The following is a 144,179-nucleotide window of genomic DNA, read 5'->3' as shown; positions in this document are numbered from 1 at the left end:
GACTATTTTGTGTTGGTCTTCACAGTGGAAGATACATCTAACATGCCAAAGACGGATGTTATGGATGCGATGTGAGGTGAGGACTTCAATATAACAGCAATCACTGAAGAGGTAGTGCTGAGCAAACTTGTGGGCCTGAACATAGAAAGTCCCCTGGTCCTGATGGAATGCACCCCAGGATACTGAAAGAAATGGCAGAAGTTATAGTGGAGGCTTTGGTGATGATTTACCAAAATTCTCTGGGCAGGTCCCGACAGATTGGAAGACGGCAATTGTCACGCCACTGTTCAAAAAAGGATGTAGGCCAAAGGCAGGTGACTATAGGCCAGTTAGTTTAACATCTGTAGTTGGGAAAATGCTTGAATCTATCATTAAAGAAGAAATAGCGAGACATCTGGAAAGAAATAGACCCATCAGGCAGACGCAGCATGGATTCAGCAAAGGCAGGTCATGTTTGACAAACTTACTGGAGTTATTTGAGGATATAACAAGAGCAGTGAATAGAGGGGAACAGATGGATGTTATTTTCTTGGATTTCCAAAAGGCTTCTGATAAGGTGCCACATAAAAGATTTATCCATAGAACTTATCCATAAAAGACTTATCCATAAGATAAGGATGCATAGAGTTGGGGGCGATGTATTAGCGTGGATAGAGGATTGCTTAACCAACAGAAAGCAGAGAATTACGGGTGTTACTCTAGTTGGCAATCAGTGGAGAGCGGTGTGCTGCAGGGATGTGTGCTGGGCCTGCAACTGTTCACGATATACATTAATGATCTAGAAAAGGGGGCCGAGTGTAGTTTGCTAATGATACTAAATTGAGTAGAAAAGCAAATTGTGCAGAAGATATGGAGAATCTGCAGAGAGATCTAGATAGGTTAAGAGAGTGGGCAAGGCTCTGGCAGATGGAGTACAATGTTGGTAAATGCAAGGTCATCCATTTTGGATGGAAAAATGGAAGAGCACATTCTTATTTAAATGGTAAAAAAAATGCAGCATGTGGAGTTAAGATGGCGCTAAATGTCGACTGCTTTGCTTGCATCTTCAGAAACAGCTCTATTTCCATCTTTAATATCTCTATTTTTCCCTTTCAGGGTTCTTTTGAAGATCCTGATCTGGAGTTACGTGCTGACTTCGGTTCTTTGCGAGAATGGGACCCGCTCTTGGGGTTTCAGGACCGACCGTTGTTCGGCACACCAAGGGTTCGGCCTGAGAGGTGGCCTAGTGTTTGGAAGCCTAAGATCTCGGGGCTCTGGAGACGGGCGAATTGAGGGTTGGTGCCATGGCAGAAGACTCGTGTGTCATCCGGGAGGCCGGAAAATCTTTCGCTGTGGGCCTGAAGACCCGAGGTCTTTGCGATCTTCAGACACAGTGCTCGAAAAAAGTGATGAAATGGACTTTTTAACATCGTAAACCAGCGGGTTGTTGTTATGTCTCCTGCTCGCTGTGAAAATGGGGGATACCTCCCTCTCCCTTATTAGGGTTGTGGGTTGCCGAATGCCAGGTGAATTGCGATAGTCTTTGGGGCAACTGCAAGATCTGTGTCTTTGCTATCGCTTAGCTCACACTTGTGCTCGGTAGCGGGTGTGCTTATTATGCCGGTGGGGGGAGGGGAGATTGTTACTCGCTGCTCCTTACGTGCGGGAGGGGGGAGCTGGGAGGGGGGGACTTTGGGGTTCTCATGTTTGACTGCTGTTCATTCTTTGGGGCACTTCTCTGTTTTCGTGGCTGTTTTGCGAAGAAAAAGCATCTCAGGATGTATATTGTATACATTTCTCCACATTAAATTGAACCTTTGAGCCTTTGAACCTTTGCAGAGGGACTTGGGAGTGTTTGTGCATGAATCACAAAAGGTTGGTTTCAAGGAACAGCAGGCTATCAAGAGGGCAAAAGGGATGTTGGCCTTCATTGCTAGAGGGATGGAATTTAAGAGCAGGGAGGTTATTTAGCAACTGTACAGGGTACTGGTGAGACCGCACCTGGAGTACTGTGTGCAGTTCTGGTGTCCTTACTTGGAGAAGGATATACTGGCTTTGTAGGCAGTGCAGAGGAGGTTCACCAGGTTGATTCCAGATTTGAAGGGGTTAACCTATGAGGAGAGATTGAGTCACCTGGGACTGTACTCACTGGAATTCAGAAGAATGAGAGGGGATCTTAGAGAAACATATAAAATTATGAAAGGGATAGGTAAGTTAGAGGTAGGAAAATTGTTTCTACTGGTAGGCGAGACTAGAACTAGGGGAAATAGTCTCAAGATTTGGGGGAGTAGATTTAGGATGGAGATGAGGAGGAACTACTTTTCCCAAAGAGTGGTGAATCTGTTGAATTCTCTGCCCAATGAAGCAGTGGAGGCTACCTCAGTAAGTATATTTAAGACAAGGTTGGATAGATTTTTGAATAGTAAGGGAATTAAGGGTTATGGGGAAAAGGCAGGTAGGTGGAGATGAGTCCATGGTCATGATCTTATTGAATGGCAGAGCAGGCTTGATGGGCCAGATGGTCTACTCTTGCTCCTATTTCTTATGCTCTTCTGACCCTCTTGAGCGAAGAAATTCCCCCTCATGTTTCCCTTAAACCTGTTTGCTAGGGCCCTGGGAATTTCTGCACTTGCCTCCCATAGGGCCCAAGGACCACCTTGTCAGGCCCTGGGGATTTATCCATCCTGATTTGCAACAGAGTAGCAAATATCTCCTCCTCTATAATCTATATACGGTACATGAAGTTGATGCCTCTTTGCCTCGTATTCTATTGGCCCTGTATCTGTCTCCCGAGTAAATACAGATGCAAAGAATGCATTTAAGATCTCCCCTATCTATTTGTCTCCACACATAGATTGCCACTCTGGTCTTCTAGAGGACCAATTTTGCCCCTTGCAATCTTTTTGCTCTTAATATATCCATAAAATCCCTCAGGATTCCCCTTCACCTCATCTGTTAAAGGAACTTCATGCCTTCTTTTAGCCTTCCTGCTTTCTTTAAGTGTTTTCTTGCATTTCTTGTACTCTATAAGCATCTCATTTGTTTCTACTTGCCTCTACCTGCTACGGACCTCCTTTTTTTCTCTTAACCAGGACATCAATATCTCTTGAAAATCAAGGTTCCTTACACTTGTTACCTTTACCTTTTATTTTGACAGGCACACGCAAGCTTTGTATTCTCAAAATTTCACGTTTGAAGGCCTCCCACTTTCCAAGTGCACCCTTGCCAGGGAATATCCAGTCCCAATCCACACTTGCCAGATCATTTCTGATACCATCAAAATAGGCCTCTCTCCAATTTAGAATCTCAACCCACAGACCAGACTTATCTTTTGACACTAATGGCATTGGGATCACTGTATGCAAAGTTCTCCCAAGCACAAACATCTGTCACCTGCCCTGACTCTTTCCCTAGTAGCAGATCCAATATCACACACTCCCTCTTTGGGACTTCTATGCACTGATGAAGGAAACTTTCTTGAATACATTTGACAAACTCTACCTAGTCTTTTTACAGTATGGGATTCCCAGTCAATATATGGAAAATTTAAATCACCAACTATAACAACCCTATGTTTCTTGCAACAGTCTGTGACCTCTTTACAAATTTGTTCCTCTAAATCCCTAGGACTGTTGGGCATTCTGTAAGAAAGCCCCGTTAACGTGGTTATACCTTTTCCACACATAATGCCTCATTAGTCGAGTTCTCCAGTCTGTCCAGACGAAGCACTGCTGTGACATTTTCTTTTCTCTTTTAATCTCTCCTATCCTGTCACATCTAAAACAACGGAACCCTGGAATATTGAGCTGCCAGTCCTGCCTCCTGCAACCAAGTCTCACTAATGGCTACAACATCATAATTCCAGGTGTTGATCCATGCCCTAAGCTCATCCATCTTTCCTACGATACTTCTTGCATTGAAATATATGTGGGTCATGACTTCTGGCTGCTCACCCCCTCACTTAAGGATGCTGAGGACTCGATCCAAGATGTCCCAGACTCTGGCACCTGGAGGCAACATATCATCCGGGAATCTCATTCTCCCCACAGAACTGCCTATCTGTTCTCCTACCTATCAAATCTCCTGTCACCACAGTGTGCCTCTTCTCCCCCTTCCCTTCTGAGTCACAGAGCCAGACTGAGCGTGAGAGACCCAACCACTGTGACTCTCCTCTGTTAGGTCAACCCTCTCCCCCCTCCTGACAGTATCCAAGTGATTTACCTGTTGTTGAGGGGGGTGGCCACAGGAGTACTCTGCGCTGGTTCCTTAACCCCTTTCCCCTTCCTGACTGTCACCCAGTTTCCTATGTTCTGCACCTTGGGTGTAACTTCCTCTCTATATCAGACCATAAGATACAGGAGCAGAAGTAGGCCATTCAGCCCATCGAGTCTGCTCTGCCATTCAATCATGGGCTGATCCAATTCTTCCAGACATCCCCACTCCCCTGTTTTCTCCCCATACCCTTTGATGCCCTGGCTATTCAAGAACCTGTCTATCTCTGCCTCAAATACACCCAATGACTTGGCCTCCACAGCCGCTCGTGGCAACAAATTCCACAGACTTACCACCCTCTGACTAAAGAAATTTCTCCATATCTCTGTTCTAAATGGACATCCTTCAATCGTGAAATCATACCCTCTTGTCCTAGACTCCCCTACCATGAGAAATAACGTTGCCATATCTAATCTGTTCAGGCCTTTTAACATTCGGAATGTTTCTATGAGATCCCCCCTCATTCTCCTGAACCCCAGGGAATACAGCCCAAGGGCTGCCAGACCTCATACAGTACCTCACACAGTTCCTCATATGGTAACCCTTTCATTCCTTCATACAGTAACCCTTTCATTCCTATCTATCAGCCCTTCAGCCTCCCGAATGATTCAGAGTATCTAGTTCCATCTCTAGCTCCAACTGCTTAACGTGGATTGTTCAAAACTGCGAAAAGTGCATCCAGCTGCAGTTGTACTAGAATCCTGCGCTTGTTCCTGCCTTCCTTTAAATTGCTCTTGCTAATCAATTGGTTGCTCAATTATGCTGCCATGATCCACCATGGTCTTTTTCTACTTGGGCAGTGGATTTGAGGAAGATCAAACTATGTCAACACAATGTGCCAGTATTATCACTTTGAAATAAACATTTCATTACCCAGCATTAACACTGTTGCCAAAGAGAGGAACCCCTCTATTTTTGAACTGAATGCATTCTTGCTACCTTATTTTTTTTTGCACAGCATGATATTGAACTGCAGGGAATTTGCTTGAAGGAGTATTTCCAAGTTATTCTTATTGGTGGCTTGCAAATATACTGTTTTTTTTCTTTTCTTAAGTCATTTTCCAATGCAATGTGAGCAATATGATGCAGTACTGCTGCAGTTTTAAGTCATGTGGTACAATTGCAGGCACCTGCCATCTGGGAATTCACATAACTTTCCTATATGTTTTTATATATCAGTAACTTTTAAAAATCTCTGCACATTTCAGAACTATCCTTGTCATGAAACGTGCTGATAAATTGTTAAAATTTTTTCGGTGTTCTGGTCTTGTCATACATTTAGACATGTTTGAGTCAGTATAAACAAAACAATTGTCGGAATATGACACAAACGTTCATATTGTTTCAATAATATTTTATTTTTTATAGAATTCCTCATGTACATAAAGATATTGTAATGAAGAAAATAAGTTCTTTGATTTAAGATAAAGGTTAAATGAATTAAAATGACAGCTGCATCTCTACGATATTTTCTGAAAATTTTCTTTATTATCTAGCAAAAATATGTAGCCCCCCTGGCCAGCTTCAGGGTCGCTCAGCTCGCTGTCGTCTAGGGAAACAGCCTCGGCCCCGCCAAACTGGGTAATTAGTTTGTGTGGATGCTGTGTGATGTACCCCACCCCGCCCAAATAACAGGCAATACACCAGATACGATTAAATGATTTACAGTTTATAGATATTACTGGAACTATATAATTAATAGAGAATAAAATATAAAAGGAAAATAAAAGGCGCCACACTTATCGAAGTTCAATCCCTTCGTGCACAAACAGTTGGAGCTCAGGAACCTTCTTCTTCACCCTGCGACCCCTTGGACCACCTCGACCGGCCGCCTGGGACCAACAACGGTGGTCGACCAGACGCTCCACACGAGTCTGTCTCTGTCTCCTCTCCTCGCCGAACGCTCTGCTCGGCGTCCTGCCCCGTTAGCGGACTCATAGCACCTGGTCCATCTGCTGTCTCTCTCTCCCGTCTTCTGCCCCCAAACCCCGTGCATACAATATATTCAGACACACCAGAAGCATAACAACTATCCCAATTGGTTCGTAACACCTTTCTTATCAGTAACGTGATCCAAACAAACTGCTAGTGGAGGACGTTCTCAGCAGTTAACATAACAAAGAAGCCCTTTCAATTATAACATAACAAAGAAGCCATTTTAATTAGACTATGCAGTGACATAAGAGATGAAACCCCCTTACACTCTCCCCCCACCAAATAAAGTCATGTCCTCATGACTTCTAAATAACTCGCCAACCAGTCCTACAGACACAGAAACCCATCCAACTACACACAGTGACATCGCTCCCCAAACAGTGGACCTTCTGCCCGTCCATGGGCGCTACATAGGCCAACCTATCTGAGAGCTTCCTAATCCTCTGAGACCTCCGTACTCCCTCACCTAAACCCTAAAGGCTCAGACACTACTAGGAATACCTCGGGCCTGCTTGCCAACTCCTCTCTCACTCAGGCCACCATTACAACTCGGAGCCCCCTGTCCCGTGTCCGGGGCCCCGCTTCTTATCTTTCCTGGTCCTGCCGTAACTCAGACTGCCCACAGCTAGCCCTCCCCACTACACCTGACTCAGTGGGAGAAGGGCCAAAGGTCTCTTCCTTAATCACGGGGAAGTTAGCGAAAGGCAGCATGTTCCACATGTGCAGCACATCATCCTTCGAATCCGTATTCTTCCTCATTCATTCGATCGGTAGCTGCTGTTTGAGTTTCTCCAAACTGAAACATCTAGCCGGAGCTACCCCTTCAGCCTCCTGCGGTCAAGACGTCAGCTTCTTCGGGGACTCCTTCAACTCTCGCCACAGCCTCAGTAGTTCTGACTCATGGTTCTTGGCCATCTCAGTCTGGGACGCAGCTACCCCACCAGCTTCTTCCACCCTGACCTGAAAAGCAGCAGTTAAAGGATGTTCAGCCTCCAGTTTTTACTTCCTGGTGACGTCTTCCAGGTCAACTTTCAGGTTTTCCATTTCATTTAAACTGTCGATATTCATCTTCAGGTTCCTTTCAAGCGTCTGCCTCCCTTTTCCGAGATCTGTCCTCCATTTCTTCACCTCCTCGGGAGCGTAGTCAAACTCCCCTCCCTGTGCTCTCAGTTTCCTGTTGGCCTTAGTCAGGACACTTCCTTGATCTTCCTCAACTTGTAAGTCTTCCAATCTTTTCTGAATCAACGTCTTGAGTTTCTGCTGATCCCTTCGCAGGTGGGTCATTGTTTCTTCTCGCTGGATTAATTCATCAGTACATGACCGCAGTGTCGGCTCAGAATTCCGTTGCTCCTTCTCCACGTTGACGGGTGTGAATTCCAAGTCAGCAATGGTCGTCCCACAAGTGCGTCACTCAGTCTCCGGCTGGCATTTCTGAGCACTCAGTTCAGCGGTGCAAATCCCCTCTCTCCCCTGTGTCTCATTCAGATTGACGACCTGGGTTTCCATCCACAGGTCCACCACCGTCTGTCCCAACACCAGGAAGTTCAACTGGTATGTCAGGTCATTTTTCTCACATTTCACCAAACTCCTCCGGCCAAAAACTCCTTCACATGTGACACTTTGTTTCTGTTGCTCGGGCTCAGCCACTCACCTCGCCTCATAGTCCCCACAGGTGAATCCAAGCTCTAGGCCGTCATCCATATACGCCAAAACTCCACACACCTTCACTTCCCCCGTGGTCTTCCTCATGCCCCTGGGGAAGGATGCAGGGGCTCTGGATATGCCCTTGGGCATCTCTTCGGATCGGAAGAATCCTAGGGAACTAATAACGGCCGTCTTCGGCTCAACAGCCGCACTCCTCAGGATCTGGCAACATCCACCCCTCAGATCCAGCACATTAAACCACATCGCATCATCCACATACACGCTGCCTTCATCTTCCACGCCGCTAGGGTCCAGTTGCCGCGACCTCTCTCTCACTGAGGTGTCTTCAGTGGTCAACTCCCCTCCCTCATGGTAGTTCGGAGCATCTACTAAGAGGGTCTCACCCTCAGCTACTTTCCCCAAGCCGTACCACCGCTGGGTCTTGTTTAAATTCGGTACCGGCTCAAGGCTGCTACACACGTCCTCAGAAGCAACTCGACACGCTGGGTGCCCAGAAAGTGCCTCCATGAACTCCAGGGTCATTAACCAATCATCGTCTTCTGTATAATTACTGGCACCGATACCCAAAATCTCCGGTGTCCTTGCGGTTGTCAAGGACAAATGCTTCAGACACCGGTTGTAAAACGAACTGTACAACAACTTGACCTTCGCCCCGGGGTCGAGGATGGCTTTAACATTGTTTCCCTCTATCCATAGCGACACCCTGGGGCGTGGTCCCTCTAAGCCTTCAGGAATAGGGTCTTTTCCTTTCGGAAGTTCAGTGGTACATTGCTGGGAACGTGCTTCCCTAGAGACCCCAAACCGTTCCCCCACTGGGCCTCCACTAAGTTTCCGGACACCTCTCTGATCAGCTGAACAACTGATCCCCTGAAATGATCCCCCTGGCACTGCAAGCAATTTAGCTGCCCTCCTAGCCAGAGAAGACACACTGAAAACTTTCCCCCCTCTTTCAAATAACTGACAACTGTCACTACGGTGTAAGTGAACCTGACAGCTCTGACACTGTCACCAGCCCGCCTACTCAAACTTTCAACCAATCCCTGTCGCTCTCCCTCAACCAAGCACTGCCACTCGTCTGACAACAGAGATCCGCTCCGCCCCTCTTGGGGTGGACACAATCCCAAACACCAGGTGGGGCCTGCCAGAGCTAGAACATTTATTCGCAGACACTACCTCCGAATGAGACCACTCTTTCCTCTCTCTCCCAACTGCATGGGCAGCCCCGAGTAACTTGTCAATGCTAGTCTGAACTCGAACAAAGACCTCACCCACCACGCATGCAGCAATAACCAGCAAATAACCCACAGAGACACACATTACAGATTTAAACAGGGCACCCACACAGCATACCAGCAGATCCTATCCCAGACAAGCCCACACAATGTAGCCCCCCCTGGCCAGCTTCAGGGTCGCTCAGCTCGCTGTCATCTAGGGAAACAGCCTCGGCCCCGCCAAACTGGGTAATTAGTTTGTGTGGATGCTGTGTGATGTACCCCACCCCACCCAAATAACAGACAATACACCAGATGCAATTAAATGATTTACAGTTTATAGATATTACTGGAACTATATAATTAATAGAGAATAAAATATAAAAGGAAAGTAAAAGGCGCCACACTTATTAAAGTTCAATCGCTTCGTGCACAAACAGTTGGAGCTCAGGACCCTTCTTCTTCACCCTGCGACTCCTCGGACCACCTCGACCGGCTGCCTGGGATCAACAACGGTGGTCGACCAGACGCTCCACACGAGTCCATCTCCGTCTCCTCTCCTCGCCGAATGCCCTGCTCGGGGTCCAACCCCGTTAGCGGACTCACAGCACCTGGTCCATCCGCTGTCTCTCTCTCCCGCCTTCTGCCCTAAAACCCCACACATACAATATCTTCAGACACACCAGAAGCATAACAACTATCCCAATTGGTTTGTAACACCTTTCTTATCAGTAACGTGATCCAAACAAACTGCTAGCGGGAGGACGTTCTCAGTAGTTAACATAACAAAGAAGCCATTTTAATTAGACTACGCAGTGACATAAAAAAAACCCTTACAAATAATATGTAAATGGACAGTGCACATGTATTGTAAAGATACTTGTTAAATTATTCAACAAGAAAAGCATCCTAAATTGGAGTTATTTGTTGTTTTAATCCATGTCCACCCTCACATTGTTTGTGACCATGAGCATTCCTATTGTGCCATTTTATCTGACCCAGAGGGAATCATTTTCGTGAACCTTCTTTGAACTTTTTCCAGCTTCAGCACATCGTTTCTAAGATAAGGGGCTCAAAACTGCTCACAATACTCCAAGTGAGGCCTCACCAGTGCCTTATGAAGTCTCAGCATCACATCCTTCTTTTATATTCTAGTCCTCTTGAAATGAGTGCCAACATTGCATTTGCCTTCAAACCACAGACTCAAGCTGCAAATTAAGCTTTTGGGAATCCTGCAGAAGGACTCTGAAGTCCCTTTGCACCTCAGTTTTTTGTATTTTTTCTCCATTTAGAAAGTGGTCAACCATTTCTTCCCCCAAAGTGCATGACCATACTTTTCCCGACACTGTATTCAATTTGCCATTCATTTGCTCATTCTCCTAATCTACCCAAGTCCTTCTGTAGCCTCTACACTTCCTCAAAACTACCTTCCCCTCCACCGATCTTCATATTGTCTGCAAACTTTTCAACAAAGCCATCAATTTCTACATCCAAATCATTAACAAATAAAGGAAAAAGAATCGGTCCTAACACCACAGAGGGTCCAACATCCTTGTGGGCAGTTTGGCTCAAGTTGCTCATGAGTGTTTAAACTAATTTGGCAGGGGGATGGGAACCCTAATGATAGTGCAGGAGATGAGGTAGCTGGTTTGCAAACAGAGGCAATGTGGAATGAGGAGAGGCTATTTTGAAAAGGGAGAGTGAGCAGCCAGAAGTCATGGTACATGTTGGTATCAACAATATAGGTAGAGAAAGGGGAGAAGTCCTGGAAACAGAATATATGGGGTTAGGAATAGAATGAGCTGGCAGATAAATGTGTGGCTGAAGAATTGGAGCGGGGACAGGGATTCAGATTTCTGAATAATTGGGACCCTTTCTGGGACAGGGGGGACCTGTACAAAAGAGATGGGTTGCACTTGAATCCGAGATGGAACAATATTCTTCTGGGCAGATTTACTAGATCTGTTGGGAGAGGTTTAAACAAATGAAACCCCGCTGGATTCCTTGGCTGCGTAACTCTAGGGAAGACACACTCTGGTCCTGACAAACCCATGAGATTGAGACGGCTCTCCCAGCCCAAACCCCGGTTTGTGTGGATGCTGAGTAATTTGCAACCCTGTTACAACTCAGTGCCAAGAAACAACTGACAACACACTGCACACGATTAAAGGAATTATATTTATGAATCTTAACTAAAGCATTTGTAAAGAAAAGAAAGAAAAAACAAAATGAGCCCATTGTAATTAAACAGTCTCGTGGGATAGTTTTGCTCAGAGGGTGCAGACTCTGGCTGACAAATGTGACAGGTCTTAACCCTGTGCCCTGATCCTGATACAGAACAGCCCCTAAGCCCTCTCTGCTGGTATTGTATTGTTGGCCAGAAAGGATAACAGTCTACAAATCAGTGGATTCAAATGAATCAAGGACAGTGGAAGCAGACAGACTAATTGTCTTTGCTCTTGCCGCATGCTTGGAGATGGAGGCTGCCATTTTGTGAAGACGCTCTATTCTCCATTTTATGAGCTTGACATGCTTGGTTTGATAAATGTTTCAAAGAAGGTACAGTGATACTTCAGGTAATCTGCTGGACTGGAGATCATTTCTGAATAAGAAGTTATTTGTGAGATGTTCTTTGGTTGGCTATAACATGAAAGTTTGTAAATCTTGGGGCTGATGCCTGCCTGAAGTGATTCAAGCTCATTGCTGATTGTGAACAAAGAACCATAAATTATCGACTGTCACTTGATGGGAAGAGGGCAATAAATGGATGCTGGCAGAGCCAATAACAAGGGTTAAATGGCAGGCACATGACCTGTGGCTAATGACACTGGAATGCAATATTTGAATTGATGAGGAATGGCTATAAAAGTGGATGCTTTGTGTGTGCTGGCAGCGGTAACTTCAAAGAATAATCATCACAGATACAAGCGGGTGAGCAACCCTGCATGAAATACATGGCGAGTGAATTGGGACTACAAGGAAAACCCGGCCAGCATAAACTTCTTTGCCTGGGTAATACCTTTGCTATTCTTTGACTATTCAGGAGAGTTGGGGATACTTAGCAGGTATGCACACACAAGGTATTTAGTGTATGAATTCATGTACTTGCTCGTTTAAACAATAAAGGTACTTGTCAGTAAATACAGATCTTTCTGTGCCTCACTAATCATCGTTATAGAAAGTATTTTTTACAACAGTATGCAATACATATGGCAACTGGGGGTCTGCAAAAGCCTGCACAGGTGCTTTTGTCAGCAACTCCTTCAACAACTGAAAGGCCTCTTCACATTTCACATCCCATCTCACTCCAAAAGGCTCTGAAGGGTTACGATAATCTTTACTATCCTCTCCTTTTGTCCTCCCTTTCTTTCCCAAGAGAGAGTAACCACACAGAAGCTGATTTAAAGGGTGACTCACTTTAATAGTACCCACAGAATCCGAGGAACGAGCGCAAAGCACTCACAGTCACATGGTCACCGCCTCTATCTTAGATGAATATATAGCTACTTCATCCTGTGAGACTATGTGCCCAATGTAGTTGACAGATGTCTTACAGGACTGGCACCAGGGAAAGTTTTAACCCTTCAGCTTCAGGTGGCCCAGCACCTTCAGTAGCCTTTCTCTAAGGGGGACTCAAACACTATGGGATCATCCAGGTACACCAATACGTCAAGCAAGTTCATATTCCCCACTGTTTTCTCCATGGCACACTGGAAAGTCACTGGGAATCCTGTTAGGTCCCGGGACATCCTTTCAACTGGAAGAATCCCAGTGGACATATGAATACTGTCTTCTCCTTGTCAGCCCCACTCACGGGGATCTGATAATACCCACTCCTCAATTTCAGCACACTGAACCACCTCGCACCACTCAGGCAGGCCAGTGCATCCTCGATTCTTTGGACCGTATACTGGTTGGGGACTGTAACCCTGTTCAGAGTCTGATAGTCCACATACGTCTGTATTTTCTCATTGTTCTTCCTGGCCACCACTACTGGAGATGTGCAAGGGCTTCTGGACTCAGTGATGATCCCAGCTTCCTTCAGCTTCCACAGATGCTGCCGAACGCCTTCCATCTCTGCAAGCGCCAGCCGTCGCAATCGTTCTCTGAACGGGGTGTCCTCTGTCAACCGTACTAAAACCCCAGACCTCTAGTGGCGTCAGTGTTAAATGCATCAAATACCGGTTGTAAAATGAATGGTTTCAGCAAAGTAACCTGAGAGCCGGTGTCAAGTATGGCTCTAGCATAAATACCCTCAATCCGTAGCAATACACTGGAGATTGGCCCCACTAAGCCCTCAGGAATAGGGTTTTTTGCTTTAGGATGTTCCTTGATATATTGCTGGGAATATGTTCCCCCGGGATGCCAAGCCGTTCCCTCACTGGGTCTAATGCGCTTAGGTACCCAGGGGCACACCGAGGGTTCTCCCGTCCTTCACACTCCCGTCTGAAGTGTCCTTCTTCACCTCAGTTATAACAGACAGTACTGGTCCCCCCCTTCTTGCGTGACCCTGTTCACTTGCAGCCCGCTGCTTAGTCCGTCCTCTCTGGGGGTCCAACTCCCAGTCGGCTTTATCATGCGGGGTGGTCACACTTGCTGATAACAACCGGGACATCTCAAACCTAAACTCTGCCATGAGCTCCCTTACTACACCCTAGGGTGGGCGATCAGTGGTCACGTCAGCAAAGGGGGCTACTACTGAGGACTGTACCCTGCTGACAGAGGTCTCCATCGCATTCTCCTCCTCTCTTACTTCTCTGATCAGCTCGACAAAGAAGGGAGGGGATGCATCTTACGAGACATTTGGAGACCCCAAGGGATCAGGACCAGTGACCGGGTGCCTTTTGCCACTTGGTCCATTCCTAACTGATTCACCTCAGCTGTTTGAATGCCACCCCCCACCCCCACCCCCATGCTGCAAGCAACTCAGCTGCCTCTCTGGCTGAAAAATGTAGGGGGAAAGCTTCTCCCCCTTCTCCTGAAACATGTCCCAAAACCCTGTCATAAGCTCCAGTGGGCTTCTGTGCACTGAAAACATTTTCTAGAGCTTGCATGCAGCCTGCAGAGGTAGCAGAGGGGTTCTGTGTCTTAAGGGATGTCACTCCACTCTTTAAGGATGGAGGAAATTATAGGCTAGTTAGCCTAACCTCAGTGGTTGGGGAAGTGTTGGAGTCCATAATTCAGGATGAGGTTTCGGGTACGTGGAGACTAATGATAAAAAAAGTCAAAGTCAGCATGGTTTCTGTAAAGGGAAATCTTGCCTGACAAATCTGATTGCAGTTAACAGGATGAGTTGCAAGGTAAAAGACAGTCCAAGTTGAAAAGGGTGAATACAGGACTGAAGATATTATATGCGAATGCATGCAGAATATGGAATAAGGTCAATGAACTTGTAGCACAGTTACAGATTGGCATGTATGATGTTGAAGGTGTTACTGAATTATAGCTGAAAGAAGATTATAGCTGGGAGCTTAATGTTCAAGCGTTCACATTGTATCGAAAGGACAGGCAGGAAGGCAGTAAGGGGAGTATTGCTCTGTTGGTGAAAAATGAAAGCAAATCATGAGAAAGAGGTGACATGGGTTTGGAAGGTGTTGAATCATTGTGGATAGGGCTGAGGAACTGCAGGGGTAAAAAGACCCTGATGGGAGTTGTGTACAGACCCCCAAACAGTAGTAAGGATGTGGTCTACAAATTACAATGGAGGATAGAAAATGCATGCCAAAAGGGCAATGTTACAATAGTCATGGTGGATTTCAACATGGAGGTAGATTGGGAAAATCAGGCTGATAAGGTAAAAGAACCCTTTGGCGCAATTAACTATAAGATGATCGAATTCACCCTGAAATTCAAGAAGGAGAAGCTAAAGTCAGATGTATCAGTATTCCAGTGGAGTGAAGGGAATTACAGAGGCATGAGAGAGGAGCTGGCCAGCATTAATTGGAAAAGAACACTGGCAGGGATGATGGCAGAGCAGCAATGGCTGGAATTTCTGGAAGCAATTCGGAAGGCACAGGATATATACATCCCAAAGAGTAAGAAGATGACAAAGGCAAGATGACACCCCCGTGGCTAAGTCAAACCAACATAAAAGCCAAAGAGAGAGCACATAATAGAGCAAAAATTAGTGGGGAGTTAGAGGATTGGGAAACTTTTAAAACCCAAAAGGGCAACTAAAAAAATCATTAAGAAGGTCAAGAAGGAATACAAAATAGGTTTACTAATAATATTAAAGATGATACCAAAGGTTTCCTCAGATACATAAAGTGTAAAACAGAGGTGAGAGTGGATATCAGACCGCTGGAAAACGATGCTGGAGAGGTAGTAATGTGGGACAAGGAAACAGTGGACAAACGGAATAAGTATTTTGCATTACTCTTCGCTGTGGAAGACTCTAGCAGTATGGTGGAAGTTCCAGCTGTCAGGGGTCATGAAGAGTACGAAGTTAGCATTACTAGAGAGAAGGTTTTTGGGAAACTGAAAGGTCTGAAGGTAGATAAGTCACCTGGACCCGATGGCGTACAGGATTCTGAAAGAGGGGGCTAAAGATATTGTGGAGGCATCAGTACTGATCTTTCAAGAACCACTAGATTTTGGAAGACTGGAAAATTGCAAATGTCACTCGTCAATAATAAGCAAATGCTTTGAGAGGCTGGTCAAGGGCTACATCTGCGGCTTTCTACCACCCACACTGGACCCCTGCAATCCGCCTACCAACACAACCAATCGACAAATGATGCATAGCCACGGCTCTACACACCATCCTTACACATCTGGTGAAGAACAATGCTTTTGTGAGAATGTTGTTCTTGGACTACAGTTCAGCATTCAACACCATAATTCCCTTCAGGCTCGACAAGAAGCTCAGAGACCTCAGCCTTCACTCTGCCTTGTGTAGCTGGATCCTGGACTTCCTGTCAGATCACTGGCAGGAGGTAAGAGTGAACTCCCTCACCTCTGCCCCTCTGACTCTCAACACAGGTGCCCCTCAGGGATATATACCAAGTCATCTCCTTTACTCTGCATATACCCATGACTGTGTCACCACCCACAGCTCCAATCTGCTAATTAAATTAGCTGACGACATTACACTGATTGGCCTAATCTCAAATAATAATAAGGCAACCTGCAGAGAAGAGGTCATCACCCTGACACAAAGGAGCTGGTTGTGGACTACAGGAGGAATGGAGTCAGGCTAGTCCATGTTGTCATCAATGGATCTGGGGTTGAGAGGGTGAACAGCTTTAAGTTCCTCGGTATACACATCACCGAGGATCTCATGTGGTCTGTACATACTGGCTGTGTGGTGAAAAAGGCACAACAGCACCTCTTTCACCTCAGGTGGTTGAAGAAGTTTGGTATGGGCCTCCAGATCCTAAGACCTTTCTACAGGGGCACAATTGAGAGCATCCTGACTGGCTGCATCACTGCCTGGTATGGGAACTGTACCTCCCTCAATCACAGGACTCTGCAGAGAGTGGTGTGGACAGCCCAGCGCATCTGTAGATGTAAACTTCCCACTATTCAGGACATTTACAAAGACAGGTGTGTAAAAAGGGCCTGAAGGATCATTGGGGACCCGAGTCACCTCAACCACAAACTGTGGGAAGATGAGAAGATGCTGTTCCTGAATCGCTGAGTCGGTACTGTACATCCTTCCTGATGGTAACAATAAGAAGAGGATATGCCCAAGGTGACGGGGAACTTGATAGTGTACGTCGCCTTTCTAAGGCACCGTTCCTTGAAGGTGTCTTGGGTACTACGGAGCTAGTACCCAAGATGGAACAGACTAATTTTACAACTTTCTGTAGCTTCTTTCAGATGTAATGTTGAGACTTTATGAGGCACTGCTGAGGCCTCACTTGTGGGTATTGTGAGCAGCTTTGGGCCCTTTATCTTAGAAAGGACGTGCTGAGACCTAAGAAGGTTCAAAGGAGATTCACGAAAATGATTCCAGGATTGAATGGCTTGTCATATGAAGAGCATTTGATGGCTCTAGGTCTGTATTCACTGGAATTCAAAGAATGTGTGGGGACCAAATTGAAACTAATCAAATGGTGAAAGGCCTTGATAGAGTCGATGTGGAGGGGATGTTTTCTATCACAAACAAGAGAAAATCTGCAGATGCTGGAAATCTGAGCAACACACACAAAATGCTGGAGGAACTCATCAGGCCAGGCAGCATCTGTGGGAAAGAGTACAGTCGATGTTTCGGGCCGAAACCCTTCAGCACAAGACTTTGGGAATGTTTCCTATGGTGAGAGAGTCTAGGCCAGATGGACACAGCCTCAGAATAGACGGGTATCCTTTAAAAACAGAGATGAGGAGGAATTTCTTTAGACAGAGAGTGTTGATAATATGGAATTCGTTACCACAGGCAGCTGTGGAGGCCAAGTTTTTTTGTATATTTAAGGCAGAGGGTGATAGGTTCCTGACTGGTCAGGAAATGAAGAGATACGGAGAGAATGCAGGAAATTGGGGCTGAGAGGAACAATGAGCCGTGATGAAATGGTGGAGCAGACTCAATGGGCCATATGGCCGAATTCTGCTCCTATATCTATGGTCTTATGGTTTTTTTCCCAGCATTTGCAGATCTATTGTGTTTCTAATAGAAACAATTAAAAAAAAAATTAAAACATCCAGGCCTTGCAAACACACAGAAAAGTAAATAATTGCAAACTCCCTGTAATTCTGAAGTAAAACATAACATGCTGAAATACTCAACAAGAATGGCACTGACAGAGAAGAAAGTTATGGAAATATTCATTCTTTGGTACTAATGTTTGTTCTTACTGCAGACATTGCTTGATCTTAGTGTTACCAGCAAAAATGTATTGTTTGCTGTGTAGCAATAAATTTGTAATTCATGAGCTGTACCAGGCGCTTGAAACAAGAGAAAAATAGAAACATAGAAAACCTACAGCACATTACAGGCCCTTTAGCCCACAAAGCTGTGCCTTAGAAATTACCTAGGGTTACCCAGAGCCCTCTATTTTTCTAAGCTCCATGTACCTGTCCAGGAGTCTCTTAAAAGACCCTGTCGTATCCACCTTCACCACCGCCGCCAACAGCTCATTCCACGCACTCACCACTTTTGTGTAAAAAACTTATCTCTGACATCTCCTCTGTACCTACTTCCAAGCACCTTAAACCTGTGCCCTCTCGTGTTAGCCATTTCAGCCCTGGGAAAAAGCCTCTGACTATCCACACGATCAATGCTTCTCATTATCTTGTACACCTCTATCAGGTCACCTCTCATCCTCTGTCACTTGAAGGAGAAAAGGCCGAGTTCACTCAACCAATTCTCATAAGGCATGCTCCCCAATCCAGGCAACATCCTCGTAAAATTCCTCTGCACACTTTCTATAGTATCCACATCCTTCCTGTAGTGAGGCGACCAGAACTGAGCACAGTACTCCAAGTGGGGCCTGACCAGGGTCCTACATAGCTGCAACATTACCTCTCGGCTCCTAAACTCAATCCCACGGTTGATGAAGGCCAATGCACCGTATGCTTTCTTTCTTTTCTTTTTAAATCTTTTTATTAATTTTTCCAGCTTTCTTAACCATAGAGTCAACCTGTGCAGCAACTTTGAGCGTCCTATGAACTCAGACCCCAAGACCCCTCTGATCCTCCACACTGCCAAGAGTCTTCCCATTAATGCTATATTCTGCCATCATATTTGACCTACCAAAATGAACCACCTCACACTTATCTGGGTTGATCTCCATCTGCCACTTTTCAGCCCAGTGCATCCTATCAATGTCCCGCTGTAACCTCTGACAACCCTCCACACTATCCACAACAACCTCCATGGATGGGGAACAAGAATAAATACAGAAACAGAGGTGAGATGCAGTTGAGAGCACAGATGAAGAAGTGCAATGATATTTTTAGAGAAAGAGAAGTGAGACAATGAAGGGATGTAACCTACTGTTTGTATCTGCTACTAGCTTTCATCTCAAAGCACCACAGAAGTACCACCAATGCTCTATGTGAAATTGTCCAGATCAATTTCAGCAATAAGTACTCTATTTTGAGTGCTGCTGGGGGTGGGACGACCCACCTGGGGGAAGCAATAATGGCCGTGCCTCTGGCACAGAGTCTGGCCCTGTGGCTCAGAAGGGTAGGGAACTGTAGAGGATGGCGGCAGTAATAGGGGATTCTGTAGTCAGGGGGACAGATAGGTGATTCAGTGGACACGAATAGGAAACACGGATGATGGTTTGCCTCCCAGGTGCCAGGGACCGAGATGTTTCTGGATGCATCCATGGTATCCTGAAAAGGGAGGTGAACAGCCAGAAGTCGTGGTACCAATGACACAGAGAGGAGGTCCTGAAAACAGAATACGGAAAGTTTGGAAGGAAGCTGAGAAGCAGGACCTCAAGGGTAGTAATCTTGGGATTGCTGCCTGTGCCACGTGACAGTGAGGATAGGAATAGAATGAGGTGGCAGATAAATCTGTGGCTATAGAATTGACGAAGGGGGCAGGGATTCAAATTTTTTTAGATTAGATTATGAGGACACGCAGTCCTCTTTTATTGTCATTTAGTAATGCATGCATTAAGAAATGATACAATATTCCTCCGGTGTGATATCACAGAAACACAGGACAGACCAAGACTGAAAAACTAACAAAAAGCACATAATTATAACATATAGTTACAACAGTGCAACAATACCATAACTTGATGAAGAACAGGCCATTGGCACAGTAAAAAAAAGTTCAAAGTCTCTTGAATGTCCTACATCTCACGCAGACAGGAGAAGGAAGAAAACTCTCCCTGCCATGCCCGACCACAGTCCGACTCTGAGTTGTCTGAAAACTTCGAGCCTCCGATCAGCCCTCCGACACCGAGTACCGAGCACCATCTCTGCCGAATGCTTCGACCCCAGCCTCGGTCGCCAGCAGCAGGCAAAGCCGGGAATTTTGGGGCCTTCCCTCCTGAGGTTCTTGATCGCACAGTAGCAGCGGCAGCGAACCGGGCATTTCAGAAATTACTCCAGGTGTTCCTCTGCTTCTCACGTCTATCTCCATCAAATCAAAATTGTATATGGCACCCTATTTAACAAATATGATATCATTTCACTGGAGAGCTGCGCACGCTGTGTCGCGCCGCCATCTTCTCCTCCCGCCTTCTGGATTATTGGAAACCGCTTCTGGGGCAGATAGGACCTGTACCAAAGAGATGGGTTGCACTTGAATCCAAGGGGGACCAATATCCTTGTGGGCAGATTTACTAAAGCTATTGGGAGTGGTTTAAACCAATGTAGCAGGGGAAAGGGAACCAGTGTGACAGAGCTGAGGATGAGCCAGCAGGTTTACAAGCAGATGACGGGTGTAACATGAACGTAAGGAAGGACAAGCCAATGATTGGGTACAAATGCAGACAGAGTAAAGAGTAAAATTATACCACAGAGGCAAAATTCAAAAGGGTGAAGAGTGCAGGACCGAAGGTACTCTATTTAAATGTGTGTAGCATTTGGAAAAAGGTGGACAAACTTGTGGCGCAATTAGAGATTGGTTGGTATAGAACATAGAACATAGAATAGTACAGCACAGTACAGGCCCTTCGGCCCACAATGTTGTGCCGACCCTCAAACCCTGCCTCCCATATAAGCCCCCACCTTAAATTCCTCCATATACCTGTCTAGTAGTCTCTTAAACTTCACTAGTGTATCTGCCTCCACCACTGACTCAGGCAGTGCATTCCATGCACCAACCACTCTCTGAGTAAAAAACCTTCCTCTAATATCCCCCTTGAACTTCCCACCCCTTACCTTAAAGCCACGTCCTCTTGTATTGAGCAGTGGTACCCTGGGGAAGAGGCGCTGGCTATCCACTCTATCTATTCCTCTTAATATCTTGTACACCTCTATCATGTTTCCTCTCATCCTCCTTCTCTCCAAAGAGTAAAGCCCTAACTCCCTTAATCCCTGATCATAATGCATACTCTCTAAACCAGGCAGCATCCTGGTAAACCTCCTCTGTACTCTTTCCAATGCTTCCACATCCTTCCTATAGTGAGGTGACCAGAACTGGACACAGTACTCCAAGTGTGGCCTAACCAGAGTTTTATAGAGCTGCATCATTACATCGCGACTCTTAAACTCTATTCCTCGACTTATGAAAGCTAACACGCCATAAGCTTTCTTAACTACCCTATCCACCTGTGAAGCAACTTTCAGGGATCTGTGGACATGTACCCCCAGATCCCTCTGCTCCTCCACACTACCAAGTATCCTGCCATTTACTTTGTACTCTGCCTTGGAGTTTGTCCTTCCAAAGTGTACCACCTCACACTTCTCTGGGTTGAACTCCATCTGCCACTTCTCAGCCCACTTCTGCATCCTATCAATGTCTCTCCGCAATCTTTGACAATCCTCTACACTATCTACAACACCACCAACCATTGTGTCATCTGCAAACTTACCAACCCACCCTTCTACTCCCACATCCATGTCTTTAATAAAAATCATGAAAAGTAGAGGTCCCAGAACAGATCCTTGTGGGACACCACTAGTCACAGTCCTCCAATCTGAATGTACTCCCTCCACCACCACCCTCTGCCTTCTGCAGGAAGCCAATTCTGAATCCACCTGGCCAAACTTCCCTGGATCCTATGCTTTCTGACTTTCTGAATAAGCCTACCGTGTGGAACCTTGTCAAATGCCTTACTAAAATCCATACAGATCACATCTACTGCACTACCCTCATCTATATGCCTGGTCACCTCCTCAAAGAACTCTATCAGGCTTGTTAGACACGATCTGCCCTTCACAAAGCCATGCTGACTGTCCCTGATCAGACCATGATTCTCTAAATGCCCAGAGATCCTATCTCTAAGAATCTTTTCCAACAGCTTTCCCACCACAGACGTAAGGCTCACTGGTCTATAATTACCCGGACTATCCCTACTACCTTTTTTGAACAAGGGGACAACATTTGCCTCCCTCCAATCCTCCGGTACCATTCCTGTTGGCAATGAGGACATAAAGATCATAGCCAGAGGCTCAGCAATCTCTTCCCTCACCTTGTGGAGCAGCCTGGGGAATATTCCGTCAGGCCCCGGGGACCTATCAGTCCTAATGTATTTTCACAACTCCAACACCTCCTCTCCCTTAATATCAACATGCTCCAGAACATCAACCTCACTCACTATCATCAAGTTCCCTCTCATTGGTGAATACCGAAGAGAAGTATTCATTGAGGACCTCGCTCACTTCCACAGCCTCCAGGCACATCTTCCCACCTTTATCTCTGATCGGTCCTACCTTCACTCCTGTCATCCTTTTTTTCTTCACATAATTGAAGAATGTCTTGGGGTTTTCCTTTACCCTACTCGCCAAGGCCTTCTCATGCCCCCTTCTTGCTCTTCTCAGCCCCTTCTTAAGCTCCTTTCTTGCTTCCCTATATTCCTCAATAGACCCATCTGATCCTTGCTTCCTAAACCTCACGTATGCTGCCTTCTTCCACCAGACTAGATTTTCCACCTCACTTGTCACCCATGGTTCCTTCACCCTACCATTCTTTATCTTCCTCACCAGGACAAATTTATCCCTAACATCCTGCAAGAGATCTCTAAACATCGACCACATCTCCATAGTACATTTCCCTGCAAAAACATCATCCCAATTCACACCCGCAAGTTCTAGCCTTATAGCCTCATAATTTGCCCTTCCCCAATTAAAAATTTTCCTGTCCTCTCTGATTGTATCCTTTTCCATGATAATGCTAAAGGCCGGGGAGTGGTAGTCACTGTCCCCCAGATGCTCACCCATTCAGAGATCTGTGACCTGACCCAGTTCATTACCCGGTATGACATAGTGGGCGTCACTGAACTGTGGCTGAAAGGTCATAGTTGGGAGCTTAAAATCAAAGGATATATTTTGTATCGAAAGAACAGGCAGGAAGGCACAGGTGGTGGTGGTGTGGCTCTGTTGGCAACAGAATTACATCTTTAGAAAGAGGTCACGTAGGGTCAGAGAATGTCAAATCTTTGTGGGTGGAGTTAAGAAACTGCAAGAGTGAAAAACAACATTATGGAATCATATATAGGCCTCCAAGATGTGGGGTTGAGATTACAAAGGGAGCTGGAAACAGCATGCGATAAGGGTAATGTCACAATTGTAACGGGGCACTTCAATGTGCAAGGGGATTGGGAAAATCAGGTTGGTGTTGGATTGCAAGAGAAGGAATTTGTTGAATGCCTACGAGATGGCTTTAGAGCAGCTTGTGCTTGAGCCTACTCGGGGAAAGGCTATCTTAGATTGGGTGTTGTGTAATAACCCAGATCTTATTAGGGAGCTTAATGTAAAGGAACGCTTAGGTGATCATAATATGGCTGAATTCATACTGCAGTTGGAGAGGGATCAACACAAGTCACATGTATCAGTATCGCAATGGAATAAAGGAAATTACAGAAGCATGAGAGAGGAGCTTGCCCATGTGGATTGCAGGAGGATACTGGTGGGGATGACGACAGAACAGCGATGGCTGAAGTTTCTGCGAATAGTTCACAAGGCACAGGATAGATAAGTCCCACAGAAGAAGAAGTTCTCAAAGGGCAGAGCTAGGCAACCGTGGCTGTTAAGGGAAGTTAAGGGCTACATAAAAGCCAAGGAAAGGGCATATAGGTAGCAAAAGAAGGTGGGAAATTGGATAATTGGGAAGCTTTTAAAATCCAACAAAAGGCAACTTAACAGCTGCAAGAAGGAAAAAGATGAAATATGACGGCAAACTAGCCTATAATATAAAGCAGGATACTAAAGGTTCTTTCTTCAGTTATAGAAAGAGATAAGAGGGAGGTAAGAATTGATACTGGACCACTGCAAAGCGATGCTGTTGAAATGGCAGTTGATCTTAATAAGTACTTTGCCTCATTCTTCACTGTGGAAGACACTAGCAGTATGCCAGAGGACTGTGAGTGCCATTGCTTTAACAAAGGAAAAAGTGCTTGGCAAACTTAAAGATCTTAAGATGGATAAGTCACCTGGACCAGATAGGCTACGTCCCAGAGTCCTGAGAGAGGTTGCTGAAGAGATAATTGATGCATTGGTCATGATCTTTCAAGAATCACCTGATTCTGGCATGATCCCAAAGGTCTAGATAAAGTGGATGTGGAGAGAATGTTTAATCTGTTGGGGATATCCAGAACTAGGGGACACAGCCTCAAAATTGAGGGGTGGCATTTTAGAACAGAAGTAATGAGAATATTTTTTAGCCAGAGAGTAGTGAATCTGTGGAATGCTCCGCCACAGACTGCGGTGGAGGCCAAGCCTGTGGGTATATTCAAAGTGGAAGTTGATAAATTCCTGATTGGTCAGGGCATCAATAGGAACAAGGACTGTTAGGCTAGTTAACAGTTTCTTCTCCCAGGCTGTGCGACTTTTGAACACTCTGATACCATCCAGTACACATTATTGATGACAGCACCAATAGCAGTAATATTGTTGTATATTTAACTATATGTCATATATGCACCTTATGTCAACTTGTACATCTACAGATTATTTTTTATCGGTTAATATTACTGTGTTAATATTCTATTAGGTGCTGTATGGGATATATATGTTGTATTTTGCAGCTTGGTCCCAGAGGAACGTTGCTTCATTGAGCTGTATATACATTTGTATGGTGAATGACAATAAACTTCAACTTCCACCTAAAATGTTAACGCTTTCTCTTTTCAGATACAGCCTGACCTACTAAACATTTGCAATATTTTCCATTTCTTTTTTCATACAAAAAGGACATTATTTTTCCAAATTAAAATCCAGCATCACAAAATTATTCAGATATATTAATTTTGGCTATCTTGGACTCAACTGAGTAATTTAGAAAGTAACAGGCCAAAACTACTTCCTGTTTTGCTTAAGGTGAAACATAGCTCAGCATCAACAAAACTAAATTTGTCAGAACACCATAATTTTGGCAACTGTAATATTTCTACGCATGCAAGGCAGCAGTGTGGATGAGCTGGATAGCATGTCAAAACAGACATGGCTTTTCAAATTCAAGGAACGACTGAAAGGTCCCAAATTTTATCTACTACATAACTGCATCACAGCTCACCAATATACATTTCATCGCACCCTCCAAAAGAACCACAGGCTAATAAATCCTAAATATACATCACTTTTAATATACTTAAAACACATAGATTTAGAAAATAGTATTAGATAAAGGTTTTGTATAACTTTCAGAATCAGAATCAGGTTTATTATCACCGGCATGTGACATGAATTTTGTTAACTTAGCGGCAGCAGTTCAATGCAATACATAATATAGCAGAGAGAGAAAAAATAATAATAAATAACATTTTTAAAATAATAAATAAACAGGTAAATCAATTATGTATATTGAATAGATTTTAAAAATGTGCCAAAACAGAAATACTGTATATTAAAAAAAGTGAGGTAGTGTCCAAAGCTTCAATGTCCATTTAGGAATCGGACGACAGAGGGGAAGAAGCTGTTCCTGAATCGCTGAGTGTGTGACTTCAGGCTTCTGTACCTCCTACCTGATGGTAACAGTGAGAAAAGGGCATGTCCTGGGTGCTGGGGGTCCTTAATAATGGACGCTGCCTTTCTGCGTCACTGCTCCCTAAAGATGTCCCGCGTACTTTGTAGGCTAGTGCCCAAGATGGAGCTGACTAGATTTACAACCTTCTGCAGCTTCTTTCGGTCCTGTGCAGTAGCCCCTCCATACCAGACAGTGATGCAGTCTGTCAGAATGCTCTCGACGGTACAACTATAGAAGTTTTTGAGTGTACTTGCTGATATGCCAAATTTCTTCAAACTCCTAATCAAGTATAGTCACTGTCTGGCCTTCTTTATAACCTCATCAATATGTTGGGACCAGGTTAGATCCTCAGAGATCTTGACATCCAGGAACTTGAATCTGCTCACTCTCTCCACTTCTGATCTCTCTATGAGGATTGGTATGTGTTCCTTCATCTTATCCTTCCTGAAGTCCACAATCAGCTCTTTTGTCTTTCTGACATTGAGTGCCAGGTTGTTGCTGTGACACCACTCCACTTCACTCCTGTACGCCCTCTCATCACCAACAATGGTTGTATCATCAGCAAATTTATAGATGGTATTTGAGCTATGCCTAGCCACACAGTCATGTGTATATAGAGTAGAGCAGTGGGCTAAGCTCACACCCCTGAGGTGTGCCAGTGTTGATCATCAGCAAGGAGGATATGTTATCACCAATCCACACAGATTGTGGTCTTCTGGTTAGGAAGTCGAGGATCCAATTGCAGAGGGAGATACAGAGGCCCAGGTTCTGCAACTTCTCATTCAGAATTGTGGGAATGATGGTATTAAATGCTGAGCTATTCTCGATGAACAGCATCCTGACATGGGTGTTCTAAAACCATGTGAAAAGCCATTGAGGTTGCATCTGCCATTGATCTATTGTGGCGATATGCAAATTACAATGGGTCCAGGTCCTTACTGAGGCAAGAGTTCAGTCTAGTGATAACCAACCTCTTAAAGCATTTCATCACTGTAGACACAAGGAATTCTGCAGATGCTGGAAATTCAAGCAACACACATCAAAGTTGCTGGTGAACGCAGCAGGCCAGGCAGCACCTCTAGGAAGAGGTACAGTCGACGTTTCGGGCCGAGACCCTTCGTCAGGACTAACTAGTGTGTTGCTTGTCATCACTGTAGATGTGAGTGCTATCGGATGATAGTCATTAAGGCAGCCCACATTATTCTTCTTAGACACTGGTATAATTGTTGCCTTTTTGAAGTAAGTGGGAATTTCCGGCCGTAGTAGTGAGAGGTTGAAAATGTCCTTGAATACTCCCGCTAGTTGGTTGGCACAGGTTTCACTGGACAACAAATTTTTTCCAAAGTGTTGTTTCCTCAGAATTTTTTTTATTTATGATAGACTGCTTGAAAGTGAACACAAATATAATTTCAACTACTTGTATCACATAGGAATTTCGAGAAACAAGAAATTAACTTTTATTGAATATAATGTGTTTAATTGCATAACAGTGCTGACGCTTTGCAATAGTTCGACTAAGCTAAAAATGTCTTGTGGGTGATTTTCATTTGTACTCAGTGTCTGAGGCTTCTTGCTTAAGTGTCCAACGATAATAATCAGCCTGCATCAATGGATTCCAGTTGCCCTGATACCATTTCTCCACGACCGCAATATCCTGGTGAAATCTTTCACCATGTTCGTCACTGACAGTGGCAACATTTGCAAGGGAAGAAGTCTAAATGGAAATGCAGAAAATGAATCTTTAGTGACATGTTGCACTTCATGGCTTTGTATGCTTGAAGCATGTTGTCAACCAGCTGCACGTAGTTTGGTGTTCTGTAGTTGCCAAGAAAATTTTCAACAACATCCTTCCATGTGATTTTCTCCAACCCCACTAGAAGTTCTTCAAATTGCCTGTCATTGATGACCTGTTTGATTTGTGGATGCCTTTGATTTGTGAAAAATGCCTTCCTTAATCTTGGCATCACCTATTCTTGGAAACATGCGTCTCAAATATCAAAATCCTTCACTGAAATTTATAGCCTTTCTAAAACCATGCAGCATCCACCCTACCGAAGCATGCCCAAGCATGTCAGGACAAGATAGAACTTTTTTGAGCTTGCACTGGGGGCAACATTTTAATTGACTTGAATTATGAATTGAAATAACAAATATAGGCAATTTTTTTTAAAACGGTGCATGAGAGGGAAATTTAATGGCGATTTTCATGATCAGCAGCCTAAAATACACAAGGTACACCCAATAGTATTCAAAAAGCAAAATCTTTGTTGTCCAGTGTATTCAGAGCTTTACCAGGTACTTCATCGGGACGTTTCACCTTGTGAGGGTTTACTCTCTTTAAAGACAGCCTAACATTGGCCTCTGAGACAGAGATCACAGGGTCATCAGATGCAGCAGGGTCTTCACAGCTGTAGTTATATTCTCCCTTTCAAAGCGGGCATAGAAGGTGTTGAGTTAATCTGGTAGTGAAACATTGCTGCCATTCATGCTGTTGGGTTTCGCTTTGTAGGAAGTAATGTCTTACAACTCCTGCCAGAATTGTCGTACATCTGATGTTGCCTCCAACCTCGTTCGAAATTGTCTCTTCGCCCTATTATATAATATCTTTTTCTCATAAAATCTGACTCAATTTAAGTCATTCTTCTTCACCTTCACAGACGTGTATTTGTTCAAAAGCTATAGCATATGTAAAATACAATTCAGTTCAATCAGTTCTGATACAAGGCTGGTTTCCCCACTTAGTGGTTGTTTCCTGATCTGCTGCAATTTCCCCTCAAAGCTTCCCACACACATTTTGATCGGCTGCCCCTTTCCCACTGTAAATATCTTTTCTATAGTTAGATATCCTACAAACCAAACTGGGGAATGGAATATGCTTTCTTCTATACCACAAAAAAGAAAAACAATGTCCTTTCCAAGTTGATACATGTACAGTATACCTATCCAGACCACATGACAAATTGGGAAGTTGTTGGAGTCGATTGTCAAGGATGAGGTTACGGAGCACCTGGAGGTATATGACAAGATAGGCAGAACTCAGCATAGATTCCTTAAAGGAAAATCCTGCCTGACAAACCTATTACAATTTTTTGAGGAAATTACAAGTAGACTAGACAAGGGAGATGCAGTGGATGTTGCATATTTGGATTTTCAGAAGGCCTTTGACAAGGTGCCACACATGAGGCTGCTTAACAAGATAAGAGCCCATGGAATTACAGCAAAGTTACATACGTGGATAGAGCATTGGCTGATTGGCAGGAAACAGAGAGTAGGAATAAAGGGATCCTATTCTGGTTGGCTGCTGGTTACCAGTGGTGTTCCACAGGGGTCCGTGTTGGGGCTGCTTCTTTTTACATTGTACATCAACAATTTGGATTATGGAATAGTTGGCTTTGTGGCTAAGTTTGCTGATGATACGAAGATAGGTGGAGGAGCTGGTAGTGCTGAGGAAACAGAGAGTCTGCAGAGAGACTTGGATAGATTGGAAGAATGGGCAAAGAAGTGGCAAATGAAATACAACGTTGGAAAGTGTATGGTTATGCACTTGGCAGAAGAAATAAACGGGCAGGCTATTAGTTAAATGGGGAGAGATTTCAAAGTTCTGAGATGCAACGGGACTTGGGAGTCCTCGTGCAGGATATCCTTAAGGTTAACCTCCAGTTTGAGTCGGTGGTGAAGAAGGCTAATCCAATGTTGGCATTCATTTCTAGAGGAATAGAGTATAGGAGCAGGGATGTGATGTTGAGGCTCTATAAGGCGCTAGTGAGCCCTCACTTGGAGTACTGTGGGCAGTTTTGGTCTCCTTATTTAAGAAAGGATGTGCTGACGGTGGAGAGGGTACAGAGAAGATTCACTAGAATGATTCTGGGAATGAGAGGGTTAACATATGAGGAAAGTTTGTCTGCTCTTGGACTGTATTCCTTGGAGTTTAGAAGAATGAAGGGGGACCTCATAGAAACATTTCGAATGTTGAAAGGCATGGACAGAGTGGATGTGGCAAAGTTGTTTCCCATGATGGGGGAGTCTAGTACGAGAGGGCATGACTTAAGTATTGAAGGGCGCCCATTCAGAACAGAAATGCGAAGAAATTTTTTTAGCCAGAGGGTGGTGAATCTATGGAATTTGTTGCCACGGGCAGCAGTGGAGGCCAAGTCATTGGGTGTATTTAAGGCAGAGATTGATAGGTATCTGAGCAGCCAGTGCATCAAAGGTTATGATGAGAAGGCGGGGGAGTGGGACTAAATGGGAGAATGGATCAGCTCATGATAAAATGGCGGAGCAGACTTGATGGGCCGAATGGGCGACTTCTGCTGCTTTGTCTTATGGTCTTATGATAACTTAATGAAATGTGTAAAATCAAGATACTAGATGTTGGAACATGTAAAAAAAAATTGTGTTGTTAATACTCAGTAGATCAGGCAGCATTGCACATCTGAAATACTTCTGGTACACAGATGCTGTCTGTCCTCCAGAGTATTTTCTGTTTTCAATTAAGGGAGAAGCCTTTGATTAAACCGGAACAAGTCAGTACTTTCAGCCTTTCAAGCACATCCCTCAGTTCTTTGTGTGAAGCGATTTTTCCATTTTGTTGCATCTGATAATTGTAGGATAAAGAATGCACCGGAACTAATGACCCATGCTGCACCAGCCGCCGTGCTTTGATAAATACCATCAGCGTGTGGGGAGCCGTTATACTACAAGTTCCAGAGTGCTTCGAATTATTGCGTCATGCGTTGGCGTTTGTACTACGACGTGACGCAAGGACGTACTTTACTGTGCTTGGTTAGTGCGCAAAAGTGGCCGGTGAGGAGCGTTGATATTTACAGGAGGTCGGATTCCTGCTTCGGTTGATCTGCTCAGCATTGAGATGTCCGATCAGGTGGGGATTTACTGTATTTTTAAACAAACATTGGATTCATTAGTCGTTGAGTGAAAGCTTGGCATCGGTGTGCATCCAAACACTCGGTTCAAATGGAGGCGGAAGGGAAGGAAGCCGAACGAGGGCTTGAGCGCGCATCGGGAAGCGCCCTGTCTGATTTAAATGTTAGATACGATGTGAATTTTATTTTAAAAGTGTACATTTAAGTGGTTTGGTAATGATTTAAAGATTATGAAGTGTAGTAATAGGAGACGGAGTTGAATCGCAATTCCATTTTGCTCCATGTTATTTGCCATCCAAGTACGTTGTTATTGAAATCTTTGATGGAGTTTTGTTTTTCGAACACAATATAGGATATTAATGAATCGCACAGTCTGATCCACGTAATCGAGTGTACACATATCATGTCCTTGAGGATAAACCAAAAAAATGATGATTTTTAATAAAAGTTATGTTATTTCCATATTATGGTTTTTAAAATGAGATCAACCGGTATTCAATTTTGAAATTTATCAAAATTATGTTGCAAGTTTGAATATGTTTCAGAGAATTATTGAAAGTGTGAAGTTTCAGTGTTCAGGAGTATGTACTCATAGGTACATTAACCACTGGAATGTGATTGTATTTTTGATTTAAAAATTCCACCAGTATATTCTGCCATCTTTATGAACTAATTGTGGTTTACTTGTCAACACGAATGGCTTTGCCACCAATAGTATTTAGACAGCTGTAATTTTACATTTTCTTTAGTTGTTAAGACCACAAGACATAGGAGCAGAATTAGGCCATCTGGTCCATCGAGTCTGCTCTGTCATTCAATCATGGATGATCCTTTTTTCCGTTTCCTCCTCAACCCCAGTTCTCAGCCTTCTCCCCGTAACCTTTGATGCCATGTCCAATCAAGAACCTATCAATCTCTGCCTTAAATACACCCAACAACCTGGCCTCCACAGCTGCATGTGGCAACAAATTCCACAAACTCGCCACCCTTTGGCTAAAGAAATTTCTCCACATCTCTGTTTTGAAAGGGCACCCCTCTATCTTGAGACTGTGCCCTCTTGTTAAAATACTTGAATCTACAGAGAGCAAGCACTGGATGTGATTGGCATAAATCAAAAATAAAATAATCTAAAACCTGAAATGAAATTTGAAAATGTTCGCAGTTCATAACAGGTCAAGCAGAATCTGCAGAGATGTAACAATTTTTTTTAGATTATGAGGACACGCAGTCCTCGTTTATTGTCATTTAGTAATGCCTGCATTAAGAAGTGATACATTGTTCCTCCAATGTGATAGCACAGAAACACAGGACAGACCAACACTGAAAAACTGACAAAAACCACATAATTATAACATATAGTTACAACAGTGCAAACAATACTATAATTTGATAAAGAGCAGACCATGGGTATGGTAAAAGTCTCAAAGTCTCTCGAAAGTCCCATCATCTCACGCAGACGGGAGAAGGAAGAAAACTCTCCCTGCATGAGCTTCCAGCACCGCAAACTTGCCGATGCAGCATCCTGGAAGCACCCGACCATAGTCTGACTCTGAGTCTGACTTCGAGCCTCTGACACCGAGCACCATCTCTGCCGAGCGCTTCGCCCCCAGACCCGGCCGCCAGCAACAGGCAAAGCCGAGGATTTGGGGCCTTTGCCTCCGGAGATTCTCGATGGCACAGTAGCAGCGGCAGCGAGCTGGGCATTTCAGAAGTTTCTCCAGATGTTCCTCTGTGCTTCTCACGTCTGTCTCCATCAAATCAGAATTGTGCACGGCATCCTACTTACAAATACGATATAATTCGCTGGAGAGGCTGCGTCGCACCGCCATCTTCTTCTCCCTCCAATTCATTCAGAATTGTGGAAACGTTAGGGAATTTTTAAGATGCAAAGAAAAGAGATTGAGAGAACATAGGTTTGTGGTGGGTCAAATGCAGGAGAGGGCAAAAAGCATGGAATCATAGGCTGAAAAAGGATAACAATGCAATGGAATAAAGATTGGTTCAGAGCGCTCAGTGCCTGTAGAAGAATTACAGTGGACAACAAAGATTTTGCTTTTTGAATACTTTTGGGTGTACCTTGTGTACTTTGGGCTGCTGATCATGAAAATCGCCATTAAATTTCCCTCTCATGCACCGTTTTTAAAAAAAGTTGCCTGTATTTGTTATTTCAATTCATAATTCAAGTCAATTAAAATGTTGCCCCCAGTGCAAGCTCAAAAAAGTTCTATCTTGTCCTGACATGCTTGGGCATGCTTCGGTAGGGTGGATGCTGCATGGTTTTAGAAAGGCTATAAATTTCAGTGAAGGATTTCGATATTTGAGACGCATGTTTCCAAGAATAGGTAATGCCAAGATTAAGGAAGGCATTTTTCACAAATCAAAGGCATCCACAAATCAAACAGGTCATCAATGACAGGCAATTTGAAGAACTTCTAGTGGGGTTGGAGAAAATCACATGGAAGGATGTTGTTGAAAATTTTCTTGGCAACTACAGAACACCAAACTACATGCAGCTGGTTGACAACATGCTTCAAGCATACAAAGCCATGAAGTGCAACATGTCACTAAAGATTCATTTTCTGCATTTCCATTTAGACTTCTTCCCTTGCAAATGTTGCCACTGTCAGTGACGAACATGGTGAAAGATTTCACCAGGACATTTGCGGTCATGGAGAAATGGTATCAGGGCAACTGGAATCCATCAATGCTGGCTGATTATTGTTGGACACTTAAGCAAGAAGCCTCAGACACTGAGTACAAATGAAAATCACCCACAAAACATTTTTAGCTTAGTTGAACTATTGCAAAGCGTCAGTACTGTTATGCAATTAAACACATTATATTCAATAAAAGTTAGTTTCTTGTTTCTCGAAATTCCTATGTGATACAAGTAGTTGAAATTATATTTGTGTTCACCTTCAAGCAGTCTATCATAAATAAAAAAAAAATTCTGAGGAAGCAAGACTTTCGAAAAAATTTGTTGTCCAGTGTTATCTAAAATAGGTTTTCTCTTTGTTGCCTTCAGAAATTTTTATTATGCTTGGTTGAAAGGTGAAGTGCTGTTCCCCAAGTTTACGTGAAGCTCCTTTGCAAGAATGTAGGAGTTTAAAAACCAGGAAGTTTGGGTGAAGTTGAACAACAAATTAAAATGCCAAACAAGTGAAAATCTGCAGATGCTGGAAATCCAGGGAACGCACACAAAATGCTGGAGGAACTCAGCAGGCCAGGCAGCATCTATGGAAAAGAGTACAGTCGGTGTTTTGGGCCAAGACCCTTAAAATGCCAGAGGACTGGAATCATGAGTGTGGACTGAATAGAGGTGCTTTGCAAAGCAGTAATTTAATCTGTGTGATTTAGCATATAAGCATGAATATAATATGTCAAGTTGGAGAAAGTATGTGCAAGTTGTTTAACCTGGAGACAGTGTTTGGGTTTTGGACAGTGGGAAGACGAGATTAAAAAGTAGATGCTACATTCCTTGGAGTAGGATAGAAATGTGCCATAGGAAGAGAATAATTGGTGATAATGGAAGAGTGAACCAGTATGTCCTAGACTCATAGACTGTTTGAAATTCAGAAGAAGAGGCTAAGGGAGGATGTTGGAATTGGAGTATGATCTGTTGATGATGGTGGGGTGGAATGTGAGCGCAAGAGAAATGTTGTGGTTCTGCAGAATGAGACAGGAAAGGTGCAAGTAGAAGTTGAAAGAATGAAATATGGATATGATCCAGAGCAACGTAAATTAGTTTAAGTTTAGCGTCATTCAATGTGTATATAGTTAGAATGAAGTTAGAAGATGTATTAGGCATATTGGTATGAGATGATGTGATAAAGGTTGAAAAACAGGAAGTATGGAAAGATGTATTTGTGTGATATAGAGCAGGAGGAATTGAAAGTTGTGCTATCTTGGAAGCATCTTGCCAGATGGCTCCATTATAACTTTCAGGAACATCCTATCAGTAGGACAGAGCCACCAGCGATAGCAGTAAAGTGGAATATAGATGGGAGGGAGTAGTCTGAGACTCCTCATCATTGATTGCAGACCTGATGAAGTCTCAAGCATCAGGTCAGACCTGGTTCTCCCTTGGTTGACGAATCCAACATCCTCCATATTGAGCAACATTTAGAATGTACTTTAGGTGGGAACTTCAATGTCTATCACCAGAAATGGCTCATAATACCATCATTGACTGCCCTGATTGAGTTTTGAAAGACATACTGTAGCTGCCAGACTAAGTCTGCAGCGTTTGCTTATTTGACCTTAGCTGTTATACTGTAGCAGATAGGTCTGCTCTTTACAGCATTGGTAGTAGTGACTACTGCACAGTCCTTGTGTATATCTTCACACAGTTGACAGTTATCAGCTTCTTTAGCACAGCAATTGTGATGATGCATGGGATAGACTCAGAACAGATCTTGCAGCCCAAAACTGGATATCCTTGAAGGGTCATGGGCCATCAGTAGCAGCAGCATAAAATATACACCAGCAGCATCTCATTACAACAATGGCTAAAGTTGCCTAGGTTCACTCAAGGTAAATCAAGTTCTATATTAGCTAGTGCCTAAGCAGTCTACTCTTAAACATTATCAAAGTGGTATAAGATCATAAGACACGAGCAGAATTAGGCCGTTTGGCCCATCGAGTCTGTTCTGCCATTCAATCATGGCTGATCCTTTTTTTCTATCTCCTCCTCAACCCCAAGTTCCCAGTCTTCTCCCCGTAACCTTTGATGCCATGTTCAATCAAGAACCTATCAGTCTCTGCCTTAAATACACCCAATGACCTGGTCTCCACAGCTGTATGTGGCAACAAATTCACCACCCTTTGGCTGAAGAAATTTCTCCGCATCTCTGTTTTGAAAGGGTGCTGCTCTATCCTGAGGCTGTGCCCTCTTGTCCTAGACTCTCCCACCATGGGAAACATCCTGTCCACATCTACCCTGTCTAGGCCTTTCAACATTCAGAAGGTTTCAATGCGATCTCCCCACTTCCTTCTGAATTCCAGCGAGTACAGACCCAGAGCCATCAAACGTTCCTCGTATGATAACCTTCTCATTCCCAGAATCATCCTTGTGAACCTCCTCTGAGCCCCCTCCAATGCCAGCACATCTTTTCTAAGATGGGGGGCTCAAAACTGTTCACAGTACTCAAGGTGAGGCCTCACCAGTGTCTTATCATCACATCCCAGCTCTTGTACTCTAAACCTCTTGAAATGAGTACTAACATGGCATTTGCCTTCCTCACTACCGACGCTGCCTGGACATTAACCTTTAGGGTGTTCTGCACAAAGACTCCCAGGTCACTCTGCGTCTCAGATTTTTGGATTTTCTCCCCATTTCTCAATGGTACTATCGCTTAACTTTCAATAACCAGCTCATAGATGCTCAGTTTGGATTGCACTAGGACCATTAGGCTTAAAATCTCATCTAAATTTTGTTTTTAAGCAGGGGTTGAAAAGTTGAGAGGTGAGGTGAAAGTGATTGCACTTGTTATCAAGATGGTATTTGACCAAGTATGTTATTAAGGAGCCCTGGTAGTCATTGGATATCAAAGATTTTAATGACTGAACTCATACATTGCACAAATGAAGATGATTGTAGTTTGGTATTGTGACAGGAATGTGTTGGGCCGGTATGTTGAGCTGATTGAGATGAACTTTCCTTCCATTGCTGACTCTGCATTGTTTAATTCCATTCATGACTTCATGGTGCAGACAATATCTGAGTGGCAAGTAATATTTGTAGCATAGAAAGTACCAGACAATCAGTATCTTTAATCTGACAAAAGTTAGTGGGAAGTTGGATAATTGGGAAACTTTTAAAATTCAACCAAAGGCAACTAAAAAATCTGTAAGAAGGGAAAAGATGAAATATGAGGGAAAACTAGCCAATAATATAAAGCAGGATGCTCAAAGTGTTTTCAGTTATATGAAGAGTAAAAGAGAAATGAGAGTTGATATTGGACCACTGGAAAATGATGCTGGTGAGGTAGTAATGGGGGACAAAGAAATGGCAGATGTACTTAATGGGTACTTTGCATCTGTTTTTCACTGTGGAAGACACTAGCAGTGTGCCACAGGTCTGTGAGTGTCAGGGAGCAGAAGTGAGTGCCATTGCTATTACAAAGGAAAAAGTGCTAGGCAAACTGAAAGGTGAAGACAGATAACATTTAATATCCTGCTTTATATTATTGCCTAGTTTGCCCTCATATTTCATCGTTTCCCTTCTTATAGCTTTTTTAGATGCCTTTTGTTGGATTTTAAAAGCTTTCCAATCATCCAACTTCCCACTCACTTAAGCCCTTTCCTTGGCTGTTATGCAGTCCTTAACTTCCTTTGTCAGCCACGGTTGCCTACCCCTGCCACTGGAGAACTTCTTCCTCTGTGGGACATATCTATCCTGCACCTTGTGAACTATTCCCAGAAACTTCAACCATCTCTATTCTGTCATCATCCCTGCCAGTATCCTCCTGCAATCCGCCTGGGCAAGCTCCTCTCTCGTGCCTCTGTAGTTCCCTTTATTCCATTGCAATACTGATACATGTGAGTTTTGCTGATCCCTCTCCAATTGTAGTATGATTCAATCATATTATGATCACTGCCTCCTACGGGTTCTTTTATGTTAAGCTCCCAAATAAAATCTTAGTTATAACACAACACAATCTAAGATAGCCTTTCCCTGATTAGGCTTAAGCACAAGCTGCTCTAAAAAGCCATCTCGTAGGCATTCAACAAATTCCTTCTCTTGCGATCTGACATCAACCTGATTTTCCCTATCCCCTTGCATATTGAAGTCCCCCGTTACAATTGTGACATTACCCTTGTATGCCTTTTCCAGCTCCCTTTGCAATTTCAGCCCCACATCTTGGCTACTAGTTGGAGGCCTATATATGATTCCATAATGTTTTTTTACCCTTGCAATTTCTTAACTCCACCCACAAAGATTTAACATTCTCTGACCCTACGTGACCTCTTTCTAAAGATGTAATTCTGTTGCCAACAGAACCACACCACCACCACCTGTGCCTTCCTGCCTGTCCTTTTGATACAAAATATATCCTTTGATTTTAAGCTCCCAACTCTGACCTTCTTTCATCCACGGTTCAGTGATGCCCACAATGTCATACCGATCAATCTCTAATTACGCCACGAGTTCATCCACCTTATTCCAAGTGCTATGCACATTTAGATACAGCACCTACAGTCCTGCATTCTTCGCCTTTTTAAAAAAAGGATGAACACTCTTGGGTGAACATTCCTTTTAAAAAGAAAAGTTTGCCATTCCTGGTTATACTATTTTTCTCTAATTATTGCTGATGGGGAAGATAACACCATCAGTAATCCATTAGGTAAACTGAAAAGCATGAGCAAGGAAGTTTCATACACTATCTCATGGTTGGGTAGACTAAATTCAGGTAACTGTACAGTACCAAGATCGTTGAATGTCCTACTCTGGAAACTTTTTGGAGAGACATTTTTAATATTATCTCCAATGTATTGAATATAGATATCTCTCCTCACCCTATTACTGCTATCTTTGGACTACCTAAAATTTCCAGTAACCTTTCCCCTTCAGCCCATAGAATGATTGCATTTCTTACTTCAATGGCGAAAAGATGTATCTTACAACATTGGAAAGAGCTTAATGCTCCAGCTACCTTTTTTTGGTTTTCTCAGACGATATTATGCTTGAATTTGGAGAAAATTAGAAGCAATCTTTATGATTCCTCACTTAAATTTGAACAGACCTGGAGATCTTTTATTCAATATTTTCATTTAATGTAATTTTTTTTCTCCTCTTTTTTTGCTCCATATTTATATACCCTTCTTGTTTTTTTTTACTGTTTTTAATGGAGGTTGGGATTGAGGATTATATATAAAAATTAGTATACTATTATGTTACCTTAGTATGTTATGTTTAAATTACATTGTTTGTATTTTTTTGTATTAATATCTCCTGTAATTTTATTATATTCTAACAGTGTATTAGTGCCTTTATGGCTTACCTTTTTGTATACTTATTCAATAAAAAGATTTAAAAAGAAAAAGAAAGATCGTTGAATGTACCTCAGCCTCCTTTCCTTCATTTTCCCCTATAATACCATGCTCTTCCTCTACCCCCTCCCAATCTGAATATAGATTTATTATATTTCATGGATTAATAGAGAATATAATAGGAGATATTTAGCCTTTATCTTTGACAAAAAAGAGCTACCCAGGTTAGTTCCAACATTCAGCACTTGCTCTGTAGCCCTGCAGGTCACATACGAGTACTTTTTAAATAAAATAACTGTCTCTGGTACTGCACGCAGGTCTGGTAACCTATCTACATTCAAAGTTGCTCAACATCTACCCTCCGTGTGGGAGAGAAAAAGGCTCACTATTACTTCCTATCCTTAAAAACATATACTTGTTAATTAGACATAATAAAGGTACCTTGGAATTCAAGTCCATTATTACACAAGAGTTTGTTGCAAGTAGATATGGTAGTGATGGAGGTATATTACATGCTTGTTTTCATAGTCTAGGGTGATGAATATTCATTGGGGTGTTGCAATTTAACAAAGCACTGCTTACTGCATCGGAGTATTGCGCACCACCACACTGCAGGAAGGATGTGGTTTTGCTGGAGAAAATGCAGAGGAGATTCAATAGAATGTTGTCTGGATTGTAGGACTTTAGATTAGTTATGGGGAGAGATTGGTTGGGTTAGTTTTGTTTTCCCTGAAGCAAAGAAGGCTGCAGGGTGACCTGATTAAAAACATTTAACATTTTAAAAAAGCCATAAATAGGGTAATTTGTCAGAATTTATTCTCTCAAGGTGGAGGTAACAAAATCAATAGGACATAGTTTTAAATACAGTCATCTTGTGTGGGCAAATGAGATTAGTGTCGATAGACATAGAGAAAGGTGGCAATAGATGAGGTGAGCTGAAAAGCCTGTTTTAGTCTTGTATAACTCTATGACTCTATGATCCTAGGACAGTAGGGATGACAGGCAAGGTAGTGAAATGCTCCTCTTAACGAGATGTGGGAAGGCAGTGAAACCTCCAGTGTCCCTGGTCAGTACAACTACAAGAAGTGCATCCAGGTGCAGTTTCTAATAATCTGCGTTAAGGAGCTGGAGCTGGAAATGGATGAACTCTGGATCATTTGGGAGGCTGAGGGGGTGCTAGATAGGACAGATAGAGAGGTAGTTACACTTGAGGTGCTGGACACAGGAAACTGGGTGACAGTCAGGAAGAGGAAAGGGGTTAAGGAGCCGGTGAAGAGTGCTTCTGTGGCCATCCCCCTCAATAACTGGGGGTGGGGCGGGGGGTGAAAGGACCTAACAGAGGAAAGTCACAGTGGCACAGAGTCTGGCTCTGTAACTCAGAAGGGAAGTGGGACAGGGGAAGAAGAGGCACACTGTGGTGACAGGGGATTCGTTAGGGGAATGGACAGGAGGTTCTGTGGGCAAGAATGAGATTTCCAGGTGGTCTGTTGCCTCCCGGGTGTCAGGAGCTGGGACATTTTGGATCAAGCCTTCAGCGTTCTTGGGTGGGAGGGTGAACAGCCAGAGGTCGTGGTCCATGTAGGTACTAATGATGTGGGTAGGATGAGTGACAAGCTTCTGCATTGGGAGTTCAGGGAGTTAGGTGCTAGGTTAAAAGGGCTGGACCTCCAGGTTATGATCTCAGGATTGCTACCCATGCCACGTGCTAGTGAGGTCAGAACTAGGAAGATTATACAGTTTAATACATGGCTAAGGATCTGGTGTAGGAGGGAGAGAAAAAGATTTTTGTATCATTGGTCTCTCTTCCAGGGAAGGTGGGACCTGTACAGAAGGGATGGTTTGTAGCTGAACTGGAGGGGCTTGGTAGAATGGGCAAAGAATTGGCAGATGGGATATGGTGTTGGGAAGTCTATGGACATGCACTTTGGTAGAAGGAGTAAAGGTGTACGCAATTTTCTAATTGGGGATTAAATTCAAAGATCTACAAAAAAATACAAAAGGGTGTGGAAGTCCTTGTGCCGATTTCCCTGAATGTTTCCCTTGCATGTTGAGAACTTCTTCCTCTGTGGGACATATCTATCCTGCGCCTTGTGAACTATTCCCAGAAACTTCAGCCATCTCTGCTCTATTGTCATCCCTGTCAGTGTCCTTCTCCAGTCCACCTGGGCAAGCTCCTCTCTCATGCCTCTGTAATTCCCTTTATTCCATTGCAATACTGATACATGTGAGTTTTGCTGATCCCTCTCAAATTGTAGTATGATTCAATCATGTTATGATAACTGCCTTCTTCGGGTTCCTTTACGTTAAGCTCACAAATAAAATCTGAGTTATAGCACAACACAATCTAAGATAGCCTTTTCCCGAGTAGGCTCAAGCACAAGCTGCTCTAAAAAGCCATCTCGTAGGCATTCAACAAATTCCTTCTCTTGCGATCTGACACCAACCTGATTTTCCCTATGCCCTTTGCATATTGAAGTCCCCCGTTACAATTGTGACATTATCCTTATATGCCTTTTCCAGCTCCCTTTGCAATTTCAGCCCCACATCTTGGCTGCTAGTTGGAGGCCTATATATGATTCCATAATGTTTTTTTACCCTTGCAATTTCTTAACTCCACCCACAAAGGTTCAACATTCTCTGACCCTACGTGACCTCTTTCTAAAGATGTAATTCTGTTGCCAACAGAACCACACCACCACCACCTGTGCCTTCCTGCCTGTCCTTTCGATACAAAATATATCCTTTGATTTTAAGCTCCCAACTCTGACCTTCTTTCATCCACGGTTCAGTGATGCCCACAATGTCATACCGATCAATCTCTAATTACGCCACGAGTTCATCCACCTTATTCCAAGTGTTATGCACATTTAGATACAGCACCTACAGTCCTGCATTCTTCGCCTTTTTAAAAAAAAGATGAGTAGAGTTAAAAGGTGGGGGAGGGGAGGGAGAAACACAAGGTGATAGGTGAAATCAGGAGTGGGAGGGATGAAATAAAGAGGTGGAAAGTTGACTGGTGAAGGAGATACAGGGCTGGAGAAGAGGGAACCTAATAAGAGAGGAAAGACAATTGGGTTGGAGCACCAGAGAGAGGCGATAGGTGAAGGAGGGGAAGGGCATTCCCGGAAGTTAGAGAAGTCAATGTTCATGCCATCAGGTTGGAGGCTACCCAGGCGGAATATAAGGTGTTGTTCCTCCAACCTGAGTGTGGCTTCATCTTTGCAGTAGATGAAGTTATGGATAAGCATTTGCAGATTTTCTCTTGTTTGTGATTGGATTGGCATAAAAAAGTTGGTTTTCCAGAGTTCAGTCTTAGTCTAATTGTGTAGGTTATTAATTTTTACAAGAGCAACATGAGTAGGCCAGTCAGCCACTTTAACTCATGTTATGAAATAACTAATTGCATCATATTTTGTATTCCATTGTTCTCAATCCTTCTCAATGAAATAGTTTTTTTCCTGTCCATCCTATCAAATCTGCTTAATGTTAAGAGTTTTTCACTAGGTTATTCTTCTACAGTAAAGTCAAGTTTATTTATCATTTCCTCATAACTTAATCCTAAAATTTATCATGGGGAACAGTTACTTCCTAAACTGCAGTGCTCAAAACTGTCCACAGGGCTCTTGAGTGAAGGCTGACCAAGGTTTTCTGCAACTGGAGCAAATTTCTCATTTTTAATTTAGCTTCCTTGAGGTAAAGATTAATACAAGTTTCCCCCGCCATCCGAAGGTAGAGCGTTCCAATGAAACGGTTTGTAAGCCGAAATGTCGTAAAGTGAAGAAGCAATTACCATTTATTTATACGGGAAAAATTTGTGAGCGTTTCCAGACCCAAAAGATAACCTACCAAATCATGCCAAATAGCACATAAAACCTAAAATAACAGTAACATATAGTAAAAGTAGGAATGATATGATAAACACATAGCCTATAGAAAGTAGAAATACTTTTCTACAATCATTGAAGTACTGTCTAGTGCAGCGAAAATCTCACGCAAGCGCTCTCGGCAGAAGCACTCTCTCCAGTAACCTTTAAACTATGAAGCTGCCAAATCGTACCAAATAACAAATCATACTAAATAACACAAAAATACACAGCCCATATAAAGTAGAAATACTTCTTGCAATCATTGAAGCACAGGCTAGCGCAGTGAAAATCTCACGCATGCGCTCTCGGCGGAAGCACTGTGGGCGCAGGCGCTGTCGGCGGAAGCACTCTCTCCAGTAACCTTTAAGCAACGAGGCTGCCAAATCATACCAAATGACAAATCATACGAAATAACACAAAAATACACAGCCCATATAAAGTAGAAATAATGTATGTACAGTGTAGTTTCACTTACGGGAATCGGGATGGTGTGTGAGGCTGAGTCGTCGGAAATTGGGGTGGTGGGAGGTAGAGGACACTGGAGTGTCATCTCATCGTAGTCTATTTCCAATAGGGCAGCCAGGTCATCATCTTCTATGTCTGCCTGCCTCGATGTCGAAGGTCGAGGTTCGTCGCCTGCTGTGGCTGATGTGCAAGGCTTGAAAAACGACAGTATACTTGACTGCTGAGCCTCGCGCATTTTTAGATCATACAGTTCTTTGTAAGCACTCAAAATATCCTGCAAACCTGCCCTAAACCTATGTGCCCTCTCAAAATTAAAGTCAGACTTTTCTGCAATCATTGCAGCGCTGTCAATCGCAGCAAAAATCTCACACAACTGCTTCACGTTCAGTCCCTGGACGACTTCATTTTGGCTACTGCGTTCGGTTTCAATTGTTATCTTTTCCTCTTCCAATTGCATCAGCTCTTCATCTGTCAATTCTTGGTCATGGGATGCCAAAACCTCTTCAACATCATCTTTGTCAACTTCCACAAGCTCAGCCTCCCTAGCCAAGCTCACTATTGTCATATTTATTGTTGATGGTTCGAAGCCTTTAAAATAGTTCACTGCTTCAGGACATTGTTTCCTCCAAATGCCACTTCTCATCGAGACTGTTAGCCTATTGAGAGCATCTCCAATGTTGGCGATTGCCAGTTTTATATTGCAGTCTTTCCACATCTCTCGCAAAGATGCTTCGGAGTTGTCCTCTCTGTCAATAGCACTTACAATAAAATCCATCACATTTTGCGTATAGTAAGCCTTAATTGTGGCTATTAGGCCTTGGTCATAGGGCTGCAGCAACGATGTTGTATTCGGCGGTAAGAACGCAACACAAATGTTACTGCCATACTCGGTAATGGCAGGCGGATGAGTAGCACAATTATCGACAATCACAAGACACCTATTATTGGGGTTATTTTCTCTACAGTATTTTTCAACAAAAGGACTAACGTATCTGCTCATGTACTCAGAAAAAAGCACTTGGGTGTTCCAACTGCTTGGATGTGAACGGAACACAACGGGAAGTGTTTTCTTATCAACGCCTTTAAGTGCCCTCGGATTTTCTGAATGGTACACTAGTAGAGGCTTAAGGACAGCATCACCAGTGGCGTTAATAATAGGCATTCGATGCCTTGTGTCCCTTAGCCTGCTTTTCTTCTTTCGAAATAAATGTCTTGATCGACAATTTTTTCCAATAAACTGCAGTTTCGTCACAGTCAAACATTTGCTTATACGAATAACCATCTTCTCTAATTATTTTCTTCAGTTCTGCTGGGAACCTTTCAGCAGCTTCAGTATCAGCCGAAGCACTCTCTCCAGTAAACGTTGAACTATGAAGCTGCCCTTGCCTCAGAAACTGATCAAACCACCCGTGACTACCTTTAAATTCCACTTTTGCAATACTTTCATCACCATTGGCCAGTGCTTTGTGTTTCAGCTTATTAAAAAGACTGACTGATTTCTCCTTAAGTATAAGAAAACTTAACGGAACACCACGTTTTGTACACCCATCAATCCACTCAAGCAATAGACTTTCCATTTTATCCATTACTGGATGCCGACTAAGAGAGACCACTTTGCTATGAGCAGAACCAACAGTAACATCGGCAGCTTTCAAGATTTTTTCTCTCTGCGTATAAATAGTGCGAATGGTGGATGCAGGCAAGTTCAACGCGTGGAGAATGTCCTTACTTCGTTCACCACGATCGAAATGCTTAATTATGTCTAGTTTTACGCTAAGTGTAACACCCTTATGAGCTCTTTTAGGCTTTTCCGATACCTTCGAACTCATCTTGCTAACGGATGCACAAAATAAATCAAGATAAAGCACGTGTTTAAGCGATGCCGGCTAGAATGCAGTTCCGGAGGAGGAACTTGCTGTTCGAGCGTGCGCGGCTTTTTTTTTTGCACGCCGGCAATTTTTTTCACACGCCGCCATTTTTCGCGCGCTGCTTTTTTCGTAACAGTGAAAAAACCTTCTGTGAGCGAAAACAGGGTACTAATGTAGGTCTTTCGTAACAGTGAGGTTTCGTAAAGCGAACGTCTGAAAAGCGGGGGACACCTGTATCACATTAGTACTTTTATATTTTTCTGCGGAAGAAGGTAGGAGAATGGGATTGAGAGGGGTAGTAAATCAGCCATGATGGAATGGCTGAACAGATTTGATGGGCTGAATGGCCTAATTCTGTTCTTCTGTCTTGTGGTCTTTTCTGCTGTAGCTATTCTCTGTTATTCCAGTTTCCATTTCTATGTTGCATCTATTGTCAAGGTAACTGAAGCTCTTGTTGACAGTGTTATCAAATGTTGCCTGTTCACCAGTAACTTACTTACCGATGCTATGTTACCAAGAAAAACGATTAATTTTGCCTCTGCTTTAATTTCAATTCATTCTGACTAAGTTTTGTTTTAAATTAAAGGAAAAGTGAATGACATGTGTACATTAATTTAACCACGATCACACCTGAATGTATGTGATTAATCAGTATTAGGCACTCTTGATTACACCTTTTCCAACCTCAGATCAAATAAATGCTCCTTCCTTTTCACATACAAGATGCTTTCCTCCTTGGCATGTTCAGTGGTGGTCCTGCCTCCACCTCCTTATTAACTCAGTTGTCTTTATCTGAAAGCCTGATTGTCAGTAAACATCTTCTGCTTCATCATGAATATAGATGGATGATTAGCTCTCAATTTGAAAATATACTTTTTTTTTTAATATCCACTTGTATCACTGGCATCTGGTGCCAAAGATATTGTTGCAACAAGTCAAATTTCTGTTAAGTTGTGCATAATATTTACTCATACAAACATTTTGCAGCTACAGCAAGTTCTGGTTCGAGAGCCAGATCTTGTTTTTGTGCATCATAGCCTCCTGCCTGATGGTAGAAAGTCAAAGAGGATGCTGGATGGATGGGTGGGATACATAATAATACTAAGGGCCTTGCATATGCTGCACTCCTGATAAATGTCCCAGATGGATGGTAGGGAGACCCCTATGGTCCTCTCAGCTGTTTTCATAATCCTTTGTAGAGACTTCTGGTCTGATGCTCGACTGCTCCCACACCAGATGGAGATGCAACTTGTCAGGACACTCTCAATGGTGCTCCTGTAAAAAGCAATTAAGATGGAAGGACGCGGGGTGAGAGCCTTGTTTGCTTCAATCTTAGGAAGTGGAGGTGCTGCTGTGCTGTCTTGTTCAGGGAGGTGATATTAAGGGACCAGGTGAGGTCACCTGTGATGTGAACTCGCAGGATTTTGTTGCCTTAGCTCTCGCTATGGAGGAGCCATGTACTTGCAGACAGGGATGGTTTGTTTGCGCCTTCCTGAAGTCCACAATGATTTCCTTTGTCTGGCTTTCCACGTTCTGGCTTGAGTTGTTCTTCTCACACCAATCCACCAACCACTCCAGTTCCTCACTATACTCTATCTCGTCATCGTTCTTGATAAGGCCAACCACTGTTGTGTCATCCACAAACTGAATGACACGGTTTTGAGCTGGATCCTGCGACGCAGTCATGCATCAGCAGTGTGAACAGCAGTGGGCTGAGCACACAGACCTGGGAAGTGGCCATGCTCAGTGTAATGGGATGAGAGATGTTCCTGCCCACACGGACTGATTGTGGCCTTACTATTCAGAAGTCTAGTATCTAATTAGTGAGGGTGATGTTGAGACCCAGAAAGGACAGTTTTCCCCCCACCACTTTCAAAGATTCATTTTGCCTTCCTGATGGAGCAGGAAAGCACAGTTCTTTCTTCCCTGAGAGCTGTCTTATCTCTCGATCCTGGCATGGATCTCTGCAGTAAGCCATGGCTTCTGATTTGCCCTCACTTGGATGTGTTTCATGATAGTAACATCCTCAGTACACTTCCCTACGTAGCTGGTCACAGAATCCACGCAATCCTTGATGTTAACATGGTTGCCATAAGTTGCAGCCTCCTTGAACATTCTCCAGTTCGTATTATCAAAGCAGTCGTGCAGTGCAGAGATTACACCCCCAGGACAGGTTTCCACCACCTTTAGAACTGGTTTGACCTGTTTGATCACTGGTTTGTATGCTGGAATTAACATTACAGAAAAGTGATTTGAGAGTCCAATGTGGGGTCGAGAGACTGATTTATAAGCACCTGGTATGTTAAGCGTAAACCAGGTTTCATGTATTTTCACCTCTGGTTGCAAAATCAACATGCTGGTAGAATTTAGGCAGAACGGTCTTTAGGTTTGCGTGGTTAGAATCATCTATGATAATGAAGAGACCATCAGAATGTTTGGTTTGAAAGTCACAGATGCTGCCGTAGAGCTCATGCAGGGCCTGGCCAGCATTGGCGGGGGTGGAGGTGGTTGGTGAGGATATATACAGCTACCAACACAATTGTGGTGGACTCTCTCGGTGCCACTGTGGTACAAGTTCACCAAATACCACAACCAGATCTTGCACATTTTCAGTTGAAGGTTGTTAAGGCCATTGGTAACATTGGAAGATCATTTTGGGCTTTGGCTGTGGTTGTTAGAATCAAGCATTTGGTGGTGTAATTGGGATCAGGGACTGCCTTTGTTCTGTGGTGTGGGGATTATTCAAGAGATGGTCTGTTGCTCTGTTTTTAGGTGTGGGAAATCAGAAAAAGAAACTGGCTTATTTATGTGTTTGAAGAGAGTGGGGGTGAGAAGAGAAGTAATTGGAGCAGGGACTGACATGTCCTTGTTCCTCTAGAGAGGAAAGGGAATGTTGTCGCCGGAGGAGATAGGTATTCAGAGGCTTGAGTGTGGATGAGCAGGAAAATTATAAGGTTGGAAGAGGCAATTTGAATATTGTAAACTGTGGGAAAGATTTTAGGGGTATAAGAATGTAGGAAGTAATTTTGCTGCAGATGGAATCTACACCAGGATTGAAAGGGCGATGGACACGAGGAAGTGATGGTTGTCATGTTGTGCTTAAAATAATTTGCGGTTGTGTGGTACTGAAGAAGAACAGCATTATACAGTTATATTTCTTATCTATTGCAAAATAGCTTTGTATATAAAATAATGTATTAAATAATTTTGTAATATGCTCCCTTCCTTCATATTCAACAAATGGAAAGATTGACATTCCTATATTCAAGCAAATTCTAATGTGACTTGTTTACAAATACAATATCACAAGTGCAGGTAGCATCCACCTGAGCAACTGTGTTATTTTTCTAACCTAAGTTATCCTTCCTATTGTGATTAGGAGGCAAAGCCTTCCAGCCAGTCGGGAGAAAAAAAAGATGGAGAATATATTAAATTAAAAGTTATAGGCCAAGTAAGTGTCATACCTCAATAACTTTATCTTATTCAGTTTTGATTAAGAATGAATTTATTTCAGATAAATAAAACTAAAGGACATGAAATACACTTTATTTTTGAAAGGACAACAGTGAGATCCATTTCAAAGTGAAAATGACCACACAGCTAAGAAAGCTGAAGGAGTCCTACTGTCAGCGGCAGGTAAGACCACAAAGTCCGATATCATCCTCCTTGCAAGGGAAAAATTGTTTCAGATGGAATTAATTATAATAAGATATTCAGTAATGTTTTCAAGAGCTTGTGTTTTTCTTCAATGCTAAGGTAGGGAAACCATATGTGGACTAATATACATTTATGTCATGATAATACTCGATGTGATTTAAAATAAAATTGTCACATCAAATTGCTGCGAGCTGCCAACAATAGCAAAGCTTTAAATTGTAATTCACTCAAAATGTTCCCTGTGGGCATAACTATAATTTAAAAAAACAGCACTTATAAAGGTAACGCTGCAACACACATCAAAGTCGCTGGTGAACGCAGCAGGCCAGGCAGCATCTCTAGGAAGAGGTACAGTCGACGTTTCGGGCTGAGACCCTTCGTCCTGATGTGTGTTGCTCGAATTTCCAGCATCTGCAGAATTCCTCGTGTAAAGGTAACGCTGGGTGTTTTTCACAGTTGAAGGTGATGTGGCAGAGAAAATTCCCATGCCTTGAATTGTACTTTGCTGCAGAGCAATGTAGTACTCAAATCCAAATATCTGAAGTTAGACTAAAATTACAATTTTAAAAGAAAAGATGTGCACTTAAATTTTAAGACCATAAGATTTAGGAGTAGAATTAAACCAATTGGCACATCGAGTATGCTCTACCATTTCATCATGGCTGATCCAATTTTCTTCTCAGCTCCCGTCTCCTGCCACCTTTCTATATTCCTTCATGTCCTGATCAATCAAGAATCTTATCAAACTCTGCCTTAAGTATACATAAAGTCTTGTCTTCCACAGCTGCCTGTGGCAAAGAATTCCAAAGATTCACTATTCTCTGACTAAAGAAATTCCTCGTCAGCTCTATTCAAAAAGGACACCCCTTTATTCTAAAGCTGTGTCCTCTGGTCTTCGACTCTCCCATCGAAGGACACACCTTCTCCACATCCACTCTATTAAGGCTGTTCACCCATTCTGTAGGTTTCAACGAGGTCACCTCTCTTTCTTCTGAATTCCAGTGAATACAGGCCCAGGGCCATCAAACATTCTTCATAAGACAAGTCATTCAATCATGGAATCATTTTCATGAAACTCCTTTGAATCCTCTCCAGATTCAGCACATCCTTTCTAAGAAAGACCATAAGATATAGGAGCAGGAGTAGGCCATTTGGCCCATCGAGTCTGCTCCGCCATTCAGTCATGGGCTGATCCAATTTTCCAGTCATCCCCACTCCCCTGCCTTCTCCTCATACCCTTTGATGCTCCGGCTAATCAAGAACCTACATACATTTCCCAATACTGTATTCCGTCTGCCACTTTTTTGCCTGTTCTTCCAATTTGTCTGGTCCTGCTCAATCACATTGCTTCTTCAGTACTAGTTGCCCCTCCACCTATCTTTGTATCATCCACAAACTTTGCCACAAAGCTATCAATTCTATTATCTAGATCATTGACAAGCGATGTGAAAAACAGCAGTCTCAATACTGACCCCTGAGGAACACCACTAGTCACTGGAAGCCAATGAAAAATACCTGTCAGTCATTCCTCTATGCATGCCAGTATCTTTCCTGTAACACCATCGGATTTTATCTTGTTAAGCAGCCTAATGTGTGACACCTTATCAAATGCCTTCTGAAAATCCAAGTAAATGACATCCACTGCCTCTCCTTTGTCCACCCTGCTTATTATTTCCTCGAAACACTCTAAGAGATTTGTCAGGCAAGATTTCCTTTTATAGAAACCATGCTGACTTTGACTTATTTTATCATTAGTCTCCAAGTACCCTGAAACCTCATCATGTATAATGGACTCCAACACCTTCCCAACCACTGAAGTTAGGCAAACCTGCCTATAATTTCCTTTCTTTTGTCTTCATCCCTGCTTAAAGAATGGAGTGTCATTTGCAATTTCTTAATCCTCTGGAACCATGCCAGAATCAAGTGATTCTTGTAAGATCATAACCAATGCATCTGTTATCTCTTCAGCATCCTCTCTCCGAACTCCGGGATGTAGTCCATCTGGTCCATGTGACTTATCCACTTTAAGACCATTCTGTTTGCTGAGCATATTTTCCTTTGTAATAGCAAAGGCATTTACTCCCGCTCTCTGACACTCACAGACATCTGGCATACAGCTCGTGTCTTCCACAGTGAAGAAAGATGCAAACTTTCCATTAAATTAATCTGCTGTTTCTTTGTTTCTCAATTACTACCTCACCAGCATCATTTTCTAGTGGTCCAATATCAACTGTCACTTCCCTTTTATTGTTTATAATAACTGAAAAGTACTTTTAGCATCCTGCTTTATATTATTGGCTAGTTTGCCCTCGTATTTCTTTTCCCTTCTTAATTGCTTTTTGGTTGCTTTTTGTTGGATTTGAAAAGTTTCCCAACCATCCAACTTTCCACTTACTTTTGCTACTTTATATGCCCTTTCCTTGGCTATTATGCAGTCCTTAACATCCTTTGTCAGCCAGGGTTGCCTACCCCTGCCATTTGAGAACAACTTCCTCTGTGGGACATATCTATCCTTTACCTTGTGAACTATTCCCAGAAACTTCAGAATCTCTGCTCTGCTGTCATCCCTGTCAGTATTCCCTTCCAATCTACCTGGGCAAGTTCCTCTCTCATGCCTCTGTCATTCCCTTTATTCCATTGCGATACTGATACATGTGACTTATGTTTTTCCCTCTCAAATTGCAGTATGAATTCAGTCATATTATGATCACTGCCTCTTAAGAGTTCCTTTACATTAAGCTCCCTGATAAGATCAGGGTTATTACACAACACCCAATCTAAGATATCCTTTTCCTGATTAGGCTCAAGCAAAAGCTGCTCTAAAAAGCCATCTTGTAGACATTCAACAAGTTCCTTCTCTCACGATCCGACACCAACCTGATTTTCCTAATCCCCTTGCATATTGAAGTTTGCCATTACAATTCTGTCTTTACATTTATTACATGCCTTTTCCAGCTCCCTTTGCAATCTCAACCCCATATCTTGGCTACTATTTGGAGGCTTGTATGTGATTCCCATAATGTTTTTTCACCCTTGCAGTTTCTTAAGTCCACCCACAAAGATTCAACATTCTCTGACCCTGTGTCACCTCTTTCTAAAGATGTAATTCCATCTCTTGCCAACAGAGCCACACCACTGCCTGTCCCTTCCTGACTGTCCTTTCAATACAAAGTATTTCCTTTGATAGTCTTCCTCACTGTCCACTACACCCGCAATCTTGGTGTCATTCGCAATTTTGCTGATCCAGTGAGCCACGTTATCATCCAGATAATTGGTATAGATGGCAAACAACAACGGACCCAGCACTGATCCCTGTGGCATACCACTCGTCACTGGTCTCCAGTCAGAGAGGCAACCATTTACTCCCACTCTGGCTTCTCCAAGAAAGCTAATGTCTAATTTACTCCCTCATCTGGAATGCCGAGCGACTGAACCTTCTTGACTAACCTCCCATGTGGGACCTTGTCAAATGCCTTGCTAAAATCCATGTACACAACATCCACTGCCTTAGCTTCATCCACTTTCTTGGTAACTTCCACAAAAAATTCTACAAAAGATTGGTTAGACATGATCTACCATGCACAAAGCCATGTTGACACTCCTTAATTAGTCCATGTCTCTCCAAATACTGGTATATTCAGTCCCTTAGAATACCTTCCAATAACTTCCCCACTACTCACGTTAGGCTCACCATCCTACAATCTCCTGGTTTGTTTTCAGAGCCTTTCTTGAACAACGGAACAACATTGGGTATCCTTCAATCCTCTGGTACTTTAGCTGTTGCTAAGGATAATGTAAATATCTCTACTAGGGCTCCGGCAATTTCTGCACTTGCCTCCCGTAGGGTCCAAGGGGCACCTTGTCAGACCCTGGGGATTTATCCAGCCTGATTTGCCTCAGGACAGCAAACACCTCTTTCTCTGTAATTTGTATCGGGTCTATGAAGTTAATGCCACTTAGCCTCACTTCTATAGACTTTATGCCTGTCTCCTGACTAAAAAAAAAAAAAAAAAATTATTTAAGATCTCCCCAATCTCTTTTGGTTTCATATATGAATTACCATTCTGATCTTCCAGGGGACCAACTTTGTCTCTTGCAATCCTTTTGTAGAATTTCTTAGGATTTTCCTTTACCCTGTCTGCTTGCACAACCTCGTGCCTTCTTTTAGCCCTCCTGATTTTTTTAAGTGTTCTCTTGAATTTCCTATTCTCCATAGGAACCCCATTTGTTCCTACCTTCCTATACCTTTTTTCCTTAACTGAAGCCTAAATATCTTTTGAAAACCAAGGTTCAATAGAAACATGAAAAACCTACAGCACAATACAGGCCCTTCAGCCCACAATGCTGTGCCAAACATGTCTTACCTTAGAAATTACCTCAGGTTACCCATAGCCCTCTATTTTTCTGAGCTCCATGTACCTATCCAGGAGGTTCTTAAAAGACCCTATTGTATCCGTTCAATAGTGCCATTTAATATAAGAGAAATACATATGCACTATACATCCTGAAATTCTTTTTCTTCACAGCCATCACAAAAACAGAAGTGTCCCAAAGAATGAGTGACAGTTAAAACATTGGAACCCCAAAGCCCCCCTACTTCCCTCTCCCACACACAAACAGCACCAAAGCAACTACCCTCTCCTGCCTCCACCCACTTCCACAAAAAAGCATCAGCACTCTCCACCTACTAAACATGCAATAGCAAAGCCTCCAATAAAGACCATGATCTGCAGCTCAACAAAAGTATCAACAAGTATGAAACTTCCCGTGTTACTTGTGTAGCCCCCTGGCAAGCCTCAGGGTCGCTCAGCTCGCTGTTGTCTAGGGAGACAGCGCTCGGCCCCGCCAAACTAGGTAATTAGTTTGTGTGGATGCTGTGTGACGTACCCCACCCCGCCCAAATAACAGACAATACACCAGATGCAATTAAATGAACTACAGTTTATAGATATTACTGGAACTATATAATTAATAGAGAATAAAATATAAAAGGAAAATAAAAGACACCACACTTATCAAAGTTCAACCTCTTTGTGCACAAACAGTTGGAGCTCGGAACCTTCCTTCTTCACCCTGCGATCCCCTCGGTCCACCTTGACCTGCCGCCTGGGACCAACAACAGTGGTCGACCAGACGCTCCACACGAGTCCGTCTCCGTCTCCTCTCCTCGCCGACCACCCTGGACCTCGGACTCCTGATCGGGGTCTGACCCTGTTAGCCAACTCACAGCACCTTGTCCATCCTCACTCTCTCTCTCGTGCCTTCTCCCCAAAAACCCGCGCATCACAGTAACTTACAAACACACAGAAAGAATATCATCTATTCCAATTGGTTCGTAACGCCCTCTTATCAATAACATAATCCAAACAAACTGCCAGCGGGAGGACTTTCTCAGCAGTTAACATAACAGAGAAGCCATTCCAATTATAACATAACAAAGAAGCCATTTTAATTAGCCTACACAGTAACATAAAAGAAGAAACCCCTTACACTTGTGTTTATCTAATCCTGTACCATGTATTCTGGAATTCTTCTGTATGGATTTGGAGAACCGAATGGAAAGAGCATCCATTTTATATCTTTCATTTCATCTGAATGTGGCTCTTTTGAGCGATGAACTTTTGAAATATATCATGTTGTAGAGAAATTTGACAACTACTTGCAACATAGCAAGGTTCCCTGAAGAGCAATCAAGTCCAAGATATAGTCTTGATGGTTCAATCTTAACCAATTAACATGGAGAACTTCCCTGCTGTCCTATGAGAGTTAGCGGAGAATTTTTATAATCATCTGAGGATATGCAGGATCTCAGCTTAACAGTCCATGTGAATGACTGTCTTTGTATTAGGTTATTACTCTTCTAACAGTGCATTGGGTGTCAACCTGAATTATGTGCTTAAGTTTCTGGAGTGTTGTTTGAACCTTGAACCTTCAGCCTTCAGACACAAAAGGCAAGATTGAAATATACCTGTATTTTTCAAATGGCAGGAATTGCTTTTGCTCTTAAAGTGAACAAGAAAGTTAACCACAAAGGAAGTTACTTTGTCACTTTGGTGCAGAAATTAAAGGAAAAAATAGCATTAATATGCATTTCTCAAAAAGATTAATGTATATACTACTACAGATTATATATAAAAAAAATCACAAGGATGATGAGATTTACAGTTTTGTTTTACTTAAACTTGTGTGAATAATATAATCAGTAAAGCTAGCTGGGAGTAATTGTTGAAACTGCTTTGCCAGAGAACTGAATTATTGGTAATTTAATAGATGATGAATTGGTTTCATAGTGTTGGCTGTGTACATTGATTGGACACTATTTCATTAATAGGCTAGGAAGCTTTTTTTTTCATGGCCATTTAGCTTGATTATATTGTCAAAAGTTAATTGTAATATAAAAAATTAAGGCAAAGGATTAAGAGTTCATCACAATCCATTGTAATTTTTTAAGGAAAACTTCCCAAAGTGAAATGTACAAATCAGAGTTGTGCTAGGTACAGCCTGTGCCAAATGCAGTCTGTGGGCCTTGGTAATCCAGCAACAAAGCTCAGGCAACTCTGTTCTATTTGCACTTATTTTCTAGTTTCCATTTATAATTTTGTGAGCTTGGAGTTTTGGAAGAGCTCTTGATGTTGCGTCGTTGATGGATATTTACTAAATCGGAAGACCAAGGTCTGTTAGTATCAACGACTTGAGATATAGGCAACTTAAAGGGAACATTGAATTCAATGGTATGTTATACTCCTTTATATGCACTTAAGCAGGCTAAAAGCACAAAAAACTTCAATGGATGCACCTCTGCTAAACAGTGGTTAGTTCAATATCAATTTTCTTTTCTTGCAATAAAGCAGTGTATTTCACAAATTTATTACACAAGGCCATTTTTCACACAACCCCAAACATAATGAACAAATATCTGAAAGTGCAGCTTTGGAACTGACCATTTACGAGAAAATATGGAATGTCTGACCTCCTGTTTTTAAATTTTCCTGCTGAGAAAATCTTCGACTTGGGATGAATCATGGCACAATTTCATATGGTCATTTTATGAACTTCCAACAGATTAAAGAATAAAAGCTTTCAAGTACAATTTTCTTAATTAAGCACCTTGTCTAATTTTTTTTTTTTTGATGCAGGATGTTCCCGCAAATTCACTTCGATTTTTGTTTGAAGGTCAACGCATTACAGATCAGCAAACACCTAAAGAGGTATGGGGGCATTTGATTTGAATGTTCGATTCATAACTTAGATGTACCATTGGGGGGCTATTGCTTCTCAGTTAGAACTACTGTATGTATTTAGCCCTTATTGTAATAGTTCTGCAATATTTTTAAAAATTGATAATTTTAGTGAGGGATTTTGATGCTGCAGACTGGTAAGTCCTCTGTCTGCTATAAAGTATCTGTAGTACCAAGTTTCGTGCACTCCGGGCTAGGTATTACGAAGTAATATTACCTCCTCTTTATTCTAAGTATTCTTTACTCAAGTATCGCTAAAAGACTTTACACCAAATTAGTATGAAAATGCTTTCTTAGCACAGCAAGTTTCTTTCTAGTTCATCCAAGTCACTCCTGAAGCTGAGTTGAAGATGCGTAAAACTATTCTCAGCTCCCGTAATCAAACAAATTAGGGATAAAATTTTAATCCTATTGATTTGATTGTGCAGTTCTTTCTTTTACTTCAGTCTTCACTCTCCAGGGCGCAGGCATGGGCAAGGTTGTATGGAAGACCAGCAGTTGCCCATGCTTCAAGTCTCCCCTCTCCACGACACCAATGTTGTCCAAGGGAAGGGCATTAGGACCCATACAGCTTGGCACCAGTGTCATCGCAGAGCAATGTGCAATTAAGTGCCTTGCTCAAGGACACAACACGTTCCCTTGGCTGGGGCTCGAACTCACGGCCTTCAGGTCGCTAGTCCAATGCCTTAACCACTTGGCCATGTGCAATACTGCAGATTGTGCAGTATTTCTTTGATTAAACGCATTTGATGTACAAATTTTCATTATAATGTAATTGGCTTTAGTTTACAAGGCTATTCTTCACTACTGTAAGCATTATAGGCTTTCAATTTGTGAAATGTTGTTTCATTTAAGGTTTTCAACCAGTACATGCCTTTCACAAATTGAGGAATTACTGCATTCAAATTTTGTTTAGGGCACAACCTCTGAAGATTTTCCTACTTTGCCTGTATTAATTTGTAGAATTCTCTCTACTTTTGTCATTTGCTAAGGTAGTTTTGTTCAGTTATCGGACACTTGGTATCTTACTGTATGGCATTTATGTTGGAATTTTGAAAAGAAAACTGCCATTTTTCCAATTACGTTAGTGACTTGTCAAGTCCTTTTTTTCAAATTTCACCTGATATATATGCATGCAGATGCATAGTCTATATATTTATGAGTTTTATAAAGACCCCCAAGCAGTAATAAGGATATGGTCTACAAATTACAACGGTAGGTAGAAAATGCATGCCAAAAGGTCAATGTTACAATGATTTCAATATGCAGATAAATTGGGAAAATCAAGATGGTGCTGGATAAAATAGGCTGTAGTCAGCATGGTTTCCTCAAGGGAAAATCTTGCCTGACAAATCTGTCAGCATTCTTTGAAGAAATAACAAGCAGGATAGACAAAGGAGAATCGGTTGATGTTGTGTACTTGGATTTTCAGAAGGCCTTTGACAAGGTACCACACATGAGGCTGCTCCATAAGTTACTCATGGTATTACAGGAAAGATTCTAACATGGATAAAGTAGTGGCTGATTGGCAGGAGGAAAAGAGTGGGAATAAAGGGAGTCTTTTCTAGTTGGTTGCCATTGTAGGGATGTTCTACAGGGGGTCTGCATTGGGACTGATTCTTTTTACATTATATGTCAATGATTTGGATGGTGGAATTGATGGCTTTGTTGCAAAGTTTGCACACGATATAAAGTTGTATGAAGGGGCAGGTAGTTTTGAGGAAGTAGAGAGACTATAGAAGGACTTAGACAGATTGGGTTGAACCAAAAAGAATAACTTCTCTCAACTTCACTCACTCCATCACTAAAATATTCCCACAACCTATGGACTCACTTTCAAGGAATCTTCATCTCACGTTCTCAATACTTGCTGTTATTATTTCTTTCTCTTTGTATTTGCACATTTTGTTGTCATTTGCACACTGTTGAACGGGCAAGTTGGTGCGGTCTTTGATTCTGTTATGGTTATTATTCTATTATGGATTTATTGAGTATGCCTGCAAGAAAATGAATCTCAGGATGGTATATGGTGACATATAGTTGCAAGAAAAAGTTTGTGAATCCTTTGCAATTTCCTGGTTTTCTGCATTAATTACTCATAAAATGTGGTCTGGTCTTTATACATCACAATAAAGACTAACACAATCTGCCTAAATGAATAAACCCACAGACTTTTCATGTCTTTATTGAACACATTGTTTAATCATTCACAGTCCAGGCTGGGAAAAGTATGTGAACTTAGTAACTGGTGGAAACTCCTTTAGCTGCAATAACCTCCATCAGACTTTTCCTGTAGTTGCAAATTAGACTTGCACAACAGTGAGGAGAAATTTTAGACCATTCCTCCATACAAAGCAGTGTCAGTTCATCAATATTCTGCGATACCTTGCATGAACAGCTCTCTTCAAGTCATGCCACAGCATCTCATTTGGGTTAAGGTCTAGGCTAGATGCAAAGTGTTCCTCTACACAAACTTCTGTCACCTTTTGCCTTTGTTACATCAAGCCTTGATTTTTTTTTCTCAAATCACTTCACAACCTCTCCCACTTTTCATAAAATCTGCTGCCTATTTTGTTTACCAATTCTTGTTCATCCATTGTTCCATAAACTATAGCGGGTTATAATTGAGCAGTGCCCCAATTTTTGAATTCATATCCTTTTCAAGTTCTATCTTTATCGATGGAATCTGCTGTGTACATACATCTATTGATGCTTCCGGACACATCTTCAGTGATGTTCCTGGAATCATCGGGTGTTTTGGGTCTTTCAACATCATACAACCTCCTCCAGGTGACCCAGCCGGGTCTGATCAGACCCCAGCTTGTGTCCAGATGGCTAGCTACTTATGACTCCATGGCTCCCCTCTTCTGAGCCACAGCCATCTTGAGGCTCTCTCTGCTGCATCGGCGGTACTGCGGATGGCTCTCCTCTTCCTCTCTCCCTCGATGCCCAAAATGCTGAAGGCTCTAACTAAGGAACGGGCTACGAATCCCCTACAACCAACCTCCACTGGGAGACACCTCGCTCTCCATCCAGCCTGCTGACAGTTGCTGACCAGTCCTGCGTACTTGGAGAGCTTCCTGAAAACTATGCCCTGAGATATTTTTACTTATCGAATTCTGACTTCTTGAGTATCCAATTTTAATTTCTCCACCATTATCAAGCTGTTCTTTTAACTGTGAATACCATAATTTCTGGCATTTCCTGCCTAAATATCTGCATCTATTCACCCAAACTTGTTCCTTACAGCCTGCCTCTTTGACAAGCGTTTGGTTATTTTGTATAACGGGCCAGATATTTCTGGCTAGGATTGCTGGTGTGAACTGTATTGGATTCATAGGGTGGATCTGAGCAACAGCAGGGCTTCCAAAGCTGTGATCAGAAGTCTATGAAAGCTTTTGATGATTGGAAGATTCCACGCACTTCTGTATAGTTATTTTTAATTTTTTTCATCTTTATCATTTCTGATCTGTCCCTTCAGTTTAGTTGTCATCTTTTGGTGAAGAAATTTCTTACTGTGCTTGTCTGCAAGACAGACTCCTTATTTTGAGACTGTGACCCCTTGTCCACATCCACTACCCTTAATATAAGTTTCATTAATATGACCCCACATTCTTCCAAACTCTAGAGCAGTCTTTTTATCTCTCTTTGCATAATAGCCCATCTTCGTAGGAATCAAAAAGATGAGCATTCCCTCCATTGGATAGATTGGGAGAATGGGCAAAGAAGTGGCAAATGAAATACAATGTTGGAAAGTGTATGGTTATGCACTTTGGTAGAAGAAATAAATGGGCAGACTATTATTTAAATGGGGAGAGAATTCAAAGTTCTGAGATGCAACGGGACTTGGGAGTCCTCGTGCAGGATACCTTTAAGGTTAACCTCCAGGTTGAGTCGGTGGTGAAGGAGGCGAATGCAATGTTGGCATTCATTTCTAGAGGAATAGTGTATAGGAGCAGGGATGTGATGTTGAGGCTCTATAAGGCACTGGTGAGACCTCACTTGGAGTACTGTGGGCAGTTTTGGTCTCCTTATTTAAGAAAGGATGTGCTAACGTTGGAGAGGGTACAGAGAAGATTCACTAGAATGATTCTGGGAATGAGAGTGTTAACATATGAGGAATGTTTGTCCGCTCTTGGACTGTATTCCTTGGAGTTTAGAAGAATGAGGGGAGACCTCATAGAAACATTTCGAATGTTGAAAGGCATGGACAGAGTGGATGTGGCAAAGTTGTTTCCCATGGTGGGGGAGTCTAGTACGAGAGGGCATGACTTAAGTATTGAAGGGCGCCCATTCAGAATAGAGATGCGAAGAAATTTTTTTAGCCAGAGGGTGGTGAATCTATGGAATTTGTTGCCACGGGCGGCAGTGGAGGCCAAGTCATTGGGTGTATTTAAGGCAGAGATTGATAGGTATCTGAGTAGCCAGGGCATCAAAGGTTATGGTGAGAAGGTAGGGGAGTGGGACTAAATAGGAGAAAATGGATCAGCTCATGATAAAATGGCGGAGCAGACTCAGTGGGTCGAATGGCCAACTTCTGCTCCTTTTTCTTATGGTCTTTATTATAAGTTTCTCTCATAAACAGTAATGAGCTCTCCCTGCCATATCTATTTGGGACAATTCCCAAATACTTCACAAATGTGAGGAAAAGAAATACATCCCATGCCACGAAGAAATTTCTGGGATGGTGGTGGTGGGGAACTAGTAAAGAATTTTGCATCTGTGTGGTGACTTTCATGACCTCTGGTCATCTTGAGTACTCATGTTAAATCATTTTGAAGTGCAGTTAATGTTTTAGTTTGAGGTAAAATAGCAGCCAGTTAGTTCAGAGCAAGCTCCCACAAACAGCAGGTGATAATAAACAATGAAACTGGTTCCTAGTTGAGCTCAGTTTAAAAGACCAACACAAAAGAAAATTCCTGTTCTTTAGATGAGTGCAAAGGGCTCTTTTGCATTGACTTGAGTGGGCAGATGGGGTTTTGGAGTAGTAATAGGGTAATATTGCACAGAAAGAGGCCCCTTTGGCCTAGCTTGTCCATGCTGACCAAGATGCTGATCTGAACTAGTCCTGTGTTCCCACATTTGGCCCATATTGCTATAAACCTTTTCTATCTGTGTAGCTGTGTAAATGTATTTTAAATGTTGTTATTGTGTCTGCCTCAACCACCTCCTCTGGCAACTTGTTCCATATGTACACCATGCTCTGTTTGAAGAAGTTTCTCCTCTGGTCCCTTTTAAATCTTTCCCTTCTCACCTTAAAGCTATGCATTTCAGGTTTTAATTCCCTTTCCCTGAGAAAAGGATTGCATTAACCATATGAACTTCATCATTTTATACACTTCTATAAGGCCACTCCTCAATGTTCTAGACTGCCCAACTTCTTCCTGTAACTCACACCCTGGAGTCCTAGCGGTATCCTTGTAAATCTTTGTGCTACTTTTTCCAGCTTGTCTTTCTTATAGTAGGATAACCAAATCTGTACACAATAGTCCAGATGCAAACTAACCAATGTGTGTACAACTAACAAAATGTCCCAACACTTGTACTCTGTGGCCTGACTAATTAAGGCCAGTGTGCCAGACACATTCTGTACCACCCTGTCTTCCACTTTCGTGGAAGTATGTACTTGTACCCTTAGATACGTCTGTTTTATAGCAACCTCCAGGGCCTTATCATTTCCTGTGAAAGTCCTACTTCCCAAAGTGCAAACTTCATTATTACAAGATCCCCTTGTAATTTTTGATAGCCTTCTTCATTGTCTGTGATAACACCTCTTTTAGTATCATCTGCCGTGGATAAATGGCTTGTCTATAAGATGGTATGTCGGTACTGCACTTGAGGGTCACCCTAATTTTTGTAATAGACTTATCAAGGTATTGCCTGGGATGGAATATTTTGAGTATGAGGAGAGATCAGTCTATTTTCTTTTGAAGCAGAGGAGGATGGGGATGCACCCGACTGAGGTGTACAAAATTATAACAGGTATAAGTGGATAATAGGAACTTTTCTCCATAGAACAGGTTCCTAAACTAGAGAGATTTAGAGAGCATTTGAGGAAGAATGTTTTCACTTAGAGGATGGTTAGAATCTGCCTGAGTGTGGTTGGAGTTGGGTTTTGCCACATTTTAGAAATTTATGGACAAGCACTAGAATTGCTAAGACATAGAAGACTATAGAGCAATTGCTGGTAAATGGGATTAGTAAAGACATGTAACTTCTGATTAGCATGGGCGTAGTGTGCTATAGACAATAGATTCAGGAGTAGGCCATTCGGCCCTTCGAGCCAGCACCGCCATTCACTGTGATCATGGCTGATCATCCACTATCAGTATCCAGTTCCTGCCTTATCCCTATAACCTTTGATTCCGCTATCTTTAAGAGCTCTATCCATCTCTTTTTTGAAAGCATCCAGAGACTTGCCTCCACAGCCTTCTGGGGCAGAGCATTCCATATATCCACCACTCTCTGGGTGAAAAAGTTTTTCCTCAACTCGGTTCTAAATGGCCTACCCCTTATTCTTAAACTGTGGCCTCTCGTTCTGGACTCACCCATCAGTGGGAACATGCTTCCTGCCTCCAGCGTGTCCAATCCCTTAATAATCTTATATGTTTCAATAAGATCCCCTCTCAGCCTTCTAAATTCCGGAGTATACAAGCCTAGTCGCTCCAATCTTTTGACATATGACAGTCTCGCCATCCCAGGAATTAACCTTGTGAACCTATGCTGCACTCCCTCGATAGCAAGAATGTCCTTCCTCAAATTTGGAGACCAAAACTGCGCACAGTTCTCCAGGTGTGGTCTCACCAGGGCCCTGAACAGCTGCAGAAGGACCTCTTTGCTCTTATACTCAATTCCCTTTGTTATGAAGGCCAGCATGCCATTAGCTTTCTTCACAGCCTTCTGTACTTGCATGCTTGCTTTCAGTGACTGATGTACAAGAACACCTAGATCTCATTGTACTTCCCCTTTTCCTAACTTGACTCCATTTAGATAATAATCTGCCTTCCTGTTCTTACCACCAAAGTGGATAACCTCACATTTATCCACATTAAACTGCATCTGCCATGCATCTGCCCACACACCCAGCCTATCCAAGTCACCCTGCATTCTTATAACATCCTTCTCACATTTCACTCTGCCACCCAGCTTTGTGTCATCGGCAAATTTGCTAATGTTACTTTTAATTCCGTCATCTAAATCATTAATATATATTGCAAAACAGCTGTGGTCCCAGCACTGAACCCTGCGGTACCCCACTGGCACCGCCTGCCATTCCGAAAGGGACCCGTTAATCGCTACTCTTTGTGTGCTGTAGGGGTTGTTACTATACTGCATGACTCGATGACCCTGTAATGTCCACTCCTTTACCATTCTTTATAGACAGGTGTCATTCAATCTTGTGGTGGAAACAAGCGCGCAGCCTGAATTTGAGACCTGTAAAATTTGTTCACTCAGTTGGGAGCAGTTTAAACGCCAATGACATCTTTCTGAGGATTGGGCCGGATTAAATTAGTGCGGGGCCTGTAACATATATTATAAAGGGGCCCTAAATTTAAAAAATGCACATAAGTATTAAAACATAAATTATTTACTTGCATAGTAAATTAATTCAATGTTTTCATTTGCTATACAGCCAGATAATATGACAAATTGATACATGTAGGTATCAATTTAAAATGTCAAAAGTAACGAAACCACAATTTAAAAGTTAGATTTTCTAGATTGAGCATGAGCAAATTTGTTGATGATACTGGAACCAATATCCTTTCAGGGAGGTTTGTTAATACTATTGGGAGGCTTTAAACTAGATTTGCAGGGGGATGGGAACCAGAGTGCCAGAGCTGACAGTGTGGCTGGGGTGAAAATAAATGATGTTAAAAGTTCAAGCAAATCCACTAATAGAAAGGTTGTGAGTGGGGGTAAAAATCTTCTGAGGTGTATATATTTCAATGCTAGGAGTATTGCGGGGAAGGCGGATGAGTTGAGGGCGTGGATGACACGTGGAATTATGACGTTATAGCAATTAGTGAAACTTGGCTACAGGAGGGGCAGGACTGGCAGCTTAATATTCCAGGGTTCTGATGTTTCAGATGTGATCGAGGCAGAGGAATGAAAGGTGGGGGAGTAGCATTGCTTGTTAGGGAAAATATTACAGCAGTGCTCAGGCAGGACAGATTAGAGGGCTTGTCTACTGAGTCCTTATGGGTGGAGCTGAGAAACAGGAAAGGTATGGCCATATTAGTGGGATTGTATTACAGACCACCCAATAGTCAACGAGAATTGGAAGAGCAAATCTGCAGAGAGATAGCAGGCAACTGCAGGAAACAGAAAGTTGTGGTGGTAGGGGATTTTAATTTTCCATATATTGATTGGGTCTCCTATACTGTTAGGGGTCTAGATGGCTTAGAGTTTGTAAAATGTGTTCAGGAAAGTTTTCCAAATCAATATATAGAGGGACCAACTAGAGGGGATGCAATATTGGATCTCCTGTTAGGAAACGAGTTAGGACAAGTGACAGAAGTCTGTGTAGGGGAGCACTTTGGTTCCAGTGATCATAACACCATTAGTTTCAACTTGATCATGGACAAGGATAGATCTGGTCCTAGGGTTGAGGTTCTTAACTGGAAGAAGGCCAAATTAGAAGAAATGAGAAAGGATCTAAAAAGCGTGGATTGGGACAGGTTGTTCTCTGGCAAGGATGTGATCGGTAGGTGGGAAGCCTTCAAAGGAGAAATTTTGAGAGTGCAGAATTTGTATGTTCCTGTTCAGATTAAAGGCAAAGTGAATAGGAATAAGGAACCTTGGTTCTCAAGGGATATTGCAACTCTGATAAAGAAGAAGAGGGAGTTGTATGTAATGTATAGGAAACAGGGGGTAAATCAGGTGCTTGAGGAGTATAAGAAGTACAAGAAAATACTTAAGAAAGAGATCAGGAGGGCTAAAAGAAGACATGAGGTTGCCTTGGCAGTCAAAGTGAAGGATAATCCAAAGAGCTTTTACAGGTATATTAAGAGCAAAAGGATTGTAGGGGATAAAATTGGTCCTCTTGAAGATCAAAGTGGTCGGCTATGTGCAGAACCAAAGGAAATGGGGGGAGATCTTAAATAGGTTTTTTGCGTCTGTATTTACTAAGGAAACTGGCATGAAGTCTATGGAATTAAGGGAATCAAGTATCGAGATCATGGAAACTGTACAGATCGAAAAGGAGGAGGTGCTTGCTGTATTGAGGAAAATTAAAGTGGATAAATCCCTGGGACCTGACAGGGTGTTCCCTCAGACCTTGAAGGAGACTAGTGTTGAAATTACAGGGGCCCTGGCAGAAATATTTAAAATGTCGCTGTCTACAGGTGAGGTGCCGGAGGATTGGAGAGTGGCTCATGTTGTTCCGTTGTTTAAAAAGGGATCGAAGAGTAATCCGGAAAATTATAGGCCAGTAAGTTTAACGTCGGTAGTAGGTAAGTTATTGGAGGGAGTACTAAGAGACAGAATCTACAAGCATTTGGATAGACTGGGACTTATTAGGGAGAGTCAACATGGCTTTGTGTGTGGTAGGTCATGTTTGACCAATCTATTGGAGTTTTTCGAGGAGGTTACCAGGAAAGTGGATGAAGGGAAGGCAGTGGATATTGTCTACATGGACTTCAGTAAGGCCTTTGACAAGGTCCCGCATGGGAGGTTAGTTAGGAAAATTCAATCGCTAGGTATACATGGAGAGGTGGTAAATTGGATTAGACATTGGCTCAATGGAAGAAGCCAAAGAGTGGTAGTAGAGAATTGCTTCTCTGAGTGGAGGCCTGTGACTAGTGGTGTGCCACAGGGATCAGTGCTGGGTCCATTGTTATTTGTCATCTATATTAATGATCTGGATGATAATGTGGTAAATTGGATCAGCAAGTTTGCTGATGATACAAAGATTGGAGGTGTAGTAGACAGTGAGGAAGGTTTTCAGAGCCTGCAGAGGGACTTGGACCAGCTGGAAAAATGGGCTGAAAAATGGCAGATGGAGTTTAATACAGACAAGTGTGAGGTATTGCATGTTGGAAGGACAAACCAATGTAGAACATACAGGATTAATGGTAAGGCACTGAGGAGTGCAGTAGAACAGAGGGATCTGGGAATACAGATACAGAATTCCCTAAAAGTGGCGTCACAGGTAGATAGGGTCGTAAAGAGAGCTTTTGGTACATTGGCCTTTATTAATCAAAGTATAGAGTATAAGAGCTGGAATGTTATGATGAGGTTGTATAAGGCATTGGTGAGGCCGAATCTGGAGTATTGTGTTCAGTTTTGGTCACCAAATTACAGGAAGGATATCAATAAGGTTGAAAGAGTGCAGAGAAGGTTTACAAGGATGTTGCCAGGACTCGAGAAACTCAGTTACAGAGAAAGGTTGAATAGGTTAGGACTTTATTCCCTGGAGTGTAGAAGAATGAGGGGAGATTTGATAGAGGTATATAAAATTATGATGGGTATAGATAGAGTGAATGCAAGCAGACTTTTTCCACTGAGGCAAGGGGAGAAAAAAACCAGAGGACATGGGTTAAGGGTGAGGGGGGAAAAGTTTAAAGGGAACATTAGGGGGGGCTTCTTCACACAGAGAGTGGTGGGAGTATGGAATGGGCTGCCAGACGAGGTGGTAAATGCAGGTTCTTTTTTAACATTTAAGAATAAATTGGACAGATACATGGATGGGAGGTGTATGGAGGGATATGGTCCGTGTGCAGGTCAGTGGGACTAGGCAGAAAATGGTTCGGCACAGCCAAGAAGGGCCAAAAGGCCTGTTTCTGTGCTGTAGTTTCTATGGTTCTATGGAAATGCCTATTTCACGCAGAAGTTCATGTTCAATGCTCATTAAAGTGAGATTGTTCAATCTGTTTTGACCCATGGTGCTCCTTAGTTCATTTTTAATCCTTTTCAGTTTTGAAAATGAGCGTTCTCCACTGTAGTTGGTAACTATGAGTGACAAATAGATGCGCAAGGCATTTTCTACATTTGGAAAATATGACTCCAAAGAATTGTCAGTTATCAAACGGTACAACTGTAACTCTACAAGGTCTTGTTTGGCGCCAATATGAGAAGCAAGATCGGTTTCCAACAGTTCAGTAAACAGCACAAATTCTTCATTAAAACTTTCTTCAGAACTTGTGGATATGATTTAATAAGATTTGATGACCTCCTTACGATTTCTTCAGGTGTAAACGACTGTAACTGATGAAGGAATCCACAAACACCATTCACATTTAGATAAGATTTCTGCCTTTTTGACAGGGCAGAAAGCAAGCTGTCAATAATGGCAAGAAATGTTTGGCTTTTAAACTTCTGAGAAGGCATTTGAGATTCAACAAGTGGATCAGGAGTGTTAAAACCACTGAAATCATCATGCGCACGATTTTGCTTGTGTTTTCTTTGAGTTTGCTGCTGATAATCTTCACACTTAGTCAGATCCTTGGCTTTTTGCTCAATGTCTGGAAAAAGTAGACTGCATAGCTTGAATATATCCATGCAAGGATTCATAGAGTGCACAAGCTGTGTTCAAGTCTTGGCCGGAAGATTGCAAAGGAGCACTGGTCATTTGAAAATGCTGTAATACTTGATCCCACAATATGACTATTATTTCTGTTTCCAACTTTATCATGGTTGAGAGTAGTCCACGAGCCTGTTGTCGACACTCTGCCTTCTGATCATTGTTATTTGAAATGTCATCCAAGACTTGTTTTATTGCAGAAAAGCTGTGTAAAAGTGCTTTTGTTCCATCTGCACGAGCTGACCACCTGGTATCTGATATTCTTTTCACAATGGGCAAATGAGCACCACCGTCAGATAATGCAGCAGAAAGGAGATCCCACTGATAAGTAGAAGCAGAAAAAAATGTGTACAGGCTTTCTACAAATTGAAAGAAAAATAATGCTTCTTGACAACATTCAGCAGCACATTTTCCAACCAAATTTAGTGAATGTGCAAAACATGGAATGTAATCCGCAAACTATTCAGCTCTTTAATTCGTGCTTGTAAGCCACTATACTTGCCACTCATGTTGCTGGCATTGTCATAACTTTGACCACAGCAGTCTTTTATATCAATGTCATTTTCCTTTAAAAAGTCAAGTAAACTTTGAGCGAGCTGTTCAGCACTATGACCATATCCAAAAACTTAACAAATCCTTCTTTTCAAATCTTTTTATTGTGTGTATGTGTGTGTGTGTGTGTGTATATATATATGAAAAATAACATGAGTACATCGAAGTAACAACACTTACAATGCCTCAAAAAAAAACTCATCATCTTAAAGATTGAAGACAAAATTTTGTGATAACAAAAAAACCTACTAAGCAGGAAAGTTAGGAAAAAAAAGAGAACCCTTTCGGTGTACAACCTCGGAACCATGCGTCATACAAAAAGCTTCTAAAAATAAACATCAAACCGCCAGCAAGAGAAGAAAATATACTAAAAGAGTTTACAATTAGATCGTGGAAAAATTATATCAATTAACTCAAATGATAATAACGAGCAAATGAGCCCCATCTTTTCTCAAAATCAAATTAAGGTTCAAAGGTTCGACTTCTAATTTTCTCCAAACTAAGACATAGCATCACTTGAGAGAACCATTGTGACAAAGTGGGAGCTGATGTATCCTTCCACTTCAACAAAATGGCCCTCCTAGCTATCAATGTAACAAATGCAATAACATATTGGTCAGACACAGAAATAGCATGAATATTTTGAGGAACTATTCCAAAAAGCACAGTTAATTTATTAGGTTGTAAATTAATTTTAAATGCTTTAGAAATTGTTGAGAAAACCGACTTCCAGAACTGTTCCAGTATAGAACAAGACCAAAACATATGTGTCAGTGTAGCTATCTCAGTTTTACATCTATCCCAATGATTATCAACATTAGGAAAAATTTTAGAAAGTCTCTCCTTTGTCAAATGATAACGATGTACAATTTTAAATTGAATCAATGAATGGCTAGCACAAATTGAAGAAGAGTTAACCAACTTCAATATCCGCATCCAATCCTCCGTCATAAGTCAAATTAAGTTCCTTTTCCCAATCCTGTTTAATCTTAGACAAAGGACGCTTATCCCATTGTAATAGTAAATTATAAATTCTTCCAATAGAACCCTTAATCAATGGATTCATACTCATAATAGTATCTAACAGGTCAGCCTCCAATATGTAAGGGAAATTACTTAAATATTTTTGTAAAAAATGTCTAACTTGAAGGTATTGCAGAAAGTGTGAGTATGAAACAGAATATTTATCAGTTAATTATTCAAAGGACATCAATTATCTTCTTTAAATAAATCCAAAAAAGAATTAATACCTTTATTTTCCCAAAGTAGAAAAATTGGATCACTCAAAGAAGGCTTAAAAATGTAATTTCAGTAAATTAAACTACAAAGTTTAAGTTTTTTAAGTTTAAAAGAATTGCAGAACTGGAGCCAAATTTGTAAAGAATACTTAATCACAGGATATAAGTTTAAGTTAACAACTTTACCTAATTGCACAGGTAAAGGAGCCCCCAATAACGAAGTTAAATAAAACTGTTTTACAACTTTTAGTTCCAGGTCTACCCAAATTAGCCGATCACTCTTATCAACCCAGTATAACCCAAAAGACATATATCGCACATTAACAGCCCAATAATACATTCTAAAATTAGGCAAAGCAAGACCTCCATCCTTTTTCAATTTTTGTAAATGATATTTATTAATTCTTGGTCTTTTATTATTCCAAATAAAAGATAAAATAATAGAATCAATCCGATCAAAAAACTTCCTAGTCAAAAAAACAGGAATATTCTGAAATAAATAAAAAAATTTCGGTAGAATCATCATTTTAACTATATGAATACGACCAACAAGTGAAAATGTAAGTGGACTCCATCTACTAAAGAAATACTTCATAGTATAGAAACAGAATCATTTAAAGGAAATAATTCACTTTAACTAAAATTAATTTTATATCCTGAAAAACTTCCGAATTCATTAAATAATTTTAACAGGGCAGGAATGGATTCGTCAGGGTTAGATATATAAACCAATAAATTATCAGCATAAAGAGAGACCTTATGCATGGTCTCATTCACAAATATCCCATGGATATTTTTAGCCTCACGAAGAGCAATAGCAAGGGGTTCTAATATTAAATTAAACAACAAAGGACTTAATGGACAGCCTTGCCTTGTCCCCCGTGAAAGCTGAAAAAAAGGAGACCTACAATTGTTAGTAACAACAGTAGCAATAGGGGCTTTATATATCATTTTAATCCAATTATTAAAATTAACACCAAAGCCAAATGTTTCTAAAACATTGAATAAATATTTCTCAAACAACAGGAATTCTGCAGATGCTGGAAATTCAAGCAACACACATAAAAGTTGCTGGTGAACGCAGCAGGCCAGGCAGCATCTCTAGGAAGAGGTGCAGTCGACATTTCAGGCCGAGACCCTCCGTCAGGACTTCCTTCAGTTAGTCTTGACGAAGGGTCTCGGCCTGAAACGCCGACTGCACCTCTTCCTAGAGATGCTGCCTGGCCTGCTGCTTTCGTAAAAAGCATTCATTTTAGAGGAATCTAACGGACATTGAGATTTATATAGCTCAGCATAAAAGTCTTGAAAAATCTTATTAATTTCCTCATATTCCTGAGCTAAGGTACCATCTTCCCTACGAATTTTCATGATTTGCCTTTTGGCTGCAGCCATTTTTAATTGAGATGCAAGCAGTTTATTATTTTTATCTCCAGACATATAAAATTGGCTCTTTAACTTAAGCAAATAACCTTCAATGGGATGAGTTAATAACAGGTTATATTGTGATTGAAGTTCCACCCTTTGTTTAAATAAATCAGCATTGGGGGAAATTGCATAAATATTATCTAAATCTTTAATTTGTTTTGAAATTCTATCTAATTCTGCTTTAGTTTGTTTTTTAAGTTTAGCTGAATAAGAAATAATCTGACCGTGTAAAAATGCTTTAAATGTATCCCATATAACTAATTTAGACATACCCCCTATATCATTAAAAAGAAAAAATTCCTTTATCTGTGTTTCAATGAAAGTGACAAAGTCAGAGTTTTGCAATGTCTGAGACATGCGCCAAGGTGGGCGGGCAAGAGTGACATCATCAAATTCAAAAGACAAACTCAGAGGCGCATGATCAGATATAGCAATAGCGTCATCTTCGCAGGTTTTAACACTCGGCAAGGAGCGGGGATCGATTATAATATAATCGATCCTCGAATATTTTTTATAAACGTGTGAGAAGAAAGAATATTCTGTATTGTCGGGATAAAGATACCTCCACAAATCAATCAACCCAAAATCAATCAAAAAGGAATTAATAAATGATGCGGATTGATTTGGAAGTCGCTGATTGGTTGAGCTCTTAACAATCATAGGATTTAAACAACAATTAAAATTCCCACCCATTATGAGCATATATTCATTTAAGTCAGGCAGTAAAGCGAATACCTTTTTAAAAAATGGATCATCTAAGTTAGGACCATACAAATTAACCAAAACAACTTTTCTATTACAGATTGTTCCTTTAACAATTAAGAATCTACCATTAGAATCTGATTCAATATCCTCTTGAATAAATATATTAGGTTTAATGAAAATAGACACGCCTTTTGTTTTACTTTGAGAAGTGGAGTGGAATTGCAAACCATTCCACCACTAAAAAATCTATTTTGATCTCCCGCCCTGATATGTGTCTCTTGAGCAAAAATTATATCAGGTTGGAATCAGTTAATAATTTTAAAAGTCTTCTTTCGTTTAATAGGATGATTCCAACCACGTACATTCCAACTTATTATATTAATCCGTTCGAACAGTATACTATAATTTCATTCTACTTTATACGTGCACAAAGCACATACCAATGCAGGATGATCAAAGATGGCGGCGATGAAGAATACAACCAAATAAAAAACACGCATGCTCCGGAACCACCCAATGGGGAAAAAACGAACTCTAAACCCACCCACCCACACCTCGAAACCCGAAAAAGGCAAGCGATCTACGATAGAATTCAAAGCTGCTGACTGCTCTGTCTGTGTTTTCTTTCCCTCCCCCCAGTTAAAAACTTCACAAATCTTTCAGCTGGTCCAGACGGCAAAACATAGTGCACAGTTAAAGTCAGCTGGTCCACATTAGGTATATCTGGAGTAGAATCCAATAAATGAATAAATGTGGAAAATGTGGGGCCCGTAGCATATGCTATTTTTGCTACTAACCGTATAACCATATAACAATTACAGCACAGAAACAGGCCATCTCGGCCCTTCTAGTCTGTGCCGAACTCTTACTCTCACCTAGTCCTACCAACCTGCACTCAGCCCATAACCCTCCATTCCTTTCCTGTCCATATATCTATCCAATTTAACTTTAAACAATAACATCGAACCTGCCTCAACCACTTCTGCTGGAAGCTTATTTTACACAGCTACCACTCTCTGAGTAAAGAAGTTCCCCCTCATGTTACCCCTAAACTTTTGCCCTTTAACTCTCAGCTTATGTCCTCTTGTTTGAATCTTCCCCCATTCTCAATGGAAAAAGCCTATCCACGTCAACTCTATCAATCCCCCCTCATAATTTTAAACACCTCTTTCAAGTCCCCCCTCAACCTTCTACGCTCCAAAGAATAAATACCTAACTTGTTCAACCTTTCTCTGTAACTTAGGAGATGAAACCCAGGCAACATTTTAGTAAATCTCCTCTGTACTGTCTCAATTTTATTGACATCTTTCCTATAATTCGGTGACCAGAACTGTACACAATACTCCAAATTTGGCCTTACCAATGCCTTATACAATTTCAACATTACATCCCAACTCAATGCTTTGATTTATAAAGGCCAGCATACCAAAAGCCTTCTTCACTACCCTATCCACATGAGATTCCACCTTCAGGGAATTATGCACCATTATTCCTAGATCCCTCTGTCCTACAGCATTCTTCAATGCCCTACCATTTACCATGCAAGTCCTATTTTGATTAGTCCTACCAAAATGTATCACCTCACATTTATCAGCATTAAACTCCATCTGCCATCTTTCAGCCCACTCTTCCAACTGGCCTCAATCTCTCTGCAAGCTTTGAAAACCTACCTCATTATCCACAACGCCACCTATCTTAGTATCATCTGCATACTTACTAATCCAATTTACCACCCCATCATCCAGATCATTAATATATATGACAAACAACATTGGACCTAGTACAGATCCCTGAGGCACACCGCTACACACCGTCCTCCAATCTGACACACAGTTATCTACCACCACTCTCTGGCGTCTCCCATCCAGCCACTGCTGAATCCATTTTACTACTTCGATATTAATGCGTAACGATTGAACCTTCCTAACTAACTTTCCGTGTGGAACCTTGTCAAAGGCCTTACTGAAGTCCATATAGACAACATCCACCGCTTTACCCTCATCAACTTTCCTAGTAACCTCATCAAAAAATTCAATAAGATTTGTCAAACATGACCTTCCATGCACAAATCCATGTTGACTGTTCCTAATCAGACCCTGTCTATCCACATAATTATATATACTATCTCTAAGAATACTTTCCATCAATTTACCCACCATTGACATCAAACTCACAGGCCGATAATTGCTAGGTTTACTCTTAGAACCCTTTTTAAACAATGGAACCACATGAGCAATACGCCAATGCTCCGGCACCATCCCCGTTTCTAATGACATTTGAAATATTTCTGTCAGAGCCCCTGCTATTTCCACACTAACTTCCCTCAAGGTCCTAGGGAATATCTTGTTGGGACCCAGAGACTTATCCACTTTTATATTCCTTAAAAGCGCCAGTACTTCCTCCTCTTTAATCGTCATACTTTCCATAACTACCCTTCTTGTTTCCTTTACCTTACACAATTCAATATCCTTCTCCTTAGTGAATACCGAAGAAAAGAAATTGTTCAAAATCTCCCCCATCTCTTTTGGCTCCGCATATAACCATCCGCTCTGATTCTCCAAGGGACCAATTTTATCCCTCACTATCTTTTTGCTATTAATATAACTGTAGAAACCCCTTGGATTTATTTTCACCTTACTTGCAAAAGCAGCCTCGTATCTTCTTTTAGCTTTTCTAATTTCTTTCTTAAGATTCTTTTTACATTCTTTATATTCCTTGAGCACCTCATGTACTCCAAGCTGCCTATATTTATTGTAGATCCCTCTCTTTTTCCGAACTAAGTTTCCTATATCCCTTGAAAACCATGGCTCTCTCAAACTCTTAACCTTTCCTTTCAACCCAACAGGAACATAAAGATCCTGTACCCTCAAAATTTCACCTTTAAATGACCTCCATTTCTCTATTTCATCCTTCCCATAAAACAAATTGTCCCAATCCACTCCTTCTAAATCCTTTCGCATCTCCTCAGAGTTAGCCTTTCTCCAATCAAAAATCTCAACCCTGGGTCCAGTCCTATCCTTCTCCATAATTATATTGAAACTAATGGTATTGTGATCACTGGACCCGAAGTGCTCCCCAACACATACCTCCGTCACCTGCCCTATCTCATTCTCTAACAGGGGATCCAACACTGCCCCTTCTCTAGTTGGTACCTCTATGTATTGCTGCAAAAAACTATCTTGCACACATTTGACAAACTCCAAACTATCCAGCACTTTTACAGAATGGGCTTCCCAGTCTTATGTGTGGAAAATTAAAATCTCCCACAATCACAACCTTCTGCTTACTACAAATATCTGCTATCTCCTCACAATTTTGCACCTCCAGTTCTCGGTCCCCATTAGGTAGTCTATAATACACCCCTATAAGCGTCACTACACCTTTCCTATTCCTCAATTCCACCCAAGTAGCCTTCCTAGACGAGTCCACTAATCTATCCTGCCAGAGCACCGCTGTTATATCTTCTCTGACAAGCAATGCAACACCTCCCTCTCTTGCCCCTCCTATTCTATCACACCTGAAGCAACAAAATCCTGGAAAACTTAGTTGCCAATCACACCCCTCCTGCAACCACGTTTCACTAATAGCTGCAACATCATATTTCCAGGTATCAATCCATAGAAACCATAGAAACTACAGCACAGAAACAGGCTTTTTGGCCCTTCTTGGCTGTGCCGAACCATTTTCTGCCTAGTCCCACTGACCTGCACACGGACCATATTCCTCCATACACCTCCCATCCATGTATCTGTCTAATTTATCCTTAAATGTTAAAAAAGAACCCGCATTTACCACCTCGTCTGGCAGCTCATTCCATACTCCCACCACTGTCTGTGTGAAGAAGCCCCCCCTAATGTTCCCTTTAAACTTTTCCCCCCTCACCCTAAACCCATGTCCTCTGGTTTTTTTCTCTCCTTGCCTCAGTGGAAAAAGCCTGCTTGCATTCACTCTATCTATACCCATCATAATTTTATATACCTCTATCAAATCTCCCCTCATTCTTCTACGCTCCAGGGAATAAAGTTCTAACCTATTCAACCTTTCTCTGGAACTGAGTTTCTCAAGTCCCGGCAACATCCTTGTAAACCTTCTCTGCACTCTTTCAACCTTATTTATATCTCCTGTAATTTGGTGACCAAAACTGAACACAATACTCCAGATTCGGCCTCACCAATGCCTTATACAATCTCATCATAACATTCCAGCTCTTATACTCAATACTTTGATTAATAAAGGCCAATGTACCAAAAGCTCTCTTTATGACCCTATCTACCTGTGACGCCACTTTTAGGGAATTTTGTATCTGTATTCCCAGATCCCTCTGTTCCACTGCACTCCTCAGTGCCTTACCATTAACCCTGTATGTTCTACCTTGGTTTGTCCTTCCAATGTGCAATACCTCATACTTGTCTGTATTAAACTCCATCTGCCATTTTTCAACCCATTTTTTCCCCCTCCTAATCCATGCTTTAAGCTCATCCACCTTTCTTACATTAAAATCAAAATTAAAATAGATGCATTTAAGAAACTCTCCACCTCTTACTTTCTTTTTATCTCTAATGAAGCAAACAACTTTGTTATCTCTTTCTTTCTTGTCCCCTACATCTTTGGTCTGAGTGCTCCTGATCTCTGTCCCCTGCCTATCCTCCCTCACACACTGTCTACTAGCTTTCTCTATTTGTGAGCTAACCTCCTCTCTCCTAGTCTCTTTAATTTGATTCCCACCCCCCAACCATTCTAGTTTAAAGTCACCTCAGTAGCCCTCGCAAATCTCCCTGCCAGGATATTGGTCCCCTGGGATTCAAGTGTAATCCGTCCTTTTTGTACAGGTCACACCTGCGCCAAAAGAGGTCCCAATGATCCAAAAACTTGAATCCCTGCCCTCTGCTCCAATCCCTCAGCCATGCATTTATCCTCCACCTCATTGCATTCCTACTCTCACTGTCGCGTAGCACAGACAGTAATCCCGAGTTTACTACCTTTGCGGTCCTTTTTCTCAACTCCCTTCCTAACTCCCTATATTCTCCTTTCAGGACCTCATCCCTTTTCCTACCTATGTCATTGGTACCTATATGTACCACGACCTCTGGCCCCTCACCTTCCCGCTTTAGGATATCTTGGACGCGATCAAAAACATCCCGGACCCTGGCACCAGGGAGGCAAACTACCATCCGGGTCTCTGGACTGCGTCCACAGAATCGCCTATCTGACCCCCTTACTATCAAGTCCCCTATTACTACTGCCCTCCTCTTCCTTTCCCTACCCTTCTGAGCCACAGGGCCGGACTCTGTGCCGGAGGCACGGCCACTGTCGCTTCCCCCAGGTAAGCTGTCCCCCCCAACAGTACTCAAACAGGAGTACCTATTGTCAAGGGGCACAGCCACCGGGGTACTCTCTATTACCTGACTCTTCCCCTTCCCCCTCCTAACCGTGACCCACTTGTCTGCCTCCCGTGGCCCTGGTGTGACCACCTGCCTGTAACTCCTCTCTATCAACTCCTCACTCTCCCTGACCAGATGAAGGTCATCGATCTGCAGCTCCAGTTCCCTAATGCGGTCTCTTAGGAGCTGCATCTCAGCGCACCTGACGCAGATGTGGACGTATGGGAGGCTGGGAGACTCCACGACCTCCCACATCCGGCACCGAGAACAACAAGCTGCCCTCACACTCATATTTCCCCCTCTCCTCAAATAACAACAAAAAATGAATACCAAACCTTCCTCGCCTCATCCGTTTCCGCCAAAGCCCTTAAGCCTTCACGCTGCTCCCGGCTCACTCCTCTGCCTACAAAATGATGCTGCCCGCTTTATAAGGCTCTGTTCCTTTTAAATCTTCTGCACTTCACTGCCTGACGTCACACTCCTGCGCAGTCTGGCCTCTCTGAACGCCAATGGGGAAAAAAAACGAAAAATTCAAAATGGCTTCCTCCGCACTCCCGCTCTGATTCTCAGACTTCCTTCTCCGAATTAAACCTGAATCAGGATTTGTGTCCTTTTAAATCTTCTGCGCATCTTCCGGATTACTAGGTTAATCCAGCCCTGTCTGGGGGCATTTGGAAATAATTTACAATTCCCTTACAAAAGCATTCCTCCATGAAGATGCAGTGACCATATGTAAATTCCACATAAACAAAAAATTTCAAAAATTGCTAATGAGTAATAATAATTAAGAAAGCCTGTGATAGGGAAATCTAGCTATGACCCTGCTGATTGATGCACTCTTTTACTAGCTACTGCCCATACACTGCAAAAGAATTCTGGAATTCATAACATGGCATACAGATGTATGGTAACTGAGCATTGATTGATAATGTTCTATAGGGGCACTACGATTTCTTCCATTTAAATTATAAAGTGAAACATTTATTATTGGCAGAGGTTGCACCACTGTTGTTGCACCATGTTTAATGTTATATTCTTTGTATGGCATAGTATTTCTTCAGACATCCCACCTCTCCCGGAAGTTCCGGGAGTCTCCCGCATATTAATAGTGGCTCCCTGATGCCCGCAAATTATATACAATATCACGGAAATCAATTTTTTTGAGAGAGAGCGAGAGAGCAAGAGCAAGAGAGCAAGCGCGAGTGAGAGCGACCATGAGAGAGAGTGTGAGAGCGCGCGAGAGAGAGCAAGAAAGCAAGAGCGAGCGCGAGTGAGAGTGGCTACGAGAGAGAGAGCAACAGCGAGTGCAAGTGAGAGAGAGCGAGAGAGAAAGCAAGCGTGTGAGAGAGAGAGAGAGAGAGAGTTAGAGCAAGAGTGGGAGAATTACAAAAAAAGTCAGAGTGGCAGAGTGTTCCAAAAAAAAGAAAATATAAAACGTACGTCACCCCAGACTACACTGAAGTGTACCCCTGCCTAATAGGGGTTAAAATAATGACATTGTTGCTCACTACACTGTTTGCAACAGTAACTTTTCTATTGCCCATGGTGGGTTAAAATGTAAAAGACATGTTGAGGTGAGTTTAACAGGTGTCATTCATTCATTAGCATAGCTAACGTTATTTCGGCGAGCTGCTCAGGAGCTACTGCATTACAGACATCCCACCTCTCCTGGAAGTCTCCAGCAAATTGATGGTGCTACCTCCCTCAAATGAGTTTTTGCAGGGTGGAATGTCTGTTTCTTACTTGATTGAAGTAGAAGAATATTTGTAAGCAGCTTTGCTTGCTAAACCCGAAGCCTCTCAGAGTTTGGTTAAGCTGTATTCATTATTGGTTTGAATGAACTGTTTGTTCCTGTTTTGTGATCTATTTTAAGAAAGTTATCGCCACAAAAATATAACTTTGTAATCTTGTCTGAGTAATCATTTTTTTGGGGAACTCTGGTGCATTTGGAATTTGAAAACTTTTGAAGTACTCAACCTATAATGCATTTCTCACTTGTTGTGGCCTCCATTATTCAAGTCCTGCTCTAGAATTTATACACGTTAGTGAGGAGTTCAGCAATACACCACAGCTAGATTTAAATCATGTTTCTATGTATGTATATATTTTTAATTCATCTGATTGTCACATGCCAGTTACAACTGTGGTAGTGTAGTTGTTTTCTGTATTCTCAGTGTGTGATTACGTTGGTAATGTTGAAATAATTGAAACGTAACAGTGCCTGAGAAAAGAAGTTTCACAAGAGACAGCTCTGCATTACAGATTAGAGTAGCTAAATATAGCGTTAATAAGCACACCTCCTTAACCCATTAGCTATCAAGGAGCATGCAAAACTATAAATAGATGTTGCTGTTGCTATTTTTGGTATTACATTAATATTGGTCAGAGAACAGTTATTTTATGCTAAAATCAAAGAGAAGATTATTATCTAAGTGGAAAGAGACTGCAAATAAGTAAATACAGAAGGTCAAAGGTTCATGGATCTCAGAAGGTTAGCGAGCAAGTGCAGCAAAGAGTTAATGACAGAATGGCCTTTATTACAAAGAGGTCGGAGTTTAGAAATAAGGAAGTATTGTTAAAGAGTATTTGTGAGGCCATATCTGAAGAACTGTGCATAGTTTGTAATAAAGGATAAATTAACTTTGGAGAAACATTTAGGCTAATTTCTGGTCTGAAAGTGCTGTCCTATCAAAAGAGGCTGAACAGGTTGGTTTTGTATTCTGTGTACTTTACAAAAATGAAGGGTGATCTTTTTGAAACACATACGGTCCTGAGGAGGCATGATGACGTAACTGTCAAGATGTTTTCACGAATGGGAAAGTTGTGAATCAGGGATCATTCACTTAGTGGCTTCTTTATTAGGTACACCTGTACACCTTGTTTTATGCAAATATCTAATTGGCAATCATGTGGCAGCAACTCAGTGCATAAAAGCATGCAGACATGGTCAAGAGTTTCACTTGTTGTTCAGACCAAACTTCGGAATAGGGAAGAAATGTGATCTAAGTGACTTTGACCATGGAATGATTGTTGGTGACAGATAGGGTGATTTGAGTATCTCAGAAACTGCTGATCTCCTGGGATTTTCACACACGACAGTCTCTAGAGTTTACAGAGAATGGTGTGAAAATGAAAACACACCCAGTGAGTGGCAGTTCTGTGGGTGAAAACACCTTGTTACTGAGAGAGGTCAGAGGAGAATGGCCAGACTGGTTCAAGCTGACAGGAAGGTGCAGAAGACCATGAACATACATTGAATGACCACTTGATTAGGTAAAGGAGATACCTAATAAAGTGGTCCTGAGTGTTGTTTCAAAATAAGGGGCCAGTTATTTAAAGAGAGGTACTTAGGAATTTCTTTTCAATGATAATAGTGAATCTATATAATTCTCTACTTTTGGACTAGCTCTTAAGAAGTATATAAAATAGGTTTAGATTTTTTTTAAAAGATTGAGGGTGAGGCTTTGGGGATCTAGCTCAGAGAAGGGGTTGATCAGCCATGGACATATTGAATAGTGGGCCAGGCTTGAGGAGCCAGGTGGACCACACCTATTTAGTTGTGTTTTTGAGTTTTATAGAATCTAGAACAGTACAGCACAGGAACACAATGTTGTGCCGAACCAATTCAATTACAGGTCGACCTTCACTAATCCGGCACCACTGGGACCTGAGGAGTGCTGGATTAGTGAAAATGCTGAATTACAGAAGGATCACATTAAGCAATAGCTAACCGCCTCATCATACCTTTACAATATCATATAAATCAGTACAAGTTAGATAATAATGAAATAGAAATATTAAATGAGTAGCAAGTGAAGTTTTAATTAAGTAATATACTGTACAGGCACAGATAAAATAAAGGGTACAGGTAAATGTACAGGAATTATACAGAACAGTTGAGCACTTCTGCTTCTAAAGTGAGACGTTTAACATACTCTCAGGCAAAGTTACATGTCTGCGTGTAGGGTTGTCAGGATCATCAACATCTTCATCTTGAAAAATAGGTGAAGCATCAGGAACTGGTGCTGAAACTGGCACAACAGTTTCTTCACAAACTGTTGATGTTGGTGGCAGCACATCTGGGTGAGCAGAAGTTGATGGCACTGGATTTTGAAGTGTTAGCTCCCCTGTTGCACTTTTTCCAGCAATTTTTTTTTGAACATATCTTCCAAGGTAAGCTGTTTCATATACTTTGGTCTCTCTCTGATGAGCTTATCCTGCAGCATATAAACACTCATTATTTCTTGCTCAGTTATAAAACATCGTTGCTCTAATCCTTTCAGCAATTCACCTGTCAACTTAATTAGCTTGTTAATAGAAAGTCTCTCTGCTACAACTTCCTCATCTTCATCACTGCTTTTTCCTCCAGTATCTTCCCTCTCTGGATGTACAACCATCTGCACAATTTCCAAGCCAGTATAATGATGAACAGTAGGCTCATCCTCATCTATATTCATCCATTCTTCAACATTGTCATCATTGAACCTTGATGCAGGATCCTTGGCAGCAGGAATAGTTAGCTCTTGAGCAAAAGAAAGCAGTTCACGTATCATCTGTTTTTCCTTGGAAACTCTAAAGCCTGTAAGATCATTTCCAGTGTCTTCACCAGGTGCAGACTCAAATATTGAACCTGGCCATAATTTATGCCAACCATTCTTCAGTGTGGATGACTCTACAGACCTCCAAGCATTAGCAGCACAGTAAATCATCTCTTTCATATTAAAATCCTTTATAAATTCCTTTACTGGTCTGCCAGCATTAACTGCACTCAACAGGCACCTCATAAACAGGGAACAATACTTCGACTTGAGAGAACGTAATATGCCATTGTACAGGGGTTGAATTAATGACGTACAGTTAGGTGTACATCTCCAATACAAAACAGTCTCATCAGCATTGTACACCTGCTCGGAGCTTAATTTTTCATCAGAGACTAACTTGACGAACTGTCAACAAACTCTGCTGTTGCTTCCTTGTCTGCTGCATGTTTTTCACCACACACTGCACGGAACTGTAAGCCATGACGCTGCTTGCACCGATGAAGCCAGCCTTCACTATAGTCACACTTATAATCTAGTTCTAGTTCTTCATGAAACACTTTCGCTTGTTCCTTCACCAGACCTCCAGACAGTTCAACACTTTCACTTACACGAAGATTAAACCACGTTATCAGCACTTTACGTAGTTCCGAACTTCTGTCTTTCATTGTTTTTCTTACACACATCTGTTTCTTTGAGCCACCATCAGCAAAAAAATTGTATCAGTTTTTTTTCCTGTTTCTTTATATCATACACTGTGGAAGAGCCAATGTTGTAACACTCGCACAAGCTTTTCACCGATACACCACTGTCCAGTTTTTTCAAGAGTTCAACCTTATCTTTAATGGATAATGTGCGGTGTTTTCGCTTCACAGCACAAGGTGCATTTCCTTTACTCACTGGGGCCATAATTGGGGCTAAAAAAGAGCCAATGATATTAATAAATGCAGGAAAACGCAGGAATCGCCTGTCTGTGCTTATAAGAGCACGCCAACAGGTGAACAGATCTAGCGCAACCAAAACAATGCGCAGCAAATTAGTACGGTGGCCCGGGAAATTTGAAATTACAGTTGCACGGAAAACTTGAAATCAGTGCCGGATTATCGAAGGAACCGGATTACAGGTAATCGGATTAGTAAAGATCGACTGTAGTAATCAAATGGCCAACTAAACTAGTCCCTTCTGCCTACACAATGTCTACGTCCCTCCGTTTTAAGCAACATATGCAAAATGCTGGGGGAACTCAGCAGGCCAGGCAGAATCTATGGAAAAAATTACAGTTGATGTTTCGGGCCAAGGCCCTTCAGCAGGACTAGAGAAAGAAAGATGAGGAGTAAATTTAAAGGGTGGAGGGAGGGGGAGGGGTGGAGTAAAGAGGTTGATTGCTGAAAGAGATACAGATCTGCAGAAGGGGAAAATCTAATAGGAGAGAACAGAAGGCCATTGAAGAAAGAAAAGCACCAGAGGGAGGCGATGGGCAGGCAAGAAGATGTGGTGAGTAAGGGAAAAGGAGATGAGGAATGGTGAAAGGGGGGTATTACTGGAAGTTCGAGGAATCAATGTTCATGCTATCATTTTGGAGGCTACCCAAACAGAATACAAGGTGTTTGTTCCTCCAACCCTGAGTGTGGCCTCATCGCAACAGTAGAGGAGGCCATGGATGGACATGTGAGAATGGGAAGTGGAATTAAAATGGGTGGCCACTGGGAGATCTCGCTTCTTCTGGCAGACAGAGTGTAGGTGGTTGGCAAAATGGTCTCCCAATCTACGTCGGGTCTCACTGATGTACAGGAGGTCGCACCAGGAGCACTGGCTACAGTATATGACCCAACAGACTCACGGGAGAAAAGTTGCCTCACCTGGAAGGACTGTTTAGGGCCCTGAATGGTAGTGAGGGAGGTGGTGTAGGGGCAGGTGTAGCAGTTGTTCTGCTTGCAAGGATAAGTTCCAGGAGGGAGATCAGTAGGCAGGGACGAGTGGACAAGGGAGTCGTGTAGGGAGCACCCAGGGCATGCCCTTCTCTTACTGTTGCCATCAGGTAGGAACAGAAGCTTGAAGGCACACACTCAGCGATTCAGGAACAGCTTCTTCCCCTCTGCCATCCGATTCCTAAATGAACATTGAATCCTTGGACACTACCTCACCTTTTTTTTAAATGTATATTATTTCTGTTTTTGCACGATTTTTAATCTATTCAATATATGTATACTGTAATTTATTTATTATTACTTTCTTCTTCGATATTGTGTATTTCATTATCAACTGCTGCTAAGTTAACAAATTTCACGACAGATGCCAGTGATTATAAACTGATTCTGATTCTGAAATGGACCTCCATTTTCCTCACGTTCATGTCAGTATTTAGTGACAGTTTATCGGTGGTTAAATTAGTGATAATTGGAGACTTAAGGAATCAGTTCCACATGTCTGGACAGATGTTCTTGAGCAGTGATTAAAGGCAAAAAGATTTTACATCATATCAAAATATTTGTTCTAGTTGAGAGATTTCAGGCAAACCATGGTGATTTCATTTATGTAATGTTCAGGCATCACTGAATTGTGGCTGAAAGAAGGCCATAGGTGGAGTTTAACATCAAAGGATATACTTTGTATTCAAAGGACAGGCAGGAAGGCAGAGGTGATGGTGTGGCTCAGTTGGTAAGAGATGGAATTACGTCTTTAGAAAGAGGTAACATAAAGTCAGAGAATGTTGAATCTTTGTGGGTGGAGTGAAGAAATTGCAAGGATAAAAAATTCCATTGTGGGAATCATATATAGGCCTCCAAATAGTAGCCAAGATGTGGGGTTGAGATTGCAAAGGGAGCTGGAGCCTGCTCGGGGAAAGGCCGTCTTAGATTGGGTGTTGTGTAATAATTCAGATTTTATGTGGGAGCTTAGGGTAGAAGAACCTTCAGGAGACAGTGATCAAAATATGATTGAATTTATATTGCAACTTGAGAGGAAGAAGCATAAGTCAGATGTATCAGTATCGCAATAGAATAAAGGGAATTACAGAGGCATGAGAGAGGAGCTGCCCAGGTGGATGAGAGGGGGATACTGGCGGGGATGACAGCAGAACAGAGATGGCTGAAGTTTCCTGGAATAGTTCACAGTGCGCAGGATAGGTATATCCCACAGAAGACGTTGTTCTCAAACGTCAGGGCTAGGCAACCGTGGCTGACAATATAAGTTAAGGATTGCATAAAAGCCAAAGAAAGGGCATATAACGTAGTAAAAGTGAGTGGAAAGTTGGATGATTGGGAAGTTTTTAAAACCAAACAAAGGGCAGCGGAAAGGATGAAATATGCGGGCAAGCTAGGCAATAATATAAAGTAGGATACTATAAGTTCTTTTTCAATTATATGAAGAGTAAAAGGGAGGTGAGAGTTGATATTGGACCATTGGAAAATGACGCTGGTGAGTTAGTAATTGGGGACAAACCAATGGCGGATGAACTTAATAAGTACCTTGCATCTGTTCTTCACTGTTGAAGACACTAGCAGTGTGCCAGAGGTCCGTGAGTGTCAGGAACAGGAGTGAGTGCCATTGTTATTACAAAGGGAAAAAGTGCTAGGCTAACAGAGAGGTCGTGAGGTGGATAAGTCACCTGGACCACATGGACTACATCCCAGAGTTCTAAGAGAGATTGCTGAAGAGATAGCAGATGCCTTGGTTATGATCTTTCAAAAATCACTTGATTCTGGCATGGTCCCAGAGGACTGGAAAATTGCAAATGTCACTCCACTCTTCAAGAAGGAAGGATGGCAAAAGAAAGGAAATTGTAAGCCAGTTCGTCTAACCTCAGTAGTTGGGAAAGTGTTGGAGTCTATTATTAAGGATGAGGTTTCAGGGTACTTGGAGACTAATGATAAAATGAGTCAAAGTCAGCATGGTTTCAGTAAGGGGAAATCTTGCCTGACAAATCTGTTAGAGTTCTTTGAGGATATAATAAGCAGGGTGGACAAAGGAGAGGCAGTGGATGTCATTTACTTGGATTTTCAGAAGACATTTGATAAGGTGCCATATCATGAGGCTACTTAACAAGATAAAATCCTATGGTGTTACAGGAAAGATACTGGTATAGATAGAGGAATGGCTGACAGGAAGGAGGCAACGAGTGGGAATAAAAGGGGTCCTTTTTGGTTGGCTGCAGGTGACTAGTGGTGCTCCACAGGGGTCAGTATTAGGACCGCTACTTTTCATACTGTCAGTCATTCAGATAATGGAATTAATGACTTTGTGGCAAAGTTTACAGATGATATTAAGATAGGTGGAGGGGTAGTTAGTGCTGAGGACTTAGACAAGTTCGAAGAATTGCAAAAAGGTGACAGATGGAATACAGCGTCAGGAAACGTATGATAATGCATTTTGGTAGAAGGAACAATAGTGCGCACTATTATTAAAATAGGGCAAAAGAAAGAAAATTATAGGCCAGTTAGCCTAACCTCAGTAGTTTCCAGCATCTGCAGAATTCCTCGTGTTTACTCAGTAGGTGGGAAAGTGTTGGAGTCTATTATTAAGGATGAGGTTTCAGGGTACTTGGAGACTAATGGTAAAATAAGTCAAAGTCAGTTGATTTTTGTGAAGGGGAATCTTCCCTGAAGGTTAATTTGCAGGTTGAGTCTGTGGTGAGGAAGGCAAATGTAATGTTAGCAATAATTTCAAGAGGATCAGAATATAAGTGCAAGGATGTAATGTTGAGTCTTTATAAAACACCGATGGAAAGGATGTGCTGAAACCAGAGAGGGTTCAAAGGAGGTTCACAAAAATGTTTCCAGGATTGAATGGCTTGTAATATGAAGAGTGTTTGATGGCTCTGGGCCTGTATTCACTGGAATTCAGAAGAATGAGGGGTGAGGGGTGACCTCATTGCAACTTATCCAATGGTGAAAGGCCTTGACAAAGTGGATGTGGAGAGGATGTTTCCTCTGGTGGGAGTGTGTCAGGGCAGAGGACACAGCCTCAGGATAGAGGGTTGTCCTTTTTGCAAGGAGATAAAGAATTTCTTTAGCCAGAGTGGTGAATCTGTGGAATTCTTTGCCACGGGCAGCTGTGAAGGCCAACTCTTTATGTATATGACTTACAATGGACTGAAACTCGAGTGTATAGACATGCAGAAAGAGGAGGTGCTGGAGCTATGGAAAAGTATTGAGTTAGATAAGTCATCAGGACCAGATGAAATATAACTCCAGGCTACTGTGGGAAGTGAGGGAGGAGATTGCTGAGCCTCTGGCGATGATCTTTGCGCCATCAATGGGGATGGGAGAAGTACCAGAGGATGGAAGGCTGCAAATGTTGTCCCCTTGTTCAAGAAAGGGAGTAGGGATAACCCATGAAATTATAGACCAGCAAGTCTTATTTTAGTGGTGGGCAAGTTGTTGAAGATCCTGAGAGGCAGGATTTATGAGCATTTGGAAAGACATAATCTGATTTAGGGTAGTGAGCATGGCTTTGTCAAGGGCAGGTCATGCCTTACGAGCCTGATTGAATTTTTTGAGGATGTGACTAAACACATTGATGATGGTAGAGCAGTAGATGTAGTGTGTATGGATTTCAGCAAGGCATTTGATAAGGTACCCCATGCAAGGCTTATTGAGAAAGTAAGGAGGCATGGGATCCAAGGGGACATTGCTTTGTGGATCCAGAACTGGCTTGTCCACAGAAGACAGAGTGGTTATAGATGGGTCATATTCTGCATGGAGGTCAGTGACCAGTGGTGTGCCTCAGGGATCTGTTCTGGGACCTTTCCTCTGTTATTTTTATAAATGACCTGGATAAGGAAGTAGAAGGGTGGGTTTGTAAGTTTGCTGATGACACAAAAGTTGGGAGTGTTATTTCCTGATAGCCCAAAACCTTTTCACTATCCCCAAAGCAAAAGTCAGAGCATTCCTAGCTTCCCTGAATGAGTGAGTGTGAACAAGTCTTGAGCAACTTGAAACCATTGCAGGAGAGCAGCCTGCTGACTACCCCAAACACTCATTCTATCAATAGCCAGCTGACAGTGGCTGCAACATTTAGAATCCACAAGATGTTCTGTGGTTAGTTGCCTCAGCTACTTTGTCAGTAGCTTGATCCATATTTTTTGTCACCAAGGAATACAAGGGCATCATAATCTCTGTATATCCCAGGTATAAATGGGTGCAGTAGAGGCTACCATCAGCTGTTCATCTGACCTCACCAGCTCTATAATCTGGTCAGCAGCCAAATTGGAAAGAGAGGACCCTGCTGTGGATTCTGTCTACTTTGATGAGTGATTCTCACACTGTGCTCTCCATCTATGGCTTGAGAAGCTGTAGCTATAACAAATCATCTCCCCAACGGTCAGTAACCACTCTTTGCAACTGGTAGTCCTGTCTCAACAAATTAACACAAAAGTATCTTGTCTCCTACATAAACACACATGCATACGTACACGCCACACTACTTTCTTATCCACCAGTTCAACTCTCCGCTGTGTTCATGATACTTTGTGATCCCATGGTTACTGATTTGAACAGAACCAAGTGTGAGTGCTAATTTTAAAAATACTCACCCACTTAGACTGCTGAAATTGCTGGTCACACGATGGGCCATGAACGTACCCTGGACGAAAGCCCCCAAACGCTGTAACATGATCAAAGACTGGAGAGATACTGAAGGTAGTGGATATAGAAGTGTTTTATTGAACAAAACCGAGCAGCAGGTATCATATTGAGACACTGTTAGAGAAAGAGGCCTCCCAACCCAACATTACACACACCTCCTTCTTCGTGCCCACACGCCGGTCTCACAAAATGAATGTTAATCAGCATTGTCTGGTTTGTAATCAACTCCAATCTACAGCTCCAGGAAAGCTATTGTTCAGGGCTGCGTTTTAAATTCAATCTACAATCCCCATTCATGTTTGAAGGTTGGTTGTTGGTGAAATTAATAATTGCTACATACCCTAATTCCAGAATATACACCAACACTGCGCCTTCCGAATTGCTCCCGCTGCTGCTCTTCCTTCAACTTTGGCCAGCTCCTCTCTCATACCTCTGTAATTGCTTTTACTTTCTCTCTCTTCGGTTGTCCATCGAAATCCAATGACGACATCCACTCCTTTAACGGTAAGATCTTTGATGACTATACAGTCCTATCCTGGACCCACAAGCTCTATTGCAGGTGGGACATGTATATGTGGTAGTGGTGGTAACCATGGCTGCATTTCTCCTGGCTCTCTTCTGCTGTCTTCTGGTTGTTCTTTCCATCTCCAGAATACGAACCTCGTCCCTACCTGTAATACTGATAAATTTGACTTTAGCTGATCCTCTCAAATTTCAGGGTGAGTTCTATCATTTTATGACCACTGCCTTCTAAGGGTTTCTTTACCTTAAGCTTCCGAATCAAATCTGGTTCATTACATAACACCCAATCAAGAGTAGCTGATCCCCTGGTCAGCTCAACCACAAGCTGCTCCAAAAAGCTATCTTGGCAGCATTCCAAAAATTCTGTCTCTTGGGATTGAAGTTCAACACCAAACTGATTTTCCCAATCTACCTGCATATTGAAATCCACTATTCTCATAGGCCAAATGAAAGGTGGTGACGAATCAGCATACAGGAGGGAGATTGAGTGAGTGAGAGGTTGTTGCTGTGGTACCACTCAGCCAGATGTTCAATGTCAGCAAGATCAAGGAGCTGATTATTGACTTCAGAAGGAGGCAATTTGAGGTCCATGAGCTAGTTCTCACAAGAGGATCAGAGGTGGAGAGGGTCAGTAACTTCAAATTACTTGGTGTTATTATTTTGGAAGACCTTTTCTGGGCCCAGCACTTAAATACATTTACAAATAAAACATGGCAGAACCTCTACCTCCTGAGGAGTTTGCGAAGATTCATCATAACTTGAACAAACTTCTATAGAGGTGTGGTAGAGAGTATATTGACTGGCCACATCACAGACTGGTATTGAAACACCTTTGGAAACAATGCCTTTGAACGGAAAGTACTACAAAAAGTAGTGGATATGGCTTAGTCCATCACGGGTAAAGCCCTCCCCACTATTGAGCACATCTACATGGAGTGTTGTTGCAGGAAATCAGCATCCATCATCAGGGAACCCCACCACCCAGGTCATGCTCTCTTTTACTTCTGCCATCAGGATGGAGGTACAGGAGCCTCAGGACTCACACCACCTAGTTCAAGAACAGTTATTACCTCTCAGGCTCTTGAACTGAAGGAGGATAACATCATTAAACTTCAATTGCCCCATCATTAAAATGCTCCCACAATCTATGGGCTCACTTTCAAGGACTCTGTATCTCATATTCTCTTTTTTTTAAAAGCCCATTCTTTTTAATTTTCCATGTTCAGATTGGCTCATATGTGTTTCCTGGAGGAAAGCTATTTGTGCCCTCTCTTTTTTCAATTTAGACATAATCTTATTTCTTTTAATTGGATTCAAAACCCCATTAACATTATAGGAAATTATTTTTACCAATTCAGTTTGCATTTTTCTCTAGTAGAAAAAAAACACTCTCCTTTTCTAACCAAACAGTAAGCAGTCCCTTCTCAACAGTAAACCAAGACATATAACCACACCCTAGACATTTTTGAACGTCCAACATTTGAAAATTTTTCCCGACTTCCCACAGTGAGGCCTGAGCACCGACCCGCCTCAGTTCAGAGGGATAACCTCTATCTTCACCCTGTGTTAGAGGGCCCTCAGCAGTTTGAATAATAGAGAATTTTCTCCTATTTATGTCTCGACCATATTGCTATCATTCAAGTTACTCCGTCTAGTTTATTTTCAGTTACCAGTTTTCATTTTACCTTTAAGTCCGATTTACTCCTTTCAGTCATTTCTCTTAATTAATCTGTGTTCTCTGTACATTTGCGACTGAATATTTGCACCCTTTCCTTGTAGTTTGACACTCTGGTTCGAGTGGAGCGTCCTCGCCCCACTAACTGCCACGACTTCTGCTGAATCCTCTACAGTAGCGACTCCGGTTGGGTGATAACTTTAATAGGTAGTCCCCGGTCCGCCAGGTCCAACGTTGCCTCCTCCACCGTAGCGTAAATTTTTGTCCCTTCATCATAAAAGACTCTCAGCCGAGCTGGATACAGGGTCTGGAATCTGATGTTGTTTTCCTTCAGGACTCTCCGTGTTTCCGTATATTCCTTCCGTCTGGCAAGAATCCCCGGTGCGTAGTCGTGGTCTAAACTGATTTTACAGTTGTTCCACATGAAACCTTTCTTTTGCCATGCCCTTTTAAGCACCTCTTCCTTCGTTCTGTAACTGAGAAATCTCACCAGAATCGATCTGGGCTGGGCGCCTGCTGGAGGCTGTGGTGCCAACGCGCGGTGAGCTCTTTCTATCTGTAGGTCTTTTGCGGCCGGTATATCAAGGTTCTCTCTAAGCAGTTTCTCCACGAAGGGAATCATCAATCCGGGTTTACCTTCGGTTCCTTCGGGAACTCCGTAAATCCTCACATTTTCCCTTCTCGAGCGGCCTTCTTGATCTATTAGTTTCCACTGGAGCTGGTCTTGTAGCTTCAGCATTTCTGCTATCACCTCCTCTGCGTTTTGTAGCTTCTCTTCAATTCCAACAATCCTTGCTTCGGCTTCATCTATCCGCGAGTTAGTTTTTACTATTTCTCCTTTAATATCTTCCAGCTGTTTGCTGTTATCTTGTCGGAACTCGCGAATCTCTCCGAGAATCAAAGACAGAGTCACCGATTCCCCCTCATTACCTCCGTCCTGGCTTGCCGTGGGGGAGCTAGGCCCGTCGCCTTGCTGCGTCTCTTTATGTTTATCAGCCTTCGGAGCGGACTTTTTAATCTTGTTCTTAGACATCATCCTTGCCCCTTTTATTAATATAGTTATGCAATATTAAGTATTGGTCTAAATTCGATTTTGGGGCAGTTTACCTTCTTTTTTGTCGAGAGACCTTTTCCTTACGCCGCCATTCCCTTGATGACCCCTCATTGGTCCGTATCTCATATTCTCAATATTTATGGCTTATCTATTTGTTGTTATTATCTTTCTTTTTATGTTTTCTCAGTTTGTTGTCTTTTGAGCACTGGTTGAATGCTTAAGTTAGTGCGATCCTCCATTGATCTTATTCTACTTATTATTCTGTTATGGATTTATTGAGTATGTCTGCAGAAATGAATCTCAGGGTTGTATCTGGTGACATATTTGTATTTGATAATAAATTTACTTTGAACTGTGAAAGCTTCCATGATTACAGCAACATTACCCTTTTTACATGTCTTCTTTCTTAGGAACATAGAAAACCTACAGCACAATACAGGCCCTTCGGCCCACAGAGTTGTGCCAAACATGTCCCTACCTTTGAAATTACTAGGCTTACCTATAGCCCTCTATTTTTCTAAGCTCCATGTACCTATCCAAAAGTCTCTTAAAGACCCTATTGTATCCACCTCCACCACCGTTGCTGGCAGCCCATTCCACGCACTCACCACTCTCTGAGTAAAAAACTTACCCCTGACACCTCCTCTGTACCTGCTGCCCAGCACCTTAAACCTGTGTCCTCTTCTGGCAACCATTTCAGCCCTGGGAAAAAACTTCTGACTATCCACACGACCAATCTTATACACCTCTGTCAGGTCACCTCTCATCCTTCGTCGCTCCAAGGAGAAAAGGCCGAGTTCACTCAACCTATTCTCATAAGGCATGCTCCCCAATCCAGGCAACATCCTTGTAAATCTCCTCTGCACCCTTTCTATGGTTTCCACATCCTTCCTGTAGTGAGGTGACCAGAACTGAGCACAGTACTCCAAGTGGGGTCTGACCAGGGTCCTATATAGCTGTAACATTACCTCTCGGCTCCTGAATTCAGTTCCATGATTGATGAGGGCGAATACACCGTATGCCTTCTTAACCACAGAGCCAACCTGCGCAGCTGCTTTGAGTGTCCTATAGACTCGGACCCCAAGATCCCTCCACACTGCCGAGAGATTTACCATTAATACTATATTCTGCCATCATATCTGACCTACCAAAATGAATCACCTCACACTTATCTGGGTTGAACTCCATCTGCCACTTCTCAGCCCAGTTTTGCATCCTATCAATGTCCCGCTGTAACCTCTGACAGCCCTCCACACTATCCACAACACCTCCAACCTTTCTGTCATCAGTGAACTTACTAACCCATCCCTCCACTTCCTCATCCAGGTCATTTATAAAAATCACGAAGCGTAAGGGTCCCAGAACAGATCTCTGAGGCACACTACTGGTCACTGACCTCCATGCAGAATATGACCCGTCTACAACCACTCTGTCTTCTGTGGGCAAGCCAGTTCTGGATCCACAAAGCAATGTCCCCTTGGATCCCATGCCTCCTTACTTTCTCAATAAGCCTTGCATGGGGTACCTTGTCAAATGCCTTGCTGAAATCTATATACACCACATCTACTGCTCTTCCTTCATCAATGTGTTTAGTCACATCCTCAAAAAAATTCAATCAGGCTCGTAAGGCACGACCTGCCTTTGACAAAGCCATGCTGACTATTCCTAATCATATTATGCCTCTCCAAATGTTCATAAATCCTGCCTCTCAGGATCTTCTCCATCAGCTTACCAACCACTGAAGTAAGACTCACTGGTCTATAATTTCCTGGGCTATCTCTACTCCCTTCTTTGAATAAAGGAACAACATCCACAACCCTCCAATCCTCCGGAACCTCTCCCGTCCCCATTGACGATGCAAGGGTCATCGCCAGAGGCTCAGCAATATCCTCCCTCGCTTCCCAGGGTAGCCTGGGCTACATCTCATCCAGTCCTGGTGACTTATCCAACTTGATGCTTTCCAAAAGCTCCAGCACATCGCTTAATATCTACATGCTCAAGCTTTTCAGTCTGTTGCAAGTCATCACTACAATCACCAGGATCCTTTTCCATAGTGAATACTGAAGTAAAGTATTCATTAAGTACCTCTGCTATTTCCTCTGGTTCCATACACACTTTCCCACTGTCACACTTGATTGGTCCTATTCTTTCACGTCTTATCCTCTTGCTCTTCACATACTTGTAGAATGCCTTCGGGTTTTGCTTAATCCTGCTTGCCAAGCCCTTCTCATGGCCCCTTCTGGCTCTCCTGATTTCCTTCTTAAGCTCCTTCCTATTAGCCTTATAATCTTCTAGGTCTCTAACATTACCAGGCTCTCTGAACATTTTGTAAGCTTTTCTTTTCTTCTTGACTAGATTTATTACAGGCTTTGTACACCACGGTTCCTGTACCCTACCATAACTTCCCTGTCTGATTGGAACGTACCTATGCAGAACTCCACACAAGTATGCCCTGAATGTTTGCCACATTTCTTCCGTACTTTTCCCTGATAACATCTGTTTCCAATTTCCTGCCTGATAGCCTCATAATTCCCCTTACTCCAATTAAACGCTTTTCTAACTTGTCTGTTCCTATCCCTCTCCAATTCTATTGTAAAGGAGATGGAATTATGCTCACTATCTCCAAAATGCTCTCCCACTGAGACCTGACACCTGACCAGGTTCATTTCCCAATACCAAATCAAGTACAGTCTCTCCTCTTGTTGGCTTATCTACATATTGTGTCAAGAAACCTTCCTGAACACACCTAACGAACTCCACCCCATCTAAACTCCTTGCTCTAGGGAGATGCCATTCAATATTTGAGAAATTAAAATCTCCCATCACGACAACTCTGTTATTATTATACCTTTCCAGGATCTGTTTCTCTATCTGCTCTTCGATATCTCTGTTACTATTGGGCAGCCTATGAAAAACACCCAGTAAAGTTATTGACCCCTTCTTGTACCCAACCTCCACCGACAGAGACTCCATAGACAATCCCTCCATGGCGTCCACCTTTTCTGAAGCCGTGACACTATCTCTGATCAACAGTGCCACGCCCCCACCTCTTTTGCCTCCCTCCCTATCCTTTTTGAAACATCTAAAACCCAGCACTTGAAGTAACCATTCCTGTCCCTGAGCCATCCAAGTCTCTGTAATGGCCACCACATCATATCTCCAAGTACTGATCCATGCTCTAAGCTCATCCGTTCTGTTCACAACACTTCTTGCGTTAAAATAGACACATCTCAAACCTTTGGTCTGATCCTGTCCCTTCTCTATCACCTGCCTATCCTCCCTCTCGCACTGTCTACAAGCTTTCTCTATTTGTGAGCCAACCACCTCTTCCCCAGTCTCTTCAGTTCAGTTCCCACCCCCCAACAATTGTAGTTTCCCGCCAGGATATTGTTCCCCCTGGGATTCAAGTGCAACCTGTCCTTTTTGTACAGGTCACACCTGCCCCAAAAGAGGTCCCAATGATCCAGAAATCTGATGCCCTGTCCCTTGCTCCAATCCCTCAGCCACGCATTTATCCTCCACCTCATTCTATTCCTATACTCACTGTCACGTGGCACAGGCAGTAATCCCGAGATTACTACCTTTGTGGTCCTGGTTCTCAACCTCCTTCCTAACTCCCTGTAGTCTTTTTCAAAGATTCAAGATTCAAAAAATGTGAAGGTCATCTGTTGTAATTTATAGCTCACATCCTGGCTACTGTTTGGAAACCTGTATATAACTACCATCAGGGTCTTTTTACACTTGTAGTTTCGTAACTCAACCCACAACGATTCTACATCTTCCAATCCTATGTCACCTGTTTCTAAGGATTTGATTTCATTTTTTTAACCAACAGAGCCACTCCAACCTCTCTGCCTTCTTGCCTGTCCTTTGGATCCTTGGATGTTAAAGGCATCCGTTAGTCTTGCGAGACCATGGATCTGCGCCTGGAAAGTCTTCACTCTCCAGGGCGCAGGCCTGGGCAAGGTTGTATGGAAGACCGGCAGTTGCCCATGCTGCAAGTCTCCCCTATCCACGACACCAATGTTGTCCAAGGGAAGGGCACTAGGACCCATACAGCTTGGCACCAGTGTCATCGCAGAGCAATGTGTGATGAAGTACCTTGCTCAAGGACACAACACGTTCCCTCGGCCGGGGCTCAAACTCACGACCTTCAGGTCGCTAGTCCAATGCCTTAACCACTCGGCCACGTGCCCACACCCTTGGATGTTAAGCTCCCAACTATAATAATCTTTCCGCCATGATTCAGTGACGCTCACAACGTCATACCTGGCATTCACTAACTACGCTACAATATCATCTCCCTTATTCCATATACGCCGTGCGTTCAAATATAACACCTCCAGTCCTTTATTTATCACCCTTTTCAGTTTTGCCCCCCCATTACACTGCAACTCATGCCTTTGACTGCAATTTTGCTCTGTCATCTGCCTGTCTTTCCGGAATGTCTCAGTTCGCGCTGCCTCTGCTTGTAGACCAACTGCCCGATCCTCAGCTTCCCATCCCCTATCAAATTAGTTTAACCCATCCCCAATCACTAGATTTTGGAATGGTTCCAGATTACTGGAAAATTGCAAATGTCACTCTATTCTTTAAGAAGGGACGGAGGCTGAAGAAGGGAAATTATGGACCAGTTAGCCTGACTTCAATGGTTGGGAAAACGTTAGAGTCTATTATTAAGGGTGAGGCTTCGGGGTACTTCGGGGCGTGCGATAAAGTATGCCATAGTCAGCATGGTTTCTTTAAGGGGAAATCTTGCCTGACACATCTGTTGGAATTCTTTGAAGAAATAACAAGCAGGATAGACAAGGGAGATTTGGATATTGTTTACCTGGATTTTCAGAAAGCTTTTGATAAGGTGCCATACATGAGGTTGTTTAACAAGATAAGAGGCCATGGCATTGCAAGAAACGTGCTTGCATGGATAGAGGGGTGGCTGACTGGCAGGAGGCAAAGAATCAGAATAAAGGGGCCTATTCTGCTTGGCTGCCAGTGACTAATGTTGGAACCACTTCTTTTCATGTTAAATGTCAGTGTTTTAGATGATGGAATTGATAGCTTTGTGACCAAGTTTGTGGACAATACGAAGATAGCTAGAGGGAGTCTGCGGAAGTGCTTAGACAGATTGGGAGAACGGGCAAAGAAGTGGTGGGTGAAATGTAGTGCAGGGAAGTGTATGGTCATGCACTTTGGTAGAAGAAATATAGGCATAGACTATTTTCTAAATGGGGAGAACATTTACAAATCTGAGGTGCAAAGAGACTTGGGTGTCCTTGTGCAGGATTCCCTGAAGGTTAACTTGCTGGTTGAGGCAATGGAAAGGAAGGCAAATGCAATGTTTATTTATATGCATTTTGAGAGGACTAGAATATATGAACAAGGATGTAATGCTAAGTTTATAAGGCACTTATAGCACTACACAGGACTTGGAGTATTGTGTGCTGTTTTGGGCCCCTTATGTAAGAAAGGGTGTAGGCATTGGAGAGAGTCCAGAGGAGGTTGATGAAAATGACTCCTGGAATGAAAGGGTTAAGATATGAGCATTGGATGGCTCTGGGCCTGTACTTGCTGAAGTTTAGAAGAATGGGGGGGATCTCATTGAAACCTATCAAATATTGAATAGCTTAGACATACTAGATGTGAGGAGGATGTTTCCTGTAATGGGGGAGTGTAGGACCAGTGGGCACAACCTCACAATATAGAGACATCCATTTAGATCAGAGATGTGGACTACAAGGGCCGAGGTGGCCTATTTCCGTGCTGTAATTGTTATATGGTTATATGTGATGGAATTTCGTTAGGCAGAGGGTGGTGAGTCTGTGGAATTCATTGTCACAGACAGCTGTAGAGGCCAAGTCATTGAGTATATTTAAAGCAGAGGTTGAAAGGTTCTTGATTAATCAGGGCATTAACGGTTACAGGGAGAAGGCAGGAGAATAGGATTGAGAGGGACAATAAAACAGCCATAATGTAATGGCAGAGCAGACTCATTGCGCCGAATCAGCTAATTATGCTCTTATGCCTTATGGCTTTGTATGCCAATTTCTTGTGTTTGTTTCTTCATACAGTTAAACAGAAGCTATTTTGTCTATTCAGCATCTTGAAGAAAAACTGGTTTGAATTTCAGAAAAAGAATCCAAATGTCCAGATTTCCAAGCAGACTTAATTATGCATATCTTTGTAGAATTTAAAAGACGACCGGGAAAAAAGTATGATAGGGCTCACTAAAGTGAGATGATTAAATAATTATGATATATTTTTGACAATTTAGTTTGTCAATGCTAATTTATTATTACTAATGTGATGTTATCTGGGAAAATGTTGATGAATAGCAGCTGCAGAGGCTGGAGAAACATAAATTCAACACGAATCCTTAGAGTATTCAGTCATGAGCTACAAGAAGTTTATCCCCAAGAAGCTTTAGATTATTTTGAACAAAAGAATGCAGAAAATGAGAGTATGAATTGTGTTAAAAAATTGTCTGCTTTTGTGGTATATGAGAAGTAACTATTTCTGTTTTTGTTTCTGCAGCTGGGTATGGAGGATGAAGATGTGGTTGAAGTTTATCAGGAACAGACAGGAGGGTGGTTGAGAGCCTAATTGCTTGTCACTGTATAAGAATCCTGATCACCTGTATAATTTCTTTATTATTTCTTGTTGGCTGTAATCACTGAATTTATATAAAAAAAAAAGAAGAAAAAAAATTAAACAACTTTCTTTCATATGGTTTCTACAATATGTTGATGCCCAGCTTGAAGTTCTTATTTTCCGTATATTCTGTAATACAACCAATTCCATATATTTAGCATTAATGAAAAATTGCCACCTAAGATATTCTGAAATGAAATATGTCATCTGAGTATCTTCATATTTTTCATTGTGTAAATAAAAGCATTTTGGATTTGCTTTTATTAAAATTATAGGAATAAATTAATTATTCCTATAAATGAATTTAAGATCGTTGTATAAAGAATTCACGCATTTAAGGGCATATTTTGAAACATGCATTCCCAATTATTTTTGAAACCAAAAGTTAAGAGCAGAAATCAAAATGCTTTACATCTGCTTAAGCTCTATTTTTTGGCCAAAATGTTAACAATTCTTGTACCAAAGCTTCTTTGAAATTGCTTAAAGAGGAAGAAACACTGCTTCCTATGTAAGGTGAGTATGAACTTATCAATACAAGAGAGACCGCAGATGCTGCAAATCCAGAGTAACACACACAAAATGTTGGAGGAACTCAGCAGGTCAGGCAGCATCTATGGAAAGTCATAAACAGTTGAGGATTCAGGCCAAGACCCTTCATCAGAACCAGAAAGGAAGGGGGAAGAAGACAGAATAACAAGGTTGAAGGAGGGGAAGGAGTTCTGTCTGGGTAGCCTCTATTCTGATAGCATAAACATCAATTCCTCTAACTTGTGGTAATTATTCCCCCTCCTCCTTCCCTTTTCTTCTATTCCCCACTCTGGCCTCTTGCATCTTCTCACCTGCCTTTCACCTCCCTCTGATGCCCCTCCTCCTTCCCTTTCTCCCATGGTTCACTCACCTCTCCTATCAGATTCCTTGTTATTTAGCTCTTTGCCTTTTCCACCTATCACCTCAAGCTTCGCATTTCATCCCCTCTTGCCCACTTACCTGGTTTCACCTATAATCTTCCAGTTTGTACTCCTTCCTTACCCCCCACTTTTTTATTCTGTCATCGTCCCCTTTCCTGTCCAGTCTTGAAGCAGAGTCTCAGCCCGAAACATTGTTTATTCCTCTCCATAGATGCTGCCTGACCTGCTGAGTTCTTCCAGCATTTTGTGTGTGTTGCTGTGAATTCACAGGCATTATAAGGATGGAGTGCAAGTTCAGTAATTATACCACAGCACTGTGCTTGTATTGCTTGCAAACACTCTTGTGATAAGTAGAATGATAGATGGTACAAGACTAATGTTTGTTATTGTGCTTTCTGTTAGTTAGACTGTTAAAACATTTTTAATTGAAGTAAAATGTTTCCAAAGCACTGAAAACTTGCAGTTAGTGTTGTGCAAGGAGTTTTGATTTTCCATCACTTCTTTATGTAATAGACCAAAATAGTTATCCTTTGAACTAATGCTTCAAGGCAGAGTATGACTGACTTTACTGCCAAGCTTAGCTTTTCAGTGAAATTAGTCAGTAAAGGGTTAAGTGCAGATTACTTGCAGAGACAGTGGCAGGAAACAATTCAGATCAGTTTGTTCGTGTTCATTGTAGATAACAATTGATTTAGTTTAACGTTAAGAAATTTTCTTGTAATTAAATATTTCCTAATTGCAATTAACTGCTTTATTTTTATGGTATAACTCATGGTAGATACAACTTGGAGAAAAAGGAATTGTTTTGCACTTCATATGCATTAGAGATTTAACCTCACTTATACATTGGAATGAAATAGCATTCAGAATCTTTCAAGAAAACTGATGTCAAAAGCTGTAAATGGATTTGAGAACACTGTATTTGGGAAAATGTGAGAAATGTATTTGACTACTCCTACAACAGTGTGATTTAGTCAGACTGAACCAACCTGACAAAATGCTAACTCCTGATTATAAGTGTGCAGACTACAACACCTGCCATGATAACAATTCCAGCAAAATCAAACAAAAGTGTGTTGTTTATTCCGTATCAATAGATACATGTTTTAAGAGCAATCTTAGTGAAAAATAACTGTTGAATTAGTGGTTTGTTCTAAGCCTTTAAGATTTCCGATATTTTGCTTTATTTCACAATAGTCCTAAAATTTCCTTTACAGATCTTAAAAAGATATGATTGAGGGTTGTTCAACTTTGTACATAATCTTACATTAAAAAGCTGAATAAAAACATGTTGAGGAAATAAGTGACTGGAACACTTTCTGAGAAACTGTTAGTTTTTTATGTGTTTTACAGCCATCTCACAATGAAACCTATTGTTCTCCAAGGGCTCTGCATTTCTTCAGTTTAGTCCCCTTGTCCTACAGATTATAATTGTTCCACAACTGGCATTTGCGATGTCATCTACTTGGGCCTCAAATTTTCTGCTGCTTTTTTTCTCCATTTAAAGGATCTTTAAAATCTCGCTGACCAGGTTTTTGTTCACTTATTATTTTTCATGTGTCTTGGCATCAATTTTTCATTTGATAAAGCTTGTTTAGAATATTTTACTTAGTAGAGTATGTGGCATTAAAACAGTTTACTGTGGATAATACAAGACATTTTGTTTTAGATAGTACTAAATACTACGTGTATTTTACTCATCAGAGTACAAGGAGATGAATACTCTTATTATTATTGTTGCACTTCATCCAGGCAAAATGTGGCGAAACATTCTACTCATTGGCAAATCCTCCCTTCATCCAATTATCCAATAAATGCTATGATAATACTTTGCTTATTTCACTCTTAACTGAAAATTTTATGCTTTTGATACTTAAACAGATTATTTCAGACACATGATGTAAATAAAAGAATGACAAATTAGTGTTCAAGGGAAGTATCCAAGAATTATAAAAGAGATTATAAAATCTGTTTAAGGATATTTGTGACTTAATTTTTGAAGGTAGGCATTCACCTAGGTCTTAATAAATATGATGGATCTTTGGACATCTTCAGTCTTTAGCGATGTTGTATTGGCAGATCCTTTGTAGATGATGAGATGATTCCAGTGTTGAAACAATCTAGACGCACAAAACGCTGGAGAAGCTCAGCAGGTCGGGCAGCATCTGTGGAAACGAACAGTCAACATTGACTGTTCACTTCCACGGATGCTGCCCGATCTGAGTTCCTCCAGCGTTTTGTGCGTGTTGCTTTGACCCCAGCATCTGCAGAGTATTTTGTGGAAACAAACTGGAACCAGGTGTCATTGTTTAAAAATAAGAGATGGCCTTTTGATATCTAAGTTGAAGCAACGTTTTTTTTCTCAGTGTCGCTTTGAATCTCTCTCCTTCTGCTCTTAATTTGTATGCTCATATGCCTTAAATAGTGGAATCTGGATTCTTTTTTACTCTTGAAGTAATCTTGGAGAACACATCAGGAAAAAAAAATATTGAAGTGCATGATTTAACACTGTCCACAGATCTCTGTTGAAAGTGGGTGAGGTCAAGATTACGTAGGTCAATTCTTATGCCTCATGAAATGTGTTGAAATCTGCAGGACTGCATCTTTTATGCGAAGAAGGAATCTACCATTTTGTCTAAGAAGCAACCTTACTTTTAAATGTTGCAGTGCATTATACGATAAATATTTGAAGTTAGTCCAGGTAAGTGTAATGTTACAATATAACAACTGCCTTTGGACATGCATTCTTTAAACATTTGTCCTTTCACGGACTTAACAAAGCTGCCCATATGTCACACGTCACACATTGTGCCATGAAATCTCCACTTATAGAGACAAGGAAAGCCTATCTGGCCAAAAGGATATGAGAAATATATACTAAATGTGCTAATAAGACATGGGGAATGGAATGGTTCCAAATGAAGTCCATTTTTGTTACTGTTGGAGAAGCACTCATTCATGTCATTGGAAAGTATTCTGTGACATTCATGACTGGTGGCTTACAGGTAGTGCAAAAAATGTTTACAAAGCCAGGAAGTGTGTCACCTATCAAAGGATATTCAATCTGTGATTTGTTTTTGTAGCCACATTATTTGCGTAATTAGTAGAGACAACTGTCAGTGCTGACCTCCTTCTCCACCTCATCCTCCTTCTCCACCTCATCCTCCTTCTCCACCTCATCCTCCTTAGAATAATGATTGGACTTGAGAGATAATGATACTTTTTAAATATTAAGAGTGGGTGTTTTTATTGGAATTTGCTTCTGTATTCACTAGTCGGAGAGACCTTGAGGACAGCACAGAACAAGCTGGAACGTGTCAAAAGTTAAGAACATGTGTTTGAACTTTTGAAGAACAGGATTGATATGCCTATGAAGGTTCTCAGTCATCCAGGACATTGTATATCAAGCAGCAGTAAATCAAGGCAACTGCACTTGTGTTATTTAGAATATGTTTCGTCTCTCATCCAAGAGGTTTATTCAGTTCTGATCTCTGATGGGTAGTTTTCCGGTTTATGAACTCTGTGAGTTGTTCTAAGGTATAGCAATCACATGAGGGTTGATAAGAGTCATAGAGGTAATGAATACCCATCAGCTACTTACAATACAGTCCTAACATCTCTACCCTAGCGTCTCCACAACAGTTCACATCTCCATTCATGCATAGATAAGAATAATGGCCCTCTCATTGGTAAGAGATGGAACTACACCTTTAGAAAGAGGTGATATAAGGTCAGGGAATGTTGAATCTTTTTAGGTGGAGTTAAAGAACTGCAGGGGTGAAAAAAATATGGAAATCATATATAGGCCTCCAAATAGTAGCCCAGATGTGGGGTTTAGATTGCAAAGGGAGCTGGAAAGGGCATGGAATAAGAGCAATGTCACAATTTTAATGGGGATTTCAATGTACAAGGGGATTGGGAAAATCAGCTTGGTGTTGGATTGCAAGAGAGGGAATTTGTTGAATGCCTACAAGATGGCTTTTTAGAGCAGCTTGTGCTCGAGCCTACTCAGAAAGTCTATCTTAGATTGGGTGTTGTGTAACTACCCAGATTTTATTAGCTTAACGTAAAGGAACCCTGAGGAAGCAGTTATCATAATATGACTGAATTCATACTGCAATTTGAGAGAGAGAAACGTAAGTCACATGTATCAGTATTGCAACGGAATAAAGGAAATTACAGAAACATGCGAGAGGAGCTTGACCAGGTGGATTGCAGGAGGACACCTGAACCCAAAGGGGTACAATATCTTAGCAGGCAGGTTTAAAAGAGCTGTCAGGGAGAGTTTAAAACTTATTTGGCAGGGGGTTGGGAACTGGAATGATAGGGCTGAGGAAGGGGAAGACAGAAATAAATCAAAGATTGCGTGCAACAGAGATGATAGGACAGGCAGGAGATGAGGCATAATCACAGCCAGTGGGATGAGTTACAGGGCAATGGGGGCATGGTGCAGTTAAAACAGGAAGCAACCAATACTGGACTGAGAGTGTTATATTTGAATGCAATCAGCATAAGAAATAAAATGGATGATCTTGAAATTTAGTTACAATTGGCAAGTATGACGTTGTGGCCATCTCTGAAACTTGGCTAAAGGATGGCTGCCATTAGGAGCTGAACATCCAAGGATATACGGTACATCGGAAAAATAAGTTAGTAGGCAGAGGGGGTGGTGTGGCCCTGTGTATAAGAAATAATATTAAATCATTAGAAAGGGATGACATAGGAATGGAAGGTGTAGTGTCTTTATGGGTTGAGTTAAGAAATGGCAAGAGTCAAAGGACCCTAATGGCAGTTGTATTAATTAAAGATTAAAGTCTATCACGAGGCTTGTGGCCCATCAGGCTGGTGCTTATGCCAGTTTCCGTGGCGTGAAGCGACTGAGAGTACGAGACTCCTTCCCCCGCCCCCCCCCCCCCGATTGGATGCCAGTCTATTACAAGCTTAACCCCCAACATTTTTGCCATTACCCATTCTCAACTGCGTAGACTGGAGCATTGTGTGGTTAAGTGCCTTGCTCAAGGACACACGCTGCCTTGGCGGAGGCTTGAACTCACGACCTTCAGATCGCTAGTCCAATGCCCTAACCACTTGGCCACACGCCACACAATGGCAGTTGTATACAGGCCTCCAAACAGCAGCAAGGATGTGGATTACAAATTACAGCAGAAGATAGAAAAGGCATGTCAGAAGGGCAATGTTATGATAATCGTTGGGAATTTTAACATGGAAGTGGATTGGGAAAACCAGACCAGTACTGGACCTCGAGAGAGAATTTGTAGAATGTTCAAGGGATGGCTTTTTAGAACAGCTTGTTGTTGAGCCCACTAGGGGATCGGCTGTACTGGATTGGGTATTGTGTAATGATCCGGAGGTGATAAGAGAGCTTAAGGTTAAGGAACCCTTGGGAAACTGTGATCGAGTTCACTTTGAAATTTGAGGAGAAACTAAATTTCAATGTGGCGCTATTTCACTGGAATAAAGGAAATTACAATGGCATGAGAGGGGAACTGGCTAAAGTTGACTGGAAAGAGACACTAGCAGGAAGGACAGCATGGGCAGATCCAATTCTTCCAATCATCCCCACTCCCCTGTCTTCTCCTCATACCCTTTGATGCCCTGGCCAATCAAGAACTGTTCTATCTCTGCCTTAAATACACCCAATGACTTGGCCTCCACAGCCGCTCATGGCAACAAATTCCACAGATTTACCACCCTCTGATTCAAGTAATTTCTCCGCATCTCAGTTCTAAATGGACATCCTTCAATTCTGAGGTCGTGCCCTCTTGTCCTAGAGTCCCCTACCATGGGAAATAACTTTGCCATATCTAATCTGTTCAGGCCTTTTAACACTCGGAATGTTTCAATGAGATCCCCCCTCATTCTCCTGAACTCCAGGGAATACAGCCCAAGAGCTGCCAGACGTTCTTCATACGGTGACCCTTTCATTCCTGGAATCATTCTTGTGAATCTTCCCTGAACCCTCAACAATATCAGTATATCTTTTCTAAAATAAAGTGCCCAAAACTGCACACAATACTCCAAGTGTGGTCTCACGAGTGCCTTATAGAGCCTCAACATCACATCCCTGATCTTATATTCTATACCTCTAGAAATGAATGCCAACATTGCATTTGCCTTCACCATCGACTCAACCTTAACCTTTAGGGTATCCTGCACAAGGACTCCCAAGTCCCTTTGCATCTCTGCATTTTGAATGCTCTCTCCATCTAAATAATAGTCTGCCCGTTTATTTCTTCCACCAAAGTGCATGAGCATACACTTTCCAACATCGTATTTCATTTGCCACTTCTTTGCCTATTTCCCTAAGCTATCTAACTCTCTCTGCAGGCTTGCTGTTTCCTCAACACTGCCTGCTCCTCCACCTATCTTTATATCATTGGCAATTTATGAAATTGAAATTGAAAGATCTTTATTGTCATTGCATAGTACAATTTGTCATGCACCAATACAGCGAAAATGAGTTTGCAACTCTCGTACTCAATGCTATAAAACAACAATAAACAATAAATAAAATCAAGTAACCAGCCAGTACAAGCAATGTCCAGCAGTACAAAAGTGCAACTCAGATGCATGACAGCCATAAACCCAGTATTAAAGTAGCAATATAACAAATTTATAGATGATGCTTGATCGATTGGTTCAGAGCAATTATAGCTCCGGGGAAAAAAGCTATTTTTCAGTCTAGAAGTGCGAGCATAGAAAATCTTATGACGTCTGCCAGATGGAAGAAGTTCAAACAGATGATTGTATGGGTGTGTATGGTCCTTACAGCTGCTTGTAGCTTTCCTTAGGCAGCGAGAGCTGTAGGTGTCCTCCAGGGCTGGGAGCTGTGTCCCGATGATCTTCTGTGCGCTAGAGACGACCCGCTGAAGTGCTTTCCTGTCAGCTGCTGTACAACTGAGATACCACACAGAGATGCAGTATGTTAAGATGCTCTATGGTGCAGCGGTAAAAGATCACCAGCATCTGTTCAGGTAGACCAGCTTTCTTCAGCGTCCTGAGGAAAAACAAGCGTTGCTGTGCTATTGTTGAGGTGTTAGTGGACTATGCAAGGTCTTCTGAGATGTGTATTCCCAGAAACCTGAAACTGGGCACTGTCTCTCCACTATGTCTCCGTTAATGTAGACTGGAGTGTACTCATCATCCCATGACTTTCCAAAGTTGATAACTAGCTCCTTAGTTTTTGCTGTATTAAGAGACAGGTTGTTCTCTGAGCACTAGCTCACTAAGTTCTGTACCTCGGCTCTGTACGCTGATTCATCTCTGTTGGAGATCAACCCGATCGCTGTTGTGTCGTCTGCGAATTTGACGATGGTATTGGTGTTAAATGCAGGTACACAGTCGTAAGTGAAGAGGGAGTAGAGTATGGGACTCAATACACAACCTTGTGGTGTACCAGTGTTCAGGGTAGTAGTGGAGGACAGGTGAGGGCCCAGTCTCACTGCCTGTGAACCCTCTGACAAGAAATTCAGGACCCTGTTGCAGAGTGATGAGCTGAGGCCTAGCTGGTGGAGTTTGGAGATGAGATTTAGCCACAAGTCCATTAATCCCAGAGTCCAAATCATTGCCATACAATGTAAAAAGCAGCCGTCCCAACTCCAACCCCTGTGGAACTCCACTGGTAACCGTCAGCCAGCCAGAATAGGATCCTTTTATTCCCATTCTCTGTTTTCTGCAGATCAGTCAATGCTCCACCCATGCTAGTAACTCCCCTGTAATTCCATGGGCTCTTATCAGCCTCATGTGTGGCACTTTGTCAAAGGCCTTCTGAAAATCCAAGTACACCACATCTACTGCATCTCCTTTGTCTACCCTGCTTATAATTTCCTCAAAAAATTGCAGTAGGTTAGTCAGGCAGGATTTTCCTTTCAGGAAACCATGCTGGCTTCGGCCTATCTTGTCATGTGCCTCCAGGTACTCCGTAATCTCATCCCTAACAATCGATCCCAACAACTTCCCAACCACTGATGTCAGGCTAACAGGTCTATAGTTTCCTTTCTGCTGCCTCCCACCCTTCTTAAATAGCAGAGTAACATTTGCAATTTTCCAGTCGTCCAGTACAATGCCAGAATCAATTGATTCTTGAAAGATTATTGTAAATGTCTCCACAATCTCTCCAGCTACTTCCTTCAGAACCCAAGGGTGCATTCCATCAGGTCCAGGAGATTTATCCACCTTCAGACCATTAAGTTTCCTGAGCACCTTCTCAGTCGTAATTTTCACTGCACATACTTCACTTCCCTGACACTCTTGAATGTCCGGTATACTGCAGATGTCTTCCACTGTGAAGACTGATGCAAAATACGCATTCAGTTCCTCTGACATTTCTGCCTCTCTCATTACAACATCTCCAGCATCATTTTGTATTGGTCCTATATCTCCCCTCAACTCCCTTTTACCCTTTAGGTACTTAAAAAAGCTTTCAGTACCTTCTTTGATATTAGTCGCCAGTTTCCTTTGATAATTCTCCTTCCTAATGAGCTTCCTAGTTTCCTTCTGCAAAGTTTTAAAAGATTCCCAATCCTCTATCTTTCTACTAGTTTTGGCTTCCTTATGCCCTCTCATTTGCTTTTACTTTGACTTCCTTTGTCGGCTATAGTAGGTCCTTCTTCCCTTTGAAAATTTCTTCTTATTTGGATTATATCTGTCTTACACTTCCCTCATTTTTTCACAGAAACTCCAGCCATTGCTGCTCTGCTGTCCTTCCTGCTAGTGTCTCTTTCCAAGTTCCCCTCTCATGCCATTGTAATTTCCTTTATTCCACTGAATTGACCTGGATTTTCAGAAGGCATTTTATAAGGTGCCACATATGAGGCTGTATAGGACACTAGCCAGGCTGGACATTGAGTATTGTCAACAGTTTTAGGCCACTTATCTCAGAAAGGATGTATTGTCATTGGAAAAGATCCAGAGGAGGTTCACGAGGATAATTCCAAGAATGAAGGGGTTAACATAGGAGTGCTTGGCAGCTTTGGGCCTGTACTCACTGGAATTTAGGAAAATGTGGCAAGATCTCATTGAGTGAACTCGGCCTTTTCTCCTTGGAGTGACGGAGGATGAGAGGTGACCTGATAGAGGTGTACAAGGTAATGAGAGGCATTGATTGTGTGGATAGTCAGAGACTTTTTCCCAGGGCTGAAATGGCTAACACGAGAGGTCATAGGTTTAAGGTGCTGGGAAGTAAGTACAGAGATGTCAGGGGTATGTTTTTTATGCAGAGAATGGTGAGTGCGTGGAATGGGCTGCCGGCAACGGTGGTGGAGGCGGATACGATAGGGTCTTTTAAGAGACTTTTGAATAGGTACATGGAGCTTAGTAAAATAGAGGACTAGAGGTAACCCTAGTAATTTCTAAGGTAGGGACATGTTCGGCACAACTTTGTGGGCCGAGGGGCCTGTATTGTGCTGTAGGTTTTCTATGTTTCTATGAAACCTACCGAATGTTGAACAAAAGAAAATTTGCAGATGCTGGAAATCCAAGCAACACGTACAAAATGCTAGAGGAACTCAGCAGGCCAGACAGCACCTATGGAAAAAAGTACAGTTGAAGTTTCAGACTGAAACCTTTTGGCAGGACTGGAGAAAAAAAGCTGAGAAGTAGATTTGAAAGATGGGGGAGGGAAGAGAGAAAGATCAGGCGGTAGGTGAAACTTGGGCGGGCACAGAGATAACATGAGAGAGGGACAAGGGGATGGGAAATGGTGAAGGGGTGGGGTAGGGGAGGCTTTGCTGGAAGTTTGAGAAATCGATGTTCATGCCATCAGGTTGGAGGCTACCTAAGCAGAATATAAGTCGTTGTTCCTCCAACCTAAATGTGACCTTATCCCAACAGTGGAGGAGGCCGTGGATGGACATATCGGAATGGAAATGGGAAGTGGAATTAAAATGGGTGGTAATTGTTCTGACGGACGGAGTGTAGATCCTTGGTCTCCCAATCTATGTCGGGTCACAGGAGGCCACACTGAGAGCACCAAACTCAGTATATGACAGCAAAAGACTCACAGATGAAGTGTCACCTCACCTGGAAGGACTGTTTAGGGCCCTGAATGGTAGTGGGGGAGGAGGTGTAGGGGCAGGTGTAGCACTTGTTCTGCTTGCAAGGAGAAGTACCAAGAAGGAGATCAGTAGGTAGGGACAAATGGACAAGTGAGTTACATAGGGAGTGATCCCTGCAGAAAGCAGAAATCGGGGGGAGGAGGGAGGAAAAGATGTGTTCAGTGGTGGGATCCAGTTGGAGGTGGCGGAGTGGCGGAGGTTTCGGAGAATTATGTGCTGGACCTGGAGGCTGGTGGCCTACGGAATGTTGAAATGTCTAGATACGGTTGATGTGGAGAGGATGTTTCCTCTGGTGGGGTATCCAGAACTAGAAGGTACAATCTGAAAAATGAGGGTTGACCTTTTAGAACAGAAGTAAGGAGAATTTTTTTTACCCAAAGAGTGGTGAATCTGGAATGCTCTGCCACAGACTGTGATGGAGGCCAAGTCTGTGGGTATATTTAAGGCGGAAGTTGATAGATTCCGATTAGTCAGGGCTTCACTGGATATGGAGAGTGGGCCGTATGGGTCTGGGGTCAGCTATGCTGGAATGGCAGAGCAGACTTGATGGACTGAATGGCCTAATTATGCTCCTATTTCTTATGGTCTTATGATCTGACCAATGGTCTCACTTTAAGGACTCTTTCTCTCAATAGCTCATGTTCTCATTATTTATTGCTATTTATTTATATTTTCATTTGTACAGGTTGTTGACTTTTGCACTCTGGTTTATCTTTCATTGGTCCTGTTATTTGCTGAGTATGTCACAGGAAAATGAATCTCAGGGTTGTATATGGTGACATATGTGTACTTTGATCATAAAATTTACTTTGAACTTTAGAAAGGTGGGTTAATAAATTTCTGGATGACACAAAGTTGTGAATAGTGCAGAAGGTAGTTATATAATATAATAGGACATTGATAGGATGCAGGGCTGGGGTGAGAAGAGGCAGATGAAGTTCAATCCAGAAAACTGTGAAGGCCAAAATTGAAGATATAACTGGGTTAATGGCGGGATTCTCAGCAGTGGGGAGGACAGGAGGATCTTGGGGTCTACGTCCATAAAATTGATTCTGTGGAATGCTCTGCCTCAGACTGCGGTGGGGGCCAAGTCCATGGGCATATTCAAAGCAGAAATTCATAGATTCTTCATCGGTTGGGACATCAAGGGATGTGGTGAAAGGACAGATGTATGGGGTTGAGTGGGATCTTGGATTAGCCATGAACATAGAATTTAGAACATAGAAATCTACAACACATTGCAGGCCTTTTAGCCCACAATGTTGTGTTGACCATGGAACCTACTCTGGAAACTGCCCAGAATTTCCCTAGTGCATAGCCCTCTATTTTCCTGAGCTCCATGTACCTATCCAAGAGGCTCTTAAAAGACCCTATTGATTCTGCCTCTACCACTGCCGCTGGCAATGCATTCCACGCACCCACCACTCTCTGTGTGAATTTCCTCCTGATATCCCCTCAGTATCTACATCCAAGCACCTTAAAGCTATGCCCTCTCTTGCTAGCCATTTCAGCCCTGGGAAAAAGCCTCTGGCAATCCACACGATCAATGCCTCTCATCATCTTATGTACCTGTATCAGGTCACCTCTCATCCTCCGTCGCTCCAAGAAGAGGCTGAGTTCACTCAACCTATTCTCATAAGGCATGCTCCCCAATCCAGGCAACATCCTTGTAAATCTCCTCTGCACCCTTTCTATGGTTTCCACATCCTTCTTGTAGTGAGGTGATCAGAACTGAGCAGAGTACTCCAAGTGGGGTCTGACCAGGGTCCTATAAAACTGTAACATTACCTCTCAGTTTTTGAACTCAATCCCATAGTTGATGAAGGCCAATGCACCGTATGCCTTCTTAACCACACAGTCAACCTGCACAGCAGCTTTGAGTGTCCTATGGACTCGGACCCCAAGGTCCCTCTGATCCTCCACACTGTCAAGAGTCTTGCCATTAATGCTATATTCTGTCTTGAAATTTGACCAAAAATGAACCACCTCACACTTATCTGGGTTGAACTCCATCTGCCACTTCTCAGCCCAGTTTTGCATTCTATCAATGTCCTGCTGTAACCTCTGACAGCCCTCCACACTATCCACTACACCCCCAACCTTTGTGTCATCAGCAAATTTACTAACCCATCCCTCCACTCCTCATCCAGGTCATTTATAAAAATCACGAAGAGTAGGGGTCCCAGAACAGTTTTCTGAGGCACACCACTGGTCACCGACCTCCATGCAGAATATGACCTGCCTACAACCACCCTTTGCCTTCTGTGGGCAAGCCAGTTCTGGATCCACAAAGCAATGTCCCCTTGGATCCCATGTCTCCTTACTTTCTCAATAAGCCTTGCATGGGGTACTTTATCAAGTGCCTTGCTGAAATCCACATATCAGTGTAGGAGTGAGGAGAAGATGGCGGCGCGACGCAGCGCGTGTGGCTGTTCTGAATGATATCAATATGTGTAACTAGGGGTGCCGTGCACAATCCTGATTTGATGAAGACAGCTGTGAGAAGCGCAGAGGAACATCTGGAGTAACTTCTGAAATGGCTGCTTTGCTGCCGCTGCTACTGTGCGATCGAGAATCTCCGGGGACGAAGGCCCCAAATTCTCGGCTTTGCATATCGCCTGTTGCCAGGGCTGGGGTTGAAGCGCTTGGCAGAGATGGTGCTCAGTGCTTGGTGTCGGGACGTGGTTGGAGGCTTGGAGTTTTTTGACGGACTCCGAGTCGGACTGTGGTCGGATGCTTCCAGGATGCTGCATCGGCAAGTTGGCGGTGCTGGAGGTTTACCGTCTGCGTGAGTTGATGGGACTTTCGAGAGACTTTGAGACTTTTACTGTGCCATGGTCTGTTCTTATCAAATTACGGTATTGCTTTGAACTGTTGTAACTATATGTTATAATTATGTGGTTTTTGTTAGTTTTTCAGTCGGTTTGTCATGTGTTTCTGTGATATCATTCTGGAAAAAACATTTTACCATTTCCTAATGCATGCATTATTAAATGAGAATAAAAGAAGACTGAGTGTCCTCATAATCATCATCATCATCATAATAACATCTACTGCTCTACCTTCATCAATGTGTTTAGTCACATCCTCAAAAATTTCAATCAGGCTCATAAGGCACAACCTGCCTTTGAGAAAGCCATGCTGACTATTCCTGATCATATTATATCTCTCCAAATGTTCATAAATCCTGCCTCTCAGGATCTTCTCCATCAACTTACCAACCACTGAAGTAAGACTCACTGGTCTATAACTTCCTAGGCTATCTCTACTCCCTTCCTTGAATTATGGAACAACATCCGCAACCCTCCAATCCTCCAGAACCTCTCCCGTCCCCATTGATGATGCAAAGATCATCACCAGAGGCTCAGTAATCTCTTCCCTTGCCTCCCACAGTAGCCTGGGATATATCTTCTCTGGACCTGGGGACTTACCTAACTTAATGCTTTCCAAAAGCTCGAGCACATTCTCTTTATTAATGTCAATGTGCTGAAGCATTCCAGTCCACTGTAAGTCATCCCTACAATTGCCAAGATCCTTTTCCGTAGTGAATACTGAAGCAAGGTATTCATTAAGTACCTCTGCTTTCTCCTCCGGTTCCATACACACTTTTCCACTGTCACACTTGATTGGTCCTATTCTCTCATGTCTTATCCTCTTGCTCTTCACATACCTGTAGAATGCCTTGGGGTTTTCCTTAATCCCGCTCGGAGTGGACTTGAATTGGCAGAGTAGATTCAATGGGCTGAATGACCTAATTCTGCTCCTATGTCTTATGGTCTAGATCTCTCAAAGTTGCCATGCAAATTGACAGGGTAGTTAAGAAGGTTTCTGGTGTGTTGGTCTTCATTAGTCAGGGGATTGTTTTCAAGAGCTGCAAAGTAGTGCTCCAACTCTGTAAGACTGTTCATACCGCACTTGAAATATTGTGTTCAGTTCTGGTTGCCTCATTATAGGAAGGGCGTGGAAGCTTTAAGAGAGGGTGCAGAGGATGTCGCCTGGATTAGAGAGCATGTCTTATGAGGACAGGTTGAACAAGCTAGGGTTTGATCAAAGTGTATCAGATGATAAGAGTCAGAGAAGTACAGCACAGAAACAGGCCCTTTGATCCATCTATCCATGCTGAAAGCATTTAAACTGCCCACTCCCATCGACCTGCACCAGAACCATAGCCCTCCGTACCCCTACTGTCCATGTACCTATCTGAACTTCTCATAAACATTCAAATCGAGCTCACATGGACCACTTGTGCTGGCAGCTCATTCCACACTCTCACCACCCAGGGCCTGACAAAGTATTCCCTGGGACCCTATGGGAAGCAAGTGCAGAAATTGCCAGGGCCCTAGAGGAGATGCTTAAAACATCCTTATCAACAGGAGAGGTAACAGAGGAGTGGAGGATAGCCAATATTCTGCCATTTAAAAAAGGCTCCAAACAGCCCCATTAACGTGGTCATACATTTCTTATTTCTCAGTTCCAACCATAACACTTTACTACTCGAGTCATCCAGTCTGTCCTGACTGAGCACTGCCGTGACATTTTCCCAGACTAGTAACACCAGCCCTCCACCTTTAACCCCTCCCGTTCTGTGGCATCCAAAACGATAGAAGCCTGGAATATTGTGCCAGTCCTGCCCCTCTTGCAACCAAGTCTCACTAATGGCTACAACATCATAATTCCCTTTGTTGATCCATGCCCTAAGCTCATCAGCTTTTCCTATGTTACTTCTTTCATTGAAATAAATGCAACTCAGGACACTAGTTGCACGATGCTCAACCTTTTGATCGACAACTTTGTCTGAGGTCTTACCAACATCTGCCTCCACAACCTCTCCACTAACTGTTCTGGGACTCTGGTTCCCATCCCACTGTGCAGCATTAACAAACCTTCCTGCTATGATGTTAGTCACCCTTCAGTTCAGGTGGAAACTGTCCCCTCTGTACAGGTCCCGCCTTCCCTGGAAGAGAGCTTAATGATCCAAAAATCTTTTGCTCTCCCTCCTGCACCAACTCCTTAGCCACATGTTAAACTTCCTAGTTCTGGCGTCACTAGCATGTGACTCAGGTAGCAATCCTGAGATCACAACCCTGGAGGCCCTGCTCTTTAACTTGGCACCTAACTCCCTGAACTCTGCTTGCAGAACCTCATCACTCATCCTATCTATTCCCCAAGCTAATGTTTCTCCTGTCACCACAGTATGCCTCTTCTTCCCCCTTCCCTTCTGAGTTAGAGAGGCAGACTCCTTGCCAGGGACCCGACACTGTGACTTTCCTCTGTTAGGTCACACCCTCCCCAAAAGTATCCAAAGTGATATACCACTTGTTCAGGAGGATGGCTACAAGGGTACTCTGCACCGGCTCCTTAACCCCTTTCCTCTTCCTGACAGTCACCCAGTTTCCTGTGTCCTGTACCTTGGGTGTAACTACCTCTCTATCTGTCCTATCTATCACCCCTTCAGCCTCTCGAATTATCTGGAATCTATCCAGTTTCAGCTTCAATTCCTTAATGTGGATTGTTCGAAACTGCAGCTGGATGCACTTCTCGCAGTTGTAGTCGTCACGGGCACTGGTGATCTTCCTGCCTTCCCACATCCCAGAAGAGGAGCATTCCTCTCTACTGTCCTAGCCGAGCAGAATAAAGAAGGGAAGGGGAAAAAAACTTAATCTAGAGCTTTTCTTTACTTTCTTTTGTTGCATAGATGAGCGGCAGGCAGTCTATTCCCTTTATGATCTATTTTTGCTTTGATTGTCTTTCACTGCTTATTTTTCCATCTTGCAACCATTTGTTGCAAGAGCCCTCAATGTGTCTGGAGGTAATGAGGGATCTACCCATAGAGTAATTTTGCATTTTTGAGTAGTCCACTGTTAGCCATAGACAGATACAAGGGGCAATTTACCATGGCCAATTGACTTCCCAACCTCCACATTTTGGGGAGTGCTAGGAGACCAGAGCATCGGGAAAAAGATCATGTGGTTATGGGGAAAATGTGTAAACTCCATGCAGCACCCAAGGTCAAGTTTGAACCTAGGCTCTGGGCTGTTAAGTAACAGCTTTATTTGTTGCAACACTCATCCCATTTGTCTGGATAATCTGGCTTGTCTGGGCATTCATTATTTATGAACTTGGAAAACAATGCCAATCCTCCATACTTTCAAATGAAATTCCGGCTGTTTATTTGATATTCCCAGCACTTCCATGTTTTCTATCTTTGTAGTGTTCAGTTTATGAGATTTCTTCTTCAGTACTGAGTATTTAGTGAGGTAGTATTTTAAATTCTTGAGGGGTACCTTTTTTAATATAGGTGTGTGTGTTGTGAGGAATTGATCAACGTGCACTGGCATTAAATATGGGAAACAATGGAGTGCTTGGCAGTGCACTGGAGCCATGGACCAATTAGAAGATTTGGAACTGTTATGGACTAGTATCCAGAAAGGAGCCCTTAGCAAACTTTGTACAAGATGATTAAATTATAACAGCAGAACTTATAGAAGGTAAAACTAGTGGCATTCTGTTATTGATTAATATTGTGATGAAATGGCCAATTAACATTTTTAATCAACAGCCCTAGCTTGTGATATTGCTTAACATACACTCTTCCTATAGAGTCGTAAAAAAAGTACAGTACAGAAGTAGGCCCTTTGGCCCATCTAGTCCATGCTGAACCATTTAAACTGCCCACTCCCATCGACCTGCACCAACACCATAGCCCTCCGTACCCCTACCATCCATGTGCCTATCCAAACTACTCTCAAACGTTGAAATCAAATTTGCATGTACTACTTACACTGGCAGCTCATTCCACACTCTCACATCCCTCTGAATGAAGAAGTTTCCCCTCATGTTCCCTTTAAACATCTCACCTTTCACCCTTAACCCATGATTTCTGGTTGCATTCACACCCAACTTCAGTGGAAAAAGCCTGATTGTATTGACCCTATCTATACCTTTCATAATTTAGTATACAACTATCAAATCTCCTCTCAGTCCTCTACATTCCAAGGAATAAAGTTCTAACCTTTTCAATGTTTCATTATAACTCAGATCTCAGCAACATCCTTGTAAATTTTCTCTATACTCTTTCAACCTTATTTACATAGAAATATAGAAAATAGGTGCAGGAGTAGGCCATTTGGCCCTTTGAGCTTGCACCGCCATTCAGTATGATCATGGCTGATCATCCAACTCAGAACCCTGTACCAGCCTTCCCTCCATACCCCCTGATTCCTTCAGCCACAAGGGCCCGTAGGTAGGTGACCAAAACTGCACACAATACTCCAAATGAGGCCTTACCAATGTGTTATACAACTTCAACATAAAATCCTATCTTCTGTGCTCAATACTTTGATTTATGAAGGCCAATGTGCCAAAAGCTTTCTTTATGACCCTATCTACCAGTGACACCACTTTCAATGAATTAAGGACCTGTATTCCCAGATCCCTTTGTTCTACCACAGTCCTCCGTGCTCTACTATTCACTGTGTAAGACCTACCTTGTTTGGTCCTACCGAAGTGCAAAACCTTACACTTCTCTGCATTAAATTCCATCTGCTATTTTTCAGCCCATTTTTCCAGCTGGTCCAGATCGTGCTGCAAGCCATGATAGCCTTCCTAGCTGTCCACCAAGCTCCCAATCTTGGTGTCATCCACAAATTCGCTGATCCAGTTAACCATATTATAATCCAGATTGTTGATATAGATGACAAACAACAACCGACCCAGCATCAATCCCTGCAGCACTCCACTGGTCACAGGCCTCCAGTCAGAGGGGCAACCATCTACTACCACTCTCTGGCTCATCCAGCAAAGCCAAAATCTAATCCAGTTTATGACCTCATCTTGAATGCTCAGCAGCTGAACCTTCTTGACCAGCATCTCATGCGTGACCTTGTCAAATGCCTTACTAAAGTCCATGTACACAACATCCACTGTCTTGCCTTCAACCACTTTCCTGGTAACTTCCTCAAAAAACGCTATAAGATTGGTTAGATATGTCCTACTACGCAAGACATGTCTATCCAAATACTCATACATCCGGTTCATTGGAATACCTTCCAGTAACTTTTCCACTACTGACGTCAGGCTCACCAGCATATACTTCCCTGGTTTATTTTTAGAGTCTTTCTTAAACAGTGGAATACCACTGGCTATCCTTCAACCCTGCGGTACCTCATCTATTGTTAAGGATTATTTAAACGTCTCTGCTAGGGCCCCGGTATGAAATCTGTAATTCATCATGAGCAGAATCATGTGACAGTGACTAACTATAAAGACAAAAAAAGGATTTATTATCTACTTCTGGTATTTATGGGAATTCCCAGTGCTGATTAGAATCATTGAATTTATTTCTAATTCACAAATAGAATAAGTGAAATATTCAACTGTAATGTTATTCAGAATACAACAGAGGGTGCTATATTCCAATTTATCCGGTAATTATACATTTGACACAATATTTTATTCTGTATTTTGAAATACCCTTTGCCATATTGAAAATGTTTCTCTTATAGTGCTACAGCTGAGAATTGTGTTTTTACATAAATGTTATATTGCTGCATAGATTATTGTCTTCTGAGATGATAATCTGGTCATGCTTGATATAAAATAAACAACAAAGGTGAATTGAAAACAATCTAAAGCTTCAAATTGAGCTTTACAATTTGAATTCAATAAATCTGAGTAACACCAGACAGAGGCTTCCAAATATTTTTAAAAATCTGCATCTCTAATTTTCTTCAACCTTTCACCTTTACTTGGTCTAATCCATGTTTGATTTCAGCCTCACATTAGCCATAAATTGTAGTCAACCAATACTCTGGTACATATATACTCACTAAATCTCATCCAACAAAAACTAGAGCAGACTCCTCCAAACCAGGTATGAACAGCTCAGAGGAATACATCCGTTACTAGGGGACTGAGTAAAATGCTCACAGTAGCTGGAATCAAATCTTGTACCTAAGAAGGATATGATTTCTAAAAATCAATTAATGTAGGTCTGTAGTAGTATGGTTAACCTTATCTGTACCAATGAGCCACTCAATTCTAGGGCAATGAAGAGTTAATGATCACCATTGAGCACATCAACATGAAGCACTGTCACAGGAAAGCAGCATTCCAGGCCATGCTCTCTTCTCACTGCTACCATCAGGAAGGAGGTACAGGAGCCTCTGGACTCACACCACCAAGTTCAGGAACCGTTATTACCCCTCAACCATCAGGCTCTTGAACCAAAGTGGATAACTTCACTCAACTTCATTCACCCCATCTTTGAAATTTTCCCACAACCTATGGACTCACTTTCAAGGAATCTTCATCTCAAGACTGAGTTAGGATGGCAGAGATCCTTTTCTAAAGGACACTGGGCAAAAAAGTCTCACCTTTTGTAAGTGCTCCTACATCCTGTGAATGGATAAACATAAATCCTATCTGGCCTGAGTACAACCGCCACAAAGCTAGGACGGATTCAAATTCAGACCAATAATGTATGGAAAACAGGCCCTTCTGTCCAAATGAACACCATTCTGGGGTGCTGCCTCTCGAGTGCTAGGGTCCATGATGTATTCGAGCAGCTGCAGGACAGTCTCAAGGGGGAGGGTGAACAGCCAGAGGTCATGGTGCATATTGGCACCAATGACATTTCCAGAACAGGAGAAGAGATCCAATGCAGTGAGTATATAGAGTTAGGAAAGAGGCTGAAGAGTAGGACCTCCGAGGTTGTAATCTCTGGATTATTCCCTATGCCACGGGCTAGTGCAGGTAGGAATGGGATGATGGCACAGATTAATGAGTGGCTGAGGAGGTGGTGCAGGGACTGGGTTTCAAGATCTTGGATCATTGAAACCTTTTCTGGGGAAGGGGTGACTTGTACTAAAGGGACATGTTGCACCCGAACTGGAGAGGAACCAATATCCTGGCCGGGAGGTTTGCTAGCACTACTTGGGAGGGTTTAAACTAGTTTTGCAGGGGACTGGGAACCAGAGCACCAGGTCTGTATGTGAAGGTTTGGACAGGAAGGTAGATGTCAGGAAAGGTTGTTGTGGTTATTCCTCGAGGTCGAGGATGATGGTCTTCGTTCTGTTGATCTACTTATGGGCTCTCAAGTGGCTTATGAGTCCAACCTTGGCTTTGAAAGTTCTTCTGCATTCAGGACAGGTAGTTCCAGATGGCAGATCGGGCTTTGGTTGTTGCTGCCTCTCTTTCCATTTTCTTCTCCTTTCTTCTAATTCTGCACATGTGTTGGCTTCGAAAGTTGCTGTTCCTTCTCGGATGATGGCTTGCCAGAGTTTCCTGTCCTTGGCATTGGTTTCCCAATTCTTGATGTCGATGTTACATTTCTTCATGTCGGCTTTTAAGACGTCTTTGAATCTCTTCTGTTGTCCACCTCTTTTACGTTTGCCTTCTTTAAGCTGGGGGTAGAAGATTTGTTTCGGCAGACATTCGTCTTTCATCCGAACAACATGACTGCTCCATCTTAGTTGGTTCTTGATGATGTAGGCTTCAATGCTTATTGTTTTTGCTTCATTTAGCACACTGACATTTGTTCTTCTATCTTCCCAGCTGATATTTAAGATGTTTTGAAGACAGCGTTGATGGAACTTTTCAAATGCCTTCAGCTGTCGTTGGTATGTTGTCCAGGTTTCTGATGCATACAGGAGTGTTGGGATTACCACTGCTTTGTACACTAACATTTTGGTGTCTGTTCAGATGTCACGATCATGAAAGACTCTTGTTCGGAGACATCCAAAAAGTATTGAAAGGCAAAATGAAAAGAACAGGTATGTTGGGATGGAAAGTTTGAAGTGTATTTTAATGCTGGGAGTATTATGGGTAAAGGTGTTGAGACATGGATCAGTACATAGAACTGCAAAGTTGTAGCCATTACTGGAACTTGGTTGAGAGAGGGGCAGGAATGGGTGATTAATGTACCAGGTTTTTGAAGTTTCAGAAGAGATAGAGGAGGAGGTAAATGGGGATGTAGTTGCATTACTAATCAGGGACAATATTACAGCTGCACTCAGGGGAGATGTAATGGAGGGGTCAGACACTGATACCATTTGGGTGGAACTCAGCGATAGGAAGGGGGCGATCACACTGATGGGATTGTACTACAGACCCCCTAATAGCCACCGGGACATTGAGGAGCAGGTATATCATCAGGTTAAGAAAATGTGTAAAAATAATGGGTTTGTCCTGGGAGTCCAAGGCAAGGGGGCACAACTTCAAGATTGAAGGATGTCCATTTAGAACAGAGGTGGAGAGAAATTACTTGAGGAAGAGGGTGGTAAATCTGTGGAATTTGTTGCCACGAGCGACTGTGGAGGCCAAGACATCGGGTGTATTTAAGGCAGAGATAGATAGGTTCTTGATTAGCCAGGGCATCAAAGGGTATGGGGTGAAAGCAGGGGAGTGGAGGTGACTGGAAGAATTGGATCAGCCCATGATTGAATGGCGGCGAAGATTCGATGGGTCGAATGGCCTACTTCTGCTCCTATTTTTATGGTCTTATTGCTGTCATGGGGGATTTCAACTTCCCTAATACAAACTGGGAACTTATTAGCAAATGGGGCAGAGTTTGTTAAGTGTATTGAATTTTTTGAGGATGTGACTCTGATGAATTTTCTTGAGACTGTGACTAAACACATTGATGAAGGTAAAGCGGTAGATGTAGTGCATATGGATTTCAGCAAGGCATTTGATAAGGTTCCCCATGCAAGGCTTATTGAGAAAGTAAGGAGGCATGGGATCCAAGGGGACATTGCTTTGTGGATCCAGAACTGGCTTGCCCACAGAAGGCAAAGAGTGGTTGTAGAGGGGTCATATTTTGCATGGAAGTCAATGACCAGTGGTGTGCCTCAGGGATCTGTTGTGGGACCCTTACTCTTCGTGATTTTTATAAATGACCTGGATGAGGAAGTGGAGGGATGGATTAGTAAATTTGCTGATGACACAAAGGTTGGGGGTGTTGTGGATAATTTGGAGGGCTGTCAGAGGTTACAGCAGGACATTGATAGGATGCAAAACTGGGCTGAGAAGTGGCAGATGAAGTTCAACCCAGATAAGTGTGAGGTGGTTCATTTTGGTAGGTCAAATATGATGGCAGAATATAGTATTAATGGCAAGACTCTTGACAGTGTGGAGGATCAGAGGGATCTTGGGGTCCGAGTCCATAGGACACTCAAAGCTGCTGTGCAGGTTGACTGCGTGGTTAAGAAGGCATATGATACATTGGCCTTCATCAACTATGGGACTGAGTTCAAAAACTGAGAGGTAATGTTACAGTTTTATAGGACCCTGGTCAGACCCCAATTGGAGTACTGTGCTCAGTTCTGGTTGCCTCACTACAGGAAGGACGTGGAAATCATAGAAAGGGTGCAGAGGAGATTTACAAGGATGTTGCCTGGATTGGGGAGCATGTCTTATGAGAATTGATTGAGTGAACTTGGCCTTTTCTCCTTGGAGTGACGGAGGATGAGAGGTGACCTGATAGAGGTGTATAAGATGATGAGAGGCATTGATCGTGTGGATAGTCAGAGGCTTTTTCCCAGGGCTGAAATGGTTCCCACGAGAGGACACAGTTTTAAGGTGCTTGGAAGTAGGTACAGAGGCGATGTCAGGAGTAAGTTTTTTACGCAGAGTGGTGAGTGCGTGGAATGGGCTGCCAGTGACGGTGGTGGAGGCGGACACAATAGGGTCTTTTAAGAGACTCCTGGAGAAGTACGTGGAGCTTAGAAAAATAGAGGGCTATGGGTAACCCTAGGTGATTTCTAAGGTAGGGACATGTTCGGCACAGCATTGTGGGCTGAAGGGCCTGTATTGTGCTGTAGGTTTTCTATGTTTCTATGTTTGTATCCAGTAAGGTTTCTTAAATCAATAAATCGACAGTCTTATGAGAGGAGGGGCCATGCTGGACCTGGCGTTGGGTAATGAGCCTGGCCAGGTGACTGATGTTTCAGTGGACAAACAGTTTGGGAACAGTCACCACAAGTTCGCAACTTTCAGGATAGCTAAAGATAAGGATAGGTATTGCCCTCATGGGAGAGTTTTAAATTGGAGTTGGGCAAATTACAAGGGCATTAGGCAGGAATTAAGGAGAGTTAATTGGGAACACCTTTTCTCTGGCAAGTCCACATCAGCCATGTGGAGGGTGTTTAAAGATCAATTGCACAGAGTACAGGAGAGCTATGTTCCTGATGGCAGGGATGGAGAGATAAGAGAACCTTGGATGTCTGCTCTCTCTCTCTCTCTGGCTATCCATCCCAGAGGATGATGATGGTTCCTTTCAGTGAGTTAGTGGGGTGGTACCCCACTCTTCAGAAAGGAACAGTGTGTGCGTGAGTGGATTTTAGGTGAGTAGGGGGCTTGCACAGGTCCAGACCGACCCTCTCGACATCCCCTCCTGGATCCAGCGGCATGGTGGGGTCCAAGATGGCTGGGGGAGGTTCTGTTGCGGTGAATGGCCAGACCAAGCTTCGATGCAAGGGATGCCCTTTCCACGCTTCACGGCATGTGTTTGCTAGATGGCCGTTGACCCTACGAGAGGGTTCATCTGCCCTTTGACAGGTCTTGCTTCTCGTCCTGCAGGGTGTCTAGCCACCCTCCTCACCAGGCAAGCCTGGTGGGGGAGCCGGTTTAGTCGCCGACCACCTGACCATGCGACAGGTAGTACTGGGTTACGTGGTACCAGTAACACTCAGACGAGTGACCTGACCAGGATGTCCAGAGAGATGATGAATTTAGTCAAGAAGGAAAAGGAGAAGTATATAAAGCTTTGGAAGTTCAAAGGTTCAAACGAAGCAGATGAGGATCTTAAAGAAGCCAGAAAAGAACTGAAGAAGGGAATTCGGAAAGCCAGGAGGGGCCATGAAAAGTCTTTGGCAAGTAGGATTAAAGTGAATCCCAAGGTGTTCTGTACATACATCAAAAGCAAGAGGATAAGTAGAGAGATAAAGTGGGTAACATTTGCTTGGATGTACAGAATGTGAGTGAGGTCCTTAATGAGTACTTTGTTTTGGTATTTACCAAGGAATAGGATATGAAGAACCAGGCAATCAGTGCTGAGTGTATAAATACGTTCGGGCATTTAGAGGTCAAGGAGGAGGAAGTGTTGGGCCTCCTAATGAGTTTTAAGGTGGATAATTTCATAGGGCCTGATGGAGGTCTGTAATTAGTGGAGTTCCACAGGGATCTGTACTGGGACCACTGCTGTTTGTAATGTATATAAATGACCTGGATGAAAGTGTAGATGGGTGAGTTAGTAAGTTTGTGGATGATACCAAAATTGGTGGAGTTGTGGATAGTGTTGAAGACTGGCAAAAAATACAGCATGATATAGATCAGTTGCCGATATGGGCAGAGAAATGGCAGATAGGGTTTAATCGAGATTAATGTGAGATATTGCACCTTGGTAGGGCAAATGCAAGCAGATAGTACACTGCTAAGGGCAAAACCCCCTTAGCAAAAAGGAACAGGGGCAAATCCTGTGAACTATAGACTGGTGAGTCTTATGTCCATTGCAGGGAAATTGCTGGAGCAAATTCCAGGGGATAGGATATATGAGCATTTGGAATCCCATGGCCTAATTAAGGAGAGCCAGCATGGCTTTGTTTCTCAGGTCATGCCTTACCAACTTGATTGAGTTTTTTGTAAAGGTGACGAGAGAGATTGTTGAGGATAGAGCAGTGGATGTCCATATGGATTTTAATAAGCTGTTTGTCAAAGTCCCTCATGGGAGGCTAATCCAGAAGATGCATGGGGTCCATGGTGAATTGGCTGTTTAGGTTCCGAACTAGCTGGCGCATTGAAGACAGAGGGAAGTGATTGGTTGAGATGGAGGTCTATACTTAGTGGTGTTCCACAGGGATCTGTGCTGGGACCTCTGCTGTTTGTGATGTATATAAATGACCTGGATGAAAATATAGATGGGTGGGTTAGTAAATTTGTGGATGATACCAAGATTGGTGGAGCTGCAGATGGTGTAGAAGACTATCAATGAATACAGCACGATATAGATCAGTTGCAGATGTGTGCTGAGAAATGGTAAATAGAGTTTAACCCAGATAAATGTGAGCTGTTGCACTTCGGTAGGGCAAACGCAAGGAGACAGTGCACTGTTAAAGGCTAGATCCTTAAGTGTTGTTGAGAAGAGAATTCTTGGGATCCAAGTTCATGGCTTCTTGAAAGTGGCTACACAGGTTGATAAGATGGTTAATAAAGGTTTTGGAATGCTTTCTTTTATTAGTGAGGACTGAGTTCAAAAGTCAAGAGGTTATGCTGCAACTCTTTAAAAAAATCCTGGTTAGGCCACATCTGGAGTATTGCATAAAGTTCCAGTCTCCCCACTCTAGGAAGGTTGTTGATGCTTTGGGAGAGTGCAGAAGAAGTTTATGAGAATGTTGCCTGGTTCGGAGGGCATGTGCTGTCACGAGAGGTTGGACAAACCTGGGTTGTTTTCTCTGCAGCATCAGAGACTGAGGGGAGATCTGACGGAGGTTTACAAGATTATGAGAAGCACAGATAGAGTGGACAGGGAGTGTCTGTTTCCCAAGGTTGAAAATACCAGAAGGCGTGTATTGAAAGTGAGAGGGGGTAGGTTTAAAGGGGATGCGAGGATAAGTTTTTCACACAGAGTTGTGGATGTCTGGAATGCGCTGCCCGGTATGGTGGTAGAGGCAGAAACAATGGCTTTTATGAATGTAATGAAGATGGAAGGATATAGACATGGTTTAGGTAAGAGGGATTAGTGCTTGGGTGTTTTTTTGCTCTTCAGCTGGTTCAGCACAACATTGTGGGCCAAATGACCTGCTCCTGTGCTGTACTCTTCTGTCTTCTGTGTTCTGAGTATTGCTGAGTAGCGAGATCTTGGGCTCCAGGTTCATCGCTCCTTAAAAGTGGCTACACAGGTTAAGAAGGCTGATGAAATGCTTGCTTTTATTAGACGAGGCATTGAGTAGAAAAGTTAAGAGGTTAGGTTGCAACTTTATAAAAATCTGTTAGGCCACATCTAGAGTCTTGCATACATTTCTGGTCACTCCACTATCGGAAGGATGTTGAGGCTTTGGAGAGGGTGCAGAAGAGGTTTACCAGGATGCTGTCTGGTTTAGAGGGCATGTGCTATTGTGAGAGGCTGGGCAAACTTGGGTTGTTTTCTCTGGAGCAGCAAAGGCTAAGGGGAGATCGAATAGAGGGTTGGAAGATTATGAGAGACATAGATAGAGTAGACAGATAATATCTTTTTCCTCAAGGGGCATAGTGGACAGTGAGGAAGGCTATCAAAGATTGCAGCAGGATCTGGACTTGCTGGAAAAAATTGGCTGAAAAATGGAAGATTGAATTTAATATCAACAAGTATGAGGTATTACACTTTGGGAGGACAATTGCACTACGGTAGGACTTGCATGGTGAGTGGTTGTGTACAGAGGAGTGTGGTAGAACAAAGGAATCTGGGAATAAAGATCCTTAATTCATTGAAAGTGACACCATGGATAGATAGGGTCATAAAGAAAGCCTTTGGCACATTGGCCTTCATAAATTAAGGTATTGAGTACAGGAGATGGGATGTTATTTTGAAATTGTATAAGACATTGTTGAGGCCTAATTTGGAGTATTGTGTGCATTTCTGGTCACCTACCTACAGGAAAGATGTCAATAAGGTTGAAAGAGTACAGAGAAAATTTACAAGGATGATGCCTGGACTTGAGTGCCTGAGTTATAGGGAAAGGTTGAATAGGTTAGGACTTTATTCCTTAGAGTGTAGGAGAATAAGGAGAGATTTGATAGAGGTATATAAAATTGTGAGTGCAAGCAGGCTTTTTCCACTGAGGTTGGGTGAGATTACAACTAGAGGTTATAGCTTAAGGGTGAAAAATGAAATATTTAAGGTGAACATGAGGTGGAACTTCTTCACTCAGAGGGTGGTGAGAGTGTGGAACAAGCGGCCAGCACAAATGATAGATGTGGGTTTGATTGCAACATTTAAAAGAAATTTGGGTAAGTACATGGATGGGAGGGATATGGAGAGTTGTGGTCCAGGTGCAGGTCAATAGGAGTAGGCAGATTAGTAGCTTGACACGGACTAGGTGGGCCAAAGCGTCTGTTTCTGTAGCGTTCTATGACTCTACCACGGAGGCACAAGAGGCCTGTCTGAATGTTTTTTAATGGTACTCACTTCTACCATTTCCTCGAGGAGCTTATTCCATGTACACAACACCATTATGGAAATAGTTGCCTTCAGATCCCTTTTTACCCTTTTCCCTACTTTAAACATATGCCGTTTCGTTTTGGAATGTCCTGCTTTGTGGCTATTCATAATCTCTATGTCCCATTCACCACACAAACTTCTATGTTTAGAGAAAAAAGTTCTAGCCAACCTAACCTCTCCTTGTAATTCAAAGTCTCTAGTCCCAGTAACATTCTTGTAAATCTTTTTGTACTCTTTCCAGTTTAATGATGTCCTATAGAAGGGCAATTAGAGCTTACACAATATTCCAAATACGGGTTTAACAACAGACATCCCACCTCTCCCGGAACTTCCGGGAGTCTCCCGCATATTAATAGTGGCTCCCTGATGCCCGCAAATTATATACAATATCACGGAAATCAATTTTTTTGAGAGCGAGCGAGAGAAAAGCAAGAGAGAGTGCGAGAGCGACCATGAGAGAGAGCGCGCGTGAGCGAGAGTGAAGGCAAGCAAGCGCACGAGCGAGAGAGAGAGAGAGCGCGAGCGAGAGCGCGCCATGGCAAAGTGTTCCAAAAATATATAAAACGTACATCACCCCAGACTACACTAAAGCATACCCCTGCCTAATAGGGGTTAAAATAATGACAGTGTTGCTCGCTACACTGTTTGCAACAGTGACTTTTCTATTGCCCGTGGTGGGTTAAGACTGTAAAAGACATGTTGAGGTGAATTTAACAGGTGTCATTCGTTCATTAGCATAGCTAACGTTATTTAAACTAGCTGGCTAGCTGCTAAGGAGCTACTCTATTGCAGACATCCCACCTCTCCCAGAAGTCTCCCGCAAATTGATGGTGCTACCTCCCTGAAATCAGTTTTTGCAGGGTGGGATGTCTGTAACAATGTCTTCTAAAGTTGTAAAATTTCATCCCAACTCCTGTGCTCATTATCCTGACCAATGAAGGCAAGCATGCCAAATGCCTTCTTCACTTGCCTGTCTAACTGTATTGCAGCTTTCAAGGAACTGTGTACCTGCACACCTGGGCCTCTCTGTTCAACAACAGGGCTCACCATTTACTGTGAATGTCATGCACTGGATTGTCTTACCGAAAAGCAACACCTCACATTTATCGTTAACAAAGGTCTTGCCAGATTTTCCTTCATCACCCTAACAAATCAAAAATAGAATTTCACTTTTTGCAAATGTCCTACACCTGATTATTTTTTCCTGTGATCCTTTGCAGAAGTACAGTGGGACACTTAAGGCTTATCTTTATTGACCCAAACAAATTAGACATCTTCAATCTAATGATAATTTAAGTTATTGAATAACAAAATCCACTAGATCGAATAATTAAGTGCTGCCTTATTAAGGTTTCTACTGATTATGTATGAATTTCCCATTTCGTTACTATGAAGTTTTTATAAATGAATGGCAATTCACATAAATGCTAACGTACTGTTGATATTATGAGGGCCTCATTCTATTTGTTCGTCAGTGAATGATGTGTTTTCAGTTTTCCCCATTTTTCCACTTAGATGCTATTGTCTCAGCTTCGACTTGCTTGACACGTGACCCATTCTATCACTCTCCTGGGAATCAGATTTTTAGCCGGAAATCTGTTCTTTGCAACTTTAGTTCTTTAAAATGTACAATATTCTACTCCATCTTGGCTATTTCTATAACCTTTCATTGCTGATCACTTCTTATCTTAGTATAAAAAATGCTTCCTGGTCAATGGATTTCACAAGAATTCAAACCTACATTTATGTACCTTTTAGCGATTTAATGCCGAGTAGGCCTTCCAGCCTTTGAGCCACGTTAGCCCAGAAACACCCGGCAAACCTGATTTAACCCTAATGTAATTATGGGGCAATGTTCAATAACCAATTAACCTATCCAGTACGTCTTTGGACTGTAGGAGGAAACCAGAGCACCCGTAGAAAACACACACATTCCATGGGGAGGACGTGCAGAGACTCATTACAGAACGATGTCAGAACCTATCAAGTTTTTAAAAGCCATACGGAACAATGTGGTGGGGAAGATGCTGGAATCAATTATAAAAGATGAAATAGCGGCATATTTGGATAGCAGTAGCAGGATTGGTCTGAGTCAGCATGGATTTACAAAGGGAAATCATGCTTGACTAATCTTCTGGAATTTTTTTGAGGATGTAACTATGAAAATGGACAAGGGAGAGCCAGTGGATGTAGTGTACCCGGACTTTCAGAAAGCCTTTGATAAAGTCCCACATAGGAGGTTAGTGTGCAAAATTAGAGCAAATGGTATTGAGGGTAGGGTACTGACATGGATAGAAAATTGGTTGGCAGACAGGAAAAAAGAGTAGGGATTAACGGGTCCTTTTCAGAATGGCAGGCAGTGACTAGTGGGGTACCACAAGGCTCGGTGCTGGGACCACAGCTATTTACAATATACATTAATGATTTAGATGAGGGGATTAAAAGTAACATTAGCAAATTTGCAGATGACACAAAGCTGGGAGGCAGTGTGAAATGTGAGGAGGATGTTATGAGAATGCAGGGTGACTTGGACAGGTTGGGTGAGTGGGCAGATGCACGGCAGGTGCAGATTAATGTGGATAAATGTGAGGTTATCTACTTTGGTGGCAAGAACAGGAAGGCAGATTACTATCTGAATGGTGTCAAGTTAGGAAAAGGGGAAGTACAACGAGATCTAGGTGTCCTTGTACATCAGTCACTGAAAGTAAGCATGCAGGTACAGCAGGCAGTGAAGAAAGCTAATGGCATGTTGGCCTTCATAACAAGGGGAGTTGAGTATAGGAGCAAAGAGGTCCTTTTGCAGTTGTACAGGGCCCTGGTGAGACCACACCTGGAGTATTGTGTACAGTTTTGGTCTCCAAATTTGAGAAAGGATATTCTAGCTATTGAGGGAGTGCAGCGTAGGTTCACAAGGTTAATTCCCGGGATGGCGGGACTGTCATACGTTGAAAGATTGAAGCAACTGGGGTTGTATACACTGGAATTTAGAAGGACGAGAGGGGATCTGATTGAAACATATAAGATTATTAAGGGATTGGACACGCTAGAGGCAGGAAACATGTTCCTGATGTTGGGGGAGTCCAGAACGAGAGGCCACAGTTTAAGAATAAGGGGTAGACAATTTAGAACAGAGTTGAGGAAAAACTTTTTCACACAGAGGGTTGTGGTTCTGTGGAATGCTCTGCCTCAGAAAGCAGTGGAGGCCAATTCTCTGGATTCTTTCAAGAAAGAGTTAGATAGAGCTCTTAAAGATAGCGGAGTGAAGGGATATGGGGAGAAGGCAGGAAAAGGGTACTGATTGTGGATGATCAGCCATGATCACAGTGAATGGTGGTGCTGGCTCGAAGGGCTGAATGGCCTACTCCTGCGCCTATTGTCTATTGTCTATTGTCAATTAGATCAGATTAGATTTGAGTAGATTAGATTATAAGGACACTCAGTCCTCGTTTATTGTCATTTAGAAATGCATGCATTAAGGAATGATACAATGTTCCTCCAGTATGATATCACAAAAACACATGACAGGCCAAGACTAAAACTGACAAAAAACACATAATTATAACATATAGTTACAACAGTGCAAAGCAATACCGTAATTTGATAAAGAGCAGACCATGGGCACGGTAAAAAGAGTCTCAAAGTCCCGATAGCCCCATCATCTCACACAGATGGTAGAAGGAAGAAAAACTCTCCCTGCCATGAACCTCCAGCACCGCAAACTTGCCGATGTAGCATTCTGGAACCACCTGATCACAGCCAACTCTGAGTCCATCCGAAAACTTCGAGCCTCCAACCAGCCCTCTGACACCAAGCACCGAGCACCATCTCTGCTGAGCACTTCGACCCCGGCCGCCAAGCAACAAGCAAAGCCGAGGATTCGGGGCCTTCCCCTCCGGAGATTCTGGATCGCACAGTAGCAGCGGCAGCAAAACAGGCATTTCAGAAGTTTCACCAGATGTTCCTCCGTGCTTCTCACGTCTGTCTCCATGAAATCAGGATTGTGCACGGCATCCTACTTGACAGATTACAGATATTCATTCCGGAGTGGCCGCTGTGCACTGCGTCGCGTCGCCATCTTCTCTTATAATATCAATAATATCACTTCAACGTTAGTTTGTTACCTGTCTTGTGAGCATGATGTAATTATCTTGTGAGCATGATGTCATTATCTCATGATGGACATGATGTAATTGTCTCATGGTAGCGGGGTGACGTGATGTCACATGATGGCATCTTCCAACCAGTATAAAAGGGAAACCGCAGTTTGTTGCATAGGTTTTTTTTGTTGGGAGTCACAGTCGGTGGTTATGTAATCGAGGAAAGAGACAGAGCGAGAGTGAAGAATTTGCCAGCTTCGTATGAACCTAAGAAGTCAATGGCATTCAATGGCATTTTGGTTAACCCCTGCATGGCCTCGGGTGTTGTGTGTGTTGACCACCTGCTGCGAAAGGTCAGTTACTGTGAGAAATCTTATTCTTCGTGTTTTCTTCGGACAAGGCATTTCTCAGCTGGGATCTGCTTCAGAAGTTTCGTCTTTTCTTCATCGCTGGTTCGGGAAGTCTCTCCTGTCACTTATTTCATAAATCACTTGGACAGTTTAAACTACCACCTTAAGACTGTGCTTAAGTAACATCGGTTAAGAATATTCTTTAAGTTTGACTGTTTAATAGCTATAGATGCATAACACTGTTAACTTCCATTTAAGTTAGTCGTTTGTTTACTTTCTGATGCTTTTGAGTAGAAGTTAATACAACTTTTGTTGTTTATTTATAAAAACCTGACTCAATTTCATATCTATTGCTGCTGATGTGTAACATATGTGGGGGCTTGTCCAGATTTGAACAAATTTAGAGCTTAATTGGTTGTTTGATTATTGATCTGATTGGAAAAGGGGAAATAGTCGATTCCTTTTGCTTGATTGGTTTGTGTGTAGTAATCAGCAGCAATGGATGTTGGGGACTTTCTGGAATCACCAACTCCTGCGGCATTAGTGAATGTGAAAACGAGTGAGGTGCGGGAAATTGCTGAAAATCTGATGCTTACAGGGATAACTACGGTTACTACTAAGCCACAGATTCAGAGAAAAATAGCTGAGTATTATGTAGCTACGAAAGTGTTTGATGAAGAGGTGTTAGAGAAGTTTCCTATAAGTAAAGATGTGATCCGGTTACGGCCAGAACAAATAGCGTTAGATAAACTTAAAATAGAGGCTGAGATGGAACGAAATCAATTAGAAGCTGCAGAAAAACAGAGGCAGTATGATGCTAGAGGAGCAGACAAACAGAGGGAAGAAGCCAAAAAACAGAGGGAGTTTGAGCTAGAAAAGATAGAGAAAGTGAAGCAAGCTGGTTCGAGGAAACTGGTTATACCGTTTGTTGCTAGTCAGGAAGTTAAATTAGTTCCTCCATTTAAAGAGGCAAATGTTGATAGATACTTTCAGCATTTTGAGAAGGTTGCTCAGAGTTCACAGTGGCCGAGAAAGGGCTGGCTTGTTCTTTTACAAAGTGTATTTAGAGGCAAAGCACAACAGGTTTATATGGCCTTAACCAGGGAATAGGCAGCTGATTATGATACTGTGACGCAGGCTATACTTAAAGCTTATGAATTGGTTCTGGAAGCTTATAGACAGAGGTCTAGGAGTCTGAAGAAACCTGTGAACCAGACTTACGTGGAATTTGCCTATGACAAATCTATGTGTTTTGAGAGATGGTGCACATCTAAAAATTGAATGAAGATTATGACAACTTAAAGGAGTTGGTTCCGATTGAGGAATTTAAAAGGTGCGTCCCTGATGGCATAAAAGAATATTTGAATGAAAAGGAGCCTGCCACGTTGCTAGAGTCTGCTAAATTAGCAGATGAGTATGCTCTAACCCATAAGAGTAAGTTTACTCTGAGTAAAACTTTCCAAAAGAGTAGCCTGGATAGTCAGGGTAAACGAGAAATTAAAGCGGAAGCTAGTGATAAAGGTAAGGATGAAGGGAAGCAAGTGAAGGAAAAATATTTCGGTCCTACTTGTCACTATTGTAGGAAACCTGGTCATGTTCTGGCTAACTGTTTCCGTCTGAAGAAGAAGGAAAAGGAGGCAGTTCCAGATGCCTGTGTCCAGCATTTTGAAATACCCATAAACCCACAGGACTCGGGACATTCAAAGGAAGCTCTGACAAGGTCTGACCGAGTTAGGAAAGGATTCGATCCTTTTATGTCAGATGGATTTGTTTTGGAGAATGAAGGGTCCACTCAAGTACCAATAAAAATTCCTGGGATACTGGGGCTTCTCAGTCACTTATGTTAGACAGTGTTTTAGAGCTTAGTGATAAGACTGACTGAAGTAAATCTCATACGAAGTATTGAGGGCAACCTAATGCCTGTACCTCTGCACAAAGTGGTTTTAAAGTCAGGCATAGTTTCAGGACCCGTTAAAATTGGACTACGACCCAGTTTACCGGTGGAAGGTATTTCTTTATTGTTAGGGAATGACCTAGCAGATGGAAAAGTTGTTCCTGCAGTGCAGCTGAAAACTAAGCCAATCACTGATGATCCAACGATGGATTCTAACATGTATCCTTCCTATGCAGTAACCCGAGCTATGGCCAAAAGGTTTGCCCAGGCAGATGGTTCTGTGCAGCATGGGTCTACTCCCCATGACAGCTCAAATCGGGATTCAGATTCTGATGATTTATCAGGAACTTTCCTACCTTCTTTGTTTGATCAAAATCCTTGTAGTGAGTCTGACCATAAAGACTTGTCTCTGTCTAGGAAGGAGATGATAGTGGAGCAGAGCAGAGATCCTGAGATTGCCACCTTGAGAGAGAACGCTCTCCCAGATAATGAGATTGGGAAGGTGCCAGTAGAGTTTTATTTTAAGAGTAGAGTGTTAATGAGGAAGTGGAGACCACCTGAGAGTCCTGCAAGTGAGGAAAGGGCAGTTGTTCACCAGGTAGTCGTTCCTAAAGTCTATAGAAATGAGATTTTAACTTTGGCCCATAGTAAACCCTTGGGTGGCCATCTAGGTGTGAATAAAACTGTGAACCAAGTTATGAAACACTCTTTCTGGCCTGGTTTGAGGAAAGATGTGGCGACATTTTGCCAAACTTGTCACACTTGTCATGTTATGGGTAAACCTAATCAAATCAACCCAGTGGTCCCATTACAACCTATTCCTGCATTTGGTGAACCGTTTTCTAAAGTTATTGTATATTGTGTTGGCCCATGGCCAAAAACTAAAGCTGGTCATCAATATTTGCTGACCATCATGTGTACAGCATCTAGGTTTCCCGAAGCAATACCTCTCAGGAATATAACAGCCAAAACTGTGACAAAGGTTCTCATAAAGTTCTTTATTTTATTTGGGTTGCCTATAGAAATTCAGTCTGATCAAGGAAGTAATTTTATGTCTGGATTATTCCACAAGGTAGTTTATAAACTGGGAGCCAAATAGATTACATCATCTGCATACCATCTAGAATCACAAGGAGCCTTAGAAAGGTTCCATTCTACCCTCAAAACCATGATTAGGACATTTTGTGTTGAAAATGAGAAGGATTGGGATGAGGGAGTTCATTTGCTTTTGTTTGCAGTAAGGGAGTCAGTGCAGGAGTCCCTAGGCTTTAGCCCCTTTGAACTTGTGTTTGGGCATAGAGTCAGAGGACCTTTGGCATTGTTAAAAGAACAGTGGGTTAACAAAGAACTACATACTAATTTGTTGGATTATGTCTTAAAATTTAAAGAGCGATTGCAAAAAGCTTGCAGTTTAGCAAGGGAAAATTTAAAATCTGCTCAGGAAAGAATGAAAACTTGGTATGACAAGGAAGCTAGGACGAGGTTATTTAAGCCGGGAGATAAGGTGTTGGTTCTTTTCCCGGTGCAAACGAACCCTTTACAAGCTAAATTTCATGGTCCTTACAAGGTTATATCTAGTGTTAATGATGTGGACTATGCGGTAAAGATACCAGATTGACAAAGGCCAACACAATTTTGTCATGTAAACATGATAAAACCATATTATGAAAAACAGTCTGTCACTATGACTGTTGTTGTCAACAACAATGAGTCTGATCTCATTGGGAACTTGGTAGTTGATCCATTTGAGGCTTATTTTAAACCGAACATTATTTCTGCCAGACTAACAAATTCAACAATTTTGGAAAATATTGATGAGAAATTGGCTCATCTACAGCCACAGCAGCGGTGGCAAATGAAGCAGTTAATTATGAAATTTAGGAATTTAATTCCAAACATTCCAAGAAGAACCACAGTAGCCTCACATGATGTAGATGTTGGAAATGCTAAGCCTATAAAGCAATATCCATATCGAATGAATGTGGAAAAATGTACACTGGCCGAACAAGAAATTAAGTATATGTTAGAAAATGATATTATTAGACCTTCTACTTCAGATTGGAGTTCATCTTGTGTCATGGTGCCTAAACCAGATGGTAGTATTCGGTTTTGTACTGATTACAGGAAGATGAATGCTGTGACAAAAACTGATGCGTATCCAATCCCCAGGGTAGATGATTGTGTGGACAAGGTTGGAAAAGCTAAGTTTCTTACAAAGATTGATCTATTAAAGGGTATTGGTGTGTTCCATTGATGGATAAAGGTAGAGAAATTTCTGCATTTGTAATGCCATCTGGGTTATATGAATACAATGTTCTGCTATTTGGAATGAAGAATGCTCCAGGAACATTCCAGAGAATGATTAATTCTGTAATTTGAGGGTTAAAACATACAGATGCCTATATTGATGATTTAGTCACAGGGAATGACACTTGGGAAGCACATATATTAGCAGTGAAAAAGCTGTTTGAAAGATTTTCACAAGCCAACCTACCTGCTAATCTAGCTAAAAGTGAGTTTGGCCATGCACTGTGACCTATCTTGGTTACGTTGTGGGTCAAAGCAGGTTGGCTCCTGTTCAGGCAAAAGTTCAGGCAATTTCGGAAGTTCCCACTCCAACCGGTAAAAAAGCTCTGAGAAGATCCTTGGGAATGGTAGGATATTACCGTAAGTTCTGTAAAAATTTTGCCGATATTGCCCTTCCATTGACTAACCTTCTGAAGAAAGGTGAAAAGTTTATTTGGAAAGATACTTGTCAGGAAGCATTTGATTGGAAGCATTGCCAGGCCGCGCCCCAGTGGCCTCAATGACTACAGACTGGTGGCATTGACCTCCCACATCATTAAGACCCTAGAGAGACTTATTCTGGAGCTGCTCCGGCCTATGGTCAGGCCACACTTAGATCCTCTCCAGTTCGCCTACCAGCCCCGACTAGGAGTTGAGGATGCCATCGTCTACCTGCTGAACCGTATCTACGCCCACCTGGACAAGCCAGCAAGCACTGTGAGGGTCATGTTCTTTGACTTCTCCGGTGCGTTCAACACCATCCGCCCTGCTCTGCTGGGGGAGAAGCTGACAGCGATGCAGGTGGATGCTTCCCTGGTATCATGGATTCTTGATTACCTGACTGGCAGACCACAGTACATGTGCTTGCAACACTGTGTGTCCGACAGAGTGATCAGCAGCACTGGGGCTCCACAGGGGACTGTCTTGTCTCCCTTTCTCTTCACCATTTACACCTCGGTCTTCAATTACTGCACAGAGTCTTGTCATCTTCTGAAGTTTTCAGATGACTCTGCCATAGTTGGATGCATCAGCAAGGGAGATGAGGCTGAGTACAGGGCTACGGTAGGAAACTTTGTCCCATGGTGTGAGCAGGATTATCTGCAGCTTAATGTGAAAAAGACTAAGGAGCTGGTGGTAGACCTGAGGAGATCTGAGGTACCGGTGACCCCTGTTTCCATCCAGGGGGTCAGTGTGGACATGGTGGAGGATTACAAATACCTGGGGATACGAATTGACAATAAATTGGACTGGTCAAAAAACACTGAGGCTGTCTACAAGAAGGGCCAGAGCCGTCTCTATTTTCTGAGGAGACTGAGGTCCTTTAACATCTGCCGGACGATGCTGAGGATGTTCTACGAGTCTGTGGTGGCCAGTGCGATCATGTTTGCTGTTGTGTGCTGGGGCAGCAGGCTGAGGGTAGCAGACGCCAACAAAATCAATAAGCTCATTTGTAAGGCCAGTGATGTTGTGGGGATGGAACTGGACTCTCTGACGGTGGTGTCTGAAAAGAGGATGCTGTTCAAATTGCATGCTATCTTGGACAATGTCTCCCATCCACTACATAATGTACTGGGTGGGCACAGGAGTACATTTAGCCAGAGACTCATTCCACCGAGATGCAACACAGAGCGTCATACGAAGTCATTCCTGCCTGTGGCCATCAAACTTTACAACTCCTCCCTTGGAGGGTCAGACACCCTGAGGCAATAGGCTGGTCCTGGACTTATTTCCTGGCATAATTTACATATTACTATTTAACTATTTATGGTTCTATTACTATTTATTATTTATGATGCAACTGTAATGAAAACCAATTTCCCCCAGGATCAATAAAGTATGACTATGACTATGACTATGACTATAAATTGAAAGCTATCCTATGTCACCAACCTGTGCTCAGGTCAACTGACTTTGAAAAGCCATTTTCCCTAGCTGTGGATGCCAATGATGAGGCTGCAGGAGCAGTGTTACTACAAAGGGATAATTATGATGATATTGACCATCCTGTGGCTTATTTTTCCAAGAAATTTAATGAGCATCAAAGAAATTATTCAACCATAGAAAAGGAATTATTACCTCTTATTTTAGCTCTGCCACATTTTGATGTGTATGTTGGCGCAACTCAGAAACTACTTGTGGTTTACACCGATCATAACCCATTGGTATTTTTGAATAAGCAGAAAAACAAAAATAGAAGGTTGCTAAATTGGAGTTTGATTTTACAAGAATATGATCTCTTAATAACTCACACTAAAGGCAAAAATAATGTAATTACCGACTGTCTGTCCAGATGTTGAACTCGCTATGTAAATTTTTTTTTTGAGTGAAATTTTGATATTTATATACACTCCTGCAATATGTTATATTAGTACTGTATGATGACTGATATGTATGGTGCATTTTTATAATTTTATACATTTGTATATTTTTTGGGGAGAGGGTGTTACCTGTCTTGTGAGCATGATGTCATTATCTCATGATGGACATGATGTAATTGTCTCATGGTAGCGGGGTGACGTGATGTCACGTGATGGCATCTTCCAACCAGTATAAAAGGGAAACCGCAGTTTGTTGCATAGGTTTTTTTTTGTTGGGAGTCACAGTCGGTGGTTACGTAATTGAGGAAAGAGAGAGAGAGAGCGAGAGTGAAGAATTTGCCAGCTTCGTACAAACCTAAGAAATCAACGGTGGTCTGTGTGCCTTGAATGTGACTGACATTTGGTACGGTCCATACGAGCATTGTGGCACACACATTTAGTTAACCCCTGCATGGTCTCGGGTGTTGTGTGTGTTGACCACCTGCTGCGAGAGGTCAGTTACTGTGAGAAATCTTATTCTTCACGTTTTCTTCGGACAAGGCATTTCTCGGCTGGGATCTGCGTCAAAAGTTTCGTTTTTTCTTCATCGTTGGTTCGGGAAGTCTGTCCTCTCATTTATTTCATAAATCACTTGGACTGTTGAAACTACCACCTTAAGACTGTGCTTAAATAAGATCTGTTAAGAATTGTCTTTAAGTTTGATTGTTTGATAACTATAGATGCATAACACTGTTAACTTCCACTTAAGTTAGTCGTTCGTTTACTTTTCGATGTTTTTGAGTAGAGGTTAATAAATTTCGTTGTTTATTTATAAAAGCCTGACTCGATTTCATATCTATTGCTGCTGATGTGTAACAAGTTTTTTTTAATAATTCTTGATTTCAAACACTTCCTGAGTCATCATCATCCATGTTACTCCATGACGATCATGAATGGAGTTAATGCTGATATCAATCAACTCAATTGGCCTCAGTTTTCATTGCAAACTATTTTAACATATCACCTTCAATCTTTGAAGTGTTTGGTGTTTTTCTAGCTATTTCATAAATTTCTAAGAACTCACTGATGCTATCACTCCATATATTGTATACATGTTTGAAGCTTTTGAAAGATGGTCCACACACAACGCTGAACCATCTATGGAAAAGCGTAGAGTTGACATTTTGGGCCGAGACCCTTTAGCAGTGTGTGTTGCTCAGATTTCCAGCATCTGTAGATTTTTTCTTGTTTGTGAAAGATGGTCCACATCTTTTTCATATTTCTAATATTTTCATGAATTTGTTTCAGAATCATCTATGTGATAAAAACTGCAAAGATAAATCCATAAATTCATATGGTGGCTCAGTATATGTTTCTTAATGTAAGTGTCTTGGTTCAACTAAAGTATATGGGGTTAATTTTTTGATGATCTTATTTGATTTATTGATGAAGTGACATCAGGTTATCCATAAAGAAAAAATGACCTGTCAACATTATGACTCAAAAAATAATTATTGCCAAATCTATGTGTATTCCTCTGTAACTGTAGTTCTGCCTGAATTCAATTGAACCCTTCACTGAAAATGTCATCGAGTGAATTTCAGGAATGCTTCTTATTTTATCTGCACTTGAGAATAAAGAATGGCACCATCAATTTGCTTGCTCAACATTTGGTTTAATAAAACATTGATTAGTTACCATTGTTAGAAATAAGCAAAGTTACTCTGAAAATTTACATTGATGTATTACTCACTGAATCTTGTTGACTTGTTTATTGTATACTAACATGTTGGCAAGAGAACATTTTCTATTATATTCTTTCAGTATCAGCTACATGTTCTCCCATATCAACTACAATGTAGATTTTATATTGCATACAATTTCTCCTGGTATCTACCAACAATATGCCTAGCAAACACATTTAAGAGATTGCACAATACTCGCAATTTAAAGATGATATGATTTCAATTGTACCACAAACAAAAATATGAATAGTCTAAAATGTGTTGTATGTATTTGCAGGGAAAAAGGCTTTCATCAGCCTGGACTGAATTCAAGTCCCAGAGGTCAATGGACAGAACTCTTAACTATGTCAGAATCAGAATCAGATATATTGTCACCAGCATGTGTCATGAAATTTGTTAACTTAGCCACAGTCGTTCAATGCATTACATAATATAGAAGGAAAAAAATAAAATAAAATAATAATAATAATAAATAAATAACACACTTACAGTTTACATATATTGAATAGATTAAAATCATGCATAAACCAAAATAATATATATTAAAAAAGTAAGATGGTGTTTACGGGCTCAATGTCCATTTAGGAATCAGATTGCAGAGGGGAAGAAGCTGTTCCTGAATCGCTGAGTGTGTACCTTCAGGCTTCTGTATCTCCTACCTGATGGTAACAGTGAGAAAGGGGCATGCCCTGAGTGCTGGAGGTCCTTAATAATGGACGCTGCCTTTCTGAGACACCACTCCCTAAAGATGTCCTGGGTACTTTGTAGGCTAGTACCCAAGATAGAGGATAGTCACTGTCCTGCCTTCTTTATAGCTGCATTGATATGTTTGGACCAGGTTAGATCCTCAGAGATCCTGACACCAAGGAACTTGAGACTGCTCACTCTCCCCACTTCTCATCCCTGTATGAGGATTGGTATGTGTTCCTTAGTCTTACCCTTCCTGTGATACTGCATATTTACAGATAATTATAAAGACCAAGGCAAACGTAATTGTAACACCATCAAAACTTACTGCACTTCCATATAAAAACATATTAATTAGAATTTACCAAATCATATTAGAAAATAATAAGATTTTCAAAAAAAAATCCACCTGAATATTAATTTCATTTGCCAGCAGAAGTGGGCATTATCTTGCAGTCACACCAGTAACTACCTCAGAGGATGAAAATTCTAATTGAATTATTAATAAGTTAAAGAACAGTTCACAGATAATACAATCAGATGGAAGTCATGATTTACATTAAAAATACTACTGAACTGGAGACGGTCAACGTTCTAATTAAAGTCATTGGTATGTATGCTCATTCTTTCACTCCCTCATTAATATTAATCAACATGAATAAGTTTTACTGCACTCAAATCTATATGCTTTTGTGATCTCCATATGCCTGAAAGCAAATTTTAAATTGTTGTCAAAAAAAGGCCACTAGAATTCAGCATAACTTTAAGTGTTTCCTTGGATACAAATTACTCCACCACAAGGTGGTGCTCAAAGCTCTTAGGATGCAGTAAAGTTGCAAGATGAGAAAATGCCTATGATGGCATGACAGCATTATTTGCAGATATTATGTATATTGACAAACCATATGCAGCCAGTTCATAATGAGGAAATATGACACAAACCTGAGCTAATTATTAACCTTGTAAACTTAGAGAAATGATTTCCTTTGTATTTTCTTTGGTTATCCATATTTTTAACTCAGTAAAATTATTTTGTCTCTTTTATTCCACTTTGATGCCTTTGTTTTTCTCCTGAGTGAATATTATTGGGAGATCTTTATTTACAAAGCCTAACCTATTTATTTTACCCTATTTAAGCTAGTTTTATTCTTGAAGGTGAAATAAAACTCCAGTATTATTTTTGTAAACCATAAATATTTACAACAAAGCAGAAATAAACATCCATGAATGATAAGGGTTTAGAATGGGTAGTGAATGGTAGAAGAAGTATCTATAATCAGAGTGCATAGATTTAAGATAAGGAGTAACACGCTTAGAGGAGTTATGGAGAATTTTCTTTTCATTTCAAGAGTAACTGGAGTTTTGAGTATATGTACTCTCATAACAATGCTAGACAAGACATGGAGATTATTGATCAAGTGTGGGTAAATATGATTAGTTCAGATGAGTAATTAATACGTTAGACTGAAAATCTGTTTCTATGTTGTAGGACTATTTAAAAAAAATGAATGAATAATAGTCCAGGTACAGGAGTAATGATTGTACAACAAGGACAGCCCGCAAGTGTCACCACACATTCATGCGTGCCCACTGTTATATTTTGCAAGGAGCACTGAACATCAGAATTTGGTGACTGAAGGCATAATTTACCAGCTGAATGAATAAATGAGCATTCAGGTCACCACTTTTTGCCTATGGCTACTCATTGTCCAGTGGAAGGTCTCCAAACAATACTTGGAAGTGCACTGGGCTGGTCTTGCAAACCCTTGCCAGTTGATCTTTAGCTATGTCAATTTGAGGATATGTTTATGTCTTTCGATGATTCCACAGAACATTTAAGCTGAACTAAAAGATGATTAGCTGAAAGAAACTACATTATAAATGGGCTGTGTAATTAGGCTGATTCAAAAGAGGGATTGATTTTAAAGTAGAGCAGTGATTAATAGAAGTTGCATTTTTCTTAATATTATTTCTATATTTTGCTTCTTGGTGTAGTTTTTAAGAGAAAAGCCATATTTGTTGCTAATTCCTAGCTGTACTGGGAAAATGTGATGAAAATTTTTCTTAAACTCCGGTAGGATATATAGTGATAATGTTTTTGTCATTGTGGTAGAAATCATATTCCAGAATTGTAATCTGTGATAGTGAAAAAATATTGATAATGCTCCAAGTTAGTGTATGACTTTTAAGGCGATTCAGTGGGGGTATCCATGATGTTGTGGTCCATGCTCTTTCTGCTGATAGATATTCAGGGATTTTGACAGGGACATCAATCAAGATGGCTACTCTGTCAGTGCGGATCTTGAGCTTTCTGAATTTTGTTGTAACTGCAACTCTTCAGGACCCTCGCGCTCCTGAAATGTCTTGTGAGTGATGCAGAAGTTTTGAGTGGAAAACAGTTGATGCACTTGTAACAGAATACCCAGTTTCTGCCTGATTTTCACTGTCTTGGTGTTTATGACTCACTCACTTCAATCACCAGTCAGTGACCACCCTGAATGCTGTTTTTTTTACAGTGGATTCAACAATGGTTCAACCATGAGAGGTGTCGGGGAGACGGTTGGAATTTGTCTTACTTGTCTCCCGCAAATTTCTATAGATGTACTGTGGAGAGTGTTTTGATTAGTGACATCACTGTCTGGTATGGGGCCACCAATGTACAGGATCAGAAAGAGCTGCAGAGGGTTGTAAATTCAGCCAACTCCATCATGGGCACTAGCCTCCCCACCGTTGAGGACACCTTCCAGGACATTACTACCATTAGAGAGCAGTTACAGGAGCTCGAAGAAACCTTTAGGAACAGATTATTCCTCTCCACCATCAGTTTTCTGAACAGTCCGCGAACCCATGAACACTAACTCACTATTTACTCACTTCTTGCACTGTTTATATTCCTTGTTGTAAGTTATAACCTGATAATAAACCTGATTCCGATTCTGATTTTATGACCATAACATCATAAGACACAGGAGCAAAATTAGACCATTCAGATCATCCAGTCTGCTCCACCATTTCATCATGGCTGATCCATTTCCCCCTAAACCCCATTCTTCTGCTTTCCCCTAGTGTAACCTTTCACACCCCAACATATCAAAAAAACTATCAAATTTTCTGTGTAATGCACCCAATGACTTGGCCTCCATGGCCACCTGTGGCAATGAATTCCACAGATTCACCACTCTCTGGCTAAAGAAATTCCTCCTCATCTCTGTTCTAAATGGATGCCCCTCTATTCAGAGGCTATCCTCTCTGGTCCTACACTTCCCCACTATATGAAACATCCTATTCACATTCACTCAATGAGATCCCCTCTCATCCTTCTAAATTCCAGCGACTTCAGGCCCTGAGCCACCAAATGTTGCTCATATGATACACCTTTAATTCCTGGGATCATCTTTGTAAACGTCCTCTCAGCCCCTCCAATGTCAGCACATCCTTTCTGAGTTAAGAGGCCCAAAACTGCTCTTAATACTCCAAGTGAGGCCTCAGCAGTGCCTTATAAAGCTTCAGCATTATATCTTTGTTTTCATATTCTAGTTCTTTCAAAATGAATGCTAATACTGCATTTGCCCTCCTCATCACTGACTCAACCTGCAAGTTAACCTTTAGGGAATCCTGCATGAGGACTGCCAAGTCCCTTTGCACCTTGGATTTTTGAACTCAACGCCTTCTATGCCCGCTTTGAAAGGGAGAATATAACTACAGCTGTGAAGACCCTGCTGCACCTGATGACCCTGTGATCTCTGTCTCAGAGGCCAATGTTAGGCTGTCTTTAAAGAGATTGAACCCTCACAAGGCAGGAGGTCCCGATGGAGTACCTGGTAAGGCTCTGAAAACCTGTGCCAACCAACTGGCGGGAGTATTCAAGGATATTTTCAACCTCTCACTGCTACAGGCGGAAGTTCCCACTTGCTTCAAAAAGGCAACAACTATACCAGTGCCTAAGAAGAATAGCGTGAACTGCCTTAATGACTGTCACCCGGTAGCACTCACATCGACAGTGATGAAATGCTTTGAGAGGTTGGTCATGACTAGACTGAACTCCTGCCTCAGCAAGGACCTGGACCCATTGTAATTTGCCTATCACCATAATAGATCAATGGCAGATGCAATCTCAATGGCTCTTCACACGGCTTTACACCACCTAGACAACACAAACACTTATATCAGGATGCTGTTCATCGACTATAGCTCAGCATTTAATACCATGATTTCCACAATCCTGATTGAGAAATTTCAGAACCTGGGTCTCTGTACCTCCCTCTGTAATTGGATCCTCGACTTCCTAACCAGAAGACCACAATCTGTGCAGATTGGTGATAACATCTCCTCCTCGCTGACGATCAATACTGGTGCACCTCAGGGGTGTATGCTTAGCCCACTGCTCTACTCTCTCTATACCCATGACTGTGTGGCTAGGCATAGCTCAAATATCATCTATAAATTTGCTGCTGATACAACCATTGTTGGTAGAATCTCAGATGGAGACGAGAGAGTGTACAGGAGTGAGATATGCCAACTAGTGGAATGGTGTCACAGCAACAACTCAGTGTCAGTAAGACGAAAGAGCTGACTGTGGACTTCAGGAAGGGTAAGACAAAGAAACACATACCAATCCTCATAGAGGGATCAGAAGTGGAGAGAGTGAGCAGCTTCAAGTTCCTGGGTGTCAAGGTCTCTGAGGATCTAACCTGGTCCCAACATATCGATGCAGTTATAAAGAAGGCAAGACAGTGGCTATACTTTATTAAGAGTTTGAAGAGATTTGGTATGTCAACAAATACACTCAAACACTTCTATAGATGTACCTTGGAGAGCATTCTGACAGGCTGCATCACTGTCTGGTATGGGGCTGGGGGGCTACTACACAGGACCGAAAGAAGCTGCAGAGGGTTGTAAATTTAGTCAGCTCCATCTTGGGTACTGGCCTACAAAATACCCAGGACATCTTCAGGGAGCAGTGTCTCAGAAAGGCAGCGTCCATTATTAAGGACCTCCAGCACCCAGGGCATGCCCTTCTCTCACTGTTACCATCAGGTAGGAGGTACAGAAGCCTGAAGACACACACTCAGCGATTCAGGAACAGCTTCTTCCCCTCTGCCATCCGATTCCTAAATGGACATTGAACCCTTGGACACTACCTCACTTTTCTTAATATACAGTATTTCTGTTTTTTGCACACTTTTTTTAATCTATTCAATATACGTATACTGTAATTTATTTATTTATTATTATTTTCGTCTATC

At 42.2% G+C, this 144,179-nt stretch overlaps 1 protein-coding gene across 1 annotated transcript; it reads left to right on the top strand.

The window, feature by feature from the left end:
* Positions 1-30,337: 30,337 nt before the first annotated feature.
* On the top strand, positions 30,338-97,487 carry sumo1 (small ubiquitin like modifier 1). Its single transcript, XM_072249257.1, has 5 exons — positions 30,338-30,466; positions 48,038-48,109; positions 48,217-48,294; positions 55,452-55,523; positions 97,283-97,487. The coding sequence occupies exons 1-5, from the start codon at positions 30,455-30,457 to the stop codon at positions 97,349-97,351; spliced, it is 303 nt and encodes a 100-aa protein (XP_072105358.1). The 5' UTR covers positions 30,338-30,454; the 3' UTR covers positions 97,352-97,487.
* Positions 97,488-144,179: the final 46,692 nt, after the last annotated feature.

The sequence above is a fragment of the Mobula birostris genome, chromosome X (genome assembly GCF_030028105.1).
Source record: "Mobula birostris isolate sMobBir1 chromosome X, sMobBir1.hap1, whole genome shotgun sequence".
In the NCBI taxonomy this organism is placed as follows: domain Eukaryota; kingdom Metazoa; phylum Chordata; class Chondrichthyes; order Myliobatiformes; family Myliobatidae; genus Mobula; species Mobula birostris.
Note: the sequence above shows the minus strand (reverse complement) of the source record. Positions and strands in the feature narration are given on the sequence as shown.

Coding starts and splice junctions, on each gene's coding strand:
- sumo1 (XM_072249257.1), top strand. Junction 48,295..55,451: donor AGTCCTACTGTCAGCGGCAG/GTAAGACCACAA, acceptor TTTTTGATGCAG/GATGTTCCCGCAAATTCACT. Junction 55,524..97,282: donor ATCAGCAAACACCTAAAGAG/GTATGGGGGCAT, acceptor TTGTTTCTGCAG/CTGGGTATGGAGGATGAAGA.